The sequence below is a fragment of the Euleptes europaea genome, chromosome 6 (assembly GCF_029931775.1).
Source record: "Euleptes europaea isolate rEulEur1 chromosome 6, rEulEur1.hap1, whole genome shotgun sequence".
In the NCBI taxonomy this organism is placed as follows: domain Eukaryota; kingdom Metazoa; phylum Chordata; class Lepidosauria; order Squamata; family Sphaerodactylidae; genus Euleptes; species Euleptes europaea.
In genome coordinates this window covers 52392563-52536741 of record NC_079317.1, presented here as the reverse complement: position 1 = coordinate 52536741, position 144179 = coordinate 52392563, and the positions used below count along the sequence as shown (strand labels likewise).

At 41.6% G+C, this 144179-nt stretch overlaps 2 protein-coding genes across 2 annotated transcripts; both read left to right on the top strand.

Annotated features, from left to right (window-relative positions):
• The first annotated feature begins 36673 nt into the window (after positions 1-36673).
• LOC130479493 (cytosolic phospholipase A2 epsilon-like) lies at positions 36674-71726 on the top strand. Its single transcript, XM_056851893.1, has 14 exons — positions 36674-36844; positions 39132-39263; positions 49171-49234; positions 51515-51672; positions 53515-53598; positions 56946-57137; positions 58055-58191; positions 58460-58682; positions 60239-60353; positions 63543-63680; positions 67103-67210; positions 67904-68097; positions 69980-70166; positions 71503-71726. Exons 1-14 carry the CDS (start codon positions 36674-36676, stop codon positions 71724-71726), a joined length of 2127 nt encoding a protein of 708 aa, XP_056707871.1.
• Positions 71727-77304: 5578 nt separating this feature from the next.
• On the top strand, positions 77305-135474 carry LOC130479492 (cytosolic phospholipase A2 epsilon-like). Its single transcript, XM_056851892.1, has 20 exons — positions 77305-77366; positions 84820-84892; positions 100656-100792; positions 104327-104458; positions 105727-105767; positions 109397-109439; positions 112733-112796; positions 113607-113761; positions 116293-116370; positions 116719-116756; positions 118888-119047; positions 119711-119847; positions 121081-121303; positions 123066-123180; positions 123589-123726; positions 125336-125443; positions 127145-127336; positions 129820-129986; positions 132525-132711; positions 135257-135474. The coding sequence occupies exons 1-20, from the start codon at positions 77340-77342 to the stop codon at positions 135472-135474; spliced, it is 2433 nt and encodes an 810-aa protein (XP_056707870.1). The 5' UTR covers positions 77305-77339.
• The last annotated feature ends 8705 nt before the right edge of the window (positions 135475-144179 follow it).

The window sequence follows — 144179 nt, the reverse complement described above, 5'->3', positions numbered from 1 at the left end:
GCCCACAGCGGTGCTGCCACCATGCCAGTCCTGCCGCCTCCTTGCCCTCCTTTCCAGTGGCTGCAAGTGGGCCCCTCCTGGAGAGCAGCAACAGCATGCAAGTGCTTCTGGAGAGCCTGCAAGTGCTTCTTTCATGGAAGGTCGTGTCAGCATTTAGGTTGCAAAGTTCTCTTTCCAGGTACCTGAAAACTTAGAAGTAATTTGCTCTTGATCTCAAACTTGTTTGTTCTTTGTTAATGTGTCAGGATTACAGTTTTAAATAAAGTGGGTTAAGAATGCATTATCAGTTTTTGTCTTCTGAAGAAATTGATTTAAAAAAATAAAAGCACAGAATGCAATGTTCTGATCCTGTAAGCCACATTTGTATATAACTCTAGTGCTAGTTCTGACAAAAATACTACCATGTGACCATCTACTTTTACAGGTGGAATTTTCTTAGGCATTGTTGCTTAAGGTGGTGCGATTTCATTTATTTTGGCAGAACTATGTTAGAGTAAGTGGCTACTGAATCATCTCCTGAAGACTTCTGTATATATTATGGTGTATAATGGATCACCACGTGTAAAGTGTGAGGCAAGAGTTATTTTGTAGCAAGCTGTGTACTCATGGCAGGTGTTTGCCCCACATGTCACACATGCTGTTTTCCCTCCTGTATAGGAACAAATTGTAATGAATGAAGTGTTTTATCCAGACCTAACAAAAGAGCATGGGAATATTGGCATATAGATATCATCTGATATAGATATCATCTGAAGCACACTGTCACTTGCCTTGGGTTGGGGACTGGCTGGCTTTAGAGGGTTGGTGACAATACTGGCCTAGCATGTATGAAATCAAGGTATGTCCCATAACAATGGGGAGAGAGAGCATTGACAAAACCTCAACATTTGGTTAGTGACACAACAGACGGCACATGCAATGTTCTTTGGGGAACATTTGTAATATGGTTTGTAGGAGCCCTTAACTAACCTTAAAATAATCCCTTGATGCTGCAGACAGCAACTATTTTGGTCATAGTCCTGAAATATGTTATCACAGGATGCCAAAGGAGTAACCATCAATGGAATTAAACCTTGCATCGACTGAGTGGGTTCGTAATCTATCTCAGTACAAGCCCAAGGGCTTCTTAGAAAAAGCAAATAGGCATTCATTTTTCAAAGCAGGAGGCCTTGATCCTGTAATATTTAATAATCACTAGGTTGTAAAACTCCATTCTAATAGCAACACAAAAATTAAGCTATAAAATGGAGACTTATTTATTTTAGCTGATGATCTATGGTGTAGTTGTTTCAATCTTTGTCATAGAGAATCTTGACTTTTTCTGTTTGATAAATATAATACATGCAAGCTGTAGATTTTCAGGCAGGTGTTGAACTTGCTTCACTTGCTCCTCTGCCTTCCAGCATTATTGCCATGAAATGCCTCTCATCATGCCTCTGAGTTCATTAAAGTCTGTCTTCCTAAAATCTAACATACACTTCTTTTATGAACTCCCTTGGCTCCTGACAGCAAAAAGAATTCAAGGAAGTCATGGTCACTGCCCCCTGAAGTTCCCACTACGTCTACCCCACCTACCAAATCTAGCCTGTTAATTAATATTAAGTTGCCCATTCTCATTAGGAAATTCATCCACTTTGTTGTCCCTCGTGACTGGTCTCCCCAACTCTATGCAGGACTAATGGCTGTTGTTAATGAAATTATCTCCATTCTTGATCTTATGAAAGGTATTAATCTGATCCACCAGCCTCTGAATCTTCTCCCCTATGAGTTCTATCAGCTTACACTTTTGACAAGTGTCAAAAGTGTAATTATTCATGGATAATAGATAGGGAGGGAAGGCAGCATGGTATAGCCTGATCTTAAGAACATAAGAAAAGCCATGCTGGATCAGACCAAGGCCCAACAAGACCAGCATTTTGTTTACACAGTGACCAATCAGGTGCCTCTAGAAAGCCCACAAACAAGATGACTGCAGCAGCATCCTGCCTGTGTTTCACAGCACCTAATATAATGGGCATGCTCCTCTGATACTGTAAAGAATAGGTATGCATCATGTCTACTATTCATTTTGACTAGTAGCCATGGATAGCCCTATCCTCCATGAACATGTCCACTCCCATCTTAAAGCCTTCCAAATTGGCAGCCATCACCACATCCTGGGGCAGGGAGTTCAACAATTTCACATTCCTTTAAAGCTCCTGTGACCCAAAGGTCTTGAGCAGTAAATATTATTTCTTTTATTTCTTTATTTCTTTAAGGAAATTTATTTCTTTAAGGAAAATATGATGGAGAGATACTTGGCCACCACCAATGTTATTTTTTGATCTCTATCCACCAGCAGAAAGGGCACTATTTTGTCTTATGTTACATTGGCAGATAATTTAATTAGACTGGGGTAATCCATTGATCATGATGAGTATTGTATTGGGGACATTCCAACATTCATATGAGATAGTGTGTCAACTCTCTTCTGGTCACATGGACAAAGTCTATCTGAATACTGTAAATTATTGTATCTTTCATTTAGCACCGCCAAAAGAGCAGCGTTCAAGTGAGCAAGCATCAAAGCTCTGCCGTAACAAGGGACTGATAGGTTGCTAAAATAAGCTGGGGTTCTCAAAGATGGAAGGATACCCAAACATTGGGTAGAGCATACTCTCCAAGCACGCATTATAGAGCTGGAAAATTCTAATTTTTTATACAATTCTTGATGGTTTATATAGATTCTCTTTTTCCCATACTTAATAAGGTATCCTTAGATAGGCCAAGGTGTGATAATTTCTTGTCTATTTCTTGCATCCAGTGGGAGCAGAACTGGTCTTGATTTAATTTGCAGATAAGGCCATCCTTCTCAGTTGAAAATATGACCTTTAGTTTATGTTTGGAGGCTTGTAGCCATGCTTTAGCTTCGATAGAACCTTGGCCTAATTCTAACCTTAAACTTACTCCAGCTACATAACTTGAGGTCCTGGTAATTCTTCCCAGAAACTGAAACTATTGGAGGTTGTTGACCTGAAGAATCCATATTGAAGCACCTTATAAAAGCTGTGGGATGATTTTCATGTTAAACATTTGTAATCCTCCCAGAATATATTTACCTCCCTTATGGAAGAAAAAATGTTCAATTGCTGCCACTAAAGGTTTGATTTTGTTTGTTATAAATTTAAGATGAGGTTTCCAATTGAGGTTAGAATTAAAAATCACGCCCACGTATGAAAATTTGGAGAAATTGAATGCTATCAATTCTTCAAGTTGTTAGCTTTTGAAAATACCATAACTTTAGACTTTGAGTAATTGATCTTAAGTTCCTCTGATTTACAATACTTTGAAAGCTGATGCAAAAGTCTTTTCAAGCCTACCTGTGTGCGAGACGTAAGAATGGCATCATCCGCATAAAGGAGTGAGTGCCACAATTTAACTTGTCAAATCTCGGAAGTTACGCAGGGTCTGTACATGGAAGGGAGACCTCGAAGGAAGACTGCGGAAGAGGGCAATTGCAAACCACCTCTGCTTAATAACTTGCTTTGAAAGTGACTTACTTTCATAAGTTGACTACTACTTTACAGCATTTTACACACAACAGATAGATAAGATAATGTAAAAATGTAATTGTTCATTGACAATTCATAAAGGTTAACACAATTTATTCTATCGTTTAAAAGAGTTGTTGATTATATATGTATATTATATATGTTGATTATATACATACATGTAAACATGTATATAATATACTGGGGCATAATTTTGTACTTTTGCCCCCTTTCAAAAAAATGTAGATCTGGCCCTGCCCCTAAGTTTTAGCATTACTGGAGAAAAAAAACGTCTCTATTAACTTTCTCCCCGCATGCATAATTTTATAAAGATCTATTATGTTCCCCCATAGCTGTCTTTTTTCTATATTTAAAATTCCCAGACTCTTTAGCCTTTCCTCATAGGAAATATATTTCAACCCCAGAATCATCTTGTTTGCCTTCTTCTGAACTTTCCCCTTTTCTGCAATATCTTTTTGTGATATGGTGCCTAGAACTATACACAGCATTCCAAATGTATTTCAAGGGTTGTGCCTCTTTGCTGAAGTTATTGATTTATTAAGAACCTTTGCTATGGTGGACCATACCATCCTGCTGAGATGTCTGGAGGCAGAAATAGGTATCAACGGATGTGCTTTGGAATGGTTTAAACCATTCCTTATAGATTGTACTCAGAAGATTACTGTTGGAGACCAGGTACTGGTGGTGTGGGACTTATAGAATCATAGAGTTGGAAGGGACCACCAGGGTCATCAGTCACATTTGCCTTTTTAGCTACCGCATTACACTGCTGACTTATGTTCAGTGTTTGGTCTACTAAGACCCCAAGATCCTTTTTGCACACACTATTATTGAGACAAGTCTCCCCCATCCTATAATTATGCAAGGCTTGACCACTGTAACACAGCCTGTATGGGTCTGCCCTAGGACTGTGCATATCGAACTTTCCCAAGATTTAAAGCCCCGCTCCTCCATAGAGATACATAGCGAAGTTCCCACTGAAGAATCTGAATACAGCGACTTTGCTATTTCTTTTCTATTGAGGATGGAGGACCACCTGACCCAATCTTCACCAAACTTGGAGGTTCTTGCAAGGAGAGTCCCTTGGAGCCGTGCTGAATATTTGGGGGCTCTATCTGCAAAGATGCCCCCCCAGGAGCCACAAAAAGCCCCATAGGCCTTATTAGACTCGATTTTTTTGGGAAACACAGGGAAAAGCCGAATTTCCATATTTACCGGTATGGGAATTCGGCTTATTTTGGATTTCGTGAAAAAAATTGGGTCCAAAAAACCCAAATCCGAAATTTACCAGAATATTTTTTTTTTTTGCACAGCACTAGTCTGCTCACAAAGACAATTCAGATACTCTGGCTAGTACAGAATGCTGCAGCGTGATTACTATTGAGAGAAAGGTGAAATATGTATATCACATGTATTCTGCTGTCACTCCACTGGTTATTAGTTTCTAAGTTCAAATCAAGGTATTATTATTTACAAAGGGATGCTGCAGATTTTTCATGATCATGTTTGAAGATGTCAGTCAGACGTGAGCCAACCACAGAGCCTGTTTGTTTCATGCCAAACAGGTGTGAAGGCCTGCCAAACAGGTTTGCATTTGGTGTTTCAAAACTGTGCATGTGCAAAGACACTGCCCATTCAAACTCAGCAGCCGTAGCCATCACTAGGGACTACTTACATGAACACCAAAGCATAGTTTTTTAAAACAACAACAACACAGCATTTCTGACTGATTTATACAACTGTTTTTTTTTTAAGACACAGCATTGGTGTCTGATCCGTCTATTTAAGCAATGTCTTTCTGAAAGGGACAGTTATGCAGCAAAACGAGGGGGGTAGTAGCACTCAGTCAGCTACATGAAAAGCCAATTGTACTTAGGTTCTTGTAGGTTATCCGGGCTGTGTAACAGTGGTCTTGGTATTTTCTTTCCTGATGTTTCGCCAGCAGCTGTGGCCGGCATCTTCAGAGGAGTAACACTGAAGGACAGTGTCTCTCAGTGTCAAGAGTGTAGGAAGAGTAATATATAGTCAGAAAGGGCTTGTACCTGGTGGAATGGCCAGAGTGAAAAGGTCCTAAAGGCTCCCATGCTTTTAGCATTCCACAAAATGTGTACGTTGGAATTGTTTAGGAGTGTACTTTTTATAAATAGAACAGGATGTAGTAAAAAGGGAAATGTTCAATAGAACAGAATTGTTTATTGGTATTATTCTATTGTTTTGATTTCAGTGCTCTAATTTGTAATCCAGTTTTATTGTATGGTTATAACATAACATATTTTATGGTTATAACATAACATATTTTATTGTATGGTTATAACATAACAATATAACATATTGCATCAGTTTCTAATTCTAACTAGAGTCTCAACGAGAGAGAAAAAAAGTAAAGGTAGTCCCCTGTGCAAGCAATGGGTCATTACTGACCCATGGGGTGACATCACATCACAACGTTTACTGGGCAGACTATGTTTTCGGGGTGGGTTGCCATTGCCTTCCCCAGTCATCTTCCCTTTACCCCCAGCAAGCGGGGTACTCATTTTACTGACCTCGGAAGGATGGAAGGCTGAGTCAACTTTGAGCCAGCTACCTGAAACTGACTTCCGTCGGGATCAAACTCAGGTTGTGAGCAGAGCCTGAACTGTAATATGTCAGCTTACCACTCTGCACCACTCTGCTCAGTCTACCTGAAATGAGAAAGGCAGACTGAAAATGAAGTATGTAAGTAAATAACAAATAAATAAATGACGCTGCTTTCCTAGATTACACAGGGGCACTGCTGTATTTGAGTTCTATTTTCAAACCCTTCCTAAGAATCACAGCTATGGAGTTTGTCCTTTTCACAGCTGCTGCACAGACAAAGGAGCTATGTTGCCACGTGAGTTCTTTTGAATGGAGTTTTTAATTTGGCTTATCGTAACATATATCTTAACAGATATTTATTTATGACCTACCTTCAATGCCAGGCACTGTATGTAGACATTGTCAGAAACGCCAATCAATAATCAATAATCAACACTCTTATCCCCTTTACCCAATCTTATTTAGGGATAGAGAAGACCAGACACAGAGAGATCTGTTGAAAGCATTTATTTGGCCATAATAAATGGGAGACAGCTTAGCACATGCCAGTGCTTCTAGCTGCTCAAAGCAAATGGTCCAGTGCTCGCTCTTTTATAGCCCTTCAGAGGCTCAGCCCCTACTGATGCCCGAACGCCAGCCCTTTTGGCTTCCCATGATTGGATAAAGCCAAATTACAGTCTTTCCCGACCGCCCTACAATCCATACATGGTATACATTGACATCATTGAAACACCCATTTCTAAAAATGATTAGTTTGCTGATTCGAACACTTTCAGTTCCATGTTCTCTTTGAGCTGTTTATCATGTGCTTATCTTTGCAAAACACTCTGCTGACAAGACAGGTTATTTCTGATGCTTTAGACCCTATGACTGTCTGGTTTCTACTGTTCACTTCCCTTTTCTTAACTGCCATCTGTTAGATTTCTTTGGGTAGAGTCCAGATTTCCCCAGACTCCCCCTCCCTTCTCTGACCATCTATTTCTTAAGTTCTGTCTGAACTTTTAACCTCTCCTTTAATTCTTATGGGACCCTGAAATCTTCCAATACTTTATTGCTAAGCCCAAAAATCAGTAGTTGAAGGCACTTGGAATTGTCTCCTTATCTTAGTCATGAAGCAGCTAGCCTGTGTGTGAAACCACTTCCTCTATATTCCCAACCATTAGACTAAAGGACTTTGCAGCAGAACACTGTTGGATGAAGAATGTTTGTACAGTTTGCTTGTTCTTAATAGTTCTTATTCTGCCTTCAAAAAGAGACTGTTCAATGGCATTTAGTGGCATAGATTATATTTTCCATAGAAATCTAGGCTGCTTATCTTAATTCTGCATATTTGGTGTGTCTTTCCTTTTTCAGCATCTGAAAGAATTCTATTTTGTTCCTCAGTGTCACTTTGGCTAAAGGTTCACTAACTCTCTCATTCACAGATCTCCTTGCCTGTAGCCCTCATAGATTGTGCATCTTAAATTAGTATTTTAATCTATCTATTGAAAAGCTCCTTTCAGTTAAAATCATTCTGTGTCTGTCTGACTGCATATCTATTTTAGTTGCAAGTCTGTGAAACAAGGTCTGTAGAAAACGGGAAGTCTCTTAATTCTTCCCAGCAACTGGCTTTTTCAATAACTTGGTTTTATTATAAGATTTCTATATAAGCGAATACTTACAATATATGTCTTTAATATACTGTTGCTATTTAACTATTATATATATCCCTCTAAGTATAAATTTTATTTTACCCTTTATTGCCAAGCTTATATTTCAGTGTGCTGTCAGATTCAGTTCCTCTTCTTCCCACATGCTTTGTATCAGGCTCCATAGTGCTTGATCTTCTTGCACCCACTGTCTGGGTTTGATGGGATTCTGTAAGAGTCTCCCTGAGTCCAGTGGCCAGACCATTGAACAGAGATATTTTGGGATGTAATGCCCCCATCCATTAATCGAACAAAGTCATTCCTCCCCTCTCCCTGAAGTCTGATCCTCTAACCCAGTTGAGAGTCATGCTTTTGCAAGCTAATCCATCAATCCTTCCATAGACAGTCTGCCTGGTTTTCAAGCATGGGAAGAGAGAACCTAGTCCACATAATATCCCTTTATTATTCTTAATCTATATATATGAAATATTCCTATTTGCTGTGAATGTACTTTTAAAACAGACTAAATCTTAAGCGCCCTGATTGCCCAGGCGAGCCTGATCTCGTCAGATCTCAGAAGCTAAGCAGGGTAGGCCCTGGTTAGTATTTGGATGGGAGACCACCAAGGAAGACCAGGGTTGCTGTGCAGAGGAAGGCACTGGCAAACCACCTCTGTGAGTCTCTTGCCTTGAAAACCCCAAAAAGGGGTCGCCATAAGTCGGCTGCGACTTGACGGCACTTTACACACACACAAATCTTAAGCATTCTTCTCCTCTCAAATCCCCCCTCCCGCCTGTGCTATTTTAAATTCTCTCTGTCTGCAGCATTTGCTCAGAACAGGAAATCTAGCCTAGCCACAGAGAAAGCGGAACTTCTGAGAGGCCCTGTGTGTTTCACAGACTGGAAATTTTTCAGCACTGACCCTTTGCCTTCGAAACTCTCCAGGTCTCCCCGGGAGATAAGACTTTGGTTCATCTGAAAAAGCCATTTTATATATGCTTCCTAAAAGCCACCTTTATATATATACTGTCATAGGTGAACTGATGGTTTGTCTCCATCAACATATAAATAGAGATTGCATGGTCTGATGCTTCTAGTATTGAGGAAAGCACTAATAGTGGCCTATTAGTTATGACTCTTGTATTGAAAGTAAAAGAATCTGAAGCCAATATCTTGGAGGCAGCTTCCCTGGGTGGGGGGACACCTAAAAGGAGGGTAAAGGGGAGTGGCACAAGTTGCCTTGTGAGAGCCAGCATGGTGTAGTGGTTAAGAGTGGTGGGTTGGAGCAGTGGACTCATCTGGAGAACAGGGTTTGACTCCTCACTCCTCCACATGAGCGGCGGATTCTAATCTGGTGAACTGGACTTGTTTCCCCACTCCTACACATGAAGCCAGCTGGGTGACCTTGGGCTAGTCACAGCACTTTTAGAGCTCTCTCAGCCCCACCTGCCTCACAGGGTGTCTGTTGTGGAGAGGGGAAGGGAAGGTGATTGTAAGCTGGTTTGATTCTTCCTTAAGTGGTAGAGAAAGTCGGCTCAGAAAAACCAACTCTTCTTCTTTTCATAAAGGAATAACATATAATTATATCTTCTGTTGTTTTGTTGGCATCTTTTTCTCTCCCAGGACATGCAAATGTGATATTAATTTGTAGTTCTTCTTGGTAAGGTTTTCCATATTTAGTGTAGAAAAACCTGTTATACAAGTGAAATTTTTTTTATTAGACTACGTATTATATGGATAATTTTAATGCAGTTTTTTCTTAAGGAGGTGTTACAAAACAAAGCGCTAAGAGGAGATTCCGATCTCTCTAGGATACAAGAACACTGTATTTGTCTTTCCTTTATTTAGTTAATCCTATTTTAATTAAATCATGTGAGGAATAAATGCAGTTCCAAGCTCAGCAAGATTATATCTTCTTTCCTCAGTTCACACCAAATTGCTAGGGTTGCCAGATGCCTGTTAATGGCAGGCAATTGTCCTCCAATTAGCAGGCTTGCCCACTGCCCCTCATCTGGCCAGTGGTGGAAGCCGGACAGCTAAAGAGGGAGACGATTCACACATGCATGCGGCACAATAATGTCCCTTCTGGGGTAAATCTGGAAACAACGGGGAATCTCTAGCATGTCCCTCAAAAAAACAAAACACAACCCTCTATGGAAACCATAGAGTTTTTGGAGGGATGTGCTAGGGTGTCCCCATCACTTCCGGGTTCAATGGGGATGCTCTAGCACATTCCTCCAAAAACTGTATGAAGAGTTTTTGGAGCTGCCGCCGGTGGTAAAGGGGGACCTGGCAACCCTGCCAATTGCATCTCAGTAAGCCAGTGGGTGAATTGACCCTATGCTCCTCTGTGCAGTCTTTACTAGAACATCATTTGATTGTGTATCAGCTTTTGAACAAATGTTCAACTAAAGATTTTAACGTTTTGTAAGTGAGAGGTACTAGTATGACTATTTCGATCATGGTTTGGAAAACCAATGAAGGAAGGAGATTTAATTATATTTGCAGTCATGTGAGCCATTCAGACGAGTATTTTAGTGGTAGACTTGCTGCTAATAGAAGTTTATGTGTGTGTAAAGTGCCGTCAAGTCGCAGCCAACTTATGGCGACCCCTTTTTTTGGGGGGGGGTTTCATGGCAAGAGACCAACAGAGGTGGTTTGCCTGTGCCTTCCTCTGCACAGCAACCCTGGTATTCCGTGGTGGTCTCCCATCCAAATACTAACCTGGGCTGACCCTGCTTAGCTTCTGAAATCTGATGAGATCAGGCTAGCCTGGGCCATCCAGGTCAGGGCAGTCTTGCATATGGAAATAATAATACTGCCTAACTGACAGGACTGTTGCAAGCATTATAACAAGATAATGCATATGAAACTCTTTGATTACTAGCCATGGACACATGATCCCTCCACATGCATTGATTAAATGTGTGGAAAGGGAGAACAATAATTGCTGGCCTCACCCCCCATCTCTCCGTGATTGCTGGCTCATGATCCTGATGTGCTCTCCGATTCCCATAGAATCTGATTTAAGAAATGAGGGGAGGAGGTTGGTTTGAGCTTACAGCCAGTTTTATTGATCAATACACCATAGCTGGGTGAAAGCAGGATCTGAAGCCAACGGGGACTAAGTGTAGAGGAACGCCGCCCAGCCTCAGCTAGACGGGGCCTCTTTCAAAGTTGGCTGAGAGCGAGTTCCCAAACAAAACACCAAGCCCAGGAGTTTGTCCTATGCTCAGCGGGTAGCTGCCACCAGCCCCTATGCAAACGGTTAGCCCCCGCAGAGGATAGGGGCAGCCTCTGCTGGCTGGCTCCAAATTACAGCACAGAGCCTCTCCTGCAAGGTAGGATGCCCAGCAGGCGAGGATTATGCTAACAAAAGGTTTTAAGCCTTGGTAGGTGGTCACACAAACAAAAAAGGCACTTCGGATTTAGCCTTGGGATCCACACAGTCAAAAGGCACACCAATATAGGTTAAAGATTTATTTTAAGGTTTGTGCTCGTTACAGAAGGAAAATTCGTGAAGCATTTAAAGCACAAAAGTAACAAAGCTTAAAATACCTAGCTACACAGTCAAGTTCTTAGGTTCAAACGTTTGGCAAAGTTTAAGGCAAGGTTTCAAGAGGTTTTGTTACAAGTTACCAGTTTCTACAAAGGTTCATGTGCCTTGGTTTTCAGCATGCAAGTTTCCAGAGTCAATCAGACAAGAGTTCCCCCTATAAGGGCAAAATCAAAATGAGTTGTGATGAAGTCAGGCATGGACCCGCCATAGCCGTAATGTTCATGATTTCTGTATGAACGAGGTCTACTTTTATCTTCATATTTCAGTAACGTTGGCCGAATACGCCAATGAGAATGCAAAGAGAGCCATAAAGCTATAATTGATTGATGTGTCACCCTTGCCCCCACATCACGTCAGGATGACCAAGGCATTCCTGATTCTGCAGCAATCAAAAACACCTGGAGATCCTCAAGGCGGAGATAAGGAGAGCAAGGCCGACAGATTTGTTACTAGGGTAACTAATGACCTTCAATTAGGGAGGAAAGGGAGGTGGAATTGCCTGCATCTGGCGTGCTCTGCCCCCTTCCTTCAAAGCCCACTCTTCAAAACGAAAGTGCGTTCTCATGGCTGTAAATTGCTGAGTGAACCATTTGCCTCTCTTAGGCCTCCTGAGTTTAATATCAACTTATACCAGGCCCTGGTCTGAACCAAGGAACTGTAACCAAAGAAATTGGGGAACCCAGTTTCTTTACACTGAGATCCAGTCTCACACCGAGGTGGGGCAACAGCAAAAGATTATATAGACTTTTCACATTCCAATACAACAATGATACATATTCTTAACATTCGATGTTTGCTTGTCAATGCAACGTCATTAGTTTCTACAGCGCCTGCGTGAGCCTGTGTACATTAATGAATGGCGCCTGTTTCCTTGAGAAAGCTCACAGTGTCCTTTTGCAGAGCGAAGCGAAAGTTACTGAAGGGGAGGGGGAAACGCCGGAGTGTTCCTTATCAGACATTGGAATGTGTGTGTGCATGCTTGGTGCTGATTTGAAGTGTATGCAAGAGAAAGGAAAGGGGGGCCACTGGGAAGCGGCTTCTGTGGTTTTGCTTGTAGGCAGTAGGGCTGTTGAAAAAATTTTCGGTAAAATTTGGATTCGGCAAAATTTGGCCCGTTTTTATTCGGCAAATGCCGAAGTCTGAACTCCCCCACTTTGGGTCCATGCAATTCGGCATGAGATCCAGAGTTCGGGGAAAAATTCGACCGAATAAAGCCATTAAAAACACAATCGCGCCTTTCCACAGCTCCGGGGGGGGGGCATTTTTTGGGGTAGAGGTCCGAAACGAAAGGGGTCCCCCCTCCTTAATGTGCATCTCTGACAATGGGGGTTTGCAATTAGCAGAGCTTGCCGCCCACTCCCGAAGCTCCCAGCCCCGACAAACAGCGGGGAGCAAGGGAGGGGCAGAAGAAGATCCAGTGGCCAGAAGAAGACCCAGCTTGGCCACCGATTGGCCGCGGGAGAATGCTGCTTACTAACTGACAGTTATGCTGTGTGCCGAACCCCGAATTTGCTGAATTTATTCGCCAAACACCCCAAACTCACTGAATTCGGCTCCCCGTTTTCCCGCCTTTTTTGAGTTTGGTTCCATCCGAACTGAAAACTGCCAAATCAGGGGAAATTCGGCTGTTTTTCAGTTCGGGACGAACCGAATCGACAGCTCTAGTAGGCAGCTTATGTGTGTAGCTTGCGTGTATGTCTGAATGTGATGCAGGTATGATTACTCAGGCACAACAATCCTACACATGGAGGCAGTGTCCATACATATTCACTCCCCTCCCTTTGATTGAGGATGCTGTTTTCCAAGTGTTACCAGTCACGGGCAGGGAGTGTATATGTGGGCACTGCATCTGTGCATAGGTGCCATGCTCACAAGCTGGTGATCATGTGGAGATGGGGCAATCTGCTCATGGCCGCTTTCTTTGGAAGACACTAATGGACACCATAGGAGACAAGGTCTATGCTGGTTTGCACATGCATACACATCACTTTGTAATTCATGCCTCAGTGGCCTGACTCAGACACAATGACAAACCATCTTCTGCTGTCCTGAAACTGATCGTGCAGCTTCTTCCCCCTCCCCTTGCATGTGAAATTTCATGCAAGCAAAATTTCTCCTTGAGAACTGAACGCTTCTCCTTTCACTAAACCCATTTAGTGATTCTGTACAAATCACGAGGTGTGGTTTCCTTCAAACAGTTTCCTTCAAACGGTTTACTTTTGGTTTGTAGTTATGGTTGGGAAGGAATCGACCATAGGTTGTGGTTCAGATGAAGCAAGAAATAACGGTCTGCTACAAAAGCATAAATATTTAATTTCTGAACCATGTGCCAAGGAGGAAGGGGGAGAGAGAGTCCAAGAATTCTTCTGGCTTGTTCACAATTGTTTGTCACTGTAAAGTAAGAGGTCCAAATAAGCCAGGCAAAGCAGGTATACTTATATTTATTGCTAATGTACATCATAAAGCCTCAGCCAGGCTTCCATCTTGGAAAAGCCCTGTTACTGGAACAACCACTTCCCCATCAATGACCAAACTAGGCCACTAGGTGGCAACACTTAGCATATACTATAGTAATTATAATTGAACTAACTCAATATGTTGCAATTCAGTAATTCACATTTAAATGTGTGGACTGCCTCTATTGAAAAGTATTTGTCTGAGGAGTTAGGAGGGATTAAAATTTTTGTTTGTAGCATTTTATCTGTGGTGGTTGTTTTATACAAGCATGTCATGTAAGGCACTCAAAGAGGAGAAGAGAGTCTAAAGGTAGTGAGTGAACATTCACCCAATATTTCTTTACACATATTTTGGGTACAATCTTGTCTGATGGAAGGACAAAGTGTTCATCAGACAGTCTTCCATTCAACATCTGATGCTAATGAATTGTGAAATGCAGGGTAACTGATTTCCAAGGGTAGGCAGGGCACATGTAAAACGCAGGAGCACTGGGGTTGCCAACCTCCACGTGTTGGCTGGAGATCTCCTGGGATTACAACTGATCTCCAGGCCAAAGAGATCAGTTCACCCGGAGAAGATGGCCACTTTGGAAGGTGGACTCTATGGCATTATACCACACTGAAGTCCCTCCCTTCCCCAAAGCCCACCTTCCTCAGGCTCCACCCCCAAAATCTCCAGGTGTTTCTGAACCCGGAGCTGGCAACCCTAAGGAGCACTGATGTGGTGAACTATGTGGCCAGAAAATGATCCCATTCCAAAACAATCACTTTCTACCTCACCAGGAGCCTCCAATCAGATTTGGCAATCCTGTGTACAATTGCATTATTTTCCCCTCCTGATCTTCTGCATTCAAAGCTGTAACAAGGAACTCTGGCTTTAGTGAACTTCCAAAGGGAGGCAGCTCAGCTACTAGGAGATGTCTTCAAGAACTCCTCTGCATATGCACGTCATCAGACCTCAATGAACAAATAGCCAAAAGGAAGCTTTCCATTGACCAAGATATACAGTCATAGTAGCCAAACTACTTAAATCACAATGACATAAATGTCCTCCACTTCAATTAACTCAGATGACTAGCTTTGATAGACTTAAGCAATGTGGGGAGGGGAATATTTAAGCTCTGGAATTCAGAGAGAGGCGGAATCATGAATCATATCACAAAACACCTGCTTGTCTACTTCATTCAGGAGACACTGTCAGCTGTGAGTAGTATCACTTCAAGCAGCTGGCTTTTATGCAGCGGAAACCACTATGGGAGCAAATTCAAGTTCACCTGAGGTAAGCCCCCCCCCAATTAAACAACATAATTTGAACTTATGAACATTCAATTTAGAAGCTCTTTGTAGGTGTTTTTAAATGTAGGGAGACTGTTAGGTAGAATTTGGTAACTAAGAAATACTGGACCTGGAAGAGTTGCCTGCTGTTTTTTTGGCTTTCTTAGAAAGACTGTTGTTTTTTGGCTTTCTTAGAAAGACATGTAGGCACTTTTGTATTCTTGTGGCATATGAGGCCTCAGAGCCAGAGCTCAAACCTGCAATATAACTTAGTGAGAGAGATATGGAATACTTGGGCATTTTGGCAAGGAAAGGCATGTTTGTAGCTGTGGAATTTATAATAGCATCTAGTAACTAATTTACATCTGTTTTTCTTCTTTCTAACTTCAGGGCCTAGCTAACAATCCAGCACATCCAGCACGACGGGTATGTACAAAACAGGACAAATCTCTTTTAGATGCTATTCCAGGGCTGAACAAATGTTGTAGTGCTCTATGATATCCAGGGATGGTGATACATTAAAAATTTGAAATAAGGCAAAATAGTATTATTGTATTATTGTTGTATTATTTATTGTATTTCTTCTCTGGTTTTCAGCCAGAAATTGGCTTTTAGTCACTAGAAATTTTAGTTTAAATATAATTGAAAAGATACTTGGTGTGTGTGGGGACTATTCTGAATCAGCCTAACAACTACCTTTTCTATCTTGGGCCTCAGTGTTTGCAGTTGGTAGCCAGGAGAAGTGGGCAGCTAGAGCTGATTCTGGCCAAAGGCAGAGTTTGCCTGACTGCTGCAGCCTTTCCTGATGGAAACTGGTTACTGGGAGGAGGGGGTTCTCAGCTAGAGCCGGGTCCAGATATGTTGGCAGGATTCCTGGCTGTTGTCTGTTCCTGACTGTTGGCTGTTTTGACTTTAACGGTAGCAATTGGTAGCTTGGAGAAGAAGGGCTGTCAGCTGGAGCCAGATTCAGATAGAATGGATATTGCCATCCACAGCTGTAATTCCAAATTCCTTATGTCCTTTTATTGATAAATCCTTAGTGGCATCTTATTATTTATCACTATCATCCTGTCCTAATGCTCTGTGACCCCCACTGTGTTCTCATTTTGATTTCCCCCTCCTTCTTAGGGTTGGCAACTTGAGGTTCAGATATTTGAAGAGATTTGGGGGTGGAACCTAGGGAGGGTAGAGTTGGGGAGGGGAAGGAGATCAGCAAGGATATGGTGCCATAGAGCTGCCATTTTGTCAAGAGATCTAGTCTGAAGATCAGTTGTAATTCCAAGAAAACTCCAGCCCTCGCCTGGAGGTCAGCAACTTTACTCCTTCTCCACTGTGTCTTTCTCAGCTTGTTTCATGGTGTCTCATAGAAATCTGAGTGCATGTGAGCATATTAATCATGAATATATAGGGCCAGTTGAGGTTAAGCATTTTTTTCTGCTTTGAGGAGTTTAATAATCAATTCAAAACTATAAAGTACTGCCAAATAGTTAATTAGTGATAGAAGTGGCATTTCTGCATTATGTCTGGAACATGAAATATGGTTAATGAGAAATTTGTAACATGATTGTGACCCAATGACTCTTTCACTAGGTAGGATCTACTGAACTGCTAAGAGATAACTAGTTCAATTCAGGGCTTTTAAAAATGAGTTTTTGATGAAGAAAAGAAATGTATGTTTCCAAATAGAAGAAAGAGCATACAACACACATTTAAATGGCATTGGTCAATTATCACAACACCATAATGGAACGATAAGCATTACACTGGCATAACAGCATGGGCTACTGTCTTGATCTAACATCATAACCTGATTTAAGTCAGCATACTAAGTAGGGTTGCCAAGTGCCCGGTGGCAGCGGGTAAAATCTTGCCAATCCACCGGGCTGCCTGCTGACCTCCTGAGGGCCGGCAGGCAATGCTTGCCCAAGCGACGCGCCCACATCACTTCTGGTTTTACCTGGAAGTGACGTGGACGCTCTAGCAACCTCCGCCGAAACTCTATAGAAACCATAGAGTTTTGGCAGAGATTGATAGAGCATCTGTGTTGCTTCCGAGTAAACCCGGAAATGACGTAGGGGTGTCACGCGGGTCGCACGCTGCTGAAGAGCTCCCTCCGGTGGCGCAAACCGACCTGGTAAACCTAATACTAAGGCTCAGTGACATAATGTCCGAATGGACATACTTCAAAGGAAGCATAGAAGGGGCAGATCTGTGCTATGGCCCAGGAGACTGAAACATTCAGCATGGCCAACACCTCAAGTAGGATAAGGAAGTAAAGTGTGTCTTGAGGTGATAGAATGAACTGTACCACTTGGATGAGCATAAGTGGGAGGATAGTTTTGAAGGCTGTATCATACAAAAAGCTCCCTGAAAGAAGAAAATTGATAGATCAGAGACTAAGGCTGTATCCCACACCATCATGGGTGGATAAAAATCAATGAGTTAAAAAAAAAATTTAAATGGATTTTTAAATTTAAATCGGATTTTTTTTTATAAAATGCTTTTTGAGGAAAAATCTATCTGAAGATAGTTTTCTATTTAAGACATTACAGTCCAACGGTTATTCATCATGAAATAAGGATTAGTTTTTAATTATGTAGCATGAGGCTATATATGAGGCAATGTTTAATGAATTCCATTAATCCATTCACAATGTCATGCTCTTCCAGAGATTATTTTGGGCATTTTTTCTTTCTAAAAGATACTATCATAGATGCTTGGTTTTCAGTTCTCAAAACTGAGAATTTGTGTCTGCAGAGATAACATGCCTCTTCTTCACAGCAAAAAATGTTATAAAATATATAGAGTGGAGAAAAAGACCTTAATCCCATTGCTCCTTTGCAAATCTATGTACACAGAATCAACCTCTTAACTCTTAAGCGCTAAGTTTCAAGAAGTTCAATGAATATAAGATTGATTGGAATGGAATAGATCACAGCAGTGGACTCTAATCTGGAGAACCGAGTTTGATTCCCCACTCCTCCACATGAGCAGTGGACTCTAATCTGGTGAACTGGGTTGGTTTCCCCACTCCTACACATGAAGCCAGCTGGGTGACCTTGGGCTAGTCCCAGCTCTCTTAGAGCTCCCTCAGCCTCACCTACCTCACAAGGTGTCTGTTGTGCAGAGAGGAAGGGGATTGAAAACCGGTTTCATTCTCCTTAAAATGTAGAGAAAATCGGCATATAAAAACCAAGCCTCCTCCTTCTTCTAGGTGTGAGGAGGGCGGGGCAAGCAGTAAAAATGATGGGGAAACCTTTTGAGCAGAATTCTCCACAAGTCTTTGGATCTTTGTGTGTATAGCCTGAGGTTTATCACATTATTTTCTCCCTGGAGGAGAAACCTATAATGGCAACAGGCCATAAAAGAGACCCGGTTTGGGAATATTTTAATGAAGTTCTTCTATGGCAGGCATGTGTGCAAAATGCAAACACTGCAACAAACAAATGCAAGGCCTGGTGGCCTGAATTAAACAACATCATGAGAAATGCTGTTTATGAAGAAAACCATGATTTAAATATAGTCTTACTGACTAGTGATTTAAATTGTGAAAATCTAGTCTTACTGACTAGTGATTTAAATTGTTATTTAGATTGGTTTGATTTAAACCAAACCAACCCTGTCCAACATTATTCCTAGTGTACTACTTTTGCACTTAAAGGGAGTTTTTTTTTCTGTAGGGGACTAATCACAGCATGATTTGCATCTATAGTGAATTCTACCACCTCATTCTGCTGCTTTTAGTTCTTCTGTCCATGTAATGATCTTTTCTTCAGCAGCACTGTTCAGGAATGAAGAGGCAGAATGGGCATTTGAATAGACCCATGTGTGAGAGGGCATCACTTTAATGCAGCCATGTGGAAATGCAAACCTCTTTGGCTAAATTAAAGCAACACATAAACCACTAAAAATCACAAGACTGCATGGCAGGAGAAGAATCCTTCCAATCTTCACCTTCTGCACATCTCCGCCGCCTAACCTGAAGAGAGTCAGGAGTTTGCTCATTTATTCCAAGTTCAGAATGAAAACCATATGTTCCCCAAGGAAATAATCACTCAGTGGTTTAGTTAAAACCTTTATGTATGTATGTATTTTTAAATTTATTTGACATTCTGCCCCTCTCCTGCAATGCTGTGCTTGAGGCAGCTCACAAAGTATTACAACTATTCAAAACATCACAATTTTGGTTAAAAAATTCTCAGCATTTTAGAAATTCTAAAGGCGCCCTTAATCATTCCACTAGCAGGTGCCCACCGAGTAAGGGGTAAGGAAAAACGATCTCAATAGGAGAAGGATCATGGTTAGAGTAATTATAACTAACACTATGAACTAGGAAAATACAGTAAAAGAGAGAAGGTAGAGGAGGGGGGAGAGGGAGGGAGGCTAGCCAGGATGGAGACCATCACTGTCCTCAGCCATGGGCCTGGTGGAACATCTCAGTCTTGCAGGCCATATAAAGTTGCATCAAATCTCGCAGGGCCCTGATCTCATTGGAGAGTTCCACCAGGCTGGGGCCAGAGCCGAAAAGACTCTGGTTGAGGACAGCCAGAAACTGTTTGGGCCAGGGGACCACCAGCAAGTTATTTCCTATTGAACGTGGCATTCTCTGAGGGGTGTATAGGGAGACATGGTCACTTTGAAAGCCAACATCAAAACTTTGACCCTGACTCGATACTCAACTGGGAGCCAGTGCAGCTGACGGAGCACTGGTTGAATGTGTGCTTTCCGTGGGGTCCCCATAAGGACCTGCGCCACTGCATTCTGGATAGGGTTGCCAGGTCCCTCTTTGCCACCAGCAGGAGGTTTTTGGGGCAAAGTCTGAGGAGGGTGGGGTTTGGGGAGGGGAGGGACTTCAATGCCATAGAGTCCAATTGAGAAAGCGGCAATTTTCTTGTGGTGAACTGATCTCTATTGGCTGGAGATCAGTTGTAATAGCAGGAGATCTCCAGTTAGTATGTGGAGGCTGGCAACCCTAGTTCTGGACCAGTTAGGGTTGCCAGGTCCCTCTTCACCACTGGCAGGAGATTTTTGGGGCGGAGCCTGGGGAGGGTGGGGTTTGCGGACGGGAAGGACTTCAGTGCCATAGAGTCCAATTGCCAAAGCTGGAGATCAGTTGTAATAGTGGGAGATCTCTAGCTAATACCTGGAGGTTGGCAACCCTAAAATCAGTTGAAGTTTCTGGGTCAGCTTCAAGGGTAGCCCTGTATAGAGTGAGTTACAGTAGTCTAATCTTGAGGTGACTGTTGCATGGATCACTGTGGCAAGGTCAGGGTGAGACAGGTGGGGCACCAGCTGTCTAGCTTGGCAGAGATGGAAAAAAGCCACTTTAGCTACACCTGTGACCTGGGCCTCCATAAAGCCGGTATGGTGTAGGGGTTATGAGTGGTGGTTTGGAGCGGTGGACTCTGATCTGGAGAACCGGGTTTGATTCCCCACGCTTCCTCATGAGAGGCGGATGTTAATCTGGTGAACAGGATTTGTTTCCCCACTCCTACACATGAAGCCAGCAGGGTGACCTTGGGCTAGTCACAGCTCTCTTAGAGCTCTCTCAGCTCCACCTTCCTCACAGGGTGTCTGTTGTGGGGAGGGGAAGGAAAAGTGATTGTAAGCCAGTTTGATTCTTCCTTAAGTGGTAGAGAAAGTCGGCACAGAAAAACCAGCTCTTCTTCTTCTTCTTCTGCATAGAAAGGGAGGCATCTGGCATCCCACCCAAGCTCTTGATGGTCAGTGTTGTTGTTAAAGAGTTGGGAGCTAGCAACTCAATCCCAGGTTGTCCCGACCCAGCCACAAGACCTCAGTCTTTGATGGATTTAATTTCAGCTGGCTCTGTTTCAGCCATCCCAGCACAGCCTCCAGACATCTGATTAATATATTTAGAATCAATTTTATTATTTTTGAAATGGTTAAAAAGGCAGTCACCCAAAAAATAAGGAATAAGCTTGCATACGTCATCACAATTGCACAGCACAGCCACAGGTTGGCATATGTGGCATTTCTACTCTATCTAATTGAATAAGCCAAAAAAGCCCGGGCTCTCGTCAAGGATAGCTAAACACTCTTGGGGCCAGGGACCCCCAACAAGTTATTATCAGTTGACTTTAATGTCCTTCAGGGGTGTACCAGGAGAGGCAGTCCTGAAGATATGAGAGTGGTCCCAAAGGTACAAAGATACAAGATTAGTTAGTTCAGTTTAGTTCAATACATGATCAGCTTGAAAAGTATTAATAAAACAATAAAAACTACCACACACAATACCAAACCAACAAAAAAGACTTGTATGCGCCTTTATAATCTAACATTTCAAAATTCTCGTACACATTTCACAATCAAGACAGTCAGTTATTTGAAGACAACCATCTTTTTTCATATCGTGCATGCCATTATACAAAAAATTGTTCCATTATGAGCAATTTCTTTAAAGGAGTCTGAAAGGAGGAGGGAAGTGTAGAATTGCTCTGATCTTCCTGGGGAATTTATTAAAATCAGTGTAATATATTGGGAATGGATATCATTATAGAAGGGACAGTGTAATAATAAGTTATCAGCTGTCTCAACCTTTCCCATTTGACAAGGGCAAACCCATTGGAAGTAGAGATTGCAAAGATATCTGCCTTCCAGAAAAGCTGAGGGCAAGGCATTGAAATGTGCCAAAGTGAAGGTTCTCTGGTACTTAGGAATCTCTAAAGCATTGACATAGTCTACATCTGAATATGCTGTGTTGCAATAAGATACCGCTGCAAACAGGTCCTATTGGATTGAAGGGCCAAGTCCCAGATCTGTTGCTTAATTATTTCTTCAGCTTTCTAGAAGCCTGGATGTAACAAGGCTAGGGGGCGGAGAGGGAAGAGAAGCCATACTCTTGTAATTTTACTTGAACAGGTCTGAGCCAGCTTGAATGGTAGTTATCTACAAGAACAAGGGCAGATAGTTCCTGATGGTTGCAATTAAGTTTTAATCAATTGGTGGTTATCTGAACCCACATGCATGCCTCAAGTGGAACCATCCCTGCCTCCAGCCTGAGGAAAGCATTTGGGATACATCCATTATGAGAAATGCAAATATAATAAACATTAATTAGGGTCTATGGAACTTTGATGTTTTATAGTTAAAGAAAAGAGAGTCAGTGTGGTGTAGTGGTTAAGAACAGCAAACTCTAATCTGGAGAACCATGTTCGATTCCCCACTCTTCTACATATAGCCTGCTGGGTGACCTTGGGCCAGTCATAGTTCTCTCAGAACTCTCTCAGCCCATAGGGAGGCAGGCAATGGCAAACTACTTCTGAATGCCTTTTGCATTGAAAACCCTATGGGGTCGCCAAAAGTCAGCTGTGATTTGATGGTACTTTCCACCACCAATTAAAGAAAAATAAAACTACTCATAATGTAGAAACTCAAGCTGTTTGAGAACATAAGAATAAAGCTGCTGGATCGAAACAATGGCCTAGCTATTCCAGCATCCTCTATCCGACAGCAGCCAGTGAGATGCCACAGGGAAGCCCATAAACAGTGCTCACAGAAACAGCCCTAACCTCCTGATTGTTTCCCAGTATTTAACAATTAGAGGGGTTCGGACTCTGAACCTGGAGTCCCCACTTGGTTGTCATGGCTAATAGTCAACAGTAGTTCTACATTTCATACATCTGTTCAACTCCTTTTAAATACATCTTAATCCAGCGGCCTCACCACATCTTGAGATGGTGAGTTCCACAACCCAACTACCTAGTGTGTGAAGTAGTAATATCCTTTATCTGCCTTGATTCTTTATCAGCCAATCATTTTCTTAGGTCTTTTATGCATGGGTTGGATCTTCTTGCTTGGACCTGGGTTCGTTGCACATTAAAGTAAGTCAGGTTGGAGGAAACTGTATGCATTGGCTTGAATGATCAGGGATGAAACTGTGTGCTAATTGAACCATGAACACAGAAAAACAGTCTCCCAAACTCAAATCAAGTCCCACCCCTTTAAATGCTACTCTGTAATTGGCTTACTTCACACTGCTCCACGTGAGATAAGATTCCCTTCCCCCCAGACCCAATTGTTGCATAAAAAAGCATTTTAAGAACAAAAAATGGAGCTACCTGAAAGAAGGTGGGGGGAATCCAAGCCTCATTTTAAAAAAGCCATTTTTGGTCGGCTTCAGATCAATACCAAGGTCCATAAAACTGCCTCCCCTTGCATCATCCACTCATGCACAAGGGGTGATAGTGGTGATAGAAATGCCTTCCAGTTAGTTGTTCAATCCCATCCCCTAAAACATGGCTTCTTCATTAGACATTGTGCCCGAATAGATTCCATGCTGTATTCAATCTTTCTCCCCTTTCTGTAAGGTAGAGCCATACCGGTTACATTACACTACCTTTGAATAAGAGCATTATTAAAATATGTTGAAACCTGGCGAGAATATTTTTCCTTGTTCTGTAGAAAGTGCTTCCTTATGGAGATGCTTCTTTGTGTGGTTTTTACATATTTGATATTCAAATTAGATGTGGTGCAATTCCCTGTTACCTCTGTTGCATTTCAGTGGGTCTTGATGGGCTGTTCTGCATCATCCCTATTCAAATAAATGAAGGTTATGCACAGTAGTTCTGGGGGATTACTTCTGTTTCTCTTTCCATTTAACATTTCTTCTGGTGTGTATTTTTTGTACAACAGAGCACTGTATCCATTCATGTGTTACACAAGCACATGGGGAGAAGGGTTAGTGCTGTCTAACTGATTACCTAACTAATAGTACATAATTAAGCAGCAACATGAATCCCTGGCCATAGCACATGCCATTCAGTCTTTCTCTGGGGCACTTGTGCTGTTGGTTGCTGGAATTTCAGTCTAAATCAGGAGAAGCCCTTTGAGACTATTTTAATTAGTACTTTTCATTTACTAGTTCATAGGCAAAGTATTATGTGGTGTATAATTATTAGCATAGTTTTAGTTTACTTCAAAGTGCTCATGCATTTCTTTTAAGCCAGCATGACTACTTGAAAAATTAAGTACTTTTCTCTGACTTAAATTATGTATGTGTTTGAACTTACAGTGTCAAAGTGACTTAAGAATTTTAACTAGCATGGTGTAGTGGTTAAGAGCAGTGGTTTGGAGCGGTGGACTCTAATCCGGAGAACCGGGTTTGATTCCCCACTCCTCCACATGAGCAGTGGACTCTAATCTGGTGAACCACGTTGGTTTCCCCACTCCTGCACATGAAGCCAGCTGGGTGACTTTGGGCTAGTCAGCTCTCTTAGAGTGTTGTGGGGAGGGGAAGGGAAGGCGATTGTAAGCCGGTTTGATTCTTCCTTAAGTGGTAGAGAAAGTCGGAATATAAAAACCAACTCTTCTTCTTAACTTAAACTGGATCATGGTCAGTGTTTGTATCTTCATCTGTTAACACTCCTTTGTGACTACAGAAGACATTAGAAGAAGTGATTTTCATCTTTACATAATGGTCAATGTGACCTGTGTCATGATGATCTCATGATTTCCCCATTATTCTCCTTGTCCAATGAAAGGGAGCTTTGACTCTTGAAAGCTTTTAACCTTGTTGGTCTCTAAGGTGCTACTGGAATCAAATCTAGCTGTGCTATTGCAGACCAACACAGCTACCCTCTGAAACTATTATTCTCCCAATTATTGCCCCTGCATATTTTGCCTTTTTGTAAACATTTTCCTTCCTGTAGTAAGCTTGTCAAAGATGGTTTGAGCTCAGAAACAAGTATCTATATAATAGAGGCTGATGTTCTTTATCTGAGTAGGTCTGAAAATATGTCCACTTTCTTTTCCAGCTCTAATCACCCTTGATTGGCTATTTCCCATTCTAGTGAGAAAATGCCAGCTGCCCATCAATATCCTCCCATATGAGATGAGGAATGTAGACTTCTGCAGTTTTAAAAATATCAAAACATAGAAATTCCTGAGCACAGTTCCCAATCAAAAGGACCAAGGTGGTGGGGGTGGTAAATTGTTTGTTTGACTGTTAAGAGAATATATATGCTGCCTTTCCAGATCCCTGCTTGAGGAGGCTCACAAGTAAAACCAGTACCATAACATCATCAAGATAAATAATGAACATTACAAATAAGTCATTTAAATCAGGCTGGGGAAGAAAAACAACATAAAACAAGTACTGAACAGCTTCCAAAATGTCCATAAAACGGTCCTAAGGTTAGAAGCAGACCATAAAACAACTGAAAAAGGCAAAACCCCTTAGTTTAAAGGTTGGTAACCCTGGAGGTTGGTGTGTGTGTGTAAAGTGCCGTCAAGTTGCAGCCGACTTATGGTGACCCCTTTTGGCGTTTTCATGGCAAGAGACTAACAGAGGTGGTTTGCCAGTGCCTTCCTCTGCATAGCAACCCTGGTACTCCTTGGTGGTCTCCCATCCAAATACTAACCAGGGCTGACCCTGCTTAGCTTCTGAGATCTGACAAGATCAGGCTAGCCTGAGCCATCCAGGTCAGGGCTGGAGGTTGGTAACCCTGTGTAAAAGAAATATTTTGGTTTTACTAGTACTTAAAAGATAGTTAGGCAAGCCTCAAAGCTACTACTGGAAAAGCCCTGTCTCCAGTTGCCACCTACCTCTCCTTTGTAATGCAGGGGCACAGAGAGCTGGGCTGGGAAAGTGGATCTTAACTGGTGGGATGGACAGTATGGAATGAGATAATCTTTCAGTAATGCAAGCCCAAAATCCAGTCTCAATGAAGTTATGAGATTCCAGCATTTAACTGGAACTTAAACATGCTTAAATCTGTCTGGTTTTTGCCATTATGATTTAGCACCTGCCATGGGGTGATTGTCACTTGTCATAATGATTGGTGTCAAAGGCTGTTCTTTTGAGGGATTTTTTTCTTACTGCTAATGGTGGGTAGGCTCCTCACCAGGATAGAAACCAAGGCTTAGATATCATTGACTGGATCCAGTGGGAGCTTTCAAATAAAGATCACACTTTGTGTTGGGCACCACATATGTAAAAAAGGAACTGGACAGGAAAAACCCTCTTGCATTCAGAATACAAGGCTATATGCCGAGTATCTCTTGATGGATCAGGGCTGTGCAAAAACCACCATATGTTTGATATGATGATGATGATGATGTGCGGTCAAGTCACAACTGACTCATGGTGACCCCAGGACTATGGGGTTTTTAAGAGATGAGCAGAGGTGACTTACCATAGGGTCTCTTAACCAAGTACTAACCATTTAGCTTCCAAGCTCTGACAAGAGGAATGGGTTGGCCACTGTGTGTGACAGAATGCTGGACTAGATGGACCACTGGTCTGATCCAGCAGGGCTCCTCTTATGTTCTGATGTTCTTAAGATTAGTGTCTGGGCTATTCAGGCTGCTAGATGCTTGGTACTCTGACAAAACTGATCATCTGTCTGGAAGGTGAACACCTGTTTGGCATACAACCTACTTTCTAGATGACCAGTGTTCATGTTGACTATCTGTTAAGTGGCAACAGGCTCATGAGCAGTCCTGTAAAAACCACTGTGGTGTAGCGGCTAGTATCAGACTGGGTTCAGATCTCCATGAAGCTTACTGGGTAGGGTTGCCAACTCCAGCTTGAGAAATTCATAGAGATTTGGCAGTGGTGTCTGGGGAAAACAGAGTTTGGGAAGCTCAGTGGGGATGTGATGCCATACATTCCACCCTTGGAAGTTGTCATTTCCTCCAGGGGAACTGATCTCTGTGATCTGGAGATCAGTTGTAATTCTGAGAGAACTCCAGGTCCCACTTGGAGGTTGGTAACCCTGTCACTTGGTGACCTTGGCCAGTCCTACTTCACAGTGTTGTTGTGAAAATGCAGTGGGGGTGGGAGAACCATGTAAGGTGCTCTAAGATCCTTGGAGGAAGGAAGAGATAAAAATGCGTTAGATATATAGATGAACAATAGTATGCATGTAGGGCTCTCTGGAGTAATACCGTAATAACTGCCAGCTCTAAGAGTAAGGTATCTGTTAAATTCTGATTATTTCAAATTCTCTAATACATTCTCTAAAATTCGCAATTTATAGCACTTTAAAAAATATGTCAAATTACACACATTTCCCCCTGCCAATGACATATTATTAATTCCCTGTCTCATTACATAGGTATATATTATGTGAACATACACATACACTGATGCTTTTCTTGTTTTCTTTGTTACCAACAGAGGGAAGCAACTCCTTTCAGGCTGCTCACCGTAAAAGTAATAAAAGCCAAAAACATCGAGAAGGCAGACACATGTGAGTATCTCTGTTGTTAGTCCATGCTTTAAGAGAATTTGTCAATACACATTTGTCATTATATTTCATATGATTAAGCTTCTCTGAGGCAAGAAGAAATAGGAGAGAGGAACTGGCTGTTATCTTTATAGAATGTGTTTTATGAATGATTTATTGCTTTCCTGGGTTTGCAGAAACCAGAATGACAGAGGAGTCAACAGGTTCCTGTTACTCAGGTCAGGAGGAACGATCATTCTTCTCCCAGACCTCAGATTATGCAAATACTCAGTGTTCATGAAACAACAACATACCACTGATGACCTCAGGAAAGTAATGGGATTGCCATGGATGGTGAATCAGGATGGGATGATGCATTTGGCTAGGAAAATACGCCAACACAAATTCCTAAGGAAATTTTATGAAGGGCTTAGATGGAAATACTGTGCACCAAACTACTGGATTTAGTAACTGGGTGTTCAGTCATTATGAATTATTTACACAGGATCCCCCTGTACTCTACCACGTCAGGAGAGGGAAGATGGCACTCACATAACAAATAGCAGTTCTTCAGAATCCTGCTGCCATTTAAACAGGGGATGAAAGAGCCCGGTTGAGTATGTGTATGTGTCAAGTGCCGTCAAGTTGCTTCTGACTTATGGCATCCCTATGACCTCCAAAATGTCATATCATTAACAGCCTTGATTGATGGAGTTAATCCATTTCATGTTAGGACTTCTTCTTTTCCTGCTGCCTTCAGTTTTCCCTAGAATTATTGACTTTTGCAGTGACTCTTGACTTCTCATAATGTAACCAAACTACGATAGCTTCATTTTAGTCATTATAACTTCTAGAAAGAGTTTGGGCTTGATTTGAACTAGAACCCACTTAATATTGCTGAAGCCCGGATAACCTACAAGAACCAATAGAACCCACTTGTTTGTCCTTTTTGGTGGTCCTAAAATTCTCCTCCACCACTGCATTTCAAATTAATCAACTTTCTTCCTGTCAACTTTCTTCAGTTACCAACTTTCACATCCATACTATGGGGAATACTATGGTATGAATTATCTTGATCTTGGTCGGCAGTGACACATTCTTGCACTTAAGGATCTTTTCTAGTTCCTTCATGGCTGCCTTTCCCAGTTTCAATCTCCTTCTGATTTCTTTTTGTCTTTTTCTTTTTATACAAGTTTCAAATATATATTTCTTTTTCTACATACATTGTTTGTATAACATACTTTTCTCATCCATCCCACCCATCCCCCTCCCTAACCCCACTCCTTCTCCTTATAATTTTTAGTCTCTTAACCCCAACCACGGGCAAAAAGTCTGAATCTTCCACCACTGAATCTTCCTTCCATAGATATCCACTCTAAATAGGTCTTCCATCTACTCGTGATTTTCCTGTTCTTATCTCCCCCTGAAGTCTTCTGACGCATCATCTCGACGATATCCGACTGTATAAATTCAAACAGATAGTTGTGCCAGATTTCTATAGTCCATTTACTTTTATCCTTCCAACCCAGAGCTATTACTGCTTTGCTTGCTAATAACATAGCCTTGAATGTGGCCTGTTTCCTCTTGTTTACCCCCGAGTTCCCTGTTGTACTCATTAACATTAGCTTAAAATCTACGGTTAAGAATCTCCTTCTGATTTCTTGCTTGCTGAAGGGCCACCAAGAAGGGAGGGACTGTGGGGGGGGGATTTTTTTGGGGAGCCCAAGTCAGCTGAAGGGCCTCTGAAGTCAGAGTCATGCAGCATCAGGCCAAACATCTTTAAAACGATTTTCTTTTAATGCAGTTCTGTCTGCAGCCACTAAAGATACAGTGAAGTCTGCCAGTAAATTTGCCTAATAGATCATGCTTTGCCCATCAACCTGGGCCTTTATGCATGGGTTGTTCCTGCAGTTACCCCCAACTGCTTTTAATTATGAATGCATTTTCTAACTTTCAGAAGTCACTTCACTCTCCCCTTGCATTTCTCCCACATTTTCAGGATGCTGTTTTATTCCGAGTTTAAAGTCTGCCTCAATCCCAAATCGAAAGCCGGTCTTGTGCATACTGGTCACTTTGGGTTTTTCTCCTCATGCCCATTCTCGCTTCTCCCTCCCACATGTCTTTTCCCCTCATCCAACCCCTCCCCTGGAAGCCATTATCCAGTGCACTAGTGAGAACAACCATGAGGCTGCTTATTTGGTCAATTTCACAGTGAGTGTGGGTCAGTTTCAGATAGAACAGTTGAGAAAATGCTGAAATAATCACAAACAACTCATGCGGCTGCTTTTGGACAGTTTCACAGTGATTTGAATTCATGGTAACAGCAAGCAAAGGGATTTCTTTATATTCCATCCTAACAGTAGCCTCTTGTCCAGAGTATAGGTTGTGCATCAAAACAATCCAGATGTTGTGACACCAATTTCTTTTAAAACCAACCATAAACTTTTCATGATCTACACAGTCAAAACCTTTGCTATAATCTATGAAACGCAAACTGATTTTCCTCTGAAATTTCCTCATATGTTACAATAATTAATGTAAATTTACAATATGATCTCTAGTCTCTTTTTTCCTGAATCCAGCATGAACATCTGGCATTTCTTGTTTAATAAATGGCAACATTCTTCGTAATAAGATTTTGAGCATTACTTAACTTATGTGAAAAATTAATGTAATGGTCTGATAGTTTCTGTAGTCTTTGATGTCTACTTTTTTGAAATTGAAATGTAGATTATTTCCAGTCTGTGGGCCAGTGTTTTCAGTGTTTGTTGGTATATTCTTGTTAAGATTTTGATGGACTCTGTCTCTGTGGCTTGAAATAGCTCTATTGATATCCTATCTACTGGTGGTTTGTTTCTCCTAATTGCTTTGAGTGCAGCTTTCACTTTATTTTCTAAAATTGCCAGTGGTTTTTCAAAAGATTCTTATTGGAAGGAATCTGTCATCTTTCATCTCTTCTGTGTAGTTCTTCCATATATTGTACCCATCTTTTCTTTATTTTGTCCTGTTTAATTAATGTATTTCCCTGTTTATCTTTCAGCATGCCTATCCATTCTTTATATTTTTTTGCATCTTGGGGAACAGATCTCTTGTTCTTCCTTTTTTTTGGTGTTCTCTTTTATTTCTTTACACTGGTTATTATAATAGTTCTCTTTGTATCTACGTGCCAGTTGTCAGAACACTGCATTTAGACCTGATTCTATTTCTGACCCCTTTTACTCTTGCTTCTCTTCTATCTTCAGCAATTTTTAGAGTTTCCTCAGTCATCCACAGAGGCTTTTCATTTCTTTTGACTACAGAAATAATCTTTGTGCATTCTTCCTTGATAATATCTCTGATTTCAACCCATAGTTCTTCCAGTTTGTGTTCATTTGAACTTGGTAACGCAAATCTGTTCTTTTCATGGTCTTTAAATTCTTCAGGAATGTTGTTTAGATTGTATTTTGGCACTATGAACATTTTTGTGTTTTTCTTCAGCTTTATTCTAATTTTTGATATTACATATCATGGGCTGTACCACAGTCAGCTACTGGTCTTGATTGAGCAGAGAGAATAGAGCTTCTCCATCTTCTGCTTCCAATTATGTAATCTATTTGATTTCTGTATTGGACATCCAGTGATGTCCACATATACAATCATCTGTTTGGTGGTCTATAACATGTGTTTTCCATGAACAACTTGTGTCTTCACAGAATTCTATGAGTCACTCTCCTGCTTCATTTCATACTCCTAGCCCAGATTTTCCAACAATTTTTGATTCTATTTTGTTTCCCACTTCTGTGTTCTAGTCACCAATGATTATTAGCACATCTTATTTAGGTGTGTTCCTGTACACTTGCATAAAAGTTTCTTCCTGTACACTTGCATAAAAGTTTTCAATTTCTTCCTCTTCAGCATCTGTAGTTGGGATGTGAACTTGAATTATGGTTATATTGACAGACTTTCCATGAACTTTAACATTATTTGGTCACACTTTGCATTATATCCTCTGATGACTTGTGCTACATCTTACCTCACTATTAGAGCAACTCAATTTCCTCTGTGTTTGTCATTCTCTGAGTAAAGCACTTTCTAATTTTCTGACTGAAAATGTCCTAATCCAATCCACTTTAGTTCACTCCCTGGATTGTAATGTTTAAACATTCAGTTTCCCAACTAATTATTTCGAGTTTACCTTGATTCAAATTTCTCATGTTCCATGTTACCATTATATATGTCGAACAGCTTTGGATTTTTGAGTTCATTCATATTAACCACTGAATGTCCTTTTGGCTTTAATCCAATTGCATCATGTTGAATAGCACTATTCCTACTTGTCCTCTGCTCTTCCCCAGTAGCTAAGTATAGGGGGACTTAAGATAGTGGGAGGACTTTCAATCATAATTTCTACAGTCTATATGATACTAAAGTATTATTTTATTTATTTACTTCAAAAATGTCAGCTTTCTCTGTATGTGGGATCCAAGGAGGCTTATAAATAATAAAAGAAAAACTCTATTAAATACTTATAATAATGTGGTACTAATATTAGCCACTGGTTCCCTTTTTGTGCTACTAGACATGATTCTCATTACGAGTTACCACCTTGCAAAAAAAATCCACACTACCTTATCAACCTCCATGTACCTTCAGATATGTTTTCCTCTTGGGCAGCCCATTCCTGAGGGGGAGGGCTGAGCTGGTGGCTGGAGGCAGTGCAGCCGTGCCGCCTCTAAAGGAGGTGAAGCCAGGAGCTGCCCTTACCTTTGAGCCCCGTGGAACCACTCCATAGCGTTCCACAGGGCTACACCACCTAAAAAAGTGGCGTAAATCAAGGTAAGGGCAAAGGGGGCATTCCTGGCCTGAAAGGGTTTAGAAAGCTGGCTAAAGGCAGCTCTGCCCTGGGAACTCCCCCTGGGAAGATGGCGCATAGTTGTGCGCCATCAGGACACTGGCGGGGGGCCAAGCCAGCATCCCAGAGCCATGCTGCCGGTTTTAGTGGCCTGTTGCTGGAACCCATGCCAACTTGGTGGTGCAAATGGCATGGGAACGCCCCCTGGGAAGATGGTGCATAGTCGTGCGTGGTCAAGACACTGGCAGGCGTCCCACTGTGGTGAAAACGCTGACACATTCCGGAAGGTGTTTTTCTTCTTTCGTCTTGCGGACTGACTGAAATTTGTCAAGTAAAACTTTTTTTCCCAGTGGACTGACTGCAATTTGTTAAGTAATACTAGTGGAGCATCATTATCTTTTGTCCAGTAAACTGGGTGTATGGACTTACTTGATTGTTCCTTTATGTCCTCGGTGTGGTCTATTTTATGTTTGTTGAATGTTTTTTGGTTATTATATTTGAGAATTTATAATACTACTAGTTAAGTTAAAATGTTAGTGATGATTGATTCTTGTTGCTCAGTCTCAGTACAGCACAGGTGATATTTTTTATGAAGATTCCCATGCCAGTCTTGGCAGCGCAAGTGGCACGGGTGCTGCTGCAAGTGGCATGGGTGCCGGCACGAGCCCTCGTGCACCTCCTGTATACTTTCAGCCCCCAAGGTAAAAAGTGGGCTGTTAGACTTTTCACTATTAGGAAAGCCCCTCTTTTAGAAAACAGTTCTCTTTTTAAAGCCCAATGGAACAGGCTCCCTTAGTCAAACAGGCATATGCCAATTTCCCTAAAAATGCCCCTCACCAAAAGTTTTATCATATTGTATTCAATTGTATAGAGCAAACATTTTGTCTTTTATCATATGATTGCTACTGCAGCCTTCTAGGTTCCAGGGTCAGAGAGGGCATGTTTCCTAACTGGTACAATATATCAAGGCTATTATTAGGAGCATAAAATATGTGCCACCTGTATTGTACTTTGTATTTCCTGCTACTCAAGCCATTGAAACATATTTTATCAGCTAGATCGAAGAGGCTAATGTTGCTCTCTGATATTTCAGTAACATGAAATACCTTACTGTATTTCACAAGAGAAACATGTGCCCAGGCTTGTCCATATCTTTGATATTATATTATGAGGCATCTTCTCTGTATCTCTTACTTTAAAGACACAAACAGCTAAAATCCAGAAGCAGCTCTGTGTCTGACTGAAGTCAGTGAAATGTAAGGATGTGCTAGCACATGTTCAATAGCAACTGCTTTTGCCTATTGCTTAGCTGGTAAAGGTGGAACTTCAGTGGCATTAGCTTTACAAAGTTTGAAACAGTTAGGTGAGAAACTGGTATTCACAGCAAGAATTAATTAATTGGCATGGGATTAGGCTGCTGCATTCCCTGCTACTCAGTTTGTCTGTGCACACACGCCTACCAGGATTTTGTAAGATCTAAGACATCATCAGTATTGAAGCACATTTGGGATTTAGGGTGGATTTTTAAAAATTAATGGCCAAGGTACTCAGTACACAACTCCCACTGAAAAATAATGGGCAATGATTGTTATGACTCCTTTGCAAATTACAGCCACCAAGTGATTCATTTTTCAGGTTTAAATGTGATGCCTGGTGATTAATTAACATCTGTGACATGCACATTAGGCAAAATGTTTTTGCTCACACCCCTGAGGCTGTCCATCCCTTAACCCTTGAGCAAGGATGTCTGATTAACAACACACTTGCCAGGGAAGAGGTGACATATTGGGAAACCAGGAATGTATTACAAAGAATTGTCAAAATTTAGTGCAATAGCAGAACAGTAATTTCAAGGATTTTTTTTTTTAAAGGGATGGGCTTTTTTAGAAAACCTTTGGCTAAAAATCATGTCATGCTGCATAAAATGAGATTTTAGCACATCAGTGAAATTTGGGCTAGCACGGGCAACCTAGACTTATTCACTGTTAGTTTAGATATATCCACTGTTTTGAAGGTGGGTGAGAGGAGAGGGCCAAGTCACACATGAGAAGGGCAATGTCATCACAAGGTGAGCTGTTCCTTCTTTTATTTAACATGGCAACCTTTTTTTCCTGAATGCCCCAAGATTACAAGTTTCTGTATCCTGAAAACTGCCATGGGGTGTGCCCAGTGTTGCCAAATTATCAGTTAGAAATCTGTTTCTGACAGCCTCAATATTCTTGTCATTTGCTCAGGAGTTCCATGTAGGGCGGTGGGAGAGAGAGCGAAAGTCTTGTTGCACCCCCTCCTGTAGCAGCGTCACAAATCTCTTCACCTCAGGTAAATGCTGTGTGTGACACAGCTTTCATATTCCAAGGCCAGACATATCTGCAGTCCCTTACATGCAGGGTTCCCCTTTCTTTGCACACTTCTCCCTCCTCACCAATGACTGCTATCTTATTACAAACAACAACAAAACAACAACAAAATACCCTCCTCCATTCCCATTTGCCAGAGAAAGGAAGCAACACAAAGACTATCTAGGCAAACTCAGAGGGAAGGAAGACTCCCTCCCACCCATTCTTCTGCTGCAGGTGGGAAAGTATATACAGACTTTGCTGGTAGACCACCTCTAGCTGGGACATCTCCTGTGGGGAAGCAAGGAAGCCGGCTTTCACTCTGCCATACAGCACATTCTCTTGTTCATGCTCAAGGCTTGCTGAATACACTGCGAACTGCTTGCGTTTGTGAACTTGTTTATTTGTATGTGAGGGTACAGAGGTCTTTGGATGTTGGCATGATTAAGTACTGTAGAACACAGGCAGGATAATGCTGCTGCAGTCGTCTTGTTTGTGGGCTTCCCAGAGGCACCTGGTTGGCCACTGTGTGAACAGACTGCTGGACTTGATGGGCCTTGGCCTGATCCAGCATGGCTTTTCTTATGTCTCACATATCTGGCAATGCTGCACAATTTTATCTGTGCAGTAGAAAAGATGCTGTTCTCCTCTTCTGGGCAAATTGCACTTGTTTTGTCTCTCCAATTGTTTCCCCTCTGACTGGTGATCCAGTGAAATCTTTTTGAATCTGCTTATTCAGAGTGGCCAGCCTTGCTGAAACTAAAATTCATCTGGGGAGGGGGTAACATTTGGAAATTGGCTGAAGATTGAGTGGCTATGCCTACAGTAGGGTTGCCTACTCTGGGTTGGGAAATTCCTGGGGATTTGGGAATAAGGCTTGGGGAGGGAAAGGTATGGGGAAGGGACCTCCACAGTGTCTGTTATGCCATGGATATGGGGTTGCTATCCTCAAGGTGAGGCCAGAATTACAACTATCTCTAGACTACAGAGATCAGTTCCTCTAGAGGAAATGGCAGCTTCAGAAGGTATACTCTGTGGAATCAAATCCCTGCTGAGCTCCTCTCCCCTCCCCAGCCTCCATCCCAATTCTTCAGGAATTCTCCAAGACAGAGTTGGCAGCCCTAGTGGGCCATCTTTCAATTTCTCCAGGAGAAGTGATCTATGTAGTCTGGACATGAACTGTGATTCTGGGAGATCTCCAGGCCCCACATGAAGGTTTGCAATCCTAGCCTGCAGTCACTAATGTAGTAAGGATTTGGGAGGATGGGGCAAGGCATGTTATGGTCCACCTACCTTTTCTGCACATACAAAGACAATAAATTAATTTGAAATTGGGCCTATAATTAGGGTTGCCAGCCTACAGATGGGGCCTAGAAATCTAGAATGACAAATGATCTCCAGACTAATATATCCCACTGAGGTCTCTCCTCTCCCCAAACCTCTCCTTTTCTCCAGGCTCCATTCCCAAATCTCCAGGAATTTCCCAGCCTGGAGTTGGCAACCCTAACTACACACTCAATATTCCCTGCCTTTCTCCCCTCTCTAGCCTTGCATGAGTTTTATAATAGATCTTAGTAGTCTGAAGGGGCTAGGTCCTAAACAGACTTACATGGCCTCGAGATGTCTCGAGGACCAGGAGTAACTGTTCTACTCTGAGCTTCATCTCTGCCTTGAGGCAGCTGGGGCTGGACCCAGAGCACCCTCCATGATAGGAAGAGAATTATAGGATAGGGTTGTAGACACTCTACCTGGCTGCTGCTGCTCCTCCAGTCAGAGAGGGGGTAATGCTAATAAACCAAATCCAATAGCTATACTACAACAGCAGTAAAAGCCATAAGCAGCTGCTCCACTCACATGAGCCCCCATGGAACAACTGCTCAATGTGATCTGGGGCAAGTGCAGTTTAAGCACTTGTAGGTTGTTTGGAACTCCTCTTGTAAGTTCTCATTATTCCAAGCCTCTCTCTTCTATGTTGCCGTAGAAGCAGTGGTATCTAGATCATGGTTTCTATAACTGAGGCAACAAGGCTTACTCTACTGTATTAAGATTGTGATTCCTGCCCACTGTGACACCATGTAGACCTTTTATAGAGAGCTCTGTGGTGATGCAAAATAATTTTTATTATTCAGCTCAGACCATCAAGGCTTTCTGCACAGTGCCACCTAAAAGCTCTTGAGCATATTTACCTAACACTGCCCACACCATCTGGGTTCTCAAGACTACATGAACCCCACAGAATTAAATAATGTTCCAGATGCCCCAGTGTTAGAAGATGGCTCTTTATAAACAATCTTCTTCTTATACAGTTACCGAGTCCGATTGCTATGTGACTTTGTCACTGCCAACTGCTTCATCTGATAATGTCCGGACCGCAACTGTCCACAACACTAAAAATCCAGTGTGGAATCAGTCTTTCTGCTACAGGATTGACAGCCGTATAAAGGTAAGACCATGGATTCTATCTGCTTGGTGTCATGAACATATGAAACTGCCTTATACCGAATCAGACCGTTGGTCCATCAAAGTCAGCACTGTCTACTCTGAAAGACCTATGGCAGAAAACCTCTGTCATAGATAGCTCTAGAAATTATACGGTACTCTGGTTCCTGCTGGGCTGAGTATCTTATTATATGGAAAATACTTTTTATAATTATTAATCATTAATACTACTATCATTGAACCACAGCTAGGGGCTTAGTCAGCTGTATATCCTGCCTCTGCAGCCTCTAAGGAAATGACCCAAGCTCACTATCTCCTAGCTCATTATATGGAGTTTTGTGGTTTGCAGTGAACTCTAGTGATGCACCCAGAGTCAGAGTAGAAAGCACTGAGCTAGGTGTGTCCCACTACAATGCATTGTCATATATTTGTATCTTGTCTTCGTATTAACAAGTATGCACAGGACCAGCTTTCAATTTGGGATCAAGGCAGACTTTAACCTTGGGCTAAAACAGCATCCAAATTTTCAAATTCAAATACCTTTATTGGCATAATACAATTTGCAAAAACAGCGTCCAGAAAACACAGACAAATGTGTATAATGAAAACAAAGCCCTGAAATAGTCGTGGCATGACCGTGACGGAAAGAGGCCATTGTTGCAAAACTAAAGAAATTAAAGCCCCTGACTAGATTGGAATAGTTTCCAGATCAAAGGAACATTGACAATAATACTATTCCATCTGTGCTCAGTACTTGCCTAGTGAGTATAGATTTAACTGTAGATAGAACCTAGATTATCTGGTGTCTTGTAAAATAAATGGGCAATTGAAATTGGGGACAACATCTCCAGGAATGTGGTTGTAAATATACAATGGTACTACCCACAGTGGCCTCTTGCCACTGGGCATAAGCTGAGTGTACATTCACAGGATTGCAAAACAAGCTTCTGCAAGGTACAGACATAAACAACAGTTACAAGGTAAACCCCCACCACTTCATTTCCTGGTTGTCAGCATCACAAGTCTCTTTCCACCATAGCGAGTCAGCCACCCCTAGGTAAATTACTCCAACTTGCCACCAGCTCTTATCTTTCACTAAGATATTCATCAGGTGAAAGCAAGAGAGACATTCTTTTTGACCTCATCGTGCAACACTGGCTGCAGACTTCAAAGTTCATGACTCATAACAGAAACTGCATCCCATGTCCAGGTCACCCCAGGTCTGCAATTGGTCTTACAATGTTACAACGAAGATCCTATCCATGCAGGCTGGCTTCTGGCTGTTCAAAGCACTTGGTGTCCCTTCAAAGCCTTTGCCAAATCCCTGTACCCTTATGTGGCAAAGGTGCAGAAAGTAGATGAGCCAGCAGCCAGATAAAGGGAAGGTCCAGGTAGTGTTGCCAACTCTAGTTTGGAAAATTCCAGGAGGTTTGTGGGGTAGACCCTGGAGAGGTGGGTTTCGGTGAAGGGTCAATGGTGGAGAAAATAATGGCTCCTCAGCCCCTAAGAGATCTCAGCCCCCTAATGAAGATCTGATTCATTTCCTTTAAATGCAAAATATAGATGAGGATAAAATGGAGGAGAATGGAGGATAAAATTATGTAAATCACTTTGGGTCCCCATTGTGATGAAAGGTAGAGTATAAATGAAGCAAATGAAATAAAATATTTCAGGGCCATTTTATTTTTCTCTTATACCTAAGCAAATAGAAAATTTATATTCTTGCCTGCAGCTTTCCTTTTTCAGCCCATTCCTGAGCCTTGCAGTGGCCGGGAATGACGTGGCCGAGGTGCCACTGTGGCACCTCCAAAGAGGTTTCCTGGCTGCTGCAAGGCTACAAAGAAGGTATTTAAACTACAAAAAATAAAAAATTGGGGAAAGAGCCCCATTGAAAACAGCGATGCTGAGCCAAGAAAAACCTGGCGGAGCAACGCTGTTGCTGGAAGGGGCGTTCTCAGGCTGGAGGGCTTAGGAAGCTTACAGTCAGCTCTGTGCCAGGGAAGCCCCCGGGAAGCCTCCCCCATGCTGGCGCTGCACTTTTTTTCGGGATTTAGGTCTCGGAGAGACTGTGGCGTCAGAGGAGCCCCATGCAGCTCTGTGGCTCCCAGGCGCCAACGGAACTGCCCCCACTGTCAGCATAAGTGCTTCATATTTTTTGATAACAGAGCACTTACACTGGTGGTTGGGTCACACCACCTCCACTCTACTTTCAGCCCAATCCTCAGGAATGGGCTGTCAGAGTTCTCTGACTTTCAGAAATTTCTGTTACCCAAATATGTTTCTGTTACTAGAATGTTCTGCAACTAAAAATCTGTGATGAAGATACTTTCACCAGAGATGATGAGCTCTACACGGTTCTTTTTGATGTCGCTAAACTGCATCCGGGAAAAACTAGCCGCGTCGTCTTCAAATTGAATCCAAAGGTGAGTGGTGATATCCAAATGGGAAATATATGAGGAAACAAAGGCGTTCCTAGATTTGCCATGCTCTGGATTGTATTGGATTTCACCAATATGTGCTATCTATTGTACTAAAAAATCATGGTGTTAATTCTCAAGAGCCTTGGGAAGTATGCATTTAGGAGGGTTTGCAATCATTTATTTTTTTAAATAAAGCATAAAATGTATCTGCTGAGTTTCTACATGATAAATCTCAGAGCAACAAAGAGCCACATGGTTGCATGTTTCAGAGGGTGAATCTGCAGTAGAACAGCGAGATTCAGTAGCACGTTAGAGACCAGCAAGATTTTCGGGGTATGAGCTTTTGAGAGTCAAAGCTCCTCATTGTTAGGGTTGCCAACTGCCAGGTAGTAGCAGGAGATCTCCTGCTAATTCAACTGATCTCCAGCCGATAGAGATCAGTTCACCTAGAGAAAAATGGCCGCTTTGGCAATTGAAGTCTATGGCATTGAGGCCCTTCCCTTCCCCAAACCATGCCCTCCTCAGGTTCCTCCCCAAAAACCTCCCACCGGGCGAAGAGGGACCTAGCAACCCTACTCATTGTGGCAAAAAGAGCAGTATAAGTGATGTAAATAAAATAAAATATTTCAAGGCCATTCTCTTTTCCTCTTATACCTAAACAAATGGAAAATGTATATTCTGGCCTGCAGTTTCCTTGGGTTCTCTTAGACTCAAAATACAGACAAAGGAAGCTTTGACTCTTGAATGCTCATACCCCCAAAATTGTGTTGAGGTCTTTAAGGTGCTACTGGATTTGCATCTAATTGTTGCATGGAGCCCAGCACTCAGCTCTGAGCCACATATTTTTTGGGTTTGGGTTTAATAAACCAGATTTTTTTAAATTTTTCAAAAAGCCAAATTTATTATATTCAGCTTTTCAGATTTTTCAAAAATTTCTTGGGTTATTAAACCCAAACCTTAAAAATACCAAAAGAAAGCCGTATGGCCCTAGTTATTGCATTTGAAGTATATTTTAGCAACTCCCTTTCCCAATAATGACCTTTTAAAAGTCAAATCATGTTACTCCTGCAGATTGGACTGTAATGATGGTATCAAAAAGCCTTTTGTACACAGCAACAATGATCAGAAATTATTATTTGATCTTAAAGCAGTGTCCTGAGCAAACAGGCAATGTCTTGAGCAAACTGCTCGAAGTAAAATTTCTCTTCTGCTGTTGCATGGCAGGATCCGACACATGCATGGTATTTCTGGAAAATTTGATGTTTCTCTTTGCTGCCTTCAGAATCCCTTTTTCTCAAGAACAAATTTTTGAAACAGAAGGCAGCACTTAATGCAGACACAATTATGCCTTCAAACACTAATACACCATCTCATTTTTAAAAGAAATACTCCCCTCAACAAAAATACTAACAAGCAGTTTTTATGGTAAGCCTTCCACTTCCTTTTAAGCTTTCAACATATGAAGTTTCCATAGAAATAATGCACGGGAACAAACCCTAATAAGACAATCAGAAAGGGTCTTATACATCATATTCAATGTTGGCAGTGATCTGAAAATGGAAAAAGGAGTTGTAAAAAATTACAATGTTTATGCATCCGGTGATTAATAATGAGACAGAAGAATAAAGGACAAATGGCAAGAGATAAAATATTATTAACAGGTACCTGGAAAGAGATAGAAATATTGCATAGGATATCATTTTTCTCTCACTTTATTTCCAGACATGGGAAGAGTTGGAAATAGAATTCTCGTTACAGTACATGTGAGTATAACTTGATGCTACAGAGAATGTATAATTATTTTTAAAATTAATATATCACATTATAAAGAGAATATATACTGTGATAATATAGCACTTGTGGAGCCTCTTGTAAAATAAAAGGGAGAAACTAGAAATCTGAGGCCTGGAAGGGATTTGCAGAGGAACATTTGCAGTCTTGGACTTTTTATCTGTTTCAATTTAGGTGTGTGTGTGTGAAGAACACACCTGTTGAGTAGAGTGAGAATGTGATATCTAGACTGTGGGCCTGCTTGAAATTTCACACCTTTGTTGGGCAGCTGGTGTTTTTGGAGACTTTTTTGGCAAGTCTGTTGGCTTGAGGCAGAGGTGGGGTAGAACTGTCAAGCAACCAGAGCCAGAATGATGTGCAGCTGCTTTTCAGCAGAATGGTTGAGCCTGTGACTGCAGCTGGAAAAAATATGGTATCGTTCAAAATTTGGCAGGACTTTGGAAATTTAAAGTAAAATGATAATTTTAAAACTTCTCAGGAAAAAAGTGCACTGGGAACATAGAACCTCTAATAATGAGGTGAAGCTTTATTGTGCTCAAATAACCTGCTGTTTCCAAGATCAATGTATTTTTTAAAAAAAACTCAAAATGTAATAATGGGGCATGATGATGTCCTCATTCAAGGAAGGCAAAATGTGTAGGTGTGGAGTTACATGCAGCCTGCCTCTGAGCCAGTCTCAGCCTTTCTCTGTGCAGGCCTCACTGGGATGTCTGTTCCCTATGAGTCCTCAACCTGTAGCCTGAAAAGGTAGGCTGCTTTTACTATGCCCTTTTAAAGATCAAGCAAGCAGTATTGCTATTGCACTGGTTCCAGGCATTTCAAAATGTTCTAAAATTTAGAATTGGTAGAATATAAATGTGAGGTTTTCCAAGCTAATTCAAATATCTGCAGTAAATATTTATCAAAATCTGTTTCATCTGTATCTGGGACAGAAAAGCAGCATCTGAGCCCACTTTATGCTTCACCTGTGATATTAACACCTGAATCACACACACTCTTTCACTCTGTGTCTTGAAAATTGCTTCTAATATTACATTTCTCTTCTCATCTTTTAAGGATGTATGTAGGGAATTGGCCTAAAGATATTTAGAGGCATTATCTTTGAAATGTCAAAAAGAATGACAGCATAAATGCATAAATGGCAAAGCAAGTCCTAAGATCTTTGAGATACAAAGATGGTACTCTTCAAAAACCAACAATATTTTACTATGGGGGAAAGTATTCAACCTGGATTTATATCAGTATACATGATGATCTCACTTTTATCTGTTTCACTATATATACATGCAATGGGGAAGTATGATTGCCCACAGTTTCTCATCACTTGTACACCATGCAGTGAACCAACCATTTTTTCAGAGACATACACTGTGCTACTTTTTCCTATATGGAAATCATATTCATGAAGGAAAAGCACTGGAAATGGCTGGAAACATGCCTCAGATGCTTTTGAGATTTATGACTTGTATTCTTGGACATCTGCTCATACCTGTTTTTTTAAAAAACACCAGAAGAAAACAGTCAGCATTGTAGGGCCACTAAGCTCAGTTACATGGGATGTACAAAGAAATAACACTTAGATATTTCCAACTTTGTTGTTGGCTCACTCCTGAATCCTTGAGATGAAACAGCAAGTAGCTACTGACTAAAAAGCTGTTTCTCTTGCTGAATCACAGTGCTGCAAAATGCAAACAATTAAAATCCAAACAGCAGTAACATTAAAATGATTGAAAGCAGCAAAACTAAACAACCACAAGAAGCACAAAAGCAGCAAACACTGTTAAAACAATTAATCTAATAAAAAGCCTGGAAGAAAATATGCCTTAACGGCACTTAGTTTACATTTTTAAGTGCCGCTAAGTGCTATTTGAATAATACTAAGAAGGGTAATAATTGAGGCACCCCTAGAGAAGATGTCTTTTCCCAGTTGTCAACAAAAGGAAAGGGTACCAGGGATGCCAGCTTCCAGGAGGGATCTGGAGATCCCCCTGTATTACAGTTCATCTCCACACTACAGAAATCAGTTCCCCTGGAGAAAATGGATGCTTTGGAGGAAAGTATGGTATTGTACCCCACCGAGGTCCCTGTCCTCCCCAAGCTCCACTCCCAAATCTCCAGGAGTTTCCCATACTGGAGGTGGCAACCCTACCCCCTGCCAGTGGCTAAGGGGAACTTAGCAACCCTAATGGGCACCCAGAGGAGGACTTCTGAAAACTTGCTTTGGAAATTCCCTGGACATCTTTGTAAGATGGCAGCATAAATATTCAATTTACCAGTCAGTTAAAATGAACTTTGATGTAAACATTTACAAACACAGTAAAATCATTGCATGTTGTTGTATGTTGTGATGTCACCTGACATACATCATAATTGTGTATAGTATTCCCTTTGGTCAGTATAAGACCCGAGTCTCTGCTGTCAGTACCAAAGTCACAGTAGGTGAGCCACATGATGGCTCCTGATCATTTGCAGCAGCTGTAACAAGGCTGGTCCGCAGAATGCTCTTGCCATCAACAACTGAGTCAAGAAACCCTATACGTAGGCCAGGTCTGTTCAAGGGCGACAGCTGATGCCCCTGCAGGCAATGGTGGAGGAGGTGAGTTCTTTTTTATTTAGGTAGTTGATTGCTGTCTTTTGCACTTATGTAATATCCTGCTGTGTTTAATTAATGCTGATGATCTCTTTTTTTGCTACTAGGGCCCACAGAAACGGATATCGAGCAGCTCCTGCTGCAACCAACACTAACACTAACACTAGTTTTCTGACTTCAGCATCACGTTGGGCAAGTTGGTTTCGCAATATCCACATCCCCAGGCCTCCTGGCTTTTAATGAAGCACATAAGATATTAAATGGTACCTCACATTTCTAAAATGTCTAAATAATCTTTAAAGGCATGAAGCTGTCCTTTCCCTGATTTGGTGCTTTGAAGCTGCACCAGAACGTTAAGTGGTTCACTGAAACAGCAGGTAACAGGCGGCATGGAATGACTTCTTAACTTGTGTCATGTGAACGTTGCTGACCAAACTGGTTGTATGGTGGCTGCATTCTGTTGCTCAGATAAATGAAGGAACACTGTGGACTGAACCCATGGAGCTGGGACTTGTGGGAGTTGGATGCACTGAATGAACACTTTAGATCCACAAAGGTCCAGATGGATGCTAGACTCTATGAATGATTCCCTCTTAATTTCACATCTCACTTTTTTTCAGGCAGATTTGAATCTAAACACTTTAATGTATATCTAAATCAGCAACCAGAAGACTAACAATAAAGGGAAAACATACAGAAATCATGTAAATAAATGTATAAAAGATGCATAATTATATATATGTATATATATAAAGATGACTATAAAGAAAGGTTGAAATATTATTGTATGTGGTTTTTATTTAACTCAATAAATAGTCTAGTTTTAAAAATCTGCTTTAGCACTGGTACTGTTTTTCTTGTTTTCTTGCATTTTCATGCTTCCTTTGGGGTGAAGTTTAATTAATTTTGTCAACCTGACCATATAACTCCCCCCCCCCCCCAGCCCTTAAACCATTTCCAGCTTTACACTAAAGTGAAATAAATGCATTCGTTTTGGTGGAAATGCTCTGCATTCAAACCTCTGTATAAACAGGCAGAGTTAAAATCTCGTAGGACTCTCACATCTAAGGAAGCTGGTGAAATAACCAGGTGTTGGGGCCCAGTGTGACTTTGTCTGGAGCGTTTTGGGATATGTTTGCTATTTGTTGGAACAGCACTTAAAAACACTTCAGCTCTTTTGAAGGCTTACCTCCAGGTTTTTCTTACTGTAAATCAGAGGGAGATAGTGCAAAGCTAAACTGGTCTCTTGGAAAAGTGCTACAGGGTGGCAGTGAGGGAGGGCTGAACTCTCTCCTGCCACCACACAATGCTCTGGGCCAATTTGCCCCACACATAAGAAAAGCCATACTGGATCAGAACAAGGCTCATCAAGTCCAGCAGTGTGTTCGCACAGTGGCCAACCACGTGCCTCTAGGCAGCCCATAAACAAGATGACTGCAGCAGCATTATCCTGCCTGTGTTCTACAGCACCTAGTATAATAGGCATGCTCCTCTGAGACTGGAGAGAATAGGTATGCATCATGTCTAGTATCCATTTTTACTAGTAGCCATGGATAGCCCTATCATCCACGAACATGTCCACTCCCCTCTTAAAGCCTTCCAAATTGGCAGTCATCTCCACATCCTGAGGCAGGGAGTTCCACAATTTAACTATGCATTGTGTGAATAAATACTTTCCCCCTTTTCCTTCTCTCCTGTGAGATGTTGTCGGAGTTCAGGGAGGCACCTGGGGCAACAGGCAGCAAGCATAGTCCAAGGCACAGTTCAGTGTCAAAACACCAAGTACCAAAACAGAAAACAAATCCAGAAAGCAGAAGCCAGGTCACAGTCCAAGGTCAGGGGTAAATCCAAGAAAAAAGAAGTCCAAATCCAATACAAGGTCAAACACACAGAGGTCTAAGTTGCAAAACAACAGCAGGTGCACAAGGGTTGTGCACCGGTTGCTTCCAGCCTGGTTCACCCTTCTCTGGCTGCTTTTACCAGGGAAACCCTGATCAGGAGCAGGTGCAGCTCCTCAACCTGCTGGCTCATCCACAGAGAGGTGCCCCTCATCACTGGCTGAGCAGCCTTTGTGGCTGTCAGCCTTGATCCTGTGGTGACTCAAGCTCACAAGCAGAGGTTGACCAGTGCTGGGCTGCCAACTGAACGCTACGGTGTTGCTCCTGCGCCTCTCTCTGACCCCCCCTTCTTCGGCATTCCAAAGGCTCTGGTGACCCTGGAGGTGAGGCTGGCGGCCGCAGTGCTTCTGTTTCAGCCAGGGCTGGATCTTGGGGTGGGGGTCTGGGGGGGGGGCAAGTACCCTGGGCGCAAGGGACCCCCCCAGCATGGGCATGGAGAAGAGGACTGCCACAGTGGCACAGGCACAGCTGCCTGCCCACAGTCTGGCTGTTGTGCACACCGCTGCTCAGTATGTAGCCGCCCACCTGTCCTTGTCACCCGCACCGTGCCTACAGCAGCTGTGTGCAAGGCCAGGGGGTGGGCAAGCAGTGGCGGCATTGCGGCAGTTGCCCCTGGGGCCTCCAGTGCCTGGCTCCAGTGTGTGCAGCACACACCCTCCCTCCTGCCCTGGGCTCTCCTTTCCCCAGCTCTGTGCCTGGTTTCAGCCTCGGAACACGGGCTTTGAGACTGAAAGCATGGCGCGCTGACTTCAGCCTGAGACTCCCGTTCTGCACCAGACAGAGTCTCTACCTTGTCTGGTGGGTCTTCCTGCAGCCTCCAAGGGCTGGGGCCAGCTTCTTCCACCTCCTCCTCATCCCAAGAGGCATTGGCAGGCAGACTCACGTGACAAGTGTAAAATAAGAGATAGGTTGCAGGACCCCCAACCTCATATTGTGTGTATTGTAATCATATTATCTATATTGTGCAAGGAGACCCTTAATCTGTAGGTGGACTGTGGCTTTCAGGCAGTTGGAGTTTAAATTTAAACATGAGTTGGAGATCTCCCGCTATTACAACTGATCTCCAGATGACAGAGATCAGTTCACCTGGAGAAAATGGCTGCTTTGGAGGGTGGAATCCATGGCATTGAAGTCCCCCCTCCCCAAACCCCACCCTCCTCAGGTTCCACCCCCAAATATCCAGGTATTCCCCAGCCCTGAGTTGGCAACCCTATGTATAACAAAGCTGTTGCTTAATGCTGTTGTTGAGAAAGCATGAACCAGATGAAGAGAAGGAATAAACAAGATGGATGAAGTAAAAAGATAATACAAGGCCAAGGCATGTCCCCACAGAATTGAACTAGTTTGGACAGGAACATCCAGATCATGGGTACTCTAGGATTTCCCTTACTGCTGTGATATACAATTGGAGAAAGGATGATATACCAGGGAGACTAGGAGAAGTTGATTGACTGTTGCTAGCAAAGACATACTAGAGGTCCGTTTGAGATTGAGAGAGGAACAGGATTACTGTTGGCTGGTGTCCTCCTATGGGTTTTCAGATTGGATTTTTCTCTGTAACGCTGAATTTTGAGACACTATTTTTAGGCTGAGTGATATGAGGTAGGAAATTTACATTTTAAAATTTGAATTTTGGTGAGAGGAAGTAACCTCACAGGATGGGGAGGAGTTGGAGGAGCTGACATTTGACCTGCGTCTGGCACCACAGGATGTGATATCATCTTGCTGATATCCCTCCCCAAACTCCATCCTCTTCAGGCACTGAAGCCAAATTTCCAAGAATTTCCCAAGCTGAAATGGGCAACTCTATAAACAAGGAGGCCTAATGCACTGCTAATAGAGCCACAAAGAAAATTTTAAGCAGTTCTAAATGCAGAGACTATGTGGCAATATAATAAGCAACATAAAGCCCGTAGAACAGAACAATAAGTTTGGTAAGAAAAATGACCACCTGTGGGAAGTGAGAAAAAATATTCCAGACAAATTTAGCAACATCATGAGAGTGCACTTCACTTCAGATGCTTAAGAGGAGGCCACAAAACAATATATGCTGTGAATGGCCTCAGTAGCTATGGAAAACCACAGCTGGCTGAAGCCATGGATCCCAGTCCACACATAGAACCCTACTTTTCTGTGCGGATCTCACTTGCATAATGGGGACAACCTTTTCCTAGCATCCTCTTATTTTGGTTCTTCACTTTATTATAGAAAGCATACTATTAAGATTCTGAAAGCTTATTTGCGGCTGGAGAAAGCTACATTACCATTAGCTTCTACTTCCTCATTTTTGTACCTTAATATCCAGACATCTCACATGGCCTCACAAATTGACTACTCCACCTCAGTTGGTAGAACAGGAATACTAATTACAAGGCTTTGATGGTGAGATTACTACTGAATGATTTTGCATCTGAAAAATACCATAGAAAATATGAATAACTGATTTTGACATTTCCATTTTCCATTGTGTTTTTCAGCCCAGACTACTGTGAAAACATTGTTACAAATGGAGTACTGGTGGTAAGCATTATGTTTTTTGGGGAGCTTTCCTAAAATTACTGTCATACACAAATATATGTCATCTTGTTCTGCACTCAGTAGATTCCTGCTGTTGCTGCAACTGCCCAGAGGGACTAGGTGAAGGACCCATAATTTCCCCTCTGTTTCCTTTAGGTGTATGGCATTTGCTTGTGAAAGTGGTAAAAAAGCTGCAGCCAAGATGCTATTCTGTCCAATGGCTTCTTTTGCTTTTCATCACTGGCCTCAACCACTCTGTTTCTCCTCCTCCTCACAGTAAGATTGGGGCCCTTTAAATGCCCCCAAATCCCATCAGGAATCTCTGACACAGAAGGAAGTCACTGTCATAGATGACTTCGTCTTGTTGATTAGAAATGACCAGATTGACCAAAGAAATCATTTTAGAATGATGTGAGGCACTTAATGACATCTGGATTACACCATATTATGCTATGGGGATTTATGACTGTGTGAAAACTAATGTCAAACTCCATCGGGGAATTAGATATGACAAAGAGGTTGACAACACTGTAATAGTTCCATGATTCACCCTGAAGTATCAATTGTTAAAGATTTCTTTAACCAAACACTGCTATAGATGACTCCACACATTCGTTGGCCCCCAAACACTAGCCTAGGGAACAGTTGAGGCATCTACCAGTTCAGAAATGAGTTAGGGCTGCCTGGAGGTCTAATTTGTGTCATTGCCCAGAAGGACAGTGTGTACTCAGCCATCCCAATATTTTTGATGTTGTAACTGTTCTTTTCTGAGCTGCTGCCAATATGGAAATTATTGGTTTTCTTAGCTCATCCAAACCTTCCCTCCACATATGCCTGACTTTGGCAGAAAAGAATGTGAAGGAATTAAGGGTAATAGAAAAGAATGGCTGGGAGAGACCTTTTATGGGATCTGATGCTGTGATCCTGTGGAAAGAAAGGTGACGAGGCAGGAAAACTGAGGAAAGGTGGTGGTGGGATGAAGGAAGTTGAGGAAATTCAGTTGAGTCTGAATTTCACATATTAATTAAGAATACTTGGTCAGATCTTAGGCTGTGGTTTGTTAGTACTTGGATAAATGGATAATTGCCCTAATTATGTCCTATTATTCTTATAGGCACGTGAACTTTCTTGTGTGGAAATCAAAGTGAATACCAAGAAACTGAAGCGACTATACACAAGTGAGGTTGCGGCATCATTAACTGTGTATATATTGGTTTGGATGGATTCTTACCATAGAATTACAGGAAAGAAGTATAATCTTATCTAACATATGTTTGGCTCTTTTCTGGTTTCTACTTTTAAGTGTTTTAAGAGACTATATGCAGAGTTACATAGAATCATAGAGTTGAAAGGGGCCATACAGGTCATTTAGTCCAACCCCCGCTCAATGTAGGATCAACGTAAAACATCCATGACAAGTGTTTGTCCAGCCACTGCTTGAAGACTGCCAGTGAGGGTGAGAGCTCACCACCTTTCTAGGCAGCTGATTCCACTGCTGAACCACTCTTACTATAAAAATTTGTTCCTAATTTCCAGCTAGGGTTACCAACCTCCAGGTACTAGCTGGAGTTCTCCTTCTATTACAACTGATCTCCAGCTGATAGATATGAGATCTCCTGGAGAAAATGGCCGCTTTGGCAATTGGACTCTATGGCATTGAAGTCGCTTCCCTCTTCAAACTCAGCCCTCCTCAGGCTCCACCCCCAAAATCTCCAAGTATTTCCCAGCCAGAAGCTGGCAAACCTATGTCCAGCAGGTACCTTTCTGCCCACAATTTAAACCCATTATTTCAAGTCCCATCTTCTGCTGCCAACAGGAACACCTTCCTGCCCTCCTCTAAGTGACAGTGTTGAGGGGGAACATGATTGTTCTCTTTAAGTAGTGTATTGCCTCTCCAGTATGCATGCTTCTTATTTTTGTTATCTAGATGTAGAACTCTGCACTTGTCCTTGTTGAATTGCATCTGTTTTACATCCACCCACTTTCCCAGTGTGTTTAGATCTCATTGAATTCTATCTCTATCTTCTGGGGTGTTTGCTATTCCTCCCAATTTGGTGTTGTCTGCAAATTTTATGAGTAGTCCCTCCACCCCTCCCCATCCAGATCATTTATAAAAATATTGAAAAATACTGGGCCCAAAACCGAGCCCTGTGGCACCCCACTGATCACTTCCTCCAATCAGATGAAATACTATTAACAGCTACTCTTTGGGTGTGGTTCTCCAACCAGTTCCCTATCATATTTCACACACCTTTTATATTTATTTTCCCTGACCCATGGCTCAAGTGAGCCCAATCTTATCAGCCCTTGGAAGCTAAGCAGGGTCAGCCCTGGTTAGCACTTGGATAGGATACCACCAAGGAAGTCTAGGGTCGAAAACGCATGGTCGCTTTATCCTTCTTTAATCCCTGTTTTAGCCAGGATCGAACGCACATTAGGCAAAACGCATGTGTTCGATCCTGGCTGAAACAGGGATTAAAGGAGGATAAAGTGACCACGCGTTTTCGACCTAGGATTGCTATGTAGAGGCAGTAGGGTTGCCAGGTCCCTGTTCGCCACCGGCAGGAGATTTTTGGGGTGGAGCCTGAGGAGGGCGGGGTTTGGGGAGGGGAGGGACTTCAATGCCATACAGTTCACTTGCCAAAGCCATTTTTGTCCAGGTGATCTGATCTCTATCAGCGGAGATCAGTTGAATTAGCAGGAGATCTCCTGCTACTACCTGGCAGTTGGCAACCCTAAGAGGTAGGCAATGTAGAGGCAGGCAATGGCAGGCTCTTTGTCTCTTGCCTTGAAAACCCTGCAGGGTTACTTGACAGCACATTGTACCACCATTCATTATTCTGTAGTTACAGTAGATGTCCATGCCTGAGCACAAACTACAGCATGGTGTGAATGGTGGGTTTCTGTACTGCAGTTCAATAAAGGTGAAACGAACTGTTCCAAGTAATAATCACTGTGATAGGGAACATTCACTTAGTAATCAAAGCTGGTAATTGCAGTAAAAGGGTAGAAATTTAGATCAAGGGAACAGGTAATGTGTGCCCTGGCATTTTATGCTGCCTAAGTATATGGCTTTAGAACAGAACTATATGTTATAGGTGACACAGGGATGTGCCACAATGGTCACATCTCCTCCTTTCTCATATACTATGTAGAAACTCATACCTATATTGTTATATTATGCATTTCCTTGACTCTGCCAGTGATACCCAGTGATATGAAAGAGGAAAGATGGAATCCACAATGTAAGATCTTCTCAGAATATTGGAGGAGAGAGAGAGAGAGAGAATTTGATAAGGGAACTCAGATTTTAGTAGTATTTCCCTCACCTATTTTGTATAAATCCATTATGTTCCTGAGATTCTGTATAAACTGGGTTAGATTGGGTTGACTCACTAGATAGAATGGGTTGCCAAGTGAATTGATAGCTAACATTTCTGTTGTGCTTTGTTTAGAAGGTGATCTGATATTTGCAATCAAGGGTTCCTATGAAGGCATGCAGAAAATTCCACTGACTCCCGATTCGCATAACAGAAATCTCATTCGGTTTCATTGTATTAAGAATAATCAATCAAATTTGGAGGTCTCACTACCAAAGAAATGGGAGTGGTCAAAGGTATTGTTCTTCTCTTAGTGGTAAATATGTGCATCAAATGAAATATGTGCAACAAATGAATCAGATCTTTTGGTCCATCAAAGTCAGTATTGTCTACTTAGACTGGCAGTGGCTCTGCAGAGACACAGGCAAAGGACTTTCTGCCAGATACTTTAACTGGAGATGCCATGGATTGAACCTTAGAGTTATGCCCCCTCCCCAACAATATCCAGATTTTGTTTCCTTTTGATAGGAGAACACTGGGCACTAATGTCATTCTAATATTTGCTTTATTTACAACTAGAGCCCAAGGTGAGGCACAGACTTTCTTTCAGGGCAGCAGATCTGCTACTACAAATCAGATTCCCCAGAGAGTGATACTTTGTGCCCCAGGATGCTTCAACCTTCAGCCAAATCATAGCACTTTCTCTCTGCCTTTTCCAAACTTGAAACACACATACACAAATATACACAAACACAAATGAGAGACCTGCAAGGGTTTGCAGGGGTGGGAACCTCATTTGCTTTTTGCCTCCCCCTGGCAGTGCCTGCAGCCTCTCCCCTTTCTTAGTCTACCTCTCTTTTTTCTGTTTTCCTCCAGACAGCCTTTGCCTGCCTGCCTCTCTCAGCCATCCAACTTATTCTGTTCCCCTCCCACATCTTTAGCTTTCCCTTAGTACTATTTCTGCTTCTCCCCTCCCTTTTACATTTTTAATTAGTCTCTCTTCCTTTCCCCTGTGATGACATTAACTGAGGCTTGAAATCCTTTGCAATGTTGGCTGAAGGTTGCCTAGCAACTCCCAAACATCCATTGAGATCTTACACCATAATCTTGTGATATCTCAGTAGCATACTTTTCTTAAAGAAGCAGACACTCCTTCTATGAACTGGGGTTTTTCTAACGACCAATGTGTGTGTGTGTGTGTGTGTTTTACATTTCATGTTTTTCTGCAAACCTGGGGTTTTCCACAGACTTGTAGACTCCCTTATCTGTCCCGGGCCCATTGTGAGGATTTTTTAAAACCACATTCGATGGTCTGGTTTAGAATTACCTCAACTTTCTCTCCCCCACTATTTCCTGTTTCCTTTTCCTGAAAGGCCCCATAGCCTCTCTTCTTTTCCTGTCTCCTTCGCTCCTTCTCATCCACCAGAGAATCTACCTTTATATGACCCCTGTCTTCAGCTTTCTTTTCCCCCCCTGTCTTCAGCTTTTTTCCCTGTAGCTAGCTAGCTTTCTTTCTTTCTTTCTTTCTTTCTTTCTTTCTTTCTTTCTTTCTTTCTTTCTTTCTTCCTTTCTTCCTTTCTTCCTTTCTTCCTTTCTTCCTTTCTTCCTTCCTTCCTTCCTTCCTTCCTTCCTTCCTTCCTTCCTTCCTTCTGTACCATTGTGTGGTGCTGGCCACTGGACTGGGCTGAATTGTGTGGTGCTAGCCAGGCTGGGCCCAGCTGCACAATGAGGAAACTCTAAGGACTTGCAGGGGTACCTCACTTTCCCCTGTATCCCCCTCCCCACACATTCTCTTCTGCTGGCAGCCACCATATCTTCAGCTTTCCCTGTTCCCTGGCGCAAAAGGGCACACCGGCATCCAGAAATTGTACCTGGGACGTTTCCAGGGGCAAAGCTGATGTTAGCCTCCAAACCCCTTTTGACCCGGGAACCCCTGTTTATGCTGCAGCAGAGCTACACCAGCAAAACATCTGGTGTAGCCCCATGAAACTCCATGGAGGAGTTTCACAGGAATTTCATTTTAAAGCTTTTAATTCCTGTTTTTACTGGCAGGGAAGCCTCTCTAACCCCCACTCAGGAATGGGCTGCCCATGTTCAATCTCCATTTCTTCTTTTTATCTCCTTTAAAAAAAATTTAGCTGAAGGAGAATGCAGAAAGTCTTACCTCTGTTACTTTACCTTTGACTGAGGTTGCTGCACAAGGGAAAATATCAATAGAAGAGGTGAGTTCTTTGCCTTTGAGCACAGTATTTTGCATGTATTGGATTAAATTGACTGCCAGTGAAAGAATAATTGTTAAAAAAAGGATTTTTTTTTTTAAAAAATCAGGACATTATGGAAACAGGGTGTGTGTGCATTTACCATACCCCTTGTTTAATAGAATATATAATTATTTACTAAGACCATGTTTCTCTATCATGTGGATTATTCATTAGCCTGTGAGCTAAAAGCAGTGGCACATCCCTTATTATTATTCCCTAGGGGGAATGCATAACCTCAATGGCCCAGGCTAGCCAAATCTTGTCTCATCTCAGAAGCTAAACAAGGTTATTCCTGCATAGCATTTGGCTGGGCCAAGGATATCCAGGGTTGCTACACAGAGGCAGGCAAGGTTAAACCACCTCTGTTGTTTCTTACCTTGAAAACCCTATGAGGTTGCCATAAGTTGGTTGCAACTTGACAGCACTTTCCACCACCAGGAGGGGGAGTAATTCTCTATTTATAGTACAATCCTAAACCAAGTTACACCCTTATAACCCCATTAGCTTTAATGGACTTAGAAGGGTGTAATGCTGAAGATGGCACTGGTAGAACTCCACTTTTCTCCTTGATAGAAACCCAAAGGAGCTTACAAAAAACCCCGATTTATATAAACAACAATAAAAACAAGAAAAATACAATTAACAAGGAAACAAAGAAAAAACACACAAAACCAAGCCCTGTGTACATTCCTTCTATCTGGATGGTCGTCCTCTTCCACCAAGTGTGCAGCTTCAGGAGGGGCACACATGGAGTGGTGAGGGAGGTAGGGGACACTGCCTAGCCAGCCAGTTGAGCTGAATCAATGGGGATCAATGGGGTGACAGATGTCGCAGCCAGATCGCCCTCACATCCGAAGCTCTGTGTATGTTTTAAATCCAGTGACCAGCTCAACCAGGATAACATGTGTGACTGCAGACTGTAGGAGTATAGAGTAGGTATTTCCTGCCCTCCCCATCCTGCTGCAACCCACTAATGTCCTACCCGCCCCCACCCCAAGGAATCAGCAGACCCTTGGGAAAAGCATGGAGGACAGAAAGGACATCTGTAGTGGGATGGGAACCCTCCCAAATTGAAATGCTATTCTGTCAGAGGGGCTCTGTGGTTGAACGCAGACCAATATGTTTGATGTTTAACGTATTGTCTTCATTTTCAGGACAAAACTTTTCATTTGCATGCAAAGGCAAGAGACTGGTAAGATACTTCTTCCCCTTCTATATCAGTATTTTTAAGCTCAAGCAGTTCCCTTCTCAGAAATATGTGTTCGCTGAATCTCAAGCATTTTTGAATATTTTAAATCCAGAACCATGGTTTCTGGCCTTGTTTTCTACACCTAATTTCCTCTAAAAAGAATCAGATATGTTAGTTGTGACTTGAGCTGCGCTGAACCTATTCTCTGTATTTCAGGAACAGTTTGGCTGCATTTAAAAGTGCTCTACTCTTCTGAGAATTTCCAGCGATGTCTGTAAAAGTGTTTGCTGGTTAATTTGATTGTCCTTGATGGTATATCTCTCAGTTGACTTCATTGTCCCCCGTGATGCTCTTACCCACCCAGATCTGTCTGTCTGCATGGCACTGTTATCTTTTCCTGTTCACTATGCATTTTCTTATTAGCCCACATTATCCATGTGACTGATCCAGAAGCATTCCTGTCATACAAAACTGTTCTCAGTGATATCAACACAAAGACTAGTCTGATTTTTTTCCATTCAAAACTGTAATCAAAGTATGCAGAGTTATACATTCAGCTCCCTCCTTAGACCTTTTGTTTAAAATACCTCAGGTTGATGAAGTGACCCTACCAGTTACATTTATGCATGGGAGGTTTTGCTTTGGATTTTCCGCTCTCTAGATGCACATTGTCCCCATCCAAATTCTCAAAGTTCAACAATAAGTCCCCATGCAGGTGTTTTGAGAATCAGATGGGGAAAATGTGCATCTAGAGAGCGGCAAATCCAAGGCAAAGCCTCCCATGCATAAATGGCCCTTGTCTCCCTATATACAAATATTCCATAAGATAAATTTAGGAAAGAGTTCTTATCAGTTGGTTTCTTGCACAGTATAGTTGACAATTTGCTACCTTCCTTAACAGCCATGATATCTAAAAAATTAATCTTTTTTGTTTGCATAAAATTATAATTGTTAATTCTTATCCTGAATATTAAGCCATTCATGGAATGCCTAAAGCTGATCATGGCTACCCTTCCATAGCAAAAAACAAAACAAAACAAAAAACAAACAAAAAACAACAACTATATAGTGCCACCATATTTTGATGTAATTATTATGAGTGTTATTCAATGTGCATATAAAACATTCTTCAAAAGAACCCATATATGAATTTACTATCTCTGATGCCATGGAAATTCCCATGTCTATCCCTTTTATTTGCCAATGGAATTTTCCTGGCCCCTATGTCTCAGATGGAAGAACACTGGACTTATGCTGTATTTATGCTTGTCAATTTATTTACATATTTACAGTTTGTGGAGGAATGGCTTGGTCTCTTCAGCCAAACTAGTGCTATTTCTCATGCAGAATCAGTACAGGACACCAAAGTTCAAACAACTAAGAGCATACCAGGCTCTTTCTGCCCAGCCTCTGCATCCAAGACAGCCAGTTTACAACTATCTCCCCGTACCAGGTTCATACCTGTTTTTACAATGTTTAGTTTCTCAGAGCCTTGTACAATGTGATTGGACATCAGTCAAGCTTGGAGGAGTCCTTGTCAAGATGTCCCTTTAAAGAACTTGAGCTTGCTTTCATGAGTGCCTCCCATCTTGATTAAACTGGTATCTTAACAGGAATGGCCTTCCAATCAAATAATAGAAAGAAATTGCACTGGGTAGCAGTATTTGAGGCATGCATGTTTACTGCCCATCTCTTCCAGCACACCAGTCCAAAGTAAGGAGGGACTCTGATTGTGGATTGTGTTTATGAAGCCAATGTTGAGTCTGAACCATATATTTTAGGTATAAATTACACTTCTTGGCCCTGGGCAGACCCCAGTATCACCACTCCAAAATTCACCAGAAATGAAACAATGTTGCACAATAAAGTGCAATGCATGCATGCAAGTCCTGGTGTGCAATAAACCAAGAAGCATGTCTATGGGATTAAATTTTGGAAGAGGAAAAATAACAGAACTGCACATGGATAATAGACTAGTTTTCTTGCCTTTGGGGGCATCAGGTAACTGGCCATTCCTCCTCATTATGCCCTCCCTGTTCATGGCTGCAAGCGTCATTTTTGTTCAGCCATACTTCCATTTTATATGTGGGGGTACCCCTGTGATGTTCTGTCAACCTAGCTCCAAAAAATATGTTATGGTCAAAATGTGAAGGATGCTAAAGTACAGTATTTCAGGGCAAAAGATCTAGATGTGCGCTTAGCAAATGAGCTGAGTGTAGCAGAGAAGAATTTCCTACGCAAGCGAAGGAAATATGTTGCTGCTGCTGTGAAGAAGACTCTCCAGCTACCGGAAGACCTGCAGGATGATGAGGTTGGTGAGACAGGGATTTTCTTGCCCTGTTTTCTCTCTTTCCCAAGTAAGACTAGACTGTGTTATAGGGGCTGCTTCAGCCCTGGCACAAGGTACTAAATGATGGACTCAAGAAGCTAGTTATAGGAATTGGGATAGATTTAGCAGTGAGCCAATGGGGTGGGGGTGGGGGGAAGGATCATTCTTTTTGTGAAAGGGATTGCACAATATCTTGTGCAACATCTCCCACTCCCATCCAAGTTTGCTCATATACACAGTTACATACCCATGTATGATCTTGTGCATCTCCTCTCTCTGCCATATTGTGCCCCAGGGAGCCATTTTGAGACTGAAGAGGGTTCACTGCCTGAAACCCTGGATTGGTTATACAATATCTTGTAGAAGCAGAAATGCAAGTAGGGGAACAATAAGTTTTGTAGTGCAAGTGGCTATAGCATTCCTGCTTGTGCAAGAGCTCTAGTGCAAGTAGAAATACCTTGTAGGGATGATGAGACAGCAAATGAGACAGAACAAATTGTTCTTTTGCTGAGGTATTGGGATTTATGTAGCTGATCTCCTAAGCTATGAAGATATCTTATAGTGGGTCATACTATTAGTCGATCTAGCCAGTATTGTCTATTCTAATGGGCAACAGTCCTCCAGAGTGTCAGATTAATGACTTTCCTAGTATTTGTTCCTTGAGACCTTGAACTGGAAATAGCAGTGACTGAACTCAGACTTGCTATATGCAAAGCATGTGCTCTGTTACGAGCTAAGGTTTCATCAGGTGTCTGGCATAAATCTCAACCAGTGCCTACAAATAAAAGTTGTTTATGGTACTCACCAGCAATATAGAATCACTTCAGTCCTTGTCTTTCATAATATTGTTCCCTTGCGATAATGTTCAGTAGCTTACAATTAGCTTTCATGTGCTCTAGGTGCCTGTGGTGGCAATCATGACAACCGGTGGAGGAACCAGGTCATTTACAGCAATGTATGGGAGCCTCCTGGGTTTGCAGAAACTGAATTTGTTAGACTCCATCACATATATTGCAGGTTTATCTGGCACAACATGGTAAGGAGGATTTTCCATTTAGTATCTCTTGCATGGCTTCTTCATGATTTCTCTGTGCCCAAAGTATTGCTGGACAGTTTCAAAACAACATGGAGGACTTTCTGTGGCATCATTGGCACATCTGTCATGGGGGGAGATTCTTATTTAAATAACTGAGATTTATGTTCATCGTTATGTTGTACTTTCTGAAAAAGTTTCTCAAAACTTAAGGTTAGTGTGCCATTAGATGCACACCACTCCAATTTTTAAACATCTTTTCCCCCTTCAGGACTATGGCAAAATTGTACGAAGATGCTTATTGGTCACAGAAATACCTGGAGGAAGCCATTAATGAGGCTCGGAAGCAAGTCAGCAAATGCAAGATTAAATGTTTCTCTATGGATTGTTTGAAGTATTATTATAATGAACTGAAACAAAGGAGACAAGAAGGACATGATTCTTCATTTATAGACCTCTGGGGGCTTGTCATTGAGTCCATGTTATATGATGAGGTGATAACTATATTCTTCATTTTGAAACACAATGATTGATACATATTAGAAGGAGGAATTTCTACAGGGTGCAGACAAATGATAGTTGGAAGGGAGATATCTATGCATACATGGCATGTCCTTTCCTTGCACCTCAGTCGTCATACACCGGTGACTCTGCTCTCCTCTGCCTGTTGAAATTAATCCACTTCACAGGTGATAATGAGCCCAGCACCACAGTGGCCGTTTGTCAGTACAGCAGGAGACAGCTCATCTATAAATGGCTACCATTTATAGCTTTAGGGAGATAGGTTACACATTCCCTAATACAACTTGAACATCAACTGGCATCTAGGTGCGCCTGCATACCAATGAATGCAGACACCCACATACATTTATATCTTAGACTTCAGCTGAACATTTGACATTAACACTGTGGCATTGCTACACTAGCTACTTTGCTGGTGTAGCCCCATGTAACTCCATGGAAGAGTTAAATGGGTTTTTTATTTTTTTTCCCTGTTTTTATTTTTTATTTTGCTACCAGGAAGCCCCTGAGAAGGAGGCGTGGCTGCACCACTCCCAGCCACTGCGTTTCTACTCCTCCCCTCAGGAATGGGCTGCCCGTAGTTGTTATTTTCCCAGCAACTTCATTGGGTGGCCCTGCATTTCTCATTGCTGTTGTACACTGAGTGAACATTTCCATTGAGCTATCCATTACATGTATATCCATTACAACTTTTTCAGTCTTGATCTTGGCTAGTTCAGATGCCATCAGTGTATATTTAAAGTTGGGATTTTTCCCCAATGTGCATCATCTTATATGTATCAACTGAAATTCAGCTGAAATTCATTTACAGGAGAATCTGTCCAGTTTGGATAGATTCTCCTGTGTCTGTGCCTTGGCTTTCATCATTTTGAATAATTTAATATTATCTGCACACTTGGCCACTGCACTGCTCTCTCCATTACAAATTATTTAGGACCATTAAATAGTACCGGTTCCAAAACTGAATCTTGTGGGACTCACTGCTTACTTCCCTCCATTGTAAGAACTGTCCATTTATTTCTACTCTCTGCTTCCTGTCATTTAATCAATTTTTAATTCATAAGAGGAACCATCCCTTATAATATGCTTGCTAAGTTTACCAAGGAACCTTTGGTGAAGGACCCATTGCAAAAGGGACATGAGAAAGAGTTTGCTGCTGACAACTTGGGGTGAAGAGAAGGGAAATCAGCTGGGCAAAATTTTTCCAGCAGAAGATCAGAAGGAAATGATCCCTTATCAGTTGTGAGTCTTCTTCTGATGGCTGTAAGTAACCTGTTTCTGTGAATATACATGAACAGGTTGCAAACAGCTGAACAAACAGCCCATTGATTAATTGGGTGCCTGATCACAACTGGTGAATAGGAAATGAGCTGAACTATCAGAGTTTGAGCAACTCTAGTTAGTAGATCACATCTGAGTTTCTTAAGAACACTTGGGTGGCTGCCATCTGGATTCGGAGACTTGTTTGTTTTCTGTTTGCCTAGTAGTTATAGAACTGGAATTTGTATTTTCCCCTCTCTTATGGCAGAAAACAGATCATACACTCTCACATCAGCAAGTGGCCGTGAATGAGGGTCAGAACCCCTTGCCCATTTATCTGGCTATCAGCCTAAAAGACAACTACAGTGCTCAAGATTTTAAAGGTAATGTTGCACTTATACGTGGGTCATTCCATAGCTATATCAGTTATATGTTGACTAATTTTGTGTTTCTCATTGTGGTGTTTTAAAATGAACCTATTCAACGTCTAGCATATTTTGAAATAATACATCTCATTCTTTCTTTTTAATTAATATATATATATATTCTGCTTTTCTGCCAGACAGCCCATGACAGCTAGCAACATCATTAAAAACAATGTACATAGATTGAATTTCATCCAGCACAGTTGTTTTTGTTTTTATGCTTCTGACATCTTTGGAAAAGGATCTATGATCAAGTTGGCTTCTGAGTCCAACTGGGCCAGAGAGATTATAAGCAAAAAAAAAAAAAAAAAAAAAAACCCTAGCAAATATGTCAAAGTGTTGAATAGAGTTTTCTTCTTTGACGGGGTCAGATCTAGGTGTAAACTGATCACAAAATACCTTGAACTGAAACACTCCCAACATTCCAGGAGATAATTTTTTTTGTTACTTCTGGAATTTGGGAGTTTTTTTAGGTCATTTTGAATATTCCGCGCCAATTTGAAACAGCTAATTTCCAGTTTATTTGAAGCTCATATATAGCTGTGTGCATACTCCTAGTTTCAATACCAAAGGGTAAGTTTCATCCAGCCATGTTTTAGTCAAACATGCCAGATCAATATGCTCATCTCTAATTAACTCATGGAGCAAAGAGATCGTATTTTTCACAGAGCTGGCATTTAACAGAATCAGGGTCATAGCAGAGGAAATAGGAGTCACCTTACTCATTTGTCTTTGGATGGGATGGAAATCCTACTCAGGAAGTGCTCTATCATGTCTCCACCTGTCCAGATCTTCACCAATACTTCCACTACCATACCTCTCACTCCCACACATCACCAGAACATGATTTTGTGTTGCGGAAACTCAGCACAAAACTATTTTAATAAGTAGAGTGGTGTGGTGTGACATTCCTGGAGCAGGTCCCTTAAAAAAAATTCCCTGGGACACCACCCCAAAGACTCCTAACTGCTTCCCAATTCTGTACCATGGATTTCAGCAGGAATTTATTTAGGGATAGACTCCGCTTGGGACTTTAACCAAAGCATGATGCAAGATAAACTTGACAGAAAAGTAAAATGGTCTTTAAAACACAGAGAGACACAACTAATTTAACGGTCACATGTAACAACTGTGGTGAAGGATTCAGTTTTATAAACTATATATATATATATATATATATATATATATATATATATATATATATATATATATGGCAAGAACGGCTTCCTTGAAGGATTAACAAAATTTTGTTGTACAGTTTACATGGTTTCAAATCAACTCAGCAAACCCTACAGTAACATAATAATAATTTTACTGTCATATTCAGTTCCTGGCCACTATAAGATGAATTAATGAAAAATCTTTAATCCCTACATTGACACATATCTCTCTCCCTCACTCTTCTCAGGCTATTTATTTAGAAAATTTCTGTGCTGCTTCTCCAGAGAACCTGCTCAAGGAGGCCTACAAAGTAAAATATAATTAAAAACATAATGAGAACACAAAAGTCCCTAAGTGTTAACAAACTATTTTTGTTTACCCATTATAAAAAAAACCAGTTAGAGCAATTTGTTTCCAAACCCAATTTAAGGTTGCTGTTTTTGACCTTTAAAGTGCTCTGCAGTTTGGAATCAGCATAATTTAAAGGACGACCTACTCCTGTACAAATCTACCTGACTTCTACAGTCATCCTCTAAGACCCTGCTGTGGGTGCCACCACTTTCTGAAGCCAGAAAGGTAGGGTTGCCAGCTCCGGGTTGGGAAATACCTGGAGATTTTGGGGGCGGAGCCTGAGGAGGGCAGGGTTTGGAGAGGGGAGGGACTTCAGTGCCATAGAGTCCAATTGCCAAAGCAGCCATTTTCTCCAGGTAAACTGATTTCTATTGGCTGGAGATCAGTTGTAATAGCGAGAGATCTCCAACCACCACCTGGCGGTTGGCAACCCTTCAGACAGGTGGCAACTCAGGAGAGGGCCTTCTGAGTTATGGTGCCAGAATTATGGAACCCCTTCCCCAGAGATATGTGTCTGTTGTTTTCTGTCATCAGCTGGCGGTGACTAATATCAATGTTTACAAGTAGGTGGTGGGTACAACCACAAAATGGCTGCTGCAGGAGGTAGAGCCAACCACAATGTTAGGCTGTGAGGTCATGCATAACTCTAACAGTAACTCTTCAACATTTCAAGCAGAAGCTCTGCTTGATAGGACACCTTTCTAAATGAACATATTGTTTAAAAACATTTTCTTGCTAACACACAGCTTGCAGTGCTGTGGTGGTAGCTGTCGCTAGAGCAATGTTTTTAAACATCTGCACAGCCATGTAGGTCTCCAATGGCTAATCAGAAGCCCTGCTGGGCAAAAACCCCACTTGGTGCTGCCCTAGGGTTGCCAGGTCCCTCTTTGCCATTGGCGGGAGATTTTTGGGACGGAACCTGAGGAAGGCGGGGTTTGGAGAGGGGAGGGACTTCAACACAATAGAGTCCAATTGCCAAAGCGGCCATTTTGTCCAGGTGAACTGATCTCTATCGGCTGGAGATTAGTTGTTATAGCAGGAGATCTTCTGCTATTACCTGGAAGTTAGGAAATTAGTACAGAAGCAAAACTATGTATAACAAAGTGCAAAAATATATTTATGAGCTACCACATAACATCATGCATAGTGACAATCTATCATCAAACAGTCAAAATCCATAGTTCATGGCATATCCTGGTACATTTCTTCCAAAATATGCATAAAGCAATATCCAGCTGGTATCTTCAAAAAGTGAAGTCACAGTAGGAAGGGGATACGGCTGCTTCAAAATTCTTCTGTTCGGTTATTCCTCAGTCCCCTAAATAATCAATCTTATATTATTCCAGCTTCAATAATTCATGACTGCATTCTAACATTCTGGGTAGTCGCCAAGTTCCACGTAGGGATACAGCAAATGTAGCAGTAGGGGAAAGAGTGCTGAATTACTCTAACCCATCTTCTGCAACTGCTTCCATTATCTTTTAAAAGTTGGGTTCCTCATTTGCTCCAGTAGCAGCTGTTCTTTCCCATTGAGGTAAAAAGAAAATAAAATGCCTGCATTCTGTCTAGCCTTTTCAGTTTCATTATCAAGAACCGCTGGTTCCATATTAAAATTCCATTTTGCTGTACTTACAGAGTGGCTGGAATTCAATCCTTATGAGGTGGGAAACTTAAAATATGGAGCACACATTCATACAGAGCATTTTGGTAGCATGTTCTTCATGGGGCGACTGATGAAGAAACTTCCAGAAGTCCGGATGTGCTTCATGCTAGGTGAATTTACGGGCCTGAAAATTTGTTGAATAAGACACCAGTTGTTTAAACAAAGGAGGGCTAGTCTGAAAGCATGTGGCAGAATTTAGTTGCTTATACATGGAGGTTTTGTTCCCATTCGATATCCAGCTGGAGGAGTTTCATTTCATTTTTCATTTCATTAACCTTTATTGGCATACCAAAAGACAGAGATAGAAAAAAACAACAATATTCCTCCAAAGGGCTATACATATAAGTTACAGTCGGGTTAATAGAACTTTTCTTGTTCTTTAAGAACTCCTGTAAGAAATTCAGCCACGGTAGCCGTAATTTTAGGATCATGGTCACTCAAAAGAAATTTGCATTTCACTTCATTACTCCTGTATGTCTTGTACTGGAGCAAAGTAGATAGCAGTTTATCCAGCAAAGTCACATAGAAGGGGCAATCTAAAAGGATGTGGTCAATTGTATCTAACAAGTTTAAACCGCATGTGCATAGGCGTTCATGCCTAGGGATCTGGAGGTATCGGCCTAAGAGCATCCTAGATGGGAATGCATTAACCCTAGCTAATAGAAAAGCGCGGCGTTGAGAAGGTATCTCTAGGTTATCTAGATACCTAGCCATTTTACCCGATCCATTATTAAGGCCTAGGGCCGCCGGAGGGCAGATGGGGGGAAGAGCTGGGTTAAAATTCTGCAATTCTACATCAAGGAGACATTGCTTGATTCTTTTAAAGATGTAAGATTCATTGGCCAGAGCAAGATTATCTAAATCAATTCCAATTTGGCAGAGTCTAGATCTAATCAATATGTCCCATGAGAAATAATGAAGTTCACTTTTCAAGAAATATAAAAGGGAACCTGGCTCAGTTTGAAAATATAATTTGAGCCAATATCTTATTGTTTGAATCCAGGCTTTGGTGGCAATCAAGTTTTGCCCAGTTTCATGGCAAATCGTGAAATATGAGACACATTTAGGTATCCCCAATATTTGTCTAAGAAATATGGCTTGGATAGCTGGAGGAGTTTTTGTGGAGCATCTGCAAAACATTGTCCCCAGATGTCCACTTCCTTGGTTTTCCCCTGCTTTGCAGAAAACTTTCCTCAAAGTAGTTTGATACAACAGTTTTGAGAAAATCAAAGAATCTTTGCATTCTGTGTGGGTGCGAAGGTGTGCACACTTTTGAAGGTCCTGCCCAAATTAGTGTCCTTTTTACTGCCTCAGCACCTAGAGCCACCATTTCCCCTCACACTATTGGAGGGCTTTTGGGGGGCTTTTTAAAAACTGCAACTGATAGATTGCTATAGCACAATAACATTATCATGATATATTAACATAATCTACTTGCGCCTCTGACTTTCTAGCTTTCATTTTTTTTAAAGTAAGCCTCTATTCATTTTTATTATACAGACCTAAGGGGTGCAACTTTCCCTTTCTATCTCCACAATGAAAGGGGCTAGATAGGTTGTTTTATATAATAAAAGGTGGGAATTCAGAGGCCCTAGTAGATCATGGCAACAGATAGTTGTTACGTTATTGAGTTACAGCAATTTAGCAATTGGTGATTAAAAAAAACAGCCTGGGCAAGTCCTCCAGTATATATGTGGGAAAACAGCAGCTGCTGGGGGTACTGAGGCAAGGAAAGTGTGGGGGGACTTCCATGTGGATCCTCTTTTGGCACTGTGAATGCCTTTGCATTTGAAGTGGCAATAGAAGAAGCCTTCATTTGTGCCACCATCCAAGTCTTGCTTGTACTCCTTTATATGTCTACATTCAAGGACCAGCCCAGCTACTACGAGGACAGTAGCTGCATTTAATTATGTATGCTACTTGTTCAAAGATATGAAAAATTGAAAAAGGGGGGAAATTTGGAAGAATGTTTCCCAATTTTTCCCTGTGGACTTTCCTCCCAATTTTTGGACTGGAAAAATAAGAAACATGGGGGTATGCTGAAAACCCTCCTCTGAAATATTTTTTCTCTTTGAGCTTGAGTGACATGCATCTTAAAACAAGGTTCTTCTCACTCAAAACATATAGCATGAAAAAAGCCTGAGGACTTCTTCAATTTTCCCAATAGAAAAATTTAGGAAATTTTGGGGAGCACTGGAAAAACTGATTTTTTTCCCCTTGAGTGAAATGAAAGACCAAGTTTTCCTCAAGATGCATAGTATGAAACATGTTTTTGTCAGACAATCAACAGCATTCAATAATGATCATTCCTATGTATACTGTATGCATATACAATATTTTTTTGCATAAATAAAAATAATTTTGGAAACAATTTAAATGATATAACATGTTAACAATGTTAACAATAACACATTAAAATGTTAACAATAACATGTTAACAATAACATGTTATTAAATAGTTTTTTTTCAGTGTTATAAAGTTTAACTTAACATCCAGATATGCTGGTAGTCCTATACCTATTGTGACTTCCTGAGAGTGTTTCTGTCAAAATAATACATTTTATTTTTATCTTCTACAGAATTTTTTTTCTTCCTCCAATTTTTATTTTTCTTCTACCCCTCAGATGGCAAAAATTAAGATGCATGTGCTAGGGTAGCATAGGGTGCAGCAGGTTGCAACCCTTTCTCAAGTATTGGGTGTACTTGCAGTTTTCTTATAGAAAATGAGTGTGTGTTAAGTGCCATCAAGTCGCTTCTGACTCATGGCTACCCTGTGAATCAATGCCCTCCAGAACATCCTATCTTTAACAGCCTTGCTCAGGTTAGCCTGATGCAAAGGAAGACTGGGCTGCTCTACCTGTAATAATTGTGCAGATGAAGAAATTTAGTATAGCGATGCTCAGTTGCAATTTCCTCTTCTGCAAGCTTATTAAAGGCACAAGAGGCCTTTACTCTTTGTCTGTTTCAGTCATGAACTCCTGCCAGTGTTGGGCATTTTGGACCAGTTTATCTTGATCATAAGAATTTTGGAGAGTTGTAGAAGCAGCACTTTGGATTTGGCTGGATGGCTAGTTTAGGGTTCGGGATACTGGCTGAAGTCACAAATCTAATGCCACATAGGCATTTCCCCAGCTGAGGCCATATTTTACCCTGCAGAATGTTCATGTGAATTTAAGTTCTAGAACAGTGATACTCAGTGGCTCAGAAGCCATGTGTGCTTCTTTGACAAGCCGTGTGTGCTTCTTTGATAAGGTTTTCTGAGCACTGTCCCCCAATGTGACACCTAACCCATGTTTCAGGCAAATGGACAAGGCCCTTGCCTGTTGAAGCTTGTGGTTGGCAGGTTGAGGAATGGGTTGAGCTGCAAGTGTCCCTGAGCTGCAGGCATATTGCAGGCACATTTGCATAACAGCAAATGTGGCTTTCTGTGAACCACGTAATGAGTACCACTTTTCCAGGAGGAGGAGAAAAATCACCACCTGTCTGTTTAATACTTGTAAATATCTTCTGCTCTTCTATCTTCTACTCACAGGAATGTGGAGCAGCATATTTTCATTGGACTTCATGTATTTCTGGCATTTGTCCAGTAGCGCTGAAGACTTTTGGTGCAAGTGGACCCAAGACAGAGTAGAAGACATTGGTAACAGGACTCCTCCCCTTTCTGTTTTTAAATTAGTATTGTCACACCCTTGTTTGATAGCACAAATCACATAAATAACTAGAGGAGACTTACACCCTCTACATGCGACTTCTCTGTATGTTGACTGAACATATTGGGAGGGACAATGGGTAAGGCTGCCAAAGCATGGAGGGATTGTGCCTTCAGACCTAGAATACAGTCTTGTATGATTGTATTGTAATATCTTTGAGAGCCAGTGTGGTATAGTGATTAAGAGCGGTGGTATGGAGCGGTGGACTCTGATCTGGAGAACCGGGATTGATTCCCCACTCCTCCACATGAGCGGAGGAGGCTAATCTGGTGAACTGTATTTGTTTCCCCAACCCTACACATGAAGCCAGCTGGGTGACCTTGGGCTAGTCACACTCTCTCAGCCCCACCTACCTCACAGGGTATCTGTTGTGGGGAGGGGAAGGGAAGGTGATTGTAGGCCAGTTTGAGTCTCCCTTAAGTGGTAGAGAAAGTTGGCATATAAAAACCAACTCTTCTTCTTCTTTGATTAAGGAAGAGCCTTGGCACTTGGGCCTTTTAAATGAAAGTGATGGGAATGAAACCTGTACATAATGCATTCCTACTGACTTACAGAGTTCTGCCTAGGAGACTAACTTGTTGGTCCCTATGAACACGAGTAACCATTCTTTCTATCTTACATAGATGACACTATTCTACCTTCAAGGCCTCACGAACTGGATACTCGCGTTGTTTGTGCTCAGGGCCAGCTTTCTCGTTTTCTCCGAGAAGTCTTAACAGGACGTCCAACAATAGCAGAGTATCCCAATTTCCTAAGGGGCTTCCAGATGCATGATGAATACTTGAACAATAAGCATTTTTCTACATGGAAAGGCACAGTAAACATCTTGATGCATGGAGATTTATAGTCAGATTTTTAGTCAGAAGATGCTCTCAGTTCTCTAGCTGCCTCACTTCATAACCCTTCAACATTTTACAGAGCAAAACAGGTCATATTGTTCTCTGCCAAGTGAGCAGGGACTTCTTTGTATGGAAGAAACCCAATGAAAGAATTTGGCAGCTTATTCCATCAGATATTTTGGAAGATTAATTTCACAAAGTCTGTGTGCATAGTTTACACTGGTTGTCCCTATGTTTTGATCTGCTTTTTCCCATAAAGGGAAAAAGCAGATAAAAAAATAGGGACAACCAGTGTGAAGCTATACACACAGAATGCTTTATGTCTGTTTTCACTGCATCTTTCTGTGTGCATACCCTGACATTCAGTACAGACCTGCAACTTGTACACATGAGTAACATTAAATAGGTATGTTTGGAATGTACCTCAGGACCACAGATGGGGCAGGTAAAGTCACCATTCAGTGTATCAGGCAATGCTATTTTTTTAACTTGCTGGGTTGTTTCTGGGTGAGCCAAAAGCAACACCAGGCTAGCGGTGTGGGGCAGTACCCAAGTTCAGATCTGGAAGGTCTCTCTAGCTCTGTTTCTGAATGAAGAACTGGAAAATAGAAATGAATCATGAAGTGCAGCAAGCACACACTTTTCTATTGACCATGTAAAGTCCCCCCCCCCCCAAATATTTTTTCTAAGCTTGGTCAATCCACAGGCCCCTTACTTTGCTCAATGAGAGTGGCTTATGTTGCTCATCCCTATTGCCTTTCACACCTGAAGAGCACTCTGATGTGTGTAGACCATGAAAGCTCACTAGTCTAGGTCCTTTCCTTAGTTCATGAGGTACCTTATCCAAGCTGCAGACTTCCTGACAGGAGAAAAATTTTGTGCTGTCCAGCAAGGGAATAGTGCAAGTCATTCCTCTCTCCCAAAATCAGTGCAGTAGTAGAAGAAGTTTGGGAGGAAGGAGATACTACTCCTTTATTGTTGTCACGTGGAAGCTTACTGGAAGCTGATCTGCAATATTTGCTTTTTAGATTCTGTGATAGATTCCCTCCCTAACAAACTGATGGAAACAGCAGAGGAACCTCTGTCTCTGGTAGATACTGGTTTCTACATCAACACCAGCTATCCACCCCTTCTGAAGCCTGAGAGGAAAGTGGATATTATACTACATTTAAATTACAGTGGGGGCTCCCAGACCTTGGTAAGAAGCAGCAAATTATTCCCACCTTTCTTCTGGCAGACCCAGTGCAGTTTCCTGATATGAATAAATGGCTCTACTGTCCCTGTCTGGTACTTGTTTATTTACTTGTACAATGCTTATAGGTTTTTAATCCAACTTATTCAGATGTGTTTGGTGCAGACTTTGACTTACATTGGTACCCATTTGCACCCCTTGCTGTTGTCGCCATTTGCCTTCTCTTCTGCACCACCTCACCCAGAAGCTGGAGCAGATAATATGTCTTTCCTTGATGTTTCCCGGTGTGTTTTTAAACTCAGCATGGCGAACCACATATGCCCACTCGGGCTTCCTGAACTCTTGTGTCTTGTGAGAGTTCAGGAACCCCTGTTGGGTATGTGTGGCTTGTAGCACTGTGCTTACAAGCCACACAGGGGAATGAGGTCCACTCCATAACCTGGATGTGGGGTGATGATGGCGGCTATCTCTCCCCCCCACCCAAATCCACCATTTGAGGCTGCTGCCTTACCTCACCTCTTTGTAGATCTGGCTATATGTTCATCATCATCAATACTGAACTAGTTTGCCATGTGGACTGTTAGACACTGAAATATACTTTACATAAATTATCTGGCATGTCTTGAGTTTTGTCTTGTTGTTCATTTTTTTTAAATTTATCTCTTTAGAATCTTGACCAGTTTTCAAGATATGCCTCAAAACAGGGGATCCCATTTCCCAGAATGGAGATCAGTGAGGAAGACAGGGAAAACCTGAAGGAATGCTATGTGTTTGATGATGCAGAAAATACAGACGTTCCCACTGTACTCTTTTTCCCATTGACAAATGATACCTTCAAAAAATACAAAGCACCTGGTAAGTTGTGAAAAGCCATTGAGCTACCCAACACCAGAACAATTAGTCATACCCCATTTTCTCCAAAAATACTTTTAATTTGCTAAATCCTGTACAATACAGTCCAGTATTTCTTTAATTAAAGTGTTATTTTTAAAGCAAAGGAGATCTGAGGAAAAATGTAATTTGCCAGCCCAGTGGCTAGTTGTGCATGGAGGCGCTGTTGAGCCTCTGACCTGACCCTGGTCATCCTGCACTTACTTCCCCTGGGATCATGCAATTAAAGACACAGAAACTGTAGTTGGATGAAATGGCCATGACTTTATTGATTGCAGGAGCAAGGCATTGGCATGGCATAGAGGCACGATCCTTCCATCGACCTGCCCGCCTGCAGGCTAATTCCCTTATCTCCCAGCCCATCTGCTGGGACCCACAGAGATGGCAGTATCTGGAATCCACGTGGACGGCAAGCCAGCTATGTGGTCCCCTGCCACTTGGTGGGAGGCCATTCAACAGCCCTTCCTTTGCAAGACATGCTCCCCTGACCAACCTGAGCTGGTTTGTCCCTGGCAGGCATGCATTAGGCATGTCTTGTCCTGTCCTCCCCCCCCCAAAACCTCTTTAAAGGGATTCTCCAATTTGGGAAAGAGGGCATGCAGGCCGTCTTTACCCCCAACTGGATCCGGCCTCAATGCCAATCACCCAAAGTTGTGATGAAAGTGAATTAACATTCTCCAAAACCAGTTGGTACAGCGGTGGGTGGGAGGGACAACCTGAAGCAGACTGTGAGCTGCTCCCGTGCAAGCCCTTCTTTTATGCAGGGAAGCCAGACCTGAGTGGAAACACCCCCTTCCAGCTTACCAATGGCCCGCCCCTGACCTGCCTGCAAGGGCCTGATTGGCCCATTTGAACAGGCCCCAGTGACCCAGAAGCTGCTGCCCCGCCTGGGACTCGAAGGATTCACGGGCGCCTCATTTGCCACCTCGCCTTCCTCCCAGCCAGCTGCCTCCTCTCTTGCTCTGGAGTTTACACGCAGCCCTGCGTGCTGCGGGCAGCAGCCTCGGTCCACCTCCACGCCACCCGCACCAGCACGCCCCCACACTTGGCTCTCTGCGCTCCACTCAGCCCTGGCCCAGCAAACTAGGCTCGTCAGGGTGAGTCGGAGCCAGACATTAAGCAAGATCAATCATAGCAACAGAACTACGCCACTAAGTTCATGATTTGTTTGTTTGTTGATATTTATATGCCATCTAACATCCACTGTTCCCATGATACTTTATAACATGTTTTAAAACAGTTTCCATCATTATCAAGATTAAAACTTATTGGTGAAACTAACTTGGTTATTGTGCTTTAGGTGAGGAACGTGATCCAACAGAGATGAAAGAAGGCGATATTGATGTCTCCAGCTTTCTCTCCCCATTTACTACAAGGGAAGTCACATTTTCAGAGGAGAATTTTGACAGATTGGTGAAACTGACTGAGTATAACATCCTGAACAATGAAGATAAGATTGTGAAAGCCCTGCACGCAGCAGTGAAGCAGAGGAAACAGCAGAAACATAAGCAGCAGAGCTGCTAAGTTATAACCACTGTAATTGGGAGACTTATCAATAAAAAAATTCATTGCAGTTAAAAATTAGTCCTGGGCTAATTGGTAACCAACACTGTGAGTTCAGAATGCTATCTCACTGGCAAGCCCTTCTTTTATGCAGGGAAGCCAGACCTGAGTGGAAACACCCCGTCCAGCTTCCCAATGGCCTGCCCCTAACCTGCCTGCAAGGGCCTGATTGGCCCATTTGAACAGGCCCCAGTGACCCAGAAGCTGCTGCCCCGCCTGGGACTCGAAGGATTCACGTGGCGCCTCATTCGCCGCTTTGGGTGCAAAGGTTTGCATGTTCAGTATCTGGCACTTCCAGTTAGAAGTTCTCAAAGACCTTTGACGAGATCTTGGAGAGACACTGCCAGTAAAAGTGACAGTAGTGGGATGTATGGACTTGATTCACTATACAACAGCTTCATATGCCATTGTTGATTCAAGGACAGATGCCTTGGTTCACTCTCCTACAGTGTGAGCAGACTAGAAGGCATGATACTGTCAAGGACGACCATTTTTCTGCTTGGTACCTGGCTTAGCTTACCAGTGCTTCCCCAGCCATGGACCTTTATCTCCCTTATCTAGAGAAGCAATCACAATGGAAGACAGAATGAGGCTCAGCTTTTTCACATGTTAACAGCACAGCTGCTGCCTTTCCCTGCTTATAGGAAACAGGATAAACTGTCTGCTCCATGTTCTCTCTGTCTCTCAAAGCGATGTGCATTTATAGAGATATATGGACCAGTCATACCCACTTATCACATTACCTATCACATTATTTATTAACTCCTAGGAATCAGTTTCCTAACAATGGATTTCCTAATTTTGAGTTTGAATTTTGCTTTCTTTCGAGATCTTGGTTCTTAATACGTAGCCTACAAACAATGTGACAGAGGAACCATTTCCTGTATAGGACATACTCATTATCCCAGAGTAATCTCTGGTCAAACAGGTTTTGCTGGTTTCTGAAGCACCGCAAACCTTAGCAATGGAAAAGATAATGGGATGAGTGTGGATACTATACAAATTGATACTATTGTCCCACATTCACCTTTGAAAAAAATATTTTATGTCTTGCCCTTAGTGACCACAAAGCAAGTTTTTGTAGGCTAAACCAATTCCAGTCCACAGTATTCCACAGTATAATCCTATATATAATTCTGAACTGGATCATTAAATCTGCACACTGGGGTAAGGTGTTTGTACTAACCATGGTCAGCCCCCAGGTTTGCACAACAACCCCCCTGTGATGGACAGCTGCATAATGATGAGTTGTACTGGTCATAGAACCTTGAGGGATAGGATGTTTGAAAAGAAAAGAAAAGCACCTCAGAATTCTACAAGTGGCAGTTGAGAGAGACGGTTGAAAAAACAGAGTTGATAATGAACTGTTGAAGTGGACAGCTGAGGCTGGCAACTGGAGTGAGAGGAACACATTTGTTTAGAATCAAGAAGGATCTTGTGTGTGTGAGGGGAGTGATTTGAGTGTCCTTCCCTAAGGGAAATAGCTCTTAAGTAAGGAGAATGATCCCTAAACAGTTCTAAGGGTAATAGCTCCTAAATAAATAGAGTGATCCCACACCAGTTTTAAGGAAGAAAGCTGGGGAAATTGTGTGTTTGTTCCTAACTCCTCCAACTTAAGAACTATTTCAAGAAGCTGATGTTTATTCAACTAAGCCTGACTGCCAAGTGAAAACTATCTCAGTATATTTAAAAGAATCAAAACCTGTCTGCAAACTATATCATCCTGATTACAAAATACCTATTGGTTAAAAACATCCTAAGCACCTCGTTCCTGTTGTTTTGTTTAATCTGTCTAGTTTATTTTCTTATACCTCCTTGCTAACCTGACTTTTCTATATCCCCTCCAAAAAGGCAAAACCGTGTTGATTTTTCATTTCAATAAGCCTCTCTTGTGCCATATATTTCTGACTTTTATATAAAGAAATAGTTATTTGTGGTGGATCCCCCAATCATTCAAAGGGGGGGGGGAGAAAGAAAACAATAAGAAACCAGTCATAAGTCTCCAGAGTGATAGTGGTCGTTGGTAAGTAGAGTAAGGGAATTCTAACAAAAGGAGATCTGCCATACTCTCCAAAGCAAAATAAAAATGTTATGGTGGCAGAGGAAATAATCACCATTTGAGGGAACACTCCTTCTCCTTTGGGGAGGGGGAATTGTTCCAAATGAAATGTATGGAGAGGCCTTCCATAGCCACCCTTCACTGCCTCCTTTCTGGTGCCAGAAACCTCTGCCAGTGGTCCTTCTGCTAACTTCCATAATGCCCATGGCTGTGTCAGTCTGCTCCACCTGCCAAGGATCAGGAGCAACATCAAAATGTCAGGAGGCTGCCAGATCTCTGCTCCCCCCTCCCAGAATTGCCAGCAATCACAGGGCCAGGGCCACCAGCTTCAACCCCAGACAATGGGTAAGTGGGGGAGGAGTGGGAACTGCCACAGTCTCATGAGTCAGGCAGGTGTGGAGGAGACAGTTCTACATGTGGCAGGTAGACAAGCTGGCTAGTGTGTGGCCAGCCCAGCAAACAAGGGAGGGGCCGTCAACCGGTGTCCGGGCCTGTATGCTGGTGCTGGGGCCACAAACGCCAGTGTACGCCGCCCGGACGCTGGTGCTGTGGGCCCTTGTGCCGGCACAGGCCTTCGCCGGCCTCCAAAGGCTTTTTGTCCTGGCCGCTGCCATGGCTCAGGAATGCACTGTAAAAGCCTTATGAAAAAGAATAGTTTTTTACCATTTTCTTAAATGAAAGGAAGGATGGAGCCAGATATATACCTGACAGGAAGGTGTCCCATAGACTCAGTACAACCACAAGAAGGCACAATGATATGAACCTCTGACAATGATGTCACACAGAGCAGGAGCTCTCCAAATTATCTGCATGTATAGTTAGGCTAATGCTGGAGTTGGCTGCCCATTAGTGGGTGGCCCTATTGACTTGTTTAGGACTTTCAAGCTTATAACTAGTCATTCAAACTGGGACCTTCTGCATGCCAAGCAGATGCTCTGCCACTGAGCCACGGCCCCTCCCTTCAAACTGGGCCTGGAAGTGAATTGGCAGCCAATTAAGACTGGTATTTAGAGATGAATGAACCTGTTGATCCTCCAGTGGATGGAAGTTCTGTTTTGTGGCTGATTGGCGGGTGGTGACTTTGTTGCCATGCTAGTGTGTCAAGAAATGTCATTAGTTATTGCCACTATACTATCATAAAAGAGACTCCTTAATAAGAAAAAATATAAAATCTTTGCTTAATGAAACCATTGCCTACATTAACAAGCAGTCTATGACGTACAGAACATAACAGAATAGTTTAATTTTAAAGTATTGTTACAAGGATCTGAGAACCTGAAGAAAGAGAAACAAAACCAAACAATGTTTTTGGTTTCCTCTGAATATTCTTTATAATTCACGTTTATCCAACAAATTCTGTACAGTACCTTGTCCTAAAAGAACCCTTTTGAAGCATTATGTTTCAAGTGGAACCCACAAACTGGAGAAACTCTATCCCATGTTTATAGAATATGGCCAAAATAACTTGTCCTAGATGCACTTAGCTGCTACTTTTGAACCAATGGAGGTTTCCAAGAGCATTTCAAAGGCAGCTAAGGGGAGAAGCAGCAATATCCTAACAGTATCTTCTGGAATGTATCTTGTGGGAAGGATCAGAAAAGCACACACCCTCAAATCCCATTGTAACGAAATTATCCAGAAGAATACTATGGTTGATGATACTGAAAGATGCTGAAAAGTGTAGAAGATTTAACAGAAACATACTCTTCCTGCCGGTCAACAAGCATAAGTCATCTGCTTAGGCAAAGAGGTTGAGGGCCTAAACCAAGTGTGGATTAAAAGTGCCTGAGAAGCTGCCAGTTCTGCCAGGTCTCTTTTCGCCATCGGCGGGAGGTTTTTGGGGCAGAGCCTGAGGAGGGCAGTGTTTGGGGAGGGAGGGACTTCAATGCCATAGAGTCCAATGGCCAAAGCAGCCATTTCCTCCAGGTGAACTTATCTCTATTGGCTGGACATCAGTTGTAACAGCAGGAGATCTCCAGCTACTACCTGGAGGTTGGCACACCTAGCTCACATCATGCATGCTGGTTGCAAACAATCCTTTGGCAAGCTCTTCAGAGGTGTCTGTTTTGCATGATTACTTTGTTTTTTCACACAATTGCAGTGCTGTTTTGTAGCAATTCTCCCACCCACTCCTTGCCACTCTTCTGCTGCTGCTTCCTATTTTAGAAGGTATATAGCTTAACAATATCTATTTGAAGAGAGACTTACTATTTCAGTGTCTCTGCATCTCTTTGGTCCTAAACTATACCGGGGATCTTCAAACACCAAATGTAATCTTGTATTCTTTGTGACTATATGTGTGGGTGTGTCCGTGTGCAGTATCTCTCTGCTCTTTGATTGCTGTCATTCTGGAGTCTGCCAGACAGTTAAACACCTCAGAACCCATCTTTTCTTATCTCTTCCCACTGGGATGTCACTAAAGCATTAAGAAGTATTATTTTACAGAGTTCGACAGTGGAATCAGCTACCTAGGGAGGTGGTGAGCTCCCCCTCACTGGCACTCTTTAAGCAGAGGCTAGACAAACACTCACTGGCAGTCTTTAAGCAGAGGCTAGACAAACACTTGTCAGGAATGCTCTAGGCTGATCTTGCATTGAGCAGGGGGTTGGACTAGATGGCCTGTATGGTCCCTTCCAACTCTGATTCTATGATAAAATCGCAGTCCCTATGGCAAATCTGCTCCCCCAGCCGTAATGCTTTAGATGTTCTGTGACACAGAGAGCATTCCACAGGAACTTGGCAGGGGCAAGGAATAGAGGTTGGTATTACTTACTAACTATATGATGGAGCCACACAACATAGTAAAAACTTCTAAAGGTTACAACCTGCATGCATATTAACATAATGTTTAGTGTCATCCCAGCACTAAGAGTAAAGGGGTAGCTCCTACTCCTATCCAACCACTTCAATAAACAAAGTTTGTTTGTGTGTTTATTAAAATAGTCATACCCCACTTTTCCTTTTGGCACAGTTCTGAAGCCTTCAGTCTAAGGAGCCTCTCTTCAAATTAAGCAGTTCTTCCACTGGGCTGGAGGAAAGCTGCTTGGATCCACCCCAACACGTGGTACTCCTTTTCTTCCTAAAATATTATTCTAGTGTTTTAGATAGTTACCAGACCACAAAAATGAATGAACCTAGCATCTGAAATATTTGTTGTCACTTTTTGCTACTATCCCAATACTAAGGGATCATTCTTGCCAGCTTACATACATTCAATAGGGTGTAAATCCCACTGCTTAGCAGAACTTACTTCTGAGTAAACATGTTTGGGATCTGTGGTGTTAGTTTCCTGTGCCTCCTACTCACTGAAGCTACAAATACTCTGCACTTGTTCATTGCTCTTAGCGAAATAGTTTGATGAATGGGGTTGCTTCATTTTTGGGAATTAAAGAGGGGTGGAGCTGTGAGTCAGGTTGCAAAACACCTGCTCATTAACTCCAGAGCTTAAAGACTGTAAATTTGCTCCAGCGATTGTTGCCTGCTGGAAGCTGCTGTAGGATCCACCGAGAGTCACAATGGGGATATTTTCAAGCAAGGAACAGGTAAGTGTCCAGGGAATAAAAATTCAAATCCATATTATTTGATCAATTATCTGGACCTTGTGGGTCAGGTATTTGCCTTCACAGTGCCTTCACAGGTATTTGCCTCAGTGCAAATGGAAGCTTGCTGCTTCTCTGATAGCTGCCACTGGGTAAAAAATATCTTTCTCAGCACTGATGGTCATTCATCAATGTCTTGATCAATATGTCTAGGGTAAGAATGCTATCCTACAGGCAGGCAGGATCCTGTCCTGGTAGCCAGTTGAGATTGTGGCAAAGATGGTGGTGGTGAAAGTGAGGGAAAAGTTAGAGCCCTTGACACCCTGGTGACCTCTCAATTTGTCAACTGGAATGGGCACTTATATGTGAATAATTCACATGGCTTTAACTTGGATGAGGAAACCGGTGTGCAGTTTTGGTCCATCCCTCTAGCATAAGTTGCTGAACCATGAAGCTAGACCAGCACAAACATACAACCGGCTACCTGCTCTGAATGCAAAAGATGTTCTGGAAATAAGTTGCCTGCTTTTGCCAAGGAAATGTCTCATGTACATTAGAATGAATAATGCGGCTATATAAATATAGTGGAAAGCCCTGTTGACACAGTGATTCCCAGATAAGGCCAAACAGCTGGTGAGCCAGGCAAATCATGCTTACTCATCTGAACATCAGAAGCTGAAGTTAAATTAAGAGATTAAAAAAAGCAGACATTCATGTTTCAGCATAGTTACACCTCTTCCTATTTAAATGGGTGGGTTGGGGGTAGAGATCCACTAGGAAGGCAGCCACAAAAGAATTTTTTTAAAATTTAATTGCAACCTAAACGGATGGAAGAAAATTTAATTTTAAAAGTAGAATGACAGTAGTTACTTAAAGGTCTTTCCTTCATGCAGGAGAGTGGAGTTGATTTTACTCAGTATTTATAAAGCCAAATGATTAGAATGAATTTCTGGTACTTCATATATATCCCCCCTCTTTTAAAAGATTTCTCTTTCTGGTGACCAATTCATCAGATGCCATTTTAAGAGTACTTGCAGATTTATCCATAAACATGTCTGCCAGGTTCAGGATGCCACAGTGTGCTTCTCAGAACTGTTAACGGCTCTTTGAAACTATTTACACCAGTCTTTGCAAGTGCCTCTTTTTCTCTCATGCCCCTTAGAAATAACTCAGATGAGCTGGGTTTCTTGTAATGGTGTTCCTTGAAAGTGATATCAATGCTGATGTTTGAGCTTAGCTGCCAGCTCGATATCAGGTTGTACATTTAACTGAATGGTAAACTTGCCCCATCCAGAGAGGAAATCCAAAATCAGACTTATGGACCGCATCTTCTGTCTGGTTGGTCAACTCCTTGACTTACACTGAAAGTGGTAACTGTGGGCAGGTTTGCTTAGTGTGTGGCTATAGCCATGCAAGAGGTTTTATCAATGTGAGATATCAGCCTCTCCAGACTAATTCTGGATGCCAGCTGTGAATAAGCTGACTCTCTACAGAAGCCACCAGACATGAAGCTGGCACAGGGGTTGGCAAAGGAGGATGCTTGGCCCCAGATAACATGGTGATGGCTACAGCTGAGGACAAGGGCAAGGCAGATTGTGAACGCCCAGTCCCTATATGAACCACTTCTGGTCTGTATGAATATTAGCATCACTTGAGAGAAAGAAGCTGAAGAACCACAAGTTCTTCTGGATACCTTGAGCATTAAGGAGGATGGTGGTTTCTACAGGCTATATAAATATAGTGGAAAGCCTGTTGTCACAGTGATTCCCAATTAAGGTCAAACAGCTGGTGAGCCAGGCAGAGCCCTGAGTAATAGGAAGTTAAAATCATACTTACTCATCTGAACACCAAAATCCCCTACCCTCCTCATCCTTTTTCCTGGTGGAATTAATTATCTAGCATCATGATTGGATGGACTAGCTGTGGCTATTTCATTTCAGAAAAAAACGGAGAGTACTTTTGGCTCACTAGCAAGCCTTGTAGTCTAATAAACATCCCAAAATCTAGGGAAAAACTGTCTGATCCACTTTAAAATCACAGCAGCTATAGTACCATAGGTTTATTGGATTTCTTTGGGACAGACAGTTTGCAAGAAAGGATGATATGACGCACTCTGTTCATTGCCAGAGAATCTATGCCACTGGAACAACAAACACAAGGCTCCATCGCCTTCAACAGCAGGAATGGGCCCAGAAGCCTTTAAAATGACACATAAAGAAGTCACTCATGGTAAAGGAAGTATTCTGATATGGCAATGCAAACTTCATCAGAGACTTCAGCAACCATGGGTTTCAGCATCCTCTCTAGTTAAAGGACTGCAGACTGTAGATGCTAGGAAAAGCCTCTGCTCGAACTTTGGAGATCTGCTGCTAGTCAGCATAGATAACATTAGCCCTGAGTTCTTTTGGTATACAACAGCTTCCTGTGTTCCCTGTTGAAACTGTGCAGGGCCAGATTAAGACATGCTGAGGACTTAAACGATGACAAGTTTAAAAGGCCCCATACCAGTGCCCAAAAGTTAATTTAGCAATTTTTTGTATTTAGAGGCCCCTCATAATCTGAGGCCTTAAGCCTTACTTTACTAACCTTGTGCATAAATCCAGCTCTGCAGCTATGTTAATGTAGGCAGTGATCTTTGTACATATTAGGGATGCTGCAAATTTCGCCACAAACACATTCAGCGGTTGAACTTAACTGTGTTCAAAGGTGTCAGTCAGATGCCAGACTATCACCTGATCTGTTCAGTTTGTGCCAAACTGCCTGGAACGCCTGGCTGAACTGGTTTGCATTGGATTTTTGAAAAATTGCACACATGCAAAGACACAGCCAATTCAAACATCTACTTACACCACCTCCTAACCATGACCTCCTTGCCATCTACTTATAGAAATGGCCAGAGATCCCTGTTTGCAAACCACTTCATCAGAAACTGCCGAACAGCAACAGGTTCTACCTGAGCCATTGACTTGCAGGTTGGCTTTGGCCAAGTCAATATCTTGTATCTTCATGTCAGGGCTCTTGTGAAGAAAAATAGCTGAGGGACCTGGGAATGTATTCCTATTTCCCCATAATCACTGCTCAACACCAATCCTTGAATTGTGTAAGGCTGTTTGGGTTGGAAAGATAACATGAAAAAAAATACTGTGATCCTTTTGATTATCAAGAAAAGGTTGGTTAGTATCAGACACAATTTCATAACAGCAATATCATGAGCTGATGTCACATTGGTGCACCATGGTGAGGTGGATGAAACCGACAGCCACTGAGATGACCACGTGAGTGGTAGCAGAAGAAAAGAGGTGACTGACCAGGCCTTCAAAGAACCACTGTGGATCCCTGTATTATCCTAAGTAGGCCATCTCCACTTTAGTTGGGGGAATTAGCTAGAGGCAGAGAGGGGGTAACTGGATAGTCCTGGGTGAAAACTCTCAAATGAGCAGGCAGTTGTATAATTAAAATATGGTTTTATTAAACAATAAAAAGTTAAACAAGAAATATATTTTAAGCAATGAACATACACACACAAAGCAAACAAGAGCTGACTAAGAGAAAAGGGAGGAAGTTAGATAGAGTTTCAGGATGGGTGATAGTTACCAGTCTTGAAAGGATGTTCAGGGAAAGCAGTACTGAAGAGGAAAACAACCAACATTTCCAGAAGCAAAGGAAAGAGTGCACATGCAAGTGGGGGTGCATACACGGATCCAAGACAGACAGACAGACAGACAGACACACACACACACACACACACACACACACACACACACACACACACACACACACACACACACACACAGAGACAGAATGGCCAAAGGACCAATATTTATATCCCAAAATGGGTCCTGAGGCAATATAAAGTAAGCTGGCAGGAAAGCCAGAGACAAAGAATTGATTGCTTTTCTGCGGTTCCAACAAAAAGATAGGAGAGGGTTGATGAGTCGTCAAGACCCAAGCGAATGCCTGGACTACTCTCTTGAATACTGATTGGTTGCTGGGATTTATGCAGATAGGGTAAGTAATGGTCTGCTTGGAGTGCTGATTCAGTCACTTTAGGGTGACACAATAGGGATTAGTTAGACCTATTGTCCAACCAGGCTCCCAAAAGGGCCAGGGGAATAGTTCAGCGGCCAACCGCCTTCCTGCTCAGGCTTGACACACAAGATGGATCCCAGAACCTTCTGAGAGGTATCCATTTTGTAGGGAGCAGTGTCTTGCTGATTCCAGTCTTTGACCCCTGTGCCATCATGGCACCCCTTAGTGGGAGAAGGGGTCAGACTGCTTACAATTGGGCAAAGATTCCCTGCACTCCATTACTCCCTCTAAGCATGACAAACTAGGGAGTGAAACACACACAAATAGACTCACCAATCCTTAAGGAACAGCACAGGAAAAGCAACTTCAGAAACAAACTCTCTCACTACAACTCTGCTGATCTGCAAATGCTAGCAGGTGCCCTCTTGCTACAGAAAATCACTTCCTAGAAATTTCAAGTCAAGGAGAGGGTTAAAGTGAGTAATTATAAAGAGTAATTATAAATTCCTAGAGAAGCTTCTAGCTTTTGCTGATGCCCAAAGACTGCTAGGGCCAGCAAGCTTTGTTCTGGCGATTCCCTTACTCTCTTAAGAGAGCAAAATTAGGCTGCCTGGGTTTCTGGGCCCTCAGAGCAACCCAGGCCTAGGGAATATTGTATAATATGGATCCATCCCACATACCTGGAAACAAGCAAATATAGTATTAATACCAAAAACAAACTAGGATTTGTTGGATGTCAAAAATTACAGACCAGTATCATTATTGAATAACAATTATAAACTGTATGTAGCTATTTTAGCTAATAGATTGAAAATGGTACTGAATCAGGTTATACATGAAGATCAGGCTGGTTTTCTTCCAAATAGAATGATTAGTAATAACATTAGAGTTGTGATTGATCTTATAGAATATGCAGTTAATACACCTATAGCAATGATATTTTTAGATGCTGAAAAAGCGTTTGATAATGTAAATTGGAGATTTATGAAAAAAGTAATAGAATACATGGGCTTTGGACAAAATTTTCAATCAGCTATTGGAAATATCTATACTTATCAAACAGCTAGATTACTAATTAACAGTAATTTAACATCACAATTTGAAATACAAAAAGGAACAAGACAAGGCTGTCCTCTTTCACCTCTATTGTTTATTTTAACATTAGAAATTTTATTGAGGAAGATTAGAAATAATACAGACCTGATAGGCTGTCAAATTGGGAGAAATCACTTTAAGGTTAAAGCATATGCTGATGACTTAGTTTGTTTTTTAACCAATCCTATTACTCAAATTGGTGAATGGAACAAAACGATTGAGGTTTATGGGAAACTAGCAGGTTTTAAAATAAATAAAACTAAAATATTAGTTAAGAATATGACATTGTTGCAGCGGCAAGAACTATCAAGATGTTCAGGCTTTTCTATTGAACACAAAATAAAATATTTTGGCATTTGGTTAACCCCAAATAACCTTAATTTATTTAAAAATAATTACATTAAGATATGGCAGCAAATTATTATAGATTTGAAAAATTGGGGGAAAAATACCTCTATCATTATGGGGCAAAATCTCGGTGATTAAGATGATGGTTTTACCTAAAATGCTTTTTATATTTCAAAATTTACCTATTATAAAAGGGATTAAAATTCTTAAAATTTGGAAAAGAGATATTTTAAATTTCCTATGGGGAAAGGGGAGACACAGAATAGCATATAATAATCTAATTGAATTAAATGAGACAGGAGGTTTAGGATTACCAGATTTAAAAATGTATTGTGAAGCATCCTGTTTTGTTTGGTTAAAAACCTGGATTTTGTTGAGAATGTTAAAATATTAGAATTAGAAGTTTTTAACCTATATTTTGGATGGCATGCTTATCTATGGTATGATAAGGAGAGAGTAAATAAAGATTTTAACATTCATGTAATTAGAGTTGGACTATTCCAAATTTGGAAAAAATATAGAAGGATTTTAGAAAATAAGGCCCCGGGATGGATTAATCCAGTAGAAGCGTATAATAAGAGAGGGATACAGTTAAATTTAGATATGGAGATATATTGAGAAATTATAGAATTTAAAGAGGGACAATGGATTTTAAAAGGTAGAGAACAACTTAAAATAAAGGATTTGTTTGTGTATTATAAATTAAAAGATATATTTAATAAAGATAAGCAGTTTGGATTTAATAAAGATAAATCTACGATGGAAAAAATATTAATAAAGGGAAATAAAGGATTGATAGGCAGGATGTATAGGTTATTAATTGAAATTAATCTCGAACAAGAAAGAATCAAACCAGTAATGGTGAAATGGATGAAAGAGTTAGGGTTTAATATTGATTTGGAATCATGGGAAAATTTATGGAAGAGAGAATTTAAATTTACAATAACTAATGAAATTAGAGAAAACTTATATAAAATGTTTTACAGATGGCATATGACACCAGTGATGATATCCAAAATGAAAAAAGGAGAAATGGATTTATGTTGGAAATGTGGAAAGGAAAGAGGAACCTATATGCGTGTATGGTGGACATGTAAAAAAATTAAACATTTTTGGAAAAAAGTAATTAGAGAAACGAATAATTTAATTAACAATAGAGTAAAGAGAAAACCTGCATTTTGTTTACTGGGAATGCCACAAAAAAATATAGGTAAGGAGGATAGGATTATTTGTCAATATAGTTTTGCCGCTGCAAGAATCGTAATAGCTAATGTATGGAAACAAAGAAATAAACCTTTAATTGGGGACTGGAGAGAGAAAATATGGATGTATATGAGGATGGCCAAAATTACAAACTTCTTACAAGGAAGAGATATGGATGAGTTTAAAAAAAACATGGATAAAGGCCGCCACATATTGGGACAAACTGGCAAAAATGGACTTTAATAATTTAATTAGTGAGTTATAGATATAAGGTTTAATATCTTTATATTTTAAGGTAAATGTTTTTACTTTCAAAACTGTCAGACATTTCTACGGAAGTTGGGTGATGGATCACTTTTTTAGGTGGGTGAAGGGTTGAGGGGGTATTGTTTTGGTTTGTTATAATTATAAAATTATGAATGTTGCAACTGGTACAAAATGATACTTTTGTATTTTCTTTTTTTTATTAATCTTTTTTTGTTTGTTTTTATGTTTCTATATGTTTGTTTTTTATGTTAAAAATCAATAAAAATTTATATAAAAAATATTTCTCCTCTCAGGCAGTATGTCAGCATAGACTTGGCTTGCAGTAATATATTACTGTATCTTCATGTGTTTCACAGTGTAACTTTGCAGTCAGTTTATTCTAAGATGGGATTAATTTTTTTTTTGCTTTTCTTCATTGTTTTATAAACTGGTCTAGGAGAAATACAGTGGAATCTGACTTCCACAATGTCAGCTAGATATTAATCCATGCCTCATGTTTGTCCTTGTTCTGTAGACCGAGCCTGCTCCATGCAGCCTGCTCACGGTGAAGATCATAAAGATAAAAAATCTTCGGAAAGCAGACCTGCGTGAGTATATGAGCTATTCATAGTACTTTCTTGTGCTATAAAAAAAGCCCAGCACCATAATGAACAAGATATAAACACTGAACAGAACATAGTAGTAGTAGAGTTGCCAACCACCAGGTACTAGCTGGAGATCTCCTGCTATTACAATTGATCTCCAGCCGATAGAGATCAGTTCACCTGGAGAAAATAGCCACTTTGACAATTGGACTCTATGGCATTGAAGTCCCTCCCCTCCCCAAACCCTGCCCTCCTCAGGCTCCGCCCCAAAAACCTATTACCTATTAGCAAATGCTACACAAAGAACTTTACTAAGGAAATAATTAGAAATGAATATATAAAGCAATACAGTAAAATAATGGAAGTATAGAGCCACAATCAATAGTAGAAAAACAGGAAAATATTGAAAAACAACCCAATGCTGCATTTCTAATGGAGACAAGGGAAGTAACGATTGAAGCAAGGATATGGATTGTCTCGATCTCCTATTGGCTCAAAATAGCTTCACGTCCCAAAGGACTTGTTAACCTAATTTTGTATGACACTTTTGTTTCCCCCTGGTTGAGAAATCTGATGAATAAACTAGGCTACTATGGTCTCTCACAACATCTGCTCCTATCAATGGACTATCCACAGGCCAGAGCCCTGATCAGGCAAAGAGTTCTGGACGTGGAAAGACAGCATGACCTAAGTAGAATCAAAAACATGTGCTACAATTGCAGCACTCTTACCAACATGGTCCCGATGTCTTACCTTTCCCACTTAGATAGTCCAGACTACAGGAGTGCCTTCACCCTGATGCGTTGTAACGCACTCCCTTCAGCCGTTTTGGAAGGGAGATACAAAAAGATACCATATACAGGACATTTATGCCCCTGCTCTGATGGGAGTATTGAGACCCTTGAGCATGTTGTGTTCGAATGTAAAATCTATAACAAGATACGAGAAGCCGTTCTTTCTGTATTATCGGGCCTTCCAGGGCGATCCAGAGCTTTTAGTCTTTCTAACATGCTCTCGCCCTGACCTGGATGGCCCAGGCGAGCCTGATCTCGCGTCAGATCTCAGAAGCTAAGCAGGGTCGGCCCTGGTTAGTATTTGGATGGGAGACCATCAAGGAATACCAGGGTTGCTGTGCAGAGGAAGGCACTGGCAAACCACCTCTGTTAGTCTCTTGCCATGAAAACCCCAAAAGGGGTCGCCATAAGTCGGCTGCGACTTGACGGCACTTTACACACACACACACACACACACACACACACACACACACACACACCATGCTCTCAGACAAGGATATGGAGATAACTTTTAAAGTGGCCAAATTTGGGTGGCAAGCTATGAGGATCAGGCATGCGTGGGTCGAACTTAACGGTTGAGCGATTTTAGATTTATTTTTATTTTAATACCAATTATGTAATATTTTTAAAATTATGCGCTTAACGGCTTTTATGAGTGAGAGATTGTAAGAAGTTTTAGGGGCTCGCACTTGATACTCTTTTATATGTGTTATGTATGTATATCTGGTATGTTTTTATGCTGGTCTTGGACCGTATTAAACTATTTTCAACTATTGAAAAACATCAAAATAGTCATTAGTACTTGGGACCAAAATTAAAAACCAGAATAAGAACCTTAATAACATCAATTTTTTTCAAAAGCTTGGCAGGAGAGATCTTTCAGAAAAGTAAATTTTAAAGTTTTGGCGCCCCTGAGAATACCCTGTCACAGGAACTCATCCACTGTACCTCAGAAGGCAATGGGGCATGTTCTGTGCCGTCTCTTGCTGATCTAAACTCATGGGAGGTTCATATCAGAGAAGGTGGTCTTTGTGGTACCCAATCGTCAAGATATTTAGGGCTTTAAAAGTCACAAGCAGCACTTTTAATTGGGCCTGTAAGTGAACTGGAAGGCAGTGAAATTGAAAGAATGCCAGTGTAATACATACATCACTGCCAACCCAAATTAACAAATGGGCAGCTGATTTTCTGGAAAAGACAAAGGAGAGCAAAGTGCAAGGTTGAGAGTTTATTTAACTCTTCTAGATCCCTACACATTTTGCACTTTGCTTTATCAAGGGATCTTCTATAGAAATTTCTCAGCTCCCACCTTCAACAGCTGTATTTTTGACCAAATGAAAACCATGGGTTTAATACCAAATAATTCAAATTTCAGTACCTTTATTTGCATATTATCAAGCAGTAGATCAAACAAAACCAACCCTCTAAACATCATTTAACCTCCGCCTCTTAACAATTTCAATTACTAAATAATATCAAGGCTTCATATTGTCTTTGTTTTCTTGACTGAGGAACATTCTATATTGGAAAGATGTATGAAGGAGAACCTATTGTCCCTGAAGATACCATGCGTTATGACTTGCAACAAGGCACGCTGTGAAAAAGCCAAATGTATGTTTGCAGGAAACGCTGAGTAAACCAACAATCCAAAGGACTCAAATTACATTAAAGCAAGTTACTGCATGTTATCAAGGATAACCTCCATATCTGTAACACTGGGCTGTGAATTGGTATACCCAAAATATCCATCAGTATAGATATATGAAAAAAACCCAGATGGATGACTGTCCAATACGATTTTGGCATTAGATATCCTATCAGTGAAGGAGGTTGGATCCAGGAGTGAATGGTTTGTGAATGGCAACAGAAAAAATCACATAGTAAAGTATCATCCTCACAAGACTTGTCTTTTTTGATACAATAGATCTTTCCTCCATCTATGTGAAAGGTGAAGAAATAATGAATTAAAAGCCAGAGGGCCAGATTGCAGTGTGACATTGAAGGCCTACATTTAGAGACCTTCAGAGTCATGGACTAAAAGCCAGTTTGAATGTTCAGAAGGAAAAGATGACTGAGCATGCATAGAAGTGGCCACAGCTTCCATATGGAAAGCTAAGCTTTTGACCCAACCTTCCTTCTGTATATAACCTTTCTTTGTATATTTATGCTGTGAGATACATTCAAAGAAGTTATCCGTCACAAGCATTATGAGATAGAATAGCCCATGTACTCACAGGCCCACCTGAAGTTTGAATCAGCTTTCACTGTGGCCTTTCATATACTTGGCAAGGTTAAAATACTTCTTCATTGTTATTATTTTATTGTTATCTTGTATTCAACTAACCACATTCTCCACCCTTCCCAACAGTCCCTTTCCATGCCCAAAAATGTTATTCCTGGGATCTCAGAGTATATATGGATGAACATCGGCATAAGCTGTGGGGAGGGAGGGCTGCAGTGAGGAGTGAGGGAAGGGGTTGGAAGTTTACACAAGTTCACAAAGTTGGAAGAGACCACAAGGGCCATCCAGTCCAATCCCCTGCCATGCAGGATCCCACAATCAAAGCACTCCTGACAGATGGCCATCCAGCCTCTGCTTAAAGACCCCCAAAGACGGGGTCTCCACCACCCTCCAAGGCAGCACATTCAACCATTGAACAGCCCTCACCGTCAGAAGGTTCTTCCTAATGTTTAGGTGGAATCGCATTTCTCTTAGTTTAAATCCATTACTCCGTGTCCTAGTAGCAACAGAGAACAAGCTAGCTCCCTCATCAATATGGCATCCCTTCAGATATTTAAACATGGCTATCATGTCACCCCTAACCTTCTCTTCTCCAGACTAAACAAGCCCAGCTCCTTAAGTCTCTCCTCATAGGGCATGTATTCCAGACCTTTGACCATTCTGGTCACTCTCCTCTGGACACACTCTTCTTAAATTGTGGAGCCCAAAACTGGACACAGTTTTCCAAGTGAGGTCTGACCAATGCAGAATACAGTGGTAGTATTACTTCCCTTGATCTAGACCCCCTTCTCTTCTGTCAGCGGAGCTATGCTGACAGTAGAGGGAGAAGGGGTGATTTCATCCCCACCTCACTGTAGCCCTGACCCACATTGCTGTTCATCCATATCAGTGCCATGATCCTAAAAAAAATCTGCAACAGTGAGAGAAATGAGGAGAAAATTAATGTGCTCCTCTGGTTGGTTGGGTATAAGCTCTTTTCATTACTAATTTGAAGAAGAAGAGTTGGTTTTTATATGCCGACTTTCTCTACCACTTAAGAAAGAATCAAACTGGCTTACAATTACCTTCCCTTCTCCTCCCCACAGTAGACACCTTGTGAGGTAGGTGGGCCTGAGAGCTCAAAGAGAGCTGTGAATAGCCTAATGTCACCCAGCTGTGTTTATCCATACAATGCAATACTGGGTAGGACAAATTTCCCATTCCCATTCCAACTTTGCTATGGGTTGAGTAATTCGAATGTTACTCAACCCATAGCAAAGTTGGAATGGGAATGGGAAATTTGTCCTACCCAGTATTGCATTGTATGGATTAACACACTTATGTGTCTTATGGCACACTGAAGAAGGCTTTATGAAACGGCACTGATTCTAGATCTCTGTTTGTGCAGTGGACTTGTGGGGTGCTAACACTTACCATTTTGTGTGGAAAACACGTAATACTGGAAGTAACCAGCTCTTCATTGGACATTAATTGACACATTGCTTGGCATATTCTTCTATTTGAACTGTGTTTGTATTGCATAGTGCATTATGTATACTGACATCTATTTTGGGATTTGATGAGCACATTTTGGATGTTTGGATTATACGTAGATGTTGAGTCTGTGTAGCATTTCAATATATCTTGGGTGAGTGGATATTTTGCTTGGCATTCTGTACTTTTTTCATATGTTGACAAAAACATATGCTGAAGGCAGAAAGGAATTATTTGCCAGTTTTTGTGAAAGTGCATCCAATATGGGCATTTCCAACATCAAATAGACATACTGTAACCTACAAAGGCAGATTTATCAGTATATCTTATTTTGTGATGCTGCGCCTGTTATCCACGGAACATTTACTTCCAAAGAACCTCAGAGTAATCACATATGTCAATGCAATCCCAAATGAGATTATGAAGTAATTCATTGTGGCAAGTTGTTGCTTGTATGTGGCATCAGGAAGCCTGTTATCAACAACACCTCTAAGCTTTTATTTATGCAGGAGACAGATAGTATAATGAATAGGGCTGTTGAAAAAAAAAATCGGTAAAATTTGGATTCGGCAAAATTCGGCCCGTTTTTATTTGGGAAATGCTGAAGTCCGAACTCCCCCGCTTCGGGTCCGTGCAATTCGGCATGAGATCCGGAGTTCGGGGAAAAATTTGGCCGAATAAAGCCATTAAAAACACAATCGTGCCTTTCCGCGGCTCTGGGGGGGGCATTTTTTGGGGTAGAGGTCCCAAACTTTCAGCGTAGCTTGAGGGGACCCTTCTTGCAAGAACCCCCAAGTTTTGTAAAGATTGAGTCAGGGGGATCTGAGATATGGCCCCCGAAAGGGGTCCCCCCTCCTTAATGTGCATCTCTGACATTGGGGGTTTGCAATTAGCAGAGCTTGCCGCCCACTCCCGAAGCTCCCAGCCCCGACAAACAGCTGAGCTGCGGGGAGCAAGGGCGGGGCAGGTGCGAAGAAGTTTGCAAACCATGCAAAGCAACACATTTGCAGCCATGCAAACCATGCAAAGCAACATGTTTGCAACCATCCAAACCATGCAAAGCAACACGTTTGCAACCATGCAAAGCAACACCTGACACCTGGGAGTTTGCAAATCATGGAAAGGGACAGAGGCAGCTAGCTATGCATAAGGAGCAGGAGGGGGTGGAATTTCCACTTTTGCATCGGACTCAGGACCAGGCAAATGCATACTTTAAGTCACAATTTGAAAACCAGTTTTGAGCAAGCATCAAAATAGACCTAACCGATCTTATGAATGAGGGAAAACCTGAGGACACAAAACTGAAGCCCCCCCTCAAACCAGGGAGAAAGAGACTCAGGGGGCACCCCCCCGCAGAACAGGTGAAAGCCCCCTTTGGCTCTCCCCACCCACAGAAACTGCTCCCTCCCCACACACAGAGAGACTCTGCTTTCCCCCCCCCCACACACACAGGAGAAAAAGTATGGAGAAAAGCCCCAAAATGGGTCTTACTGTGGATGTCTTCTGTTCCATCTTCTTCACACCTGCCCCGCCCTTGCTCCCCACAGCTCAGCTGTTTGTTGGGGCTGGGAGCTTTGGGTGAGGGCGGCAAGCTCTGCTAATTGCAAACCCCCATTGTCAGAGATGCACATTAAGGGTGGGGAAGAAGACCCAGCTTGGCCACTGATTAGCCGCAGGAGAATGCTGCTTACTAACTGAAGGTTATGCTGCTGCGCCGAACCCCGAATTTGCCAAATTTATTCGCCAAACATCCCAAACTAGCTGAATTCGGCTCCCCGTTTTCCCGCCTTTTTTGAGTTCGGTTCCATCCAAACTAAAAACCGCCGAATCAGAGGAAATTTGGTTGTTTTTCAGTTTGGGATGAACCGAATCGACAGCCCTAATCATGAATAATGGGAAGATGTTGAATAAAGGTAATTGAACTCATGCCTGTAAAAGGGAAGGTTGACTGGAAAAGATATGCCTCTGCTTAAAATAAGATACAGAAAGCTCCAAATGAAAATATTCCAAATGCACCAAGCTATGGGAAATTATTACTGTAAACCTGTTTGGCCAGCCAAAGCAACCCTTAACGTCGACCGTTTTGAGATGATAATTTAAAGCAGCAACAACAAAAGGCATTTGATTCTGTTTTTGCATTATGACTGCCATGTTAAGGCTATTTTTAATCTCTCGACATACTGCTTCTTACTCTTGTGCAATTGGCCATTGTGTGGGGAAGTCCATTTTTTCTCCATGCCCAAGAGAGAGCTTCCTTTTCCAACATCGCTGGAGCTGTAGAAAAAGTCACTCAAAAGAATAGTTTACCTTGTGATGATGGCTATCATTCTGAACAATTTATAATGGCCTCCATTCAGGATGGCAGCTGTTTCTCAGGTTGTTTGACCTCTATTTTGTGTTCTGCAATCTTACTTCCTGAAAACATTATCTCAGCTTGCATGGTCCAGCGCAATACTTTCTAGCCATGATTTCTTCACACAACACATAGTTATGGAAGTATTTCTTCACACAACGCATAGTAAAAATTATGGAACTCCCTGCCCCAGGATGTGGTGATGGCTGCCAACTTGGAAGGCTTTAAGAGGGGTGTGGACATGTTCATGGAGGAGAAGGCTATTCATGGCTACTAGTAAAAATGGATACTAGTCATGATGCATATCTATTCTCTCCAGGATCAGAGGAGCACGCCTATTATATTAGGTTCTTTGGAACACAGGCAGGATAATGCTGCTGCAGTTGTCTTGTTTGTGGGCTTCCTAGAAGCATCGGGTTGGCCACTGTGTAAACAGGCTGCTGGACTTGATGGGCCTTGGTTCTTGTAGGTTATCCGGCTATGTAACCGTGGTCTTGGTATTTTCTTGGTATTTTCACTGTCCTTCAGTGTTACTCCTCTGAAGATGCCTGCCACAGCTGCTGGCGAAACGTTAGGAAAGAAAATACCAAGACCACGGTTACACAGCCCGGATAACCTACAAGAACCAATGAACTCTGACCGTGAAAGCCTTCGACAATATTTTGATGGGCCTTGTTCTGATCCAGCATGGCCTTTCTTATGTTCTTATGATTAGGTAAGTGGGAACAATCCACAGGGTTATGTTCCCTCATCCTTTCTTGTGTGCACCTTCTCCTCCAATTCAGTTTCAGAATATCTTATGGTTAAGGTTACCTCTGCAATGACTTTAATTTTCAGCACAGCACAGAGTTGCCAACAGGCCTGGAGAAAAAAAATGTCCTGTCCTTTTAACAGATGATTTATATGTGGAAATGGGCAGCTGTAGATTTTCATGGCATGGAGGTAAATAACATTTTCTGGTAAATAATATCCCATTAAGCCTCTATTAAAGGGATAAGATTCCCCCCCTTCCAGGTAGTTATTAGCACCAAGCCAGAGTTCTCAACCATGGTTAGAAGTGAAGGACTGTGGCAGGAGTAGGTCAGCCTGCTAGCAGGCTGGAACTGCTGATCTGTTAACAACCACTCAACTATGAAAAGAATTATTGTTACATCTATTACACCTGCAAGTGGCAGGGTGGCTACATCTATTATACCTGCAAGTGGCAGGGTGGCTTCTGCCATTCATTAAAACACCCAAAACAGTCCACCCACAGAAAAGGTAGAGGTTTCTATATATTCCCTGGCTATGCCAATATGACTGTGTAAGTTAACAACAACAAAAAGAGTGCCCTCCAGGGTCTAAACCCATGAACTATACATCACCAGAGATGAAATGCTGAGAGCAGTTGAAAATTAATTAAAGAGGGAAAAACAGAAGGAGATGGGAAATGGACTTGTTCAAGCCTCTGAGAGCATAACAAATTTTTTTGGGGGGGAGGAGGGGAAATGTCCAAATGCCCCACGATATTTCATAGCTCCAGGGTTTCTGCATTTGAAGAAGAAATGCCTCCAAACGGCTACTGAGCATGCTCCATAAACCATGACTTGTTAAGGGCTGTTAAACATCATAAGAAAAAGAAAAGAAAAATGGAGACAGGGATTGTAACCGGCCTTCTCAAGCCCCTAACAACTAAGTATGCTGGTGTGGGAGATTAGATTGGGAGGGGTCTCCCACCTAAGAGTGGTGAGAGAAAGGCCCAGTGCTGGAAATGACACCCAATGATATGTGATGACACCCGGGTTGCCAGGTCCCTCTTCGCCACCAGCGGGAGGTTTTTGGGGTGGAGCCCAAGGAGGGTGGGGTTTGGGGAGGGGGGGGACTTCAATGCCATAGAGACCAATTGCCAAAGTAGCCATTTTGTCCAGGTTAACTGATCTCTATTGCCTGGAGATCAGTTGTAATAGCAGGAGATCTCCAGCTAGTACCTGGAGGTTGGGAACCCTAGATCAGCTCGAAATCTCATATTTACCATGGAAACTCTGACATCAAATCTGGGATTTATGGTGGATGTTATGTCACATGTCAGCATACATCATTTTTCTGCCCATCACCCCACCCAGAATGCTCCTGGGGATGCCGGCTGGTGGCCTGCCATCCCTACATGCTTTTCAGGCCAATGCCTGTTGGAGTTGATGTGCATATACTCTATCCAATATTCCATCTGCATGTTGATGTCCATTGAGGCAGTAAGGTGGGATATTGTTCTTCTGCCAGACACAGGAGAGAAACTGGGAAATAGTTTTGTCTCAAACCAAACATTCTACTTTGGTGATCATCAGTGCTATTTTACAATCACATGTGTTAATTTTTATGGCTCTTTCGGTATTGATTATCCTCTGAAAACTCTGAAGGGGGTTAGACTGAACAATTATTGGCTTTTGGATCCTGCCTAGAATTTCCATGGGCATACGGGAGCAGTTTAGCTGATTCTCCCTCCTTTGGGAGACCTCCAATCCCCCCCCCCAGCTATTCCTATTGGGGTGGATCTAATGGGGTGGATGCATCATAGAATCATAGAGTTGGAAGGGACCACCAGGGTCATCTAGTCCAACCCCTTGCTCAATGCAGGAAATGAACAACTCCCTCCCCCCCACATCCCCAGTGACCCCAACCCTCCCCCCACTATGCAGGATCCCACAATCAAAGCACTCCCGACAGATGGCCATCCAGCCTCTGCTTAAAGACCTCCAAAGATGGGGACTCCACCACCCTCTGAGGCAGTGCATTCCAGCAATCTCATCTAATTGCCTCTTTGGTACAGACCCCATCCCACCTGCCATTTGTCTGTGCCGTTACCATGATCTCCACAATAGCTCTTTTTTTGGTAGTCAAATTCCCCTTCCTCTCTTTTTTATCAGTGGAAAACTAGTTGGATCCAATCCAACGTGGGACAGATTTCAGCTTGGGTGAGGGAAAACCTTCTCTCCTCGGTTTACAGCTCAATGGCCTGGCTTGTTTCAGCCTAATTTATTAATAGGGTTGTTGTGAGGCCTTTATTTTCCAGAAGAAATGTGTTATAGATTATTATACTTTTTATTTGCAGTGCTGTTTCTTTAGATTTCAGAAAGATATGTGAGATGGGAAACCCTTAATCGAGTTTTGTAAAATCTGATACAGTTGCTTGGAGGGGGTATTGCTAAGGGACTAGTTTTAACAACTCCCCCCGTGCCAATTTTCTGATTTATATCACATGTACCCCAGAGCTGTGATTGTCTCATGCATGGGAGGAGACCATACTTTAACAGTATTTGGTAGACAACAATCTGGCAAGGATGTATGTCTGAGAGCTATTCCTGCTTTTATTGCATTGCATGGTAATGTGACATTCTAGTGCTCCCCCCCCTCAGTTTATACATTTTCTGGGTGTTTTTTTTTTTTGCTTATCTATAATTATTTTTACTAATGAGCTCAGATACCTAGTTCTCTTCTCCTTAACACTTTATTATTGTTATATGTGATTCTGGTTCATTAAGAATAACCCAAAGTTCATTCAAGCCAATTATTCTGTATAATTAAATGTTTTAGAAGTATGTGTTGTTATTGTTAATTGTAGTGACTCAGTTGCACATGTTAAGAACACATACCATATTGCTGATCTTCTCTATACCCCATGCCAGATTATATAAAAATGCAATTAAAATTATTTATATTCGAATTTATCTGAAAATTATAGAGCTGCATCACGTGTAGACTCAGGTGATTTGGATAATGATTGTGTGTGTGTGTGGTGATGGTGAACAGATGTTCATGAAATGATTCAAAATGCTATTCACTGTCAAACTGACCACTCCTCAAGGGTGTTTGTCCATCACAAATCTCAGCTGGCCATGATTTATAGGGGAACATAGTGATGTATTGCTGAGACAGTTTCTAACATGCAATGGACATACAGTGGCTTCCATATGTATTATGTTTCAGGCAGCCAAATGTGTGGTTTTATAACTGATAGTTCAAGTAGTGTGATGAAACATAAAATATCCACCTTGACAAAACCTAGATGTGTATGAGTTACTACCTGAGTATGATGGAAATAAGCAAATTATTTCCCCTGTGGAAAATCTGCAAAGAAATATAGTCCCAAGGATGGAATTTTAAAATCCAATCCATCATGGATGGAACACTCTTGTGGAGGAGTCCCTATGAGACATAACTGAGAGATGCTTCCTCACTCTCTTCATTGTGCACATGTACATATGTACATGTAAGCATCATGGCAAGCCACTGCAAGGATTAAGACCTTTGCATGTATCTCACATCCTCTCCTGTTCAGTCAAGAAACACATGTTCTGAGCATCTTTTCCTTTGCCTATTGGTACTGTAAAGACCAGTGGGAGAAAAATAACTAGGAAATGGAGGCATCAAGTTGGCGTGTGATGCTAATTCTGTTGAGAAAACTGGAAGTGAAATCATGATGTTGGGGGTGATGATTTGCCAAACGGTCTGTGATTTAACCATAGCGTTTTGGCAAATGCTGGAGCATCATCACTGATGTCATGACATCACTTCTGTTTTGCAGTCAGACAATGTTAGAAACTAGGGATGTGCTTTTTGATATTTCTGTTCTGAATATACATCAAAAAATACCTGATTAGTATTTTGTGTATTTATTCAGATATCCAGATGGTATCCAGAATTTTCTGGCATACTGGCCAATGGGTCCCAAAAAATTCTAGGAATATTCAGGAGTAACGTGGAATATCGGGATCCAGTACTTTAAGGCTCCCGTTTTTTTCTGTGTTTTCCCCCCTTGATTGTGCTGTGTGTCTATATCGGTGTGTTCTTGCTAGGACTTGATATCAGCTTGCCAAGGTTGGTTTGGCTTGGATTCTGTGCTTTGAAATTAGTTACATTTGTTTTGCAAATTGCAACATTGTGTTCTTTGTGCAAGTTGGTTTGTGTTAGATTCTCAGGTTGACATTGGCTTGGATTCCCTGATTTGACATTTGTTGTATTAGGCTTGCCACAGTGTCCTGTACTTCTGCTGGGATTCTGCTCTGGTTCTTTGGGCATGTTGGTTCTGTATGCATTGGGAGGCTTATGGCCAGTGGTTGCTTTGCTTGCCGTTGTGTGTTTAGTTAGTGTTTGCCCTTGAGAAATCTTAAACTTTTCCCCATAGGAAACAATGGAGGATAGCTGGAGGCACCTTGTTCAGGGGTCCATAGAATTGCACCTCTGGATCCAATTCACTTGAAACTTTGGGGGTATTCACTTGAAACTTGGGGGTATTTATCAGCCAGGCATTGGCAGTTCCACAGCAATTTTAGGGCCATTATCTTAAAAAAAACAAAACAGCCTTTCCAGCCCCATAGAGATGTTCTCCATAGGGAATAATGGAACTGAATAATATTGGAATCCCCCCCTCCAAAAAACAACAACACCTGGATCCAAATACCAAACTGGTATTTGGGACCTAAATAACTTGGAATACTGATTTGGTTTAGGCCCCTGATATCCAGAACGGAAAAATACAATTTTTTCCCATGGCACACATCCCTAACTCTGGCTGGGCTTCCATGCAACTTTTAGCAAACAATATTTCCCTGTGAGAGTTTCTTCTCATTTTTAAGACAATGGGAAAAATGGACTAGTACAATGATTCAGAAGGCTTGCGGGAGTGCTAACCACAAGAACAAAATACTTGCCTTATATATCAATTGATGGAAAGACTTATTTATTACTTTATTTAAAATACATATAAGTCTTTCCATCAAACTGCTGCTGGAATGTTGGATTAGACAGGCCTGCTCCACTGAGACAATACTTTTGTTAGTTCAGTTCAAGTGGAGATTTGCCATTTATTTCAACAGCATGTGGATGGCACACTTTAAAAAAATATGTGGGTGTACGCATATGAAAATATCAGACGGCCATGTGATTCCCTGTAATGAGTCCTTGAATTTTGTTTGAAGCAATGTGTGCGGTAGACCTCTACATTTACCTAGTAGGTTTAGATATTTCTCATGCTTTCTGATTATGAAACACAATTATGTCCAGCCAAGTTGGTATGTGCAGTAATTAATACCTTGTTTGCTAGCCTGTGATGCCATAAAATGTAAGCGGCTTTGCTTTGTGCACTAAGTGATGTTCAGGCATCTTCTCTGGAGATTTACAAGGTGGAATGGGGATTTGTGATGTGTCTGTTCACATAATGCTGTCTGGCTGCTAGAGTATCGGTTGTCATAGGAGTCATGGCATCAGCAGCCACAAAGGTGGAAGAAAAACGGTGCAATCTTGTTTGAACATAGTGTTGCTCTTATGGCTTGTGTAACAGGGATATGAGGAAAGCATATGGGAAATGCTATTCTTCCATACCTAGATGTACCGGTATGTGATTCTCTATTAAAGAGGGAAGTAGCCATGCTAATTATCATCAGCAAAGCTCATGATTGGCAATATTCATATTTATCTGTGTCTTTGGATTCTTGGTGAATGAAAGAATTGCTGGCTAGTGCACGGACCTTGGGAATGCATACAAGATTATCTAGACTAGGCACACTCTACTTGTGACTCCCTAAGCCAAATACATTGAAGCCATCCCGGTGGGGTAGCCTCAATAAAACTGTGTTTGTTGCCTATTCTGGGCTTGAGAAAAGGAGAGGGCACTTAAGAAACAGCTGAGATATACAGGGTTTAATCCTATAGAAGATTTCCCACATACGCACTCCCTATGGGAGTGCCAAAAATTATTCCTTGCTGTTTGCTTGTGGTAAGTGAAAGAGATTGTATCCTAACCATCTTCTCCATCAGCACAAGATATAGCCCATAGCACATATGTTTATACAATTTCAAAACAATTTAAATGAAATCAGGTGAACCATCTCTTGTACATTACATTGCTCCATGGGGACAGTTACTTGGTTAAAAATTATATTAAAGTGTTATGCATTGCTGTAACTGCTGCAGTTTCTTTTTCTTTCATGCATTGCTGGATCGAACCGACTTTGATCCCACTAGCCTATTATTGTTGGCTGTGTCAATGATCTTCTTTGGTCTCTGATAGACATTTCCCCCAAATTTGCTACATGAAATCTTTACTATATCACAATTGAACCTGGAGCCTTCTGGATACAAACATGTAATCTGCTACTGAATGGTTTGCCCATATAAAGTCAAGCACTTGGCAGTTATCAGTACATGGCTGATGGGCTGTATTTGGTTTGGTATGTAGGATACATGCTCTGGGACACTTATTGAGACATTTATTGTTGGGACATTCATTGTTGCCACTGATAAAACAGGCATAGATGTCATGTTATGAGAAGAGTCAAATATGAATGAAAGTCTTACATTTTCCCTTTGAAGCAGGGGTGGACTGGGGGGGGGAAAGCAGCCCCAGAAAGGCCCCCTCAACAGAGGGGGGAGGAAAGTAAGGAGAGGTCATAGCCTGGCCCTTGAAGTGGGGAGTAAGCTTCTGCCCAGCTCATACCTGCCAGCATTGCACAGGGTGGGAGCTGCTGGTTTCTGGGTATGATGGCTCCCACCCTCCTTGCAAGGGCCACCAGGTTGAAGTAGCATTGACTCCCACCCATTTTACATGATGCTGCCAAGGGGTTGGAGTGGCCCTGGCAGAGAACCAGAACTTTCCTTGGTAGCACTAATGGTTAATCTGGCCCTGGTTTGGCGCTCCCATATCTTATGCCCCGAAGGTTTCCTGCACCGGCAAATGCTGGGAGATTTTTGGAGCAGTGCCCAGGGAGGGTGGAGTTTCAGGAGAGTGTGATGTCACTTCCAGGTGATGCCCTAAAAATTTTCCCTAATCTCAATGATAAATACCATAAAAACTAGTGGAAATTCCTGGAGTGTCACCATCAATGCCCCCCCACTCCCCAAATTATCATTTGGTGGGGAATTGAGGGTGAAGGTGGGGACGGGGGATTGCCTACTGCTAGTGGACAAATGGCAAGCTTACATATTCATATTCAGCCATTCCAGCAGTGCAGAAATGTTTATCTGGCTGCTGTGGCCTACACCTAATTAAAAATGCAAGCATGGAAATGTAATATTAGAACAGTACCGCAATAAATGGGAATAAGTTTTTAATTTAATTAATGGACATCTTACATATAAATCTAATTTTTTATTGCAGATATATTTAAACTGTTATGAAAAGTCACTTCCAAAAGAACATTATTCACGTTTTTAATATATTCAGAATTTTATACCAAACAGATTCATTTTTAAGAGAGGTAAATGGTACACTTATGTACTGTGTAATTTTGTCAGTTCACCACTGAAAACAAAAATATCTTTCCATGCTTTTTCTCCAAGCGTCGGTGAGAGCAGCAGCATGTACATGGCTTTCCTTTCGTCCATTTTATTCTCTTAACAATACTCTGAGGTGAGTTATGCTGAGAGAGTGTGGCTCAGCCAAGGCCACTCAGCCTCATGGTTGAGGAGGGACTTGAAGCCAGGTCTCCCTAGAACTAGTTTGACCCTGTAACCACTTCATCGCTGTCAATTTATTACGGACAGGATCCTAAGGAATATGGTTTGGACCCAGAGAATTTTGAGGGACACACTGCCCATGGAACAGATAGTTGCCACTGGCCTCCTCATGCTGTACCTATCCCCTGTAAAGTTGCTCCTCAGGATCAGTGGACCATTAGGAATGGCATGTGATAATGGTGCAGGAGGCTGCAGAGACAAGAGGGAATGAGAGGGAATCATTTCACTCATTCTTGCACAAATTGGAGGGGATTTCTGCCAAATTCCCCTTTTCATGGAGGCCCAATGACATAATGAAAGATACAAGCCACTTGTGTGATCCAGATCCTGGCAGACACATATACAGTTTAAAATTGCTTTAAACAATTACAACCTGTTGCTGTTATAGCCACTAAACAACTCTATTGTTTGAAACAGTAACCCAATCAGACTGCTATGTGACTTTATGGCTGCCAACTGCTTCGATGAAAAAGGAAAAGACCCTCACTGTGAAGGATAACAAAGACCCAGTGTGGAATGAAAGTTTTCACTACAGAATTCAGAATCAAGTAAAGGTAAGACTATAGCTATGATACTGTCACTCAGCAGATGTCTAGGCAGACTTTGTGAGTAGGGCATAAAGACAGATTATAGGCAGTCCTGTGATAGTCTATTAAAAGCAGGGCCATTTCTTTTGTCAGAGTAGACAATCATTGCTTCTCAGTATTGTAAAAATTCAAAACAAGGACTTAAACATATAGAAGAGGGAGTACCATCCAGGGATTGACCCCTGTGAGGTGTGTAGGGTCACAACCTTCAGGCCTGGAGATCTCCTGGGATTACAACTGATCTCCAGTCTACAGTTCCCGTGGAGAAAATGGCTGCTTTGGAGGGTGGACTCTATGGCATTACACCTCTGCTGAGGTCCCTCCCTTCCCCAAATCTCACCTTCTTAGGTTTCACCCCAAATCTGAAGGAATTTCCTAGTCCAGAGTTAGCAGTCCTAGAGGAATGTTTGGTGAATTTTTTGCTAATCACATATGGTGAGAACCTTTAAGGGTACTACTGAAGAAATTACAGGTTCTCCTAGTGCTTTGATCAGTTAGGTAGTTGTGGAGCAAAGAACTTCCAGAGAGCAACCGCTGGCCGGATTTCTCTCCCCCTACTAGCAGTGTGCTATATTTATTGTATACATGGAACATTATTGTATACAATGGAACATTGGTTCTTGTAGGTTATCCGGGCTGTGTGACCGTGGTCTTGGTATTTTCTTTCCCGATGTTTCGCCAGCAGCTGTGGTAGGCATCTTCAGAGGAGTAACACTGAAGGACAGTGTCTCTCAGTGTCAAGTGTGTAGGAAGAGTAATATATAGTCAGAAAGGGGTTGGGTTTGAGCTGAATCATTGTCCTGCAAAAAGTATCAAAGGTAAAGTGCTAATCATTGTCCTGTAAGTATCAAGATAATGTGCTAGTGAGGGTGTGGTATGTTAATATGGAACCATTGTATCCTGAAGTGATCTGTTAATGTGTGAAATCCAAAACTAATCCGCATGGCTATTGTGGACTGTAGTCTTTGTTAGTCTGGAGGTTTTCAGGACAGGAAGCCAAGCCTTATTCATTCAGGACAATGATTCAGCTCAAACCCAACCCCTTTCTGACTATATATTACTCTTCCTACACACTTGATACTGAGAGACACTGCCCTTCAGTGTTACTCTTCTGAAGATGCCTGCCTCAGCTGCTGGCGAAACGTCAGGAAAGAAAATACCAAGACCATGGTCACACAGCCCGGATAACCTACAAGAACCAATGAACTCTGACCGTGAAAGCCTTTGACAATATAATGGGACAGTTTGTTCTTTCTCTGATATAAGTGGGTTGGTTAAGTCTCATGGGGTGGAGCCCCTGCTTCGTAGTTAAGTTTGCTAATTAGAATAGTAGAGTGCATAAGCTCCCTTGTCTTGAAACCAGTTGCTCCGATCTCTGTATCTTCTTGCTAACAAAGGTATGCTGCTTTGAAAACACCTGTCTCTGCTGTGTAAACCTAGGAGCAGGAACTTGCTCTTGCAGGTACCTATTTTTGATTTGCATACAAAAGATATATACATGGTGTCAGAAGTAGTCCTATTACTTCTTTGCGTCTGCAGAACTGTATAAGGAGATTCTAGATTATACTCTTTGTTCAAGAATGGCACATTTTAAGCCTCCGTCAGATTTATCTTTTGTGGGGAATTTAAGGGAGAACTGGTGAATTTGGGAACGGAAATTAAAAATGTACCTAGCAGTCACAAAGGCTAAATAAGAGTTTGAAGATTATAAAACTGCAGTCTTGCTCCACTGAATAGGAGGAAAAAACCTTGAGATTTACAATAATATGTAAAAGGGGTATTGCAGATCCCAACAGTAAAACTTCAGTGTTTTAACAGCCTTCACATCTTATCACAAGAATACTCAGTGGCTGATTGTGAAGCCCAACATTAGGCTGTGTGCACACAATCAATGCGAATCTATATCTTCTGCTGCCTTCCAGCAAATGGATATCTGGCTTTTCATCTACAAACATCTTTATTCAGTTCACACTGAAAGCAATATTTAAAGCCTGCCAACTTGGAAGGCTTTAAGAGGGGAGTGGACATGTTCATGGAGGAGAAGGCTATCCATGGCTACTAGTCAAAATGAATACTAGGCATGATGCATACCTATTCTCTACAGTATCAGAGGAGCATTCCCATTATATTGGGTGCTGTGGAACACAGGCAGTATAATGCTGCTGCAGTCGTCATATTTGTGGGCTTCCTAGAGGCACCTGATTGGCCACTGTGTGAACAGACTGCTGGACTTGATGGGTCTTGGTCTGATCCAGCATGGCTTTGCTTATGTTCCTAAGTTGGTACTGTTTTAATAATTGTAAAAATAGTTTTTGAGCCTCATTTCTATCCAGGCTGTGCCTGGAGAAGGCAGCCATCTGATTTTCATTAAGATGTTGCCTAAAAGCTTACAATATGGCACCCATAACCATAGTGAGGCCCTGACCTGGATGGCCCAGGCTAGCTTGATCTCATCAAATCTCAGAAACTAAGCAGGGTCAGCCCTGGTTAGTACTTAGATGAGAGACCACCAAGGGAGTCCAGGGTCACTATGCAGAAGAAGGCAATGGCAAACCACCTCTGTTCATCTCTTGCCTTGAAAACCCTTCAGGGTCACCATAAGTTGGCTGCAACTTGATGGCACTTTTTACCACCAGCCATAAGGAGGGGTAGTCTCTGACGATTTAGTTGAGACTGGTGTCACATCTTTTCTTCAGATGCCCTGAAATCTAAGGAAGCAGAAAAACTCAAGGAAAGCCCTGCTGGATCAGGCCAGTCCATCGAGTCCAGCATCACATTTCTCACAGTGGCCCCGTTACCCTGGAGGGATGGCAAACAAGACATTGATGCAAAGGTCTTCCTTGCCTCCTTGAAGTTCTGTTCTTAGCTTTACTGCCTCTAAATGTGGAGGTTCCTGCACGAATCTGCCTAATCTGGCTTTAAAGCCATCTATTCTAGCAGCCACCACTACTTCTGCTGTGATGAGTTGTAATGCTGAGCCGAACCCCAGTCCTCTCCCTTTAGTTACAAGTGCTGCATGCTCTGTTTTAAGAGGTTACCTTGTGGAGTCCAATCCCTTAATACATCTAAACTTTCCAAATGTTATGTTTAATCCTTTTGAATATTTAAATGACCATAATAAATTAAATTGACTGATTGAAATATCATGTCTTTCATGTCATGTAGGAGGGAGATAGCTTGAGATTTTGGTCTCTCTCTATGTCTAAAGTAGGTCCATTAACTAGAGATAACCGAAATCTCCTTGCTGGCAAATATTGTGTATCAGAAGTACACCTACTTCTGTTGCGCAATAAATATTTGTTTTATGCTTATGCTCAGGCTGCATAATTAGCAAACAAAAATAAGAATGTATATAATTATGCCATAGTCATATGATATTAAATGTACTGTTTAGCTGCAGAAAGAACGAAAGAGCCTGATGCTATATTACAGAATGTAATATTACAGAATGGAAAGGATTAATGCAAATCTACGTTAACATTCTTCTTTGAATTTTCACAGAACGTTCTAGAGCTCCAAGTGTATGATGAAGACAAACATACGGAAGATGATCATCTTATCACTGTTTTCTTTGATGTATCTAAAATCCAGCTTGGAGAAACAGTTCGCCTGAATTTTCAACTGAATCCAAAGGTCAGGACTAAAATTAGACATAGTGGCAGAGAGAGAGAGAAAGAGAGAGAGAGAGAGAGAGAGAGAGAGACTCTGCTTTTATCTCCAAGGGGGAATCCAAGTGGCTTACATCATTGTCCTCTCCTCCATTTTGTTGTCACAACAACCCTGTGAGGTGGGTTAGTGTGTGTGAGAGTAAATGGCCCAAGGTCACCCTGCAAGCTTCCAGGCAGAGATCAGATTCAAACATGGGTCTCCCAGATCCTAGTCTTAACACTACATGAAATGACACATTTCTCCTAATTTTCACAACAGTTTTCATGCTTTTACTAGGTAGTCATATTCAGGAAGCTTTACACTGTATGTAGTAATTTGTTTGTTGTGAGTATACAAGTGTGAGTGAATGAAAGGCATTTGTAAACTTCTATACTTTTTGAGGCTATGCAGCAGAGTCAGATATCCCAGTCACAAGTTCATCTGTGCTCATACCTAATTAATATTATTCACATGTCTCATTAATTTGACCTAAGTTAGTCATGATTTACAACTAACAGGAACATGCCTTTCAATGGGACTTAAATGTGACTGCATTTTGTATTGGGGTTCAGGCATTTAAAGATGGGTGTCTGTCTTTGCCCTGGATATTTGTTAGAGGTCGCCACATATGTTGCAGCAAAAATAGTAGTATTGTGGCCCATTAATGACAACTCTTTTGTTTTGTTTTTTAGCATAAGCATCTGTGGATTAGAGCCCACTTCTAGGTCACCAACGTTTATGCTAGAATAAATTATTATTACTTTTTTAGGGGCCACTAGACTCTTGATTTTTATCTTTTTACTGTGGATAACATTACTGTGCTGTGTTTTCTAACACTACTGGGCAAGGCTCATCAGTGGCAAAAGTGCATACAACCCTGAAAGAATCCCCACCACTATTAGCAACTGGCAATATGCTATGCTTCTCTATTGCTAAAGTCAGGCCAAACACCTGTTCTGGTGATCCCCCACCCCACCCCAATCCACTCCATTGTAGGCACTCTGTTAGGGAGATTCAATCCTGCTCTTTTAGTATCCTTATTCATACTTTTCTGAAACTGCATCTTTAATCTGTGAATTCAGTGCTAATATGGCCACTAACTGCTTAGGGTCCCCCCTTTGATTTCTAATATTATTAGCCAGTGTTGGGGTGTTTGTTGAAATCAAACTGCATCATAAATTCACTATTATTAGAAGGAATATGTGAGCAAATCACTTCTGGTTTTTATTTATTTGTTTGTATTTTATTTTCAGGGTAAGGAGGAACTAGAAGTTGAATTCATGCTGGAAAGCAGGTAAACGTTGGTTTTCATCTATACTATTAACAGAGGTGCTTAGTCAAAGTATATAGGTTCAACAAGGAGCTTGCTTTGAATACCTATTAACACTTAAAATTTTATCAGTATATCAAAGTCAAAACACTAATAATATAATGTCGAAGGCTTTCATGGTCAGAGTTCATTGGTTCTTGTAGGTTATCCGGGCTGTGTGACCGTGGTCTTGGTATTTTCTTTCCTGACGTTTCGCCAGCAGCTGTGGCAGGCATCTTCAGAGGAGTAACACTGAAGGACAGTGTCTCTCAGTGTCAAGTGTGTAGGAAGAGCAACATATAGCCAGAAAGGGGTGGGTTTGAGCTGAATCATTGTCCTGCAAAAAGTATCAAAGGTAATGTGCTAATCATTGTCCTGTAAGTATCAAGATAATGTGCTATTCATTCAGGACAATGATTCAGCTCAAACCCAATGGCTTCAATGGCTTCATAAACATCAGCACAAGTTTAACAGAAAAGAAGAGAGTTTAAGAATGAATAAGGCTTGGCTTCCTGTCCTGAAAACCTCCAGGCTAACAAAGACTACAGTCCACAATAGCCATGCAGATTAGCTTTGTATTTCACATATTAACAGATCACTTCAGGATACAATGGTTCCATATTAACATGCCACACCCTCATTAGCACATTATCTTGATACTTACAGGACAATGATTAGCACTTTACCTTTGATACTTTTTGCAGGACAATGATTTAGCTCAAACCCACCTCTTTCTGGCTATATGTTGCTCTTCCTACACACTTGACACTGAGAGACACTGTCCTTCAGTGTTACTCCTCTGAAGATGCCTGCCACAGCTGCTGGCGAAACGTCATGAAAAAAAATACCAAGACCACGGTCACACAGTCCGGATAACCTACAAGAACCAACTAATAATATACTTTCATATTTGGTTCATGGCACAAGAATAGTAGCTGATGAATTTTGGGTTCATCTTAGTAGCGGAGGTCAGCCATAGCTGTCAGGTTGGTAATGGCAGTACTTACTTACATTGCATTCCTAAGGAGAGTTACTCCAGTCTAAGCCCATTGAAATGAATGGGCTTAGACTGGAGTAACTCTCCTTAGGAATTCACTGAAAGAGATTTTGGTGAAAAGTCATACCTAATATGTAATTTCAGAGTACCGTATATACCCGTGTATAAGCCGACCCACGTATAAGCCGAGGCAGGCCCCGCTGGCCGTTCCCAGGCTGTGGGCCGGCAGTGGCGGGGGTGGGGGGTGGGGGGGCGGCCGCAAGGCCTGCCTGCTCCCAGGCAGGCCCTGCTGGCCGCTCCCAGGCCGCGGGAAGGCAAGCAGGCCGGCGGCGAAGGATGGCGGCAGTGGTAAGTTTTCCTCCTCCCTCCTACCCTACCCTACCGTATTGACCCGCGTATAAGCCGAGTTGGCTTTTTTCAGCCCTTTTTTTGGGCTGAAAAACTCGGCTTATACGCGAGTATATACGGTACACTAAGGCCAAGAGACCAAATGTCCAAGTTGCCCTTGGTGTGTATCAGTTCAGACTGCAGATGGTAGGAGGGTAGATCTCATGATTGTTTGTCGCTCTGTATAAACCCTCCCAGAAAATAGAAAACTAGAAGTCATGGGTAAGAGTTCTAGTATAGCACAATCCAGAGTCTTATAGGTGTTCTTGTGTACAGTGGGGATGCTTGAACATCCCCTGGTTTGGCTCACCATCTGATTGCCAGGAGCAAACAGGGAGCTAATTGTTTGAAGGATGGTTCATTGTACAGGAGACTTCTCACTGTGTCTCAGCTTTGCAAGGCACTCAGTGAGAGGTTTTGGCAAAAGAAGGGAAGCCAGTGCCCAGCTGATCAATCTCCCCCTTCAGCTTCTCCCTGAGTGCCAAATTAATTATTTATTTGAACCCTTTCTGTGTTGTCTTTCCACCCAAAAAGGGTCCGTAAGGTGGTGAAGATCAAAACATTAAAAGAGCATTTAAAATAAAGTTTATATACAATAAAAAATTCAATAAAAATATGTAAACACACATAACACAGCCAATAACAGTGATTGGGGGTATGCCAAACAAAACATAGAAGGCTTCGTGGAAGACAACGAGAGAGGGAGTCAGATGAATCTTGGTGGGGAGATAGTTCCAATGTTTTGGTGCCATGACAAGAAGGCCATTTCTCGAGTTGCCACCTAGCTGGCCTCAGATGGTGGGTGTACCTGAAGTAGGGTCTCTGAAGATGACCAAAGTAAGCGTGAGAAGGTGATCCTTCAGGTATGATTACCCAAAGCCATATAGGGTTTTAAAGGTCAATACCAGCATCTTGAATTGGGCCCAGAAGCAAACTTGGAGCCTATGTAGATGGAACAAGACTGGACTGATATGGTCTCCATGACTCATTCCAGTAAACATTCTGGCCTCATCATTCTTTACCAACTGTAGCTTCCAGACCGTCTTCAAGGTCAGCTCCAAATAGAGAACATTGAATTGGTTCTTGTGAGTCCTTCAGTGTTACTCCTCTGAAGATGCCTGCCACAGCTGCTGGCGAAACGTCAGGAAAGAAAATACCAAGACCACGGTTACACAGCCCGGATAACCCACAAGAACCAATGAACTCTGACCGTGAAAGCCTTCGACAATATATAGAGAACATTGAAGTTATCTAATTTAGATGTTATCAGGGCACGAATGCACCACAGTGGCAAAATATTTCCCTCCCAGGGGAGGGGTGAAACTGCTGAAAAGCAGCCTTGGCCACTCCTGCCACCTATTTATTCAACAGGAGTCTTGGGTCCAGCAGCACCTCCAACCTATGAACCTGCTCCTTTAGGGGGAATGAGACCCCATCTAGAATAGAAGATATCCTAATTCCTGGGTCAAAGCTTCCCCCCACCAGTAGCACCTCTGTTTTGTTGGGATTAAGTTTCAGTGTGTTAGCCTCCATCCATCCCAAAACTGCCTCCATGTATCGGTTCACAGTTTCTACAACCTCCCTGGGATCTGCTGGAAGCATGAGATAGAGATGAATGACCCATGGACGTTACCGCTATTTTAAAGGGATTTAAAAATGCTAAGAGTACCCAGTCAGGCTGCACCCCCAGCAGCCTGATTTGGTACTTGAGAAGGTAGGAGGGAGGGACAAGAGCACCTCACCTTTCCATGCTGTGGCATATTTGATTTTCTTAAAAATGGTGTTGTATCATACATGGGGTTGGACCCATCAATGCCATCATGTCTAGTTTGGTAGTGTCAGGAATCAAACCTGGGACCTTCTGCATGCAAAGCAGATGGTCTATCACAGAGCCACTGTTCCTCTACTAGCTGGGTTTTCATTAGGTGCAAAGGCCTATAGGATTGGGGAGTTCTGTATGTGCATCAGAGTTATCATGTCTGCAAGAAATCACTGATGGGGGTAATAGTCCTATCTTGATCAGAAGAAAGGCAGACTTACACATATTTTAAATAAATACATCTTAGGCAACATGATGAACATGGGAGGCTCTACATGGAGAATCTATTATTAAATCTATACTTCTAGATTCAGCATTGTCAGTGGAAAAGTAAACCATACACAAATAATTACCACCTTGGATTGTCAAATAGTTAAGTAATGTGATTTACCTTATTTTTTTCCCTTTTAGCCCTGATGTTCCAGAAAAGATTGCTACTAATGGAGTCTTAGTGGTAATTTTCTATTTTCTTATCTTTCCTTAATTGTTCAATAGTAGGCTTAATTGTAGTGCAGAGCCCAAGCTGCATTTTCATCGCAAAAGATTCCATTTAGTGATTTGTCCCGTTTGCTCCAATTATTTCTACTACTTGAAAAGGGGGGGGGGATCATTTTTGCCATAGCAACCAAGCAAACGCTAGGGATGTGTTGATAAGGCCATTTTAGGTTTTTTTTTAATTGTATGTGTCATCATTTGTCACTGATTTTGGTTTGCATCATTTTTGTTGCTGTTTTTTTTACACCATCTAAGGCTATCAACATTGAACAAGGGAGAAATGAAATCACAATGAGAAAATTCAAATAACACCAGAAAGCTTTTGAAATCGATCTTATACAAACACTCCCTCAGATTGGGATATATATCTGAACTGCATATCACTGAAAACAATACAGTTCAGAGAATGACATCCACATTTGGATACACATTCAAATGCAGGTGTGAGAATCCGAATGTGGGTATCGTTCCTCTGCTCTCCATTATTTTTAATGGGATGCTCATTACTTCATGCCTATCCCAATGAAAGGAAGCATAGGTTTAAGCTTCCTTGGGAATAGGCACATATTCCCTCTTCCTCCTGACTCCCACCTCTTGCCAACCATTATGCAGCATGTCACCAAGCAAGATGAAAACTTGCTTGGCGAAAACATTTGTGCAACAGGCCCCTCCACTTTGGCTCAGCACTAATTAGTAGAGCTTAGACTGTAAACTCAGTGTTCTTGAAATCTGCATACCTAAACAGCATTCTTATGACTAGTTGGAACTAAATGTCCTTCTTGCTGGAGATTAGTTTGCTCACACAATTCCCTGCAATGACTCACACTGAGGGCAGAGATTCTTGATTTCAGCTTCCAAAACTATTAGGTCAGGGGTGTCAAACATAAGGCCCATGAGCTGGATCCGGCCCCTTGAGCGGTCTTATCTGGCCCATGAACCAGCCGAGGCAGCCACCCCCCTACTCTTGATCTGGGCTGGCACATCCACTGCAGGCTCACCAGCTGAGGCAGCCACCCCCACCCCTGTCCCAATCCAGGCTCGGGCTGGTAAGGAATGCCCGGCCCAACTCAGTGATATTTATGTCATATCCGGCCCTTGTAACAAATGAGTTCGACATCCCTGCATTAGGTCTTCCACAATGTGATTTAGTGCCACCAAGTGGCAAGAATAAAAAGTGTACCATATATCTTCACATTCTGGGATCCTTGCATCATTGAGGCTAGGAAACGGCAGTCAACTTAGGCTTCTCAACAACCAGCATGCTTCCTCATTAACTGACCAGGCTCCTACATGTAGTGGTATACTCTAATCTGGAGAACCGGGTTTGATTCCCCACTCCTCCACATGAGCGGCGGAGGCTAATCTAGTGAACTGGATTTGTTTCCCTACTCCTACACACAAAGCGAGCAGGGTGACCTTAGGCTAGTCACACTCTCTCAGCCCCATCTACCTCACAGGGTGTCTGTTGTGGGGAGGGGAAGGGAAGGTGATTGTAAGCCCGTTTGATTCTTCCTTAAGTGGTAGAGAAAGTCAGCATATAAAAACCAACTCTTCTTCTCCTTCTCCTTCTGCCCTCTCCCCAGCTAAAAGAGCTTTCCATCATAAATCTAAATCCTATGATAGTACCACCATGCAGATTTTTTAAAAAGTGCACAGTAAGGTCCATCAGTGCAGAATAATCCCCAAGTGAAAAGGGGATGGGATTCTCCACCAGTACAATGGCAAATGAAATCAAAGACAACTTTGTAACATCTCAGCCACAATTTTGGGGTTGCTAGATAGCCTCATGTCACATAGCAGAGAATCCTTGCCTTTGATAGTGTAATGTTAAATTTCCTATCAAAAGGGGGTCTCAGTGATGCTATGTGGAGTTTCCTAGCAACCCCAGAATGGCAGGAGGGCAAGTGGCAGCCAATGGTATAGAGAAGGGCAAAAATAGGGTGGTGGAAGGGGCAGCAGGAAAAAAGATGGCAGGGAGGGGGAAAATGGGACCAGAAAGGAGAGGGGAAAGAACAGCGGGTGGAGAAAGAGGGTGGAGGCAAGGAGGGGCAAGGGTGGGAGAAGCAGAAACAGAGTGGCAAAGGGGCCAGCAGGGGGAATAACAGATTTCTTCTCTGCCATTTGTCAGTGTTCCTGAAATGGTTTTCTTTTACAATTTATACAAAACCAGTTGCTGTAGAAAATATATTTCCTGCCTTGTTATGTCCTAAGGGGGTGATGCATGTTGATTGTCACACAACACATTCCTTCAGTCAGTTTGCGGATGAATCAGTTCACAAGTTTCTTTTTTGTTTTGTTCTAGTTGTTTTCACATCCTGAATTCCTAAACTATTCCTATTGCAGTCAGTATCTGTTCTGTATGGTACTGTGGATAAGGCTTATATATTGGGGGGGGGACCTCTGTGGGACTCCTTTTTGTGGGACCTAGGGCTACTTAATGAGGGTTTGCCCTCCCCCATAATAGTGTCCCCAAGTGGATTACTGTCTTACAGAAGTTATTGGGAGCCATTAAATTAAAACTCATTCTTATTTGCATAACCCCACCCCCTTCAAAAGTATAGTCTCTCCTTGTGTCCTTTTAGTCACTTTGGAGTATGACTGTGATAGAAATGGTGCGTTGGGAACTGGCATTTATAGGTAGGTAGGGTTGCCAACCTCCAGGTACTAGCTGGAGATCTCCTGCTATTACAACTGATCTCCAGCCAATAGAGATCAGTTCACCTGGAGAAAATGGCCACTTTGGCAATTGGACTCTATGGCATTAAAGTCCCTCCCCTCCCCAAACCCCACCCTCCTCAGGCTCTGCCCCCAAAATCGAAGTGGCGAAGAGGGACCTGGCAACCCTATAGGTAGGATAGCAAGAGAGAACCTGGAGATCAGTATATACTTATTAAAATTAGTAGCATTAACATTTATATATTTTTAAACTATGAGAAGAAAGGGTTCAAATTTACCTAAACATGTAGCATTTGACCTGGAACCTTAACATTCAGTCTCCTTAACGTTTGTGGCAGCTGATTCTGGTTGCTCAAAAGTATACCCCAACATACTCAAATACACTGTTTGCTCTGTTATTTTTCACATATCCTACTGCTGAGTTCTAGTACAGGAAACAGGAATCTTGTGACTATAGGCTCATATCAAGTCTTGGTTTAGGGTCTTTGCATCACTTTCATTTCCTACATTTTCATAAAAGAGCCAGGCTGGGGCAGAACTAGCTGTCCTACATTTTTCCGTTTTTCTCTTTTACAGTCTCGAGAAGTTGCCTGTTTAGAAGTTCAAGTGGAGAAGGGGAAAATGAAGTGTGATTCAACACGTAGGTCACTTCAATTAATTGTTATATTATGGTAAAAACTAGTCACCCATCTACTTTTCTATAAGTCACTCTTTCATCCTCTTGAGTAAGCTGCTATGATATCGTGAAATTGTTCATGCCCATTCTGTTTATGGTGAACATATCAGCAATTCAGAATGGATTATAAATTGTAAAACATTGTGTTAAGTATATGCAAAATTAAAATTAACTTTACTGGTGGAGCTTTTTATTACATAAAACACTGGAATTTTGAGAATGGTGCTTACAGAAGTCTTAGCTGCATATTATTAAAACGTGAATATTTAGCTGCCCCATTTTAGTAGATAGTGTCTTTTTGTATTATATGCAGATTGAAGAGATGGTAATAAGGATGATTCCACCATGAGAAACTGAACAATGACTTTAATGACACCAACTTTATGACTGTTATTTCTGAAGTACTGATGTTGGAATATAAAACCTGCTTACTGCATCTGATGCCTTTTTGGCTGCCTTAGACGCACACCATTCCATATTGCACAGGGTCATGTAGGTGAAAACAATATGCTCACATTCCTCACAGCATATCTTTGGCACAGATAGTTCTGCTTGCAAACAGAGATTGTACACAGATTCTACTGGAATTCTTTAGTTCATAATGAAGATGGCAGGAAGTCCTGTATGCTGAAATTACAAGGAGGGGCTGAAATTCACTTGATCCAAACTACTGTCTGTAATACATTTCCAACATTCACAAAATATTTAGGAAAATTCTTTATCTCAGTATTTTCTGAGGAATTATTACCTGAATTTTTTCCAACCTTCTTTTAGAACGAAGATTCAATCTTTCAGTTGGTGGATCCCATGAAGGAACCGAGCAGCTCACATTGCGCAACTGGCTTTGTCGTGCGTCTCCTGCTAAATTTCACTATGTCAAATATTTCCAGTCAGAACTGGACATTGAACTCCCAAGGTGGCTCTGTTCGGTATGTTATTCTGTGTCCTTGTGAAGAGACTGACTTGCTATATCTGAAAGGGAAATGATGGAGAGAGAGGCAACAGGATTTTTGGGGGGAGAGGACTTGATGACATTTGGTGGTCCCCTTTCATACACCTTAGATACAGCCTGTGATGGCTTTTCCTCTCTCCAATATACTGGGCAGGTGGTTGCTGCCATTGCTGCCTTCCTGCCAACTTGCATGGGAAGTGTCAGTAGCTATGAGCAGCAGAGATCAACCAGAGGGAGAGGACAGCTAATTGGAATGGTGATAGTTTCTTCTAGTCACCATTGGCACTGGCTCACTTGCTTGGCCAGGAGTTAGCCCAGGTGAGTGACAGCAGGAAGAAGCCGGACGCACTGCCCTTTCCCTCTAGATGGTGGTGTGTTAGGCTGCCTGTCTGGCTCTTCTTTGCCCAGTTAAATACAAAAATAACCCCATGCTGACAGCGGAAATTAGTAGCAAAAAAAAACAAAAACAAAAAAACAACCAAAACAAAACAAACAAACAAACAAAAAAACCACAGCACAATGGCCAAAACTATCTATGACAAAAAATCTAAACAATTGTTGTATATCAATATTTTCAGAAATTTATATAATTATTCACAATAGGAACCAGAGGTAAGTATAATGTATACAATAATTTCCAAATTGTCCATAGAACAGTCCCAATGTGTTTGATGTGAGTTCTCCTTCTTCTGTATGTATACTGGTGTATCAATGGCTCACATAACACCTTCAAGGCTGATGAGTGTAAAGCTGTGATGCCAAATCTAGACCAACGAGGCTACGATGAGTGTGAGACCGGCATTCTAGATAGCTTTCCTGTTTTGCTTTACAGGATAAGGCTTCCTTGATCCGATCTATGAATAATATCCAAGGAATACATAATGATGACACCAAGAAACAATAATGAAATAATATTGTGTTGATGGATAAAGGGTTCAAAAAAGTGTCTAAGAACCTACTGCTGATATTATTGGTCTGCCAGGGAGTGGTGTTTGTCCCTTGTGTATTTTAGGTAATGTATATAAGAGAGGTGTTCTAGGAAACTGACACATTAAAAAATCAAATGTATGTTTGACTGTATAATTCATCGTAAGTCCTTCCTGAACTACAGTATGAGTGATGCGTGTCACCCCATCTGTAGGGTCCTGACTTAAAGGGCGGTAATGTTCAGTATTGTTTAATTGTCTTAGTACCTCCTTTTCATAATCAGATACATTTTGAATAACAAATGCTCCTCCTTTATCTGCAGGCTTAATAACAATTGTGGGGTCATTGGCTAAATCCTGTAATAATGCTAAATCATTCTGGTTTAAATTAGGCACAGCAGAGCCCCTGTGTTAGGATGTGTAACACAGAAGCACCTTTGGTCTCTCATTGCCTCAGTAAAAATCACAGTAACAACGATTTATGTTTCTTTGTCCTTTGGCACCTTTCTAAACGCCCCCACCACCGTGTGGATGCCAAACACATATTTTTACAAAAAGAAGCTAGGTTTATTTTTCTTTTACATTCACTACACCTCAAAGGTCTCAGTTCAGAGTTGGACCTTACATCGTTCTTGTGAAGGCTTAAATTATACTTTAATTTATGTTGTTCTCATCTTCTATGAATGCTGTTTCTTTAACTATTATGCACCTCTCTTAATTGGGCACAGCTGTGGTTTCACATATCATTTTGAGTTGCATCCTCTGTCAAACTCGGTTTGTAATGACTTGGAAAGAATTTTTATGATGTTGTAATAGATAACAAATAAGGACATGTGGGTGAGTTAACACTTTGAATTTATTATATTTCATTATTGTTTCTTGGTGTCATCATTATGTATACCATGGATGTTGTTTATAGATTGGATTGAGGAAGCCTTATCCTGTAAGGCAAAATGGGAAAGCTATCTAGAATGCCCGTCTCACCGTTCCTGTCATCGGGTGTGTGTGTGTGTGTGTGTGTGTGTGACCTGCTGGAATCCTGCTACATGGTGGCATCTGGGAAATTTTAAGGCCATCTGTTTAAAGTTATATTATAATTTTTTTTGTTATGTTATGTTTTATTGTTGATTGAAGTTTTAATGTATTTTTAAGGTTGTAACCAGCCCTGAGCCTGGCTCGCTGGGAATGAGGGTGGGCTATAAATTTGAATGAATGAATGAATGAATAAATAAAATATTGATATACAACAATTATTTAGATTTTTTGTCATATATAGTTTTGGCCATTGTGCTGTTTTCTTCCTTGCCCAGGGCAGGATCCAGGGCTGCTGCACTCCCCAGGACATCCTTTTGATCAGCAAGGTCTCAGGAAGGGTCTCAGAATTCAGAGAAGGGGGGTTTGGCTAAACTCCTGGGCCCTCTCTCCCCAGCCAGCATCTGCTTCCTAGACAATGTAGGACAGGTTTCGCCCTTTCTCCTTTACCTCCTATCAGTTTGCTTAAGAAAAGTCTTCCTGAGGATGGGCCAACCCCATAAAGTAAAGCTTATAAAGTTTTCCTTGTGGTGATGTCATTTTTATGCAGGCTTCTGGGGAATCGAATGAGTCGAAAAGCATCCCCCTGAATTCACTTCCAATACAAGAGAATGTGACGGTAGCACCGGTGAGAGTTAATTGTTAACTTTTTGGGATCAAGTAATGCACCAATATCTTTTTCAATGTATAGAGTAATCGAAGCAACATTTATACCACTATTTATAATGGGAAAGGAAATACATCTCTCCTCCTTGTAAATATATGTAAATGTCTAAGTTTTCCAGTAAATATATGTAAATGTCTGTCTAAAATTGATCCTAAGTTAAGGAGCTACAAGTTTTACCTTGTAATATTATTTGGGAAAGAACCAAGAAATGTTAGATATAATAAAACTTTTTCTAAAACTGAAATGAATAAAACCTTTAATGTCCTGGTGGCTCTGAAGAAATGCACATACTCTTGATTTTTTTTCCAGAACAAAACATTTGAGTTGGATGTGAAATCAAAAGATTGGTAAGATAACCTTCCCTAAAGCCTAGGTTAAAATCCACACACACTTCCCTGCTCTTCTTTCTCCCGTCCCTATCTTATCCTAATTGTGTTTGGAGTCTTATGGAGATAACCAGGATTGTCTTGGCAGAGCATGTTCACAACAGAATTGGGCCATTTCACACATTAGATGTGTAAGGATACAGATAAGACATTTTAAACCTACACCTAAACGTGTAAAAGTGGGAACGTAACAAATGCATGTCAGTCATTTGTCAGGGAATCATGGTTGGTTGCAGCTCCTTGTTGAGTGTACATTTGGTGACAAACCTGGGCTTGCCTATATTTAATAGGTGTGATAGCCGAGCATGATCTTCCCTTTTCTAGATATGGGCATTTGTCATTTCAATGTTTTCTTTTTCTCATCTGCGTACACTTGGGCTGTCACCATTTTCTGGAAACATTTAAGAAAACAGAAGAGGATTAACCTGTCATTGACATGATCACCTAACATGGTCAAGGAAAATATTCATGTTCCCTGATATTGCTAGTATTAGTCACTTCTTGACTGTGACAGTGAAGCAGCACATTCAAAAGTCAATGCTCAGAATGGAATGTCCTCTATTTTGTCATTGAATCACTAATGGTTCCGCTGCCCCATCCAAAAGATAGGTAGGAACCAAAGACTCAGTCACCCTCCAGACACAACAAATACAATCTCCAGTCTTGTGTTTGCATCTCTGCCACCCAATCAGTTGAGAACATTTATCCCACCAACTCTGGGAAAATTGCAGAAGCTGGATGTATTCCCCAGGGCATCTTGCCCTAATTCAGCATTTGCTTGCAATTGGATGGGGCCACAAAATGCCTGGTAGAAATAATTGTTCACTACCTGTTTCACACCATTGTCTTCCATCACATTCCTTTCATGCATTTTTGGGTTAGGCATAATAGCTACCTTGAGCAAAATGGATCATAAGATAAGGAACTAGAAGTTTATCTGGAAACATTTTAGAATGTTAGGGCTGCCAACTCTGGGTTGGAAAATACCTGGAGATTTTGGGGGTGGAGCGTGGGGAAGGTGAGGTTTAGGGGAGAGGAGGGAGCTCAGCAGAATATAATGCCATGGAATCCATCCTCCTAAATAGCCATTTTCTCAAGGGGAGCTGATCTCTGTCATCTGGAGATCAGTTGTCTTAGTGGGAGATCTCCAGCTTCCACCTGGAAGTTGGCAACCCTACTACCACATGAGATATCAACTGCCATTTTAGGTTGCCTTGAGAACAAAGAAAGTTGTCTGAGATATTATACCTTGCAATATCTTGGCTAACATTCTGAGTTTCCTAATGGTAAAGATAAAGGTAGTCCCCTGTACAAGCATGGGGCCATTACTGACCAATGAGGTGATATCACATCACAATGTTTACTAGGCAGTCTATGTTTATGGGGTGGTTTGCCATTGCCTTCCCCAGTCATCTACACTTTACCCCCAGCAAGCTGGGTACTCATTTTACCAACCTTGGAAGGATGGGAGGTTGAGTCAACCTTGAGCTGGCTACCTGAAATTAATTTCCCAAGGCCCAGAGAAAGAGGGGAGGAAACATTTTTCTCTATTAGGAAGTTTGAAGACTAGAGTTTAGAGTTTTTCCCAGATTGATTTAACCTGAAATATGTATCCTATGCTACTCTTGCTTCATGTAATTATGGTGGCTGAAAAGTGGTTCGACCTTAAGGGAGAACTTTTTTCTTGCAATTTACATTTGAAATACAGTGTAACAGTTCTAATCTGCACTCATGTTTGAGAGAGTACTTCATCTATAAGAGGAGATCAATGGAGTGAGGAAAGTTCCATTAAAAGCACTGAAAGATTAGTATGTTCACAGTTTAATCAGGTATGAATGTACCATGCCTGTGTGGATCAAGTGGGGTCACAGTCAACAGTCATTTCCCATCTTTTTAACACAACAGATTTAATCCTGTTGAACCATAAGCAATTTTGTTACTTAAAAAAAAAACATCTTCTGGTTCAATACGGGGCAGAAAGACTATTGTATCTAGAAAGGAAGAAAAACCTTGAGTGTACAGGCACAAGTGTCTTTTGTTAGATAGCATAGCAACAACTGAAGCCAACATAATGTGTTCTCCTTGCTCTTAGGACTCAAGGCTGGCTGTGGAAAAGACCAAAACAGCTTGATGTGAGACTAGACTATGATCTGTGCTCAGAGGAAAAGAGTTTCCTGCAGAAACGGAAGAAAGTGGTGGCCACTGCTCTGAAAGGTGTTCTTCAGTTAGAGCACAGCCTACAAGAGAATGAAGTAAGTGGAACCCAGAAAAAGGAAAGTGACCTTTTCCCTACTTGATACACATGTGGGCACTGTCACACGTGCCAAATGATGCACTTTCAATCCACTTTCAGTGCACTTTGAAGCTGGATTTTACTGTGTGAAACGGCAAAATCCACTTCAAACAATCATTAAAGTGCATTGAAAGTGGACTGAACATTATTCAGCATGTGTGACAGCGCCAAAAGTCTGCATCCTTTTGAAACTGTGTGGGAGGGTAAAATCAACCTTCTGAAACCTGTCAGCTAAGAATCAACTGACCCTGGAAACCATCTCACCCAGACATAGCAGAAGGATACTATGATTGATAATATCAAAATGCTTTTGATTATTACAGATGGCAATCTTATTATGTGTCAAGAGAAATGATAACTGTCCAGAGTCCCAGTTGGGTAAAGATTGGGTATAAATATTTAAAATAAATAAAATATTTACAGAGATGTATAATATTTCAAGGTCCAAATCTATTCCTTTTTTAAACAAAGGCTATCATTTTTTTTTAGATGGGGGAGGTTCAGCAAACCTGTAAAAATGTATGTTTTTTTATAGAAAGGTGGATAGTGATACTGCTCTTAAATTTGACTATTTTGTTTTCTGATCAGTCTTTTATGCTGATTATTTTCCTTTGTTGAACAGGTGCCCGTCATTGCTATGACAACTACAGGGGGTGGGATGAGAGCGCTGACAGCTATGTATGGCAGCCTTTGGGGTCTCCAGAGGCTGAAGCTTTTGGACTGTATTTCATATATCACTGGCTCTTCGGGTGCTACATGGTAAGGGACTGGTCAATTGTGTAAGACACTGTACTAAGGTTAATGCTCAGTGCTTTGAAATTTTACTGAGCTATTCACTGGTGGGAATGTATATGCTATAGCTTCACTTCAAAGCCAGCACCTCCTCCATTTTTGACCCCCTTGTGTACCACTAGCTCATTTTGATCGCTCTTGATTTTCATTATAAGATAACAAATAACATTTACACTGCATTATAAGCAACAAACTATATGACAGCCCACTATATAAATCAGCTGTACTGTATATGGCATCTCTGGTGGTAGAAATTATTCTTTATTCCACCATTGTTCAAGAATCATCGTAACTTACAAGCTGATGAGATACAGCCGTTGGTTAGGGAACAATCTACGTGGGTTGCATCGTTTTATTTTTACGTATCAGCTCTGGTTTGTGGTGGGTTAGGGCCACCCACATACAGTACCAGTGTATTGTAGTAGGAGTAGGGTTGCCAACCTCCAGATTGGGCCTGGAGATCTCCTGGAATTACAACTGATCTCCAGATGACATAGATCAGAGAAAATGGCTGCTTTGGAGAGTGGAATCCATGGCATTATACCCCACTGAGGTCCCTCCCCTCTCCATGCCCCTCCCTCCAGACTCCACTAGCAAATCTCCAGGAATTTCCCAACCCAGAGTTGGCAGCCCTAAGTAGGGGGTTACTAATGCCTATTGCAGCAGAAGTGCTATGATTCAAGAGTGCTGTTGTCAACTGCATGGTAGCCCCCAGTACCAGAAGTTGTGGTCTATACTGCTGGCATTGATAAGCTTCTTTATTTTTCTAAGTAACATGAACAGCAACTTCTGTAGAATTTGGGGAAGAAGAAAAATTACTTTAATGTATGTCTATGAAAAGAATATACAGCTAACCCTGTCCATTATAGGTCCCTACCATTAATGCTGAAATTTCTCAGACAGTGAGATTTTGGAAGCAATAAGTTGATCTGCTATTCAATGGGGCTTTCTCCCAGGAAAGTGTCCTTAGTATTGCAACGTACGTACAAAAATAACTTTTTACTACTTAATTTATGTGAGTTAAGGGAGCATCAACATGTCTAATCTCACAGAATTGAACAACTGATGGGGATTAGTAACTTGGAGTTTGCACCAGTTTGAAGTTCATTGGATGCCCATGTATGTTATAAGCAGAACACTGAAATAAAAACAAAACATAAAACTTACTCAACATGAACTTTCTTTGCTGCCTTTTTTCAGGACCATGACAAAGTTGTATGAAGATGCTGATTGGTCAAACAAAGACCTTGGGGAGATAATCAAGCAAGCTCGGAAGCAAGCTGCCAAATCTAAAATGAGTGCCTTTTCCTTGGAAAGTTTAAAGAACTACCACAAGGAGCTATGCCAGAGGACAGTTGCAGGATACAAGACATCCTTCATAGATCTTTGGGGGCTCATGATTGAAGCCATGCTGAATGATGGGGTATTCTATGCTTGCTTGTTTTCAAATATATTATCTATGACCATGACCATGAAACAGCATCAATGGACTGCCCATCTATTTTAACAACATGCTTAGGGAATCACTAGTGTCAGAAGTTGGGAGAACTGAACCAGATGTTTGGCAATTGACTTTGGCAAGTGGTAATGGAAAGATAAAATTTGGAAGCAAGAGCAGGCAAGGACGTGTGCATGTTTAATGCTTTGCCCAGCACTGATGCATTGGAATTTGCTCACTGATGCCAATCCTTGATGCCAGCCAGCTACTGTCACCTGCACGCCACTTCCAAAGCAGCTTTTCACCCCACCTCCAGCAAACATGGTAAAGCACTTCCATCCACCCTGCTTGGTGCTTCTCCCAACAAATTGTGCTTTCCCCACATCAGTTTTTTGATTGTGGTCAGGATTACCAAACCCAGAGTTTCTGCCAAACATCTGATTTGGTACCCCAAAACCGGCCAAAATCAAAATATTTGTAACTCCATGTCCTTTTCTTATTGCTCACTCTAGCTTCTTACACATTGTATTCATACCGGTGTTTCACAACAGCAGTAGCCTGTTCCCTCATTACTTCAGTGAAGAAATACTTTGCTGTGGGTGAAGCCCCTGCTGAACTAGAAGCAGCAGTCACCACTCAGCTGCCCTGTGCCTAGGGTTGCCAGCCCAGGTTGAGAAATACCTGAAGATTTTGGGGGTAGAGCCTGAGGAGGGTTTGGAGAGAGGAGGGACTTCAATGCCATAGAGTCCAATTGCCAAAGCAGCCATTTTATCCAGGGGAACTGATTGCTATTGGTTGGAGATCCATTGTAATAGCAGGAAAACTCCAGCCACCACCTGGAGGTTGGCAACCCTACCTGTGACTCTGACTGATGGCTGTGGCTGCTGCTGCTCCTAGCAGCGAGGACTACTCACTCAGGCAGAGGAGTGAACAGTGATCAGCAGCCTGGCAGAGGAGGCTCGGGTGTATAGGAAGGTGGAACGCATGCCAAGGTAGGGAAGACCCTATTTTTTCTGCAGGGGCTAATGCTACCACTGCACCTCCCAAAAAGAACAGCAGTGTGCAGTTTCTGATGCCACAGTGGCGAACCCTTTCAAGGCCAAAGGGCACTGGTGTGTCAGATGAATGATATCCATCCTTGATTACAGCTGTCTGTAATCATCTGCAAAATTCTGCACCTGGAAATGTCCTTTGGATGCATTTCTTGACTCTTCCTGAATATACCACATTCCTCAGTTTGGCCTTTTTTGCAGGGACATTTCCCAGCAGTCACCCCAGCCGACTGCTCCGGGGCTTCCTTTTGATTATGGATGCCTTTTCTGCCCATCAGAGGTTGCCTCGCTCTCCCTGTGTTCTCCAGATGCTGTTTTAGCTAGAATGTAGAAAACACGGGCAAAATGCACGGGGAGACCTCTGACGGGCGGAAAAGGCATGCATAATCAAAAGGAAGCCCCGGAGCAGCCGACGGGGGTGACCGCAGGGAAATGTCCCTGCATAAAGGCCTTTGTTTTTGAGTAATTGGCCACCTTGTGGATCAATATGGAAACAACAGTGTTATGGTCAATAGATATACTGGGAGCAACGTAAAGTCAGCTCTGACCAAATTAATGTTGTCTGGTACTATAGTAGCTGTTATTTGAGATGGGTATAGCCAATAGGTGGGACAGTTCTGATGCAGTTGTGCACCTTCCTTTGGTTCCTATTTCTTCCCACCTAATGTGTTGTGTACATATTCCTCCTTCAATAGAACAACAATCATAGACTCTCAGATCAGCGAAAGGCAGTGAACCAAGGTCAGAACCCTCTGCCTATCTACCTAGCACTCAATGTTAAAGACAAAATCACCACAAGAGATTTTAGGGGTAAGGCCTTTCTCAATCTTTTTCACCTTTTCAGTAACTATGAGTTTTTAGTATGGCAGCTTCTTTGATAAAAGCATGTATGTGTATATATATAAGAGCCTTTTATATAAGTGTCTTAAATTAAGGGACAGTTCACATAATCTTTGGTTTGAAATAACATATGTATTGTGGGGCAGTGTGGGCAACAGACCCAGTGTTACAGGTGAATGCTGCAAGAATGTTCTGGAAGAATGTGACGCAAGTAACTGATCCTTTCTGATAAACACGTGTTATCAAGTTATTACAAAGCCAATCAAAATGCAGAATACAAGTAAAATCCCCATGGGAGATTTGTTTTTAATATTTTCATCTTAGAAACCAGTACTAAAATTCTCATGTTAAATCTATATCTTTTGGGTTTCCTTGCAGAGTGGGTGGAATTCACACCCTATGAGGTGGGATTCCCCAAATATGGAGCCTTTGTTCATGCCGAAGATTTTGGAAGCCAGTTTTACATGGGACACTTGATGAAGAAGCTCCCAGAATCAAGGATCTGTTTCATGCAAGGTGATACATGGGGGATAAAAATGTAGATCTGGTAGGAAACATGTAGCTGATAGTAAAGCTGTAGCCTAAATTACTTGAAAAGAACAGCATCAGGTTGTAAGTACAATGTTTTAAAGTCTTCTTTCAAGATTAAACCAGCTGTATCTTCTAGGTTCAGGATTTCCAGTACTCACTTCTATATATTATGATCACTTGATTTTTTGGGGGTGCCTTTTGTATATTACAAGACTTTGAAGTTCATCAAACCCATGTCCATGAACTTATCAGAGAAACTGCAAAATCTTAAACATCAGTTAGGAAGACTAAACAGGGCTTTGGGGGTTCCCAGAGCTGCAATGTCATAGAATGTCACAGAAATAATTTTTCAGGACAGCAGTTATGGTGCCCCATTTTTACAAGTGGGACTTGTTTTGTTGTTTGCTGCTTTGTCTGATGTGTCATTTGTTTTCTTTGGCATTATTTTCTTATGTAGGTTTATTATTGTAATTTTTATTGGTATTAGTTTTATTTGTGAGCTGCCTTGAAGACTCTGAGCTGGAACAAGAAGAAGATTTCTGTGCTTTAGACACCTTGCAAACGTGAAAATGGACTGTTCTGGCAACTAGTGCTGAGTCAGACTTCTTGTACTCCAGCTTGCATTTCTGCTTGTGCAAGACATTGTGCAAGTAATTGCAGGTGTTGTAGCATATCAAGTACTCTTGCTTGTGCAAATTGAATTCTGCTGAGCAAGTTTGCATTTCCATTCATGCATTTCTAGACAAGTGGCAGACATGTATTTTAAATGAACAAATTGTTACCCGAAATTTTGCAATCTATTTTGCAATCTATATTGCAATGGAATATTTTGCAATCTATACTGGGGAAAGCCATTATTAAATGTAAATAAATGTAAGCAGAACACGAGACAGGAACTTCTCCAGGATATAACTGGTGAATGCATAAAGGATTATCAGGAGCACCAGTTTCATTCAAAATCCCTGTGGGGAGAGGTAAACAAGGCACTTTCTTTACTGGCCTGAGACCAGGAGAGATTCCAGGTGTGAGTGCTGAAATAGAACTTTCAAACATCCTTGGAGGGGTCTAATTTTGATAGAAGCATCAGTGCTGGATGATGTAGGGGGGCTACTCCTTTCTCCCTCTGTTGTTTTTCTGATCTGAATCCCAGCCTGAAACTGCTGCTCACCCCAGTGAGGAAAAAACAGACAAAATAAAGGTGCCCGGGTTTCTCTACTGTAGCAACTTCTAGGCCTAAATTAGTTAGGAGGATAGTGCAGATAATCCTTCCTTCCATAGTGCCAGTATTCCAGTCAAATGGAGAGCTCCTTGGTAGTTTCACTTTATTAAAAAGCCAGATCAGATTGTAGATTCCCTGTGTTATATCTATTTTTCTTCTGAACAAGGTGATGGCAGATTCCGCTGCTTGGTCAGGCAGACGTGTTGCCTGTGTCAGCCTGTGTGTACACACCAGTCACCAAGCTACTCATCCATCACTGAAAGACTATATAGAATGTTACCATATTTGCTAATTTTTTCCAGCTCCTTGGACAAAATACAGCTTGGAAAGGAAAAAAAAACACCCTTCCACTTTATTAATCTCTTCTTTTCATAGGGATGTGGAGTAGTATATTTTCCAAGAATCTACTGGATGCCTGGCATGCAGCTGACAATTCAGAGGACTTCTGGAATAGATGGACCCAAGATACTATCACTGAAATTGGTACATTTTAAATGTTACATGTTCCAGCATGATTTCAGATGTAGCCAGATACATTTTAGCTAGGGTTGCCAGTAGAGTTGTGCATACTGATAAATGCGAACTGACAATAAACCTGAAATTAGCCATTTCGGCAATATTCAGGTTTTGGTTTTACCAAACACCAAAACCTGGGAATAAAGCCAAAGCCGGATAGCCAATCGCCAAATCAGCCGAATAGGTATTTGTCTTTTTTTGGCTTTGGCTTTCCCCAGGCTTATAGAATTTTTTTAATGAGCTCTGGGGGAAACATTTTTGGAGGTAGAGTTCCCAAATTTATTTCTGTGGTTACCAAAAAAATTCGGTCCATTATAGTCTATGGGGTTTTCCCCCCCAAAGCTCCTGTGGGGGAATTTACCATATTTTCAGAGTAGCTTCAAGGGACTCTCCATGCATGAACCCCGAAGTTTGGTGAAGATTGGGTCAGGGGGTCCTATTTTATGGGGTCCAGAAGGGATCTCCCCACTCCTCCATAGAGAAGCATTGTAAACTTTACCATACTTCTCTATGGAGGAGGGGGTGACTCCTTTTGGACCCCATAAAATCAGACTCCCTGACCTAATCTTTACCAAACTTTGGGGTTCACGCAAGAAGATGCCCTTGAAGCTACCCTGAAAACTTGGGAATTCTATCTCCAAAAATGCCCCCACAGGGGCTTCAAAAAATCCCCACAGACTATAATAGACCCAATTTTTTTTGTAACCCCAGAAATAAAGACAGAATACCCCTTTACTGGTATGGGTATTCAGCTTATTCTGGGTTTACTGAAAAAAATCAGGCCCAATAAACCTGAACCAGAAATTTACTGGTTTTTTTTTTTTTGTATGCACAACCTCCAAGTGGCACCTGGAGAGCTCTTACTATTACAACTGATTCCATGTGACAGAGATCAGTTCACCTGGAGAAAATGGCCACTTTGGAAGGTGGGCTCTATGTCATTGTACCCCATTGAAGTCCCTCCCCAAACCCTGCCTTCCTCAGGCTCCACCCCCCCCCAAATCTCCAGGTATTTCCCAACTCGGAGCTGTCAACCCTAATTTTAGCAGGGATCAGCAATGTAAGACCCACTCAAATATCAATGCCCCAGTTTATCTTATAGAATGGCTTGTTCCTCAATGCACGATTTGCTTAACTGTAGTGGTGTGAGTCATGGGTGAAAATATGATCAGCTAGATAGAGCCCACAATATGTGAAAGAGATGTTACCTGAAACCACTTGTTGTTATAATATTAAATTTATTGACTATGAGCAGGTTATTACTTGTATCACTGTGAAAGATGGCAATAAGTACTTTAATGCAAAACTGGTATCTACAGGCATAGAAAATTATAATTTAATTAAACAATTTAATTAAATATTTGCATATTGATTATTACTGCCAACCCTCGGGGGGGGGGGAAACTATGAAAAAGTGTTGTATTTTAGAGCTATTCCCTAGCCAAATTGCAATGAATCTTTGGGGTTTCCAGTGAAGCCCACTGTTTGCACCAACCTATAGACTATTATGGCTACATCAACTATAATACTTCGTTTCACTGCTTCCCTGAGTCATATTTCCCTTGCATAAACTAAAAGAACTTTAAAAATATATTATACTGGCTGGTATAACCCCCATACCTCATTAATATACTACTGTAGGCTAACCTTTTAAAATCTTTTTTTCAGAGGAAGAACCTGATTTACCAGAGAAACCCCATGAGATGCCAACTTGCACGTTCACTCCTGCAGGAGGCCTTTCTAGTGCCCTGCGGGGCATTTTAACAGACCGTCCAGCAGTATCAAAGTATGACAATTTCTTAAAAGGATTCCAAATGCACAATGAATACTCCCAGCATCGACGATTTTCTAAATGGAAAGGTATAGTAGTAGCATTCATGTATCTTTGATTCCTTTTGAAGATCAGCAATGTGAATAATTGCAGATTAAAAGGTGATTAGTACTATGTTAAGCTGTGCAGAAAGTACTGGTAGCTCCACATCAAAAGGGGTTCAACTTTGTGTGGAATCCTCAATATGCCTTTCAGTTCTCCTGGGTCTCAGCTGTGTATAACTGACTTCCAAATCTTTTTAAGCAGACATGGTAATTGTAATATATTAAACAACATACTAAGTTGTTTCTTAAAGGCTGCACAGTTGGCAAGCGATCAAGCCAAATGCAGCCCACCTACTGTGATGGCCACCTACCCACCTCACACTACAAAAATAACCAGGAACTAAAATGGAAGTTTGTGAACCCTGTGCCCTGGAGATAATCGATAATTTAAGTGTAGGCAGGTTGTGCTCACTGGCCCCCACTCCTATACATGCATACACTGATGATTTCTTCTGCACACAGCCTTTGTACGTACAACTTGTACATGATGCATTGCTTCTGTGCACAAGAGATGATCAGTAGATGTAGATCAGGGGACAGGGCCAGTGGATATAATCTTGCTTTTCCAGTCCACACATTGATTGTCCCCAAAATTCTTGTCTGCTTGGGGGATTTGGTTGGTAGGTCATGATTAAGCTGGTGGTTCGCAAATTCTGCAGGTCTGCTTTAGAGGTACCCAGTTATAGCTGGAGAGCACTTGAATCTTGCTGAAATGAATCAGTGTGGTCAGGCCCATGGAGACCTCCTGGGACCAAGCTAATAGCCTTGCATGGCATGATGGAAGAAAGTTGGGAAAGAAATATAATAAGTAATAAATAGAGATCAAATTAGTCTACTCAACAGGAAAATCTATTCTTGTTGAAGAACTAGAATAATATTCATAGTTTCCTTGCTATCATGTTTATATTTTGATGGAAGTGTCTTATTTGTGGAGGCGGGCACTTATAAGTGGAGGCAGGCAAATGTTGTCCCCATCTTCAAGAAGGGGAAATAGGAGCATCCAGGTAACTACCGACCCATCAGCTTGACTTCTATACCATGAAAAGTGTTTGAACAAATCATCAAACAGTCCATCCTTGAGCATTTAGAAAGGATGGATCTGATCACTAAGAGCCAGCATGGGTTTCTCAAGAATAAGTCATGTCAGACTAATCTTATCTCCTTTTTTTGAGAAAGTTACTACCTTGCTGGATCAGGGGAATGCTGTAGACATAGTTTATCTAGATTTCAGTAAGGCTTTTGATAAGGTTCCACATGGTATTCTAGTTGACAAATTGGGAAAATGTGGGTTAGATCCTGTTATTGTTAGATGGATCTGCAACTGGTTGACAGATAGTACCCAAAGAGTGCTAGTTAATGGTTCCTCATCCACTTGGAGAGAAGTGACTAGTGGAGTTCCTCGGGGATCTGTGCTGGGTCCTGTGCTGTTCAACATCTTTATAAATGATTTGGATGAAGGAATAGAGGGGATGCTTATTAAATTTGCAGATGATAATAAATTGGGAGGGGTAGCAAATACGGTAGAAGACAGAGCCAAAATGCAGGATGATCTTGACAGGCTGGAGAAATGGGCTAGAACTAATAAAATGCACTTCAACAAAGACAAATGTAAAGTTCTGCATTTAGGTAGGAAAAATCAAATGCATAATTATCGGATGGGGGAGACTTGTTTGAGCAGTAGTGTGTGTGAAAAGGATCTTGGGGTCTTAGTAGACCAAACACTGAACATGAGTCAGCAGTGTGATGCTGTAACTAAAAAGGCAAACGCAGTCTTGGGCTGCATCAAAAGAAGTATAGTGTCCAGATCACGCGAAGTGATGGTATCGCTTTACTCTGCTCTGGTTAGACCTCAACTAGAGTACTGTGTTCAGTTTTGGGCACCACAATTTAAGAAAGATGTAGACAAGCTGGAACGTGTCCAGAGAAGGGCAGCAAAGATGGTGAGGGGTCTGGAGACCAAGTCCTATGAGGAAAGGTTGAAGGAGCTGGGTATGTTTAGCCTGAAGAGGAGAAGACTGAGAGGGGATATGATAACCATGTTCAAGTACTTGAAGGGCTGTCATATAGAGGAGGGTGCCAAGTTGTTTTCTGTTGCTCAAGAAGGTCGGAACAGAACCAACGGGTTGAAATTAAATCAAAAGAGTTTCCGTCTAGACATTAGGAAGAATTTTCTAACAGTTAGAGCGGTTCCTCAGTGGAACAGGCTTCCTCGGGAGGTGGTAAGCTCGCCTTCCCTGGAGGTTTTTAAGAAGAGGTTAGATGGCCATCTGTCAGCAATGCTGATTCTGTGACCTTGGGCGGGTGGTAAGAGGGAGGGCATCTTGGCCATGTTCTGGTCGCTGGGGGTGTGGAGGGGGGAGGTGGTTGTGAGTTCCCTCATTGTGCAGGGGGTTGGACTTGATGGCCCTGGTGGTCCTTTCCAACTCTATGATTCTATGATTCTATGGTTCTGTTATTCTATTTTGTAGACACTGTTCTTGATTCTACCCCTAATCAACTACGAGACCCTGAAGAAAACCTGGAATTGATTGATACAGCTTTCTTCTTTGACACCAGTTGTCCACCTCTTCTGAGACCAGAGAGAAAAGCGGATGTCATCCTGCACTTCAACTATACGGGGGGATCACAAACCAAGGTTAGAGTATTTCTTGAGTACATATGTAATAATCACTTTATGTCTTATGCCAATATTACTCTAATATTAGGCGAACATTATTATAATCCAGTTTATGAAAGTGGATGCTATTCATATTCATTATTATTTTTTCAAACATTTATATTCTACTTCTTCCATAAGTTCAGAAAGGTTTACAAAAATCAATTAAAATATAGTAATATAAAACCAACAAGTGGCAAAAAAACAAATGACAGACAAATCAAGTGCAACTAATTGAGCAGAATCTCCCTGCTCTCCTGCAAATGTTGATCATCCACTGGTTCTGTTGAGGCTGTCTCTGTCCCAGAATCAGGCATGAAGCTAGATTGAAACGAGTCAAGTGATGAAATGGCTTTGTCAAACAAATGTGGTTCAGAAGTTTTAAATACTTGTGTTAGGTTTACAATATGTATATTTAGAGGAATGATACGTTTTGTTACTTGAGAGAATAATACAAGAGTCTATTGGTTGAAAAAAATGGACAGGATTGATTAAATGGGGTAGGGAGACCCCTTTTATAGGAGAGGAGAAGCAGGAGTTGGCAGTTAGGGAATGGCAACTGAGAGTGTATTGGTTAAGACTGAGGAGAAGAGAGTGATGACATCTGGGGAATAACAGAATTTTTACACAGTTAAGTTTTACAGACTTGGAATATGGCAGAGTATTGAGCAGAGTACTGAATCTGATACAATTAATCTAAACCACTGAGCAGTTGGGGCAGAGATGTATGTATGTTAGTTTCTGAAGTAATCTATTCGCTCATGTTACTAAAACAGATTTAAATTTTGCTCTTTCCCTTACAAATTGTTTATTTGAAAAGAAACTGGTTTATAGTATGTTGGTAATCTCTCATGCTTATTACCCAGGAACAGGTCAGGAAGTGATTTAGCCCTAAACTGGGATTTTATTATACTTTGGTATAGTTGATACTGCTTAAGAGTTTCAGGGTATAAGCTTTTGAGAGTCAAAGTTCCCTTAGTCATATACCATTGGAAAATGAATAAATGAACCTGAGATTGAATGGCTGGACCAAAGGAGGCAAACCTTTTCTTGCCCACAAACATCCTCCTAACCCTAAACAACTTCTCACCCACAACAATGCCCTTCCTAACATGGACAAGGACTCTGGGATCAGAGCCTGCAACAAACCAAGATGCCAATTCTGTCCCCATATTCACTCTGGGAACACAATCGTTGGGACTGCCTCTTCTGGTACACCGTCCAAAGAACATTACGTTAGTTGGATAACAACTTACTGGTGGTCCCCCACCCTAAGAGTCTGCGGCTATCCTCAACAAGCCCCTGGCTCTGGCCTGGTGGAACATCGTCCCGAGCTACATCAGAGCCCTGCGGGATCTCAAGGAATTCCACAGGGCCTGTAAAACGGAGCTGTTCCACCAGGTCTACTACTGAGGACAGCCACAATGTCATCTGTGCTGGCCTCCCTACCTTCCCCCATGTTATTTAATTAGGTTCAGGAGATATGGGGGACTGTTTGGCTGCAATTAGTTTTAGCGGTAACCATCTGTTTAGTGTCATTGGCTGTTTTAAATTGATTATCTGTGAATATTTTAAAGATGGGTTCAGTGTTTTAATGAATAGTTATTGGGCATGTAGGCTGGTTTTAATGTTGTTACCTGCCCTGAGCCTGGCTTTGGCTGGGGAGGGCAGGATAGAAATTGAAAATAATGAATGGATAAATAAATAAATAATCACTGGACCTAACAACAGCCATACCATTTCATGTTCATTTACTTGTTCATATATGCCATCAAATGTCAGCAATCCCCTTCCACTCTCTACATCGGACAAACAGGTCAGTTCCTATGCCAAAGAATACTTGGATATAAATCCAACATTAAAAACCACAACACTTACAAAACAGTGGGAGAACATTTTAATCTTCCAGGTTATTCTACTGCTGACTGAAGGGTGGCAGTCCTCAAACAGAGAGTCTTCAAGGGAGATTACAATGTGTGATTGCTGAACTTGAGTTCATCTACAAATTGAGAACAACGGACCACCCAGGGTTGAACAGGGACCTAGGATTCTTATCTCACTACAAATGCTAATATTCTGTCCCAAAGTATTTCTCCTCTGCTCCAATCAAGCTGATTACAATGTACATTGTACTTCTGCATCTCAAGTTCCTTCTTTGCAACCCTCCCTCCTCCCTATTGCCTGGGACATAAGAACTCTCCATTCCAACTTGTATCTAACGAAGGGAACTTTGAGTCTCAAAAGCTCATACTCAAAAAATATTGTTGGTCTCTAAGGTGCTACTGAACTTGAATCTAGCTGTTCTACTGCAGACAAACATGGTTACCCTCTGAAACAAACTTTTGAAACGTTAATGAATTTCAAAATCATTCCAAATTTAGTTCCTAACAGTTAAGCATGCATATGATGAATTAAAGACATTGCAGACACGCTTGGTGCAATTCAAATGTAATGGTTGCTTACAGGAAATCTAATTTGGTCTCCTTTAAAAATATTTTCCCATTTTGCATCCCGTAGCCTCTGGAGCAGGCTTCCACATACTTCTCAGAGCAAGGAATCCCATTCCCCAAGACCCTGCTAAATGAAGAAGAAAAGAAAAACTTAAAGGAATGCTATGTGTTTGAAGATACAGACAACCCAGATGCTCCCATAGTGATTTATTTCCCACTAGTGAATGACTCCTTTCAGAGATATGTTGCACCTGGTGAGTTGACAGTTCCATTACAAAACAGAGTGTGGCTTGTACTTAATCTTAAATATGTGTAGATCCTCCTGCATTCTTTATTTGGATGCAAGTCTATTGATTTGGGTGGAATTTACTTTCAAGAGAGTACACTGATTTGTGAGCTTGCAGTTTAATTCTAAACATGTTTTCAGAAACAAGTCTGACTGGGTTCATTAGAACTCACACAAATGTACGTATGTACGTACATATGAAGCTGCCTTATATCTTCAGATGCACAGTACTGTCTCTTTTGACTGGCAGCATCCTCTCCAGGGTATCAGCTAGAGAATGGTCTTTCTCAGTAACTGGTACCTGAGATTCTTCAACTGGAGATTGAACCTGGGACCTTCCATATGCAAAGAACATACTCTACTACTGAGCCACGGCCCTGCTATTTCCTAGAATACTTGGTTAAGGTCACAACTTTAGGGCTTTAGATGTAATGTGGAAGATCTGTGATGAGGACATCGAGTGGGTTGTTTGTTTCAAGGGTGGTATCATGACTGCTCAGGGAAGCAGCATAGAGGAGAGATGTGTTTACTCTTTTCCTTCCACACTCTTTTCCTGTATGCACCATACTGGGAGGGATACAGTTTAGACTGAAGAAAGGGCACAGGAAGGGGGGGAAGGCTAAATGTCATGTCCTTCAGCACTTCTTCCCTGACCAAATTAGCCACTCACAGACAATTGTTTAAAAATTAAAAAAACATAGGAACCTGAACATGGGACTTCAATACCTTTATGATGCTGGGTCTTCATTTGGGGCTATGAATGGAAAAAATTATAATCAGCAGGATCAAAAGGTCACAAAATGTGGAAAATACAGGTCAATATGTAATTATATAAAATTGAAATATAATAAAAAAAAGTACAAAAGACCGTTAATACTCAGAATAATTGGTGATGACCTCATGCATCTGATGGAGTGAATTCTAGTCCATAGAAGCATATGCTAGGCTAAACTGTCTTTCCTTTGAGGAAGTTAGAATGGTGTGTGTTACAGTGCAATCCTGTGCAGAATCACTCCAGTCTAAGTCCAGTGATTTAATTGGCTTAGACTGGAGTAAAGCGGCACAGGGTTGCACTGTCAGCCTCAACTGATCCCCTGAGGTAGGTTCTGCTGTAAACAAAGAGATATGTTTAGTTCAGACATCATGCAAAGCCATCAATATGGTTAGTCAGTTGACAGAACTTATATCTCTAACTTTAAATCTGCTTATCTCCCTTAATTCACGATAAGAAGCCAGTATTTTAAGTTCATTTATTAACCACCGCTATTCATAGCAATGGCTGCTTCCACACAGGGATGATTCTCAATGTAGCTTCCATTGCCACTGCAGATGAAGAACCGGAGTGGCATTTTTATGAGGAGGGAAAGTTCTTTTTCTAAAATTCACTTTTTAATATATAGCCGTTGATTCCTCTTATTCTCTTTTTTTTCTCTTTTAAAAGAGGGATTTCTATTTCATTTCTCTTTGAAGAGAAATCAGTGACCTTTTTGTAACTTGCGGTTGCTTTCTGTTACACAAGACAAGGTGGTGGTCTAACAGGAAGATAGGAAGGTTTGTGAAGACACTGCCTGCCTCTGAACACTGTAGAGACTGAAATTCTGACATTACAAAACCTTCCCTTCCTGGTTCTCCTCTCTTCAAAGTTCTCCTTGATCAGAACAGAATTGATTTGAAACAAACTCCAAGATCCTAAAAAGGAGGAAAGAAACAGATTGGTGGATTTCGAGGAGATATTGGATAAAGGGGAATTGAGAGAATTTAACCATGCTACACCATAAAATGCTTTGAGGGGCCTGTCAAATATTTTCAGTTGACATATCACAACAGGATTATAATGATCTGTTCACTAGGTCCTCTGAATTCTTACCTTTCATTTACAAGAAAGTCTCAGGCCCCTTTCATTGTGGAGATATAATGGGGAAATGGTATTGCTACAACAAAAAGGGTTAGAGACTTTTTGAAAAATGAAAACTGGGAATTCAGTGGATCTAGTAGAGAGATAGTTATAATGTTATAACACTATAGTAATATGTGTTGCTAATTTTGAGGGAGGGGAAGGAAATTACAGCTTGGGGCAAAACCTGAAAACTGGACAAGTAGGAGACAACAAATGATGAAGATGCTACAACCAGGATTTGTTGATACAAACCAGAAACATATTACCATTTTATCTTTTAGGTGCCAGGCTAAAATATTCCTTTTTATCCAGGCTTTTATTCCAGGTTTTATCTTTTAAACATTTTATGCTCTACATTTCCATTAAATCTACTTAATTTTAGACTTCTCATTGTGTATTTTATGCTGATGTTGTGCCCTGGCTTGGTTTAATGGTACTGACTTGCTTTTCAGTGGCTTGTTGTAGTGGTTTGGTTTAGTAGCCTAGGCTTGTTTTCAATGGCTGTGTTTTAATGAGGCTGAGATAGTGTTTCTTCCCTTCTCAATGTGCCATCCTGTGTCACAGGCTAGGTCTTGACTTGGGTATGGTGGTAACATCCTTTTCTTTTCTTCTGCAGGAATGGAACGAAGTGCAGCTGAAATGTCACTGGGTAACATCGATCTCTCTAGTGCCTTTTCTCCATATTCTACAAGACAGGTCTCACTACAAGAGGAGGATTTCAACAAGCTCTTGAATCTAACGAATCACAATGTGCAGAATAATGCAAACACAATCTTTCATGCTTTACAAAAGGCAGTAGAAAGGAAGAAACAGATGCAGTCTTCGCAGACATAATTATCACAAATGTTTCTTCTTTGTTCTCTAAGAAGAAAGAACTAGATAGGGGAAGAGGGTATGATATAAAGAATCAGAATGACTTGATTTTTGGCTGCCCAAAGCTACTCCTGATTATCCGTATGCATTTGACAAAGGGTAATTCCATGTGTGCTTAAAAACAGCATAAAACTTTGGAAAATATACTATATTTGTTACCTTTAAAACAAACATAAGCAGACATCACAAATACATAAATCACAAATACGGTAAGTAAAAGTAAAAACAGCTAAAATTTAAAAAACCCAAAAGCAATCAGTTTATACATAGTAACACAGCCTAGTAATATAACAACTAATCACAATGATAGGGACATCCAAAGTTCCAAAATGCACTGGAGGGGAGGAATCCCAGAAGGCCTAGTTTCCCAGGGCAAGGTGTGTACCATTACCTTGCAATAATGAGTACATTGACTGCAGTTGAAAACAAGATCCAGTCCAAAGGATCCACCTGTGGTGGGTGTGGACAACTCTCTGCATAATGTACCTTTTCCAGACGGGGAAGTGGTACATCTGCCTCCCCCCCCCCACTTAAGAATCCCAACAATTCAGTAGCAATTAAACAGGCTGCCTCTGAGAAAGCAGGATGTGGCTCTGCATATTATTGAAGCCCATGCTGAGGAGCTCTGGATAAGTGCTAGAGAAAGGCAGTTTCCCTGCCTCACCTTGTCTCACTGCAGCCTTCTTTGCCCCTGAACTTGTGTTCTTCAGGTCAACATACTCAAAGGAACAGTATGGAGGGGCCAATTGGGAGTCTGCAGTAGGGAGGGGAATCAGCACAAACTGCTTTCTCTTCCTCCACAGATGGAAAAACCAGTCCATTGAAGGAGCTGCTGCTGGGCTGACAGAACAGTGCAATCTATTCCAAGCCCATGTCTCCCATATATATTAGCCAGATTTTGTCTGTATCCAGAGCATACAGTTTTATTGCACCTGATTTTTTATTCCAGATTATGCCATTGAAATAGATCTGTTGCTCAGAGATATCAGTTATACTGTGGCCAAGGTATTTTTGTCAAAATATTATCAGGTTTTAATTTTGGTAATTTTAAGATTAATGAAACTGATAACTATGAAACAGAACATGCAGCACAGTTCAGTAGTTAAAATCACAACTGAGCTATGATGTGATTATGCTTTAGAATATCTGTGGTTCACATCATTCCACTCTCCACTTTGTAGTTTTTGTGTGCATCTCAGATCTTTCATCTTAGATTATATTATTTTCTCCTACTCATCTCTCTTTTATGTTTAGCATTTGTGTTCTGTATATACTTGATAATCATCTGTAAAGTTGCCCATTAGTTGGCTTTCCTGGATGAAATGCTATAGGCAAACTCACCAATAAATGAGCAACCTTGTCACTCTGTTACTCCATTTTTATGAGCATTGGTTTTCATGTTGTATGAGTGCCCATTCTAGGAACATTTAATTATGAATATATTCTGTGGTTCAAAATGTGAGCTGCCAAGTCCAGGCAAGCAGCAAGAACAGGCCTGGTGGGGGGGGGGGAAGATAGAAAACAAGAGCTGGGTTAGGTGGGTAGAAAGAGAGAAAGAAAGCTAGGGTAGGTGGGCAGAAAGAAAGACAGAGAGTCTGGGAAGGTGGGCAGAAAGAGAGTTGGGATAGGCAGGCAGAAAGAGAGAGAAAGAGAGCTGGGATAGGTGGGCAGAGAGAGAATGAGAGAGCCGGGATCTGTGGGCAGAAAGAGAGAGCTGGGATAGGTGGGCAGAAAGAGAGGGTAGATGGGAAGAGAGAGCTGGGGTAGGTGGGCAGAAAGGGAGAGCAAGAGAGAGTTGGGGTAGGAGGGCAGAAAGAGAGAGAAGAGTTAGAGAAGAGGTGGCTCAATGGAGAAAGAATGAGAGGCAGAGAAGTTGGGGAAAGGGAGGAAACAAAGTTGGGGGAATACCCCCTCCCCTCACATTTCTTGTAGGTCCCCACTTGTACTTCTTAATGATTGTCGCTATCCTTCTCAATGGAGACTGCTGAAGCCAAGTGTCTTGTTAGTTTTGGAAGAGGTGAGCTTCCTAGCTAAGCTGGAAGGAAGGGGTGGGGAGAGGGAGTCTATGTACAAAGGAAGCACATCTTCAAGATTGTCACCTTATGGGGGACGGGTTGCATGTTACTGAACCTCTGCTGAAGAACAGTGTGGGGACTGTAGAATGTTGCCATGGTGCCATAAAGTAATTAGTTCACATTAAAAAATGGTTGCAGAGGCATACCTCTACTGTCACTGGCTAATGGTTGGAGGTGGCAGAATCATAATCTGAACAAATTACCCCCTATTTAGATGGGCAAATGAAGAAGGTGAATAATTTCAGCACAATATCCACAAGCTTGTGGATCCTTCATTGTTATATCAGTGTTGACTGGTTTGTAAAGAACAGCGTCAATGTGGAACTGAGTTTAGCTTCTACTGTGGGCTGCCCTATCACCCACTCAGATTTATGACTGCCTGCCTTGTTCCTGTTCTCTGCCTATTGTGAAATAATCAGACATTATTTGACTTCCTATGGTTTAAGCAGGGTAAATGTAACTTAAATATACACTTACCAGCAGGAATTCACAAGGACTTGCCAGGGGTTTCTCATTTTTCCCTCCCTCTCTCCCTCCCTCCCTCCCTATTTCCCCTTTATTTTTCCTTTCCTTTCCTTTATAGCCCCCATAGTCTCCCATTTCCTATCTCCTTCTCTCCTTCCAACCCACAAGTGAAAAATCTTCATTTTCCCTCAATCTGGTTTTCAATTTTCTCTCCTCCTCTGCCCCTGGCAGTCTCTACCAGGGAAACGTATGGCCAGTTGCATAGTGCCAGGCATCAGGCTAGACAAAGATGCATAGTGAGGAACCTGCCAGTACTTGAAATTGGCACCTTTCCCACACTATTTCCTCTTTCCCTTCTCCTGGTAACCTCACATTTCTCTCCTTCCTTCTCTCCTTCCCACCCAGCAACCAACCTTTTAACCACCCCCCCATCTTCTGCTACATTTAGTATTATTTATTTAATTCATTTATCCAGATTAATCTTCAATCCCAAAGAGCCAGATTTTACCACTGGGGCCTGTATTTTAGTGAATCTGCAATGGGAATGCCATAGTTTTGAACAGCCACTTAAAACTGAATAGATGACTGTAATGTAGACTTCATGGTGCTGCTATTCATTTGGAGCCTTCGAGACACAATCAGCCCCGCGCTATTATTTCAGAGATTAAAAACTAATCACTTCTGACATTTAATCACTGGTGTATGTATCTGATTTGGCAATATATGTCAAAAGTCAAGGCACCTGAGAAATGAGAGGCACCCTATCTGATGCCCTGGATTTATGATGAGAGAGAATTCCTAAAGTCCATTGTGATTGTAAACTTGTAACTTTCCACCCATAGCAAGTTAATATAGATTAATGATAGTCTGGTTCTTCATAAAACATGTTCTAACAAGACAGGCGCCCTGACCTGGATAGCCCAGGTTGGCTCAATCTTGTCAGATCTTGGAAACTCAGCAGGGTCAGCCTGATCAGAATTTGGATGTGAGACCACTAAGGAATAACAAGGTTGCCATGCAGAGGCAGGCAATGCCAAACCACCTCTGAATGTCTCTTGCCTTGAAAACTCCACCAGGGGTCACCATAAGTCAGCTGTGACTTGACGGCAAACAAACAAACAAACAAAAACGACTAAGGTGAAGCTTCTCATTTAAACAGTGTACCTTGATTCTGTGGAAATGCTTAAAAAATAGCTTGGGAGAGTTAAATGATGGCAATAATTGTTACAAGTTTGGCACACACCCCTGCCCCCGGTGATTGGTCATTTCAAATTGACCAATGAGGGCCTTCCCTGTCCCAGGAAATGACCAATCACCGGGGGCGGGGGTGTTGCAAGCTAAACAGGAACTGTGCATGTCTCCTGCACTTTCTGTTTACATGGATGGATTTGCACACAGTTTCGTCCCTGCTTTTCAAGGTAATGCATACAGTTCCCCCCCCCCCCCCCAGCCTGGGTCAATTTGATCCTGGCTGAAATGGGGAATAAAGTGGGTTAAGGGACCATGCGTTTTTGGCCTAAATTAGGAGGGGTAGCAAAAACAGAAGACAGAATCAAGATTCAGGATGATCTTGACAGGCTGGAAAACTGGGCTAAAACTGACAAAATGAATTTCAACTGAGATAAATATAAAGTTCTGCATTTAGATAAGGTCGAAGAGCACCTCCAAGCTATGAACCTGTTCCTTCAAAGGGAGTGCAACCCCACGCAGAATGCGTAACACCTTAAATCCTGGGCCAGACGTCCCGCCCACCAGTAGCACTTGTGTCTTGTTGGGATTAAGCTTCAGTTTATTAGCCCACATCCACTCCAAAACTGCCTCCAGGCACTGGTTCAGGGTTTCTACAGCCTCCCTGGGATCAGTTGGAAGTGAAAGATAGAGCTCAGTGTTATCCTTATGTTGGTGACAACCCAGCCCAAATCTCTGAATGACCTCCCCCAGAGAGAACATAGGGAACAAGATGGAAGCTTGTAGAACCCCATAAGCCAAAGGCAAAGGGGCTGAATAGCAGTCCCCAAACCCCACATTCTGAAACTTACCCTCCATATAGGAGCAGAAACACTATATAACGGTGCCTCCAAATCACAGTCCAGATAGGCAATCCAGAATGATAGGCAATCCGTGATTGATGGTATCACCACTGAGAGGTCTATCAGAATTAACAGCATCCCACACCCTCTGTCCATCTCCCTGCACAAGTCATTCACAAGGGCCTCCCAGACTGTTTCAGTCCCATAACCAAGCCAGAAAATAGGTTGGAAGGGATTGAAACAATTTGTCTCATCCAGGAATGCTTGGAGTTGTGCAGCCACCTCTCGTGCAATCACCTTGCTCAAGAATGGGACATTTGAGACTGGTTGATAATTACTTGAGATCTCCTGGGTCAAGGGTAGTTCAATGGAACCCACTCTTTAGAAATATTAATTGGTTCTTCTTACCATGTTATTACCATGCTATAACTCTTTAGGCAACCTAGTTAATTTTTTTATGATTTATAATGCATCTTCCTTGATTGTGCGTGTTACGTGCTGTCAAGTTGCTTCCAACTCATGGTGACCCTATGAATCAATGTCCTCCAAAGCATCCTATCATTAACAGCCTTGCTCAGATCTTGCAAATTGAGGGCTGTGGCTTCCTTTATAGAGTCAATCCATCGCTTGTTGGGTCTTCCTCTTTTCCTGCTGCCTTCAACTTTTCCTAGCATGATTGTATTTTCCAGTGACTCTTGTCTTCTCATAATATGACCAAAGTATGACAGCCTTAGTTAGTCATTTTAGCTTCTAGGGTCAGTTCAGGCTTGATTTGATCTAGAACTCACAGATATGTTTTTTTGGGGGGCAGTCCACGGTATCCGTAACACTGTACTCCAACACCACATTTCAAAGGAATCTACTTTCTTCCTGTCAGCTTTCTTCATTTTCTTCCTTTCTTCCTTGATTAGATGTTGTTTATCCTACTTTATTAAAACTTTGTTTATTTGTACCCTAGAACCTTTGACTTCTCTCACCATTCATTATGTGCAACAACCACATCAATTCCAGTCCCTTACATAGGAATCACACCTGAATGATTTACAACAGTTTTCTCTTTTCTACAACAGATTTCTTCTTTCTCTCCCCCCCCCCTTCTGGGATTTTGATTATGTGTGTGTGTGTTAAGTGCTGTCAAGTTGCTTCCGACTCATGGCGACCCTATGAATGAAAGTCCTCCAAAATGTCCTATCTTTGACAGCCTTGCTCAGATCTTGCAAATTGAAGGCTGTGACTTCCTTTATTGAGTCAATCCATCTCTTGTTGAGTCTTCCTCTTTTCTTGTTGCCCTCAACTTTTCCTAGCATGACTGTCTTTTCCAGTGACTCTTGTCGTCTCATGACATGACCAAAATATGATAGCCTCAGTTTAGTCATTTTAGCTTCTAGGGTCAGTTCAGGCTTGATTTGATCTATAACCCACTGATTTGTTTTTTGGGCCACAGAATCCGTAACACTCTCCTCCAACACCACATTTCAGAGGAATCTATTTTTTTTCCTATCAGCTTTCTTCACTGTCTAGCTTTTGCACCCATACAGAGTAATAGAGAATACGATGGCATGAATTAATCTAGTCTTGGTGGCCAGAGACACATCCTTACACTTCAAAATATTTTCTAGCTCCTTCGTGGCTGCCCTTTCCAGTCTCAATCTCCTTCTGATTTCTTGGCTGCAGTCTCCCTTTTGGTTGATGGTGGAGCCAAGGAATAGAAAAAGTTTTCAACGATTTCAATTTCCTCATTGTCAACCTTAAAGTTGTGTAATTCTCCTGTAGTCATTACATTTGTTTTCTTGATGTTCAGCTGTAGTCTTGCTTTGGCACTTTCTCTTTTAACTTTCAGCAGTAGTCATTTCAAATCTTCACTATTTTCTGCCAATAATGTAGTGTCATCAGCATATCTCAAATTATTAATGTTCCTCCCTCCAATTTTCACTCCACCTTCTTCTAAATCTAATCCAGCTTTCCTAATTATATGTTCTGCATATAGGTTGAAGAGATAGGGAGATAAAATACATCCTTGTCTGGTACCTTTTCCAATTGGAAACCATTGTGTTTCTCCATATTCTGTTCTAACTGTGGCCTCTTGTCCAGAGTACAGGTTGCGCATCAAAATGATCAGATGTAGTGGCGCACCCATTTCCTTTAAAACCAGCCATCGCTTTTCATGATCCACACAGTCAAAAGCTTTGCTGCAATCTATGAAACACAAGCTGATTTTCTTCTGAAATTCTCTCGTATGCTCCAGTAACCAGCGTATATTTGCAATATGATCTCTAGTGCCTCTTCCTTTTCTGAAATTTTGATTATATAAATCTCTAAAATTGATTTCTATGTGATATGCATCTAATGAAGTGAGCACTGACTCACAAGTACTTATGCTGGAGTAAATTTGTTTAGTCTTAAAAGTGCCACTTGATTTCTGTTTCAGTCTTGGTCACTACAGTCATAGGTTGTGTTGTAAGCTCAAACAGATGGTTGACACTGTGCTGTGAATGGAGTCTACCCTGACCTCACACCCTGTTGAATGGTTGCCTCCAAAAAGTCTGCTGGGAAACAGTGCAGTAATGAACAATGTTCCATAGCAGCAGAAAAGAGCAACTCTAAAGCTCTGCACATGAAGTTCTTGGGATTTCTCAGTAGTACCATTTCTTAAAATACACACCATAAAGTAAAAGTATTCAAATTTAAAAATACAGCATTTCTACATTACAGATTTATACATTGAATAATTTGATACCTTATGGTCTGAAAGAAGAAATAGACTGGATGTGCGTTACTTGAAAAATAGCTGAGTTAGCCAGTGGGCTTTGTACATTGACTTGCAGGAATGAGGGATGATGCAGCTTCTCTAGAGGTGTGACAGGCATTGTTCATGACTGCATCATCTTCCCTCATCTACTGCCTAATATAAGCATGCTTTAGCAATAGAGATGATTTGTTGTATCTTGCTTCCTGAATGTGGATATACACACTATAGAGCTACGATTCAGTCTGACCTTGCTTATTGAGGTAAATTTCTATAATTTTCTAAAAAGATTTTTTCTTAATTCTCATTTTTTTAATTTGCTGGTTTGTATGTTTTGTATTAATGAATTTTTATCATGATGTCTTAGATATTTGGACCAGATAAAACAACTATCTGAAAAATGATTCTTGATGGTCCTAACTTATTCCAATAATGAAGGGGGATTATCTAGTCAATGAACTGGCTCTACTTCTTGTGTGTGCGATTAACATAGATTGACAATTTTGAAAGTACATTTTTAATTATTATAAATGGCTCACACAATAATTCATCTATAAGTATTTCACCCTGCCCTTTCTTCTTCTTTTTTCAGGCTTCAAAGCATAGTCAGAAATGCTGTATTTTCTAATTTTGATCATTTTACTTTGTGGTGTGTATTTTAAAAATTTGTACCACTGAGGAAAGTCTATTGGCCGATATATATTTAGTTTTAATGAATTTCTTTTACTATAGATAGTATATTAATGTTTTGTTAATTTATCACATGTAACCCTATAATATTCATCTTGAAATTAGTTTTTTTGTTTTGTTTTGTTTTGTTTTGGTCAACCTTCCCGGCTATCTGGCTTTTCCAGGATGAAGGTATTCTTCCTCTTTCTGTTTTGGTGTTGATCTTGGGATTCCTGTAAAAAGGCAGATTGTACTGGGGGATATAGTATAACCACTAATCAATCCCTCAGGGAGTTCCAGTGGAACTGTACCCATGCTGTCTGTTGGGGCTGCTCTATGGGATGCATTGTTCTTGCATGTGCTCCATCAGTGGCTGCATGTGTAACTCATAAGTATACACACAGCTCCAGTGGGAAAAATAGTATCTCCTGGTACCATTCTGGGTTGGGAAAAGATTCACGGGGAGGAGGCAGAAGCCTTTGCCCTCCAGATGCCATGACTCTAATCTAAATTGGGGTTCAGTGCATTTGAAGACTGAATTCCCAGCACAGAATTCGCAGCTAGGGTTCCTAGTCTCCAGGTGGTACCTGGAGATCTTAAAGAATTACAATTGATCTCCAGACTATGGAGATCAGTTCCCCTAGAGGAAATGGGAGTGTTGGAGGGTACATGCTATGACAT

What these genes read in the sequence shown, in the direction of transcription:
- LOC130479493 (XM_056851893.1), top strand. Translation starts at nt 36,674, where the DNA reads ATGGCTCTTTATAAACAATCTTCTTCTTATACAGTTACCGAGTCCGAT. An exon ending in CAGTGCTCAAGATTTTAAAG is followed by an intron (nt 60,354 to 63,542) that starts GTAATGTTGCAC and finishes CTGTACTTACAG; the next exon opens with AGTGGCTGGAATTCAATCCT. An exon ending in CAAAAAATACAAAGCACCTG is followed by an intron (nt 70,167 to 71,502) that starts GTAAGTTGTGAA and finishes ATTGTGCTTTAG; the next exon opens with GTGAGGAACGTGATCCAACA.
- LOC130479492 (XM_056851892.1), top strand. Translation starts at nt 77,340, where the DNA reads ATGGGGATATTTTCAAGCAAGGAACAG. An exon ending in GAATTCAGAATCAAGTAAAG is followed by an intron (nt 100,793 to 104,326) that starts GTAAGACTATAG and finishes GAATTTTCACAG; the next exon opens with AACGTTCTAGAGCTCCAAGT. An exon ending in ATTTTCAACTGAATCCAAAG is followed by an intron (nt 104,459 to 105,726) that starts GTCAGGACTAAA and finishes TTTTATTTTCAG; the next exon opens with GGTAAGGAGGAACTAGAAGT.